Raw genomic sequence first — 144,179 nt, forward strand, 5'->3', positions numbered from 1 at the left:
CTTTCTGTGTTGGAGGGAAGCCTTCTAGCTTATCAGTGGGAGTGGTAAGCACTAGGTAGCCTATCTACCATGGGAAGAGTGGGTTTTGGCCCTGAAATTGTAGTTCATTGGCCATTTGGGTAGTTTTTCCATCTCTTTCTACTTTATGGTTAAAAGCCCGTTTTGCATTTGGTCCCCGCCTTTCCTATAACTAGTGTAGTCCAGGTATAGATTTGCTGTATTCAGGACTTTTGGTAAGCTTCTGAGCCCCCCAAGCCCTTCTGTGTTGGAGAGAAGCCTTCTAGCTTATCAGTGGTACTGGTAAGCACTAGGTAACCTATCTACCACAGGAGGAGTGGTTTCTGGCCCAGCCCAGAAATTATAGTTTATTGGCGGTTTGGAAAGCTTTTCCATCTCTTTCAACCTTTGGATTTAAAAGCCTGTGTTTGCACTTGTTTCCTGCCTTTCCTGTTACTAGTCTAGTCCAGGTACAGATTTGCTGTATCCAGGACTCTTTGTAAGCTTCTGAGCCCCCCATGCCTTTCTGTGTTGGAGTGAAGCTTTCTAGCTTATCAGTGGGAGTGGTAAGCATCATGTAGCCTATCTACCACAAGAGGAGTGGTCCCTGGGCCAGAAATTGTAGCTATTGGCTGCTTGAGCAGTTTTTTTCCATCTCTTTCAACTTTCTGGTTTAAAAGCCGCACTTGTGCCTGTTTCCTGCCTTTGTTATAACTAGACTAGTCCAGTTACAGAGTTGCTGTATCCAGGATTGTTGAGCCCCCCCAAGCCTTTCTGTGTTGTGGGAGTGGTAAGCACTAGGTAGCCTATCCTCCATGGGAAGAGTGAGTTTTGGCCCAGGAATTGAAGTTTATTTGGCCGTTTGGGCAGTTTTCCATCTCTTTCAACTTGCTGGCTTAAACACCTACGTTTGTACTTGTTCCCCACCTTTCCTGTAACTAGTCTAGTCCAGGTACAGATTTGCTGTATCCAGGACTCTTTGTAAGCTTCTGAGCCCCCCAAGCCTTTCTGTGCTGGAGGGAAGCCTTCTAGTTTATCAGTGGGAGTGGTAAGCATTAGGTAGCCTATCTACCACAAGAGGAGTGGTTCCTGGCCCAGAAATTGTAGCTATTGGCCATTTGGGCAGTTTTTTCCATCTCTTTCAATGCTCTGGTTTAAAAGCCACACTAGCACTTGTTTCCCACCTTTCCTGTAACTAGCCGAGTCCAGATACAGAGTTGCTGTATCCAGGACTGTTGATAAGCTTCTGAGCCCCGCAAGCCTTTCTGTGTTGGAGGAAAGCCTTCTAGCTTATCAGTGGGAGTGGTAAGCACTAGGTAGCCTGTCTACCACAAGAGGAGAGGTTCTTGGCCCAGAAATTGTAGTTTATTGACCATTTGGACAGTTTGCCCATCTCTTTCAACTTTCTGGTTTAAAAGACCACATCTGTGCTTGTTTCCCATCTTTCCTGTAACTAACCTACTGGGCAGCACTAGAAAGCCTTAAACTGATACAAGCCTTCTAGCTTAGAAGAAAGCCAAAAAAAGAAAGAACACAAAAGCTGTAGCCAAGACAAAGACCAGTCAAGGTTGCAGGATGTCTCAGTATGCTTAAAAGGAAATGAATTCAATCCACAGAACACTTTTATTAGCAGAACTATCAAAAGCTGGTAAGCACTTTCGTTCCAAAAATACAGAACTTCATCAGACAAACCACATTTCAAACCACTGATATTTAAACTAAATTAAGGTAATCACATGGGTAAAAACACATTTCATAGCCACACCCCCTTAAAATTTAGTAAAAATATATTAAAAATATACATAAATATTTGTAGTGTAAAAAATGGTAAGAGATTGCAACCCAGCATTTGTTTGACATATGACAATAGGCAAAATGTTTTTTTCATTATAGACTTGGAACAATAAACTCTAGATATAAAAAATATAATATAAATATACATATGTGCACACCTATGACTACAAACCATTATTCATTTCAAAGGTATACATTGTTGTTAAAAATTTAAAATATTAAATATTGAAAGAGTATGTATAAATTATCTCATTAAAGCTTTTAATCTTAACAGGGACCTAATAGAAATATTCTCATTCAGTCCCGGCCAGTTGCCAGCATCTAAACCCAACTGAAAGTACAGCTCCCTTTTTTCCAACAAAATAGACCAGGCACCCCCTCTTATTTCAGTAGAGATGTGATCTATAACAAAAAAATTGAAAAGAATGCCCTTCATTCTCCATCAGGTGCTTACTCAGAGCATTTGTTTCTTTTTTTCTTATTATTTCGTATAAATGCTCATAAACATGATTCCTCAATTTTCTATCTGTTTTGCCAATATAATAACACCCACATTGTTCACACAAAGCACAATATATTACCCTTTCAGTGCTACAATTATATTTACTTTTTGGTCTAAAAGTAGTGTTATTTATTTCAAATTCATATCCTTCCTTTATATATTTACAGAAATGACACATGCCACACTTGTTCACATAACCATCGTTATTTTTCATAGAACTCTGTTTCTTTTTGAAACAACTTTTCACATTCCTGCCTCTTCTATATATTATAGTGGGTCTTATATCTACATGTGGTCTTAGGCTCCTATCCTGTCTAAGTATGGTCCAATTTTTCCTCTAAATTTTTTTTTAAATCAAGGCTGTCCGCAGTAAACCGTTATAAAGGATGTGATGGAGAACAAACTGTTAAAAACCTGGAAACAAGCAAACAAACTGGTACAACAAGAGGTCCTGGTCAAAGCAAAGCCCAAAGCACAAAGTAATATTCCTTAACGCAAATTTATTGTGGAAAGACAACAAGCGTTTTCGCTACTCCAAAAGAGAGAAGCTTCATCAGAGAAGTACAAAAAGGGCGCCAAAACCTTTTTGAACCTAAGTAGCAGTTGATACATTACATCACTTCCTTTCAATAAAATAAGACAATACACTTAAAAGGGCAATACCAAGTGAAAGAAACAAAAATACATAGTAAAGTAACTCATCAGTTAGCAGTAACACAGTTTATATACATAGAAAATGTTTGAAAGTAAAATTAGATAAAGAGGTTTTTAGTAGATGTAAAAACAATATTAATGAAAGTTGCCTAAGCAACTCAAATCCAGTGGATAATTAGATCAAAAGAATAAATAGTAAAACCATAATTTCTTTAAAAATATAAAAGTAACTATTTGTTGTTTTGTAATAAGGTTAAGATAAGTCAGCCCAACTAGTAAATAAGGGCAAACAAGAGCTGAAAAAGTGTTCTCAATATAAGCATCATCTCAGAAATGCCTTGAGTTTAAGAACAGGTGCAATATTGCAATTCTCATTTAAACCCGGGTTATTAAAGGCATCAAGTTTCAACTGCCATTCCAATTCACGGTTTTCAAGAACCAGTGAAGTAGGGCCACCTCTAATGGATACTGGTACATGATCAATGCCCATAAGGTACATCATTCATGGCCTTCAAAAAATTCCATGAATCCTTGCACTAATGAGATTCACTATGTACTAGATGTTTTAATTTAGCATCCAAGAATTTAGCCAAAGGTTGTGTAATAGACCCCTTGGAATCCACTATAGGGCGCATTGGTGGCTGCTCTAAGTTTTTATGCAGCTTTGGTAACCCAGATATTACCGATACCTTGGGATGAGGGACTGTAAGGTAATTTAATTTTTGAAGGCCATGAATGATGTACATTTTAAGGACACCTATATGTTCCTCACTATAGACATCAAGGATTTATATTCAATAATTCCACATGACATTGGACTAGCCTGGTTTAGTGAATACCTATATGACAAGAAGATTGGACATTTTGAAGTATTGCTATATCTACAACTTTTGGAAACTGTTCTAAAGAATAACTTTATTCTATTTGAAAATTAGTTTTTTCTACAACAAGAAGGTGTTGGTATGGGATCAGCTTGTGGGGGGTTATATGCTAATATAGTAGTAACATAATAGGAAAGGAAATATTTATTCCCCTCTGAATTTTACCCTTACATTAAATACTATTGTTGGTTTTTGGATATGTTTGTCCTGTGGGATGGACCTTATGGAAAAATTTATGAATTTATGTCCTATATTGATTCAACAACACAATTTCTAAGGTTCACCCACAATTTTGATTTACATTGGATATCATACTTGGATATTTTGATAACCAAAGATTATAATAATGTAAGATTTACTTCCAAAATTTACAGAAAAGAGACTTATTCAAATTCCTTATTACACTACAACAGTACACACCCTTACAATCAGAAAAAAGCTATAGTCAAGGGTCAACTTGTCCATGCTGCACACATGGTATCTGATTTGGATGATTTTTTAACCAAATGTGAAGTTTTAAAGAACATGTTTGTGAAAAGAGGCTATCCCATGAAATTTGTTACTGAAATTATACTGGAAGTGTTTAATAAGAGGGAAAAGAATTTTTACACACCACATTTAATTGAATTTCCAACATACCAGGTCATCACAACCAGTGTGACCATTGATGATCATGATGATGTGAACAGAAACTATAACACATCCTTTATAACAGTTTTTACTGCAGCCAGCCTTGATTTAAAAAACATTTTAGAGAAAAATTGGACCATACTTAGACAGGATAAGAGCCTAAGACAACATGTAGATATAAGGCCCACTATAATATATAGAAGAGGCAGGAATTTGAAGAGTTGTTTCGAAAAAAAAAAAGATTTCTATGAAAAATAACAATGGTTATATGAACAAGTGTGGCATGTGTCATTTCTGTAAATATATAAAGGAAGGATATGAATTTGAAATAAATAACACTACTTTTTGACCAAAAAGGAAATATAATTGTAACACTGAAAGGGTAATATATTGTGCTTTATGTGAACAATGTGGGTGTTATTATATTGGCAAAACAGATAGAAAATTGACGAATCATGTTTATGAGCATTTATACGAAATAAGAAGAAAAAAAGAAACAAATGCTCTGAGTAAACACCTGATGGAGAATGAAGGGCATTCTTTTCAATTTTTTGTTATAGATCACATCTCTACTGAAATAAGAGGGGGTGCCTGGTCTATTTTGTTGGAAAAAAGGAAACTGTACTGGCAGTTGGTTTTAGATGCTGGCAACTGGCCTTGACAGAATGAGAATATTTCTATTAGGTTCCTGTTAAGATTAAAAGCTTTAATGAGATAATTCATACATACTCTTTCAATATTTAATATTTTAAATTTTTAACAACAATGTATACCTTTGAAATGAATAATGATTTGTAGTCATAGGTGTGCACATATGTATATTTATATTTATATTATATTTTTTATATCTAGAGTTTATTGTTCCAAGTCTATAATGAAAAAAAACATTTTGCCTATTGTCATATGACGAACAAATGCTGGGTTGCAATCTCTTACCATTTTTTACACTACAAATATTTATGTATATTTTTAATATATTTTTACTATAACTTTAAGGGAGTGTGGCTATGAAATGTGTTTTTACCCATGTGATTACCTTAATTTAGTTTAAATATCAGTGGTTTGAAATGTGGTTTGTCTAATGAAATTCTGTACTTTTGAAACGAAAGCGCTTAACAGCTTTTGATTGTTCTGCTAATAAAAGTGTTCTGTGGATTGGATTAGTTTCCTTTTAAGCATACTGAGACATCCTGAAACCGTGACTGGTCTTTGTCTTAGCTAGCTTAGAAGAGAGGATTTGTAGTGATTAAGTATCAGTTTTCTGTACTTTCTTGCTGTACTTAACTGTTTTCATCCTAAAAGCAGATTTTCCAGCATTTATTGTGATTTAAAAGCTTGTTTTATTTTCACATATTGTACTTATTTGACTGCCTGCACTTTTAAAAAGTTGTTTTTTTGTTTAATTTGTTTAACTGTTGTAGGCTATACACTAACATGTGATAGCCTTTTCTTATCGTTTGTAGTCATTTAAAGCTGTTATAAGTGTATTTTTTACTGTTTTTGCCTTATCTTTAAAAAAAAAAAACAAAAAAAAATTCCTTGTTTCCCACCTTTCTAAGCTAGTATAGTCCAGTTTTCAGGTTAGTGCTGAATTCAGGGCTGTGATACTAGTTTCTGAGTTGACGTTACCTTACTTGGATAGAAGGAAGTTTCTCTGTTCACCTGTGAGAGACGGGAGCTTTGAGCAACCTATCTGTCCCTGGAGGAGTGGTTCCAGCCCAGAAGTTAGTAGTTTATTGGCCATTTTGGGCTAATTTCTCTCTTTCATTTTTCTACTATAAAATCCACGTTTGCATGGATTTCCACTCCAGGCAGTGCCGGTTAGCTGCGGTTAAATTATTTCCGTCTCCACTAAGGCTCCTCTTCAGTTTTTCCCTTGAAACTAGTCTAACTCTCAACCTAAGCACTCAAAAAGCATCTTACAGCCCAGCACTTGCTCAGGCCTAATAGCAAGCACTAATGTACCCTGACACTGATTGCCCAGCAGGGCAAGGCTCTTTATTCACCCCACACCATAGGTTCATATGTTCATAGGTTCATACTAAGCTATCTGCCCTAGGGCATTTATAAGCCTAGCCAGAATGTGTTTGGCTTTCGCCACCCATTTTAAATTTATTTTGCTATGCCCTTTTTCGAGGATAGTATACTGTGCCTCTGTCTAACAGTGACACAGAAGTGATACCCGGGGTAAACCTACGATCTCCCATCCACTCATCAAGATTCCTCTTGAAGAGAGTCAATGAGGGACTCTGCCTAACCTGGACTGGGATTTTATTCCAGAGTGAAGGGAGCCTCTGGGTTATGAATCTGTCCCTCCAGCATGTCCTATTTATTTCAGTGCTGAGGTTCAAGTCACTCAGTGTAGCTCGATGGGATTTGGATTTTCTGAGGTGCAGCATGTCCATTAATTCCAGGTTGGACATGGCTTTATACGTCAGGCACAGATCGCCTCTGAACAGGCGGTATGCCACTGAGTAGAGCTGGAGTTGCTTTAACTGGGCAGCATATGGCATCTGTTTGAGCCCTTTAATCCTCTTGGTGAGGTACTTTTGGGGTCTTTCCAGTTGCTGCAAGTGTCTGGTAAGGTACATCCCAAAAGGGGCATTGTACTCAATTATGGGCCTGATGAGGGATGAGTAAAGAGGCACAATGACCTCCCCTGATCTAGATGTGAATCCCTTCATGATTAGGTGGGCTATATAAAATGTTTTTCTAACCACTTTGGCCACGTGGTTGTCAAATGAGAGATTGCTATCAACTTGGGTCCACAGGTCCCTAATTACTTCTTCTGTACTTAATGGATTACCACCTATGTGGTAATTTGTGGGCACTTTGTTTTTGCCAAAGGGGATGACTATACACATTTTGGCATTTAGCTTGAGGCCATGGCTCTGGCACCAGTTGTCTGTTTCTATGAGGCCCTTTTGGAGGATGCTTGTGTTGGCTGGAGAGTCGATTATGGAGCCCAGTTTGCAGTCATCTGCGAACTTGGTCAGCCACAGTCCTTCTGTGTTGGCCTGTACCTCCGAGAAATATATACCGAACAAGAGAGGTCCCAGGACTGAGCCTTGTGGGACACCACTTTTAACTGGTTTGGAGTCTGACATGGCTCCAGCAATTCTCACCATGTGGGTTCTGTCCTTGAGCCAGTTTGCAATCCATCTAGTGACATAGGGGTTTATATTTAAGCTGGTGAGCTTGTCTATAATGCCCGAGTGGGGTATTGTATCGAAGGCTTTTGCGAGGTCCAGGTAGGCTGTCTGGACCACCTTCCCCTGGTCAATGGCCTCGGTGACTGTTTCAAAGAAATCAACCAGGTTTAAGAGGCAGGATCTGCCCTTAACAAAGCAGAACTGGGTAGGATCCAGTGTCTGTAGGTCCCCAATATCTTTATTTATGAGGTCCATGATGATCCTTTCCATAGCTTTGCAGACCAAGCTAGTCAGGCTTATGGGGCGATAGTTTCCAGGATCTGTTGAGGCACCACCTTTATGGAGAGGGACCACTGTTGCTGTACGCCACTCTTTGGGCACATATCCTGTAGTAAGGCTGAGATTGAACAGTAGTGTTATGTTTGGGTTTAGCTCTTCTTGGAGTTCATGTAGGACGCAGCCTGGGACACCGTCTGATCCCATTGATGCTGTGTTTTTAGCTTTGGAGAGGGCGGGTCTTACCTGAGCATCTGAGATGTCAAGGGGGCAGCACTCTGCTGGGATAGATATTTGCCCTTTTGGTGGGGAGGGGGGGGGGGAGTTTGCGCTGAACCTGTCAGCTAGGATGTTGGCAATGTCTGTGGGTTCGGTGTATTTTTTGTCACTTTGGACTAATTCTGAGCATATCTAGGAATTACCACCCAGATTCCTAACATAACTAAAGAAAGCCTTGTGATTATCCTTAGTGTCCTGTGCAATTTTTCTGTCGAAGCTGGCCTTAGACAATTTTATGAGTGCCCGTAGTTTTTTGCTAATACTGATCAGTGATGCCTTCCCTTTTTGGGATTTTGCTCTATCATTTAGTAGCTTCCTCCTCCTATTGTATAGTTTGTTTATGGCTGGGGTCCACCAGACAGGACGTCTGCCTTTGGAGGACTGGGTCTTGATTTATTTGGGATCACATGATCCATGCATTCCTGAAGGTGTTCATAGAATGCGTTTATAAAGGATTCTGCAGTCTGGGCCGTATTTTCCACAGGCCCGGGGGCTTTGAAGGATTCCATCTCAGTTTTGAGGAGTGTGAAATTTGCTTTATAGAAGTTTTTCACTGTGGTTTTCTGGACAGGGGGTGGGGTTGGGATGTGAATATCCAGTGAGATTAGTTTATGGTCTGATCTTACCAGTGAGGGATACACTTCTGGTCTGGAGCATAGAGTCCCCATGTTAGTGATGATCAGGTCCAGTATGTTTTCCCTTCTTGTGGGAGTGGTAACAAGTTGTTCCATAGCATTTGAGTTTATAAATTCTAGGAACCTTTGGGCTAGGGTGTTGGAGCTAGAGTAATGCTCCCAGTCTATGTTTGGGTAGTTGAAGTCGCCCAATCACAGCCCTTAAGGCGAAATAACATACCTAACACACTAGTAATAGGTGACTCTATAGTCAGGCACACTGACGTCCCACTCACTAGGCAGGACAAGCAGAAGGTTACTGTTAGCTGCCTGTCGGGAGCCAGAATCCGCAACATAACACAAGCACTCAGGTCACTCCAGAACAAGTAAAAATATGACTCTGTGATTGTTCATGTTGGTGTGAATTACCTGAGATGTACCTCCCTGGACTACATGAAAAGAGACATGAAAGAGCTCTCTGATCATGTAGCCCAGGCTGATATGACCCTGAGTAGCATCCTGCCCTCACCAAGAATGATACCTCAGTATAAAGAAAAAATGATCAATTTCAACAATTGGCTAAGCTTCTGGTGTCATTCAAAGGGGATCCAGTGTCTGTCAGCCTGGGACAACATGCTTGACAAGCCATGTTGCTTCACAAGAGACAGCTTGCATCTGTCACCCTTAGGCTTTCAAATACTGGCCAAGGCTCTTGCTGCCCCCATAGTGCCTTTTTTAGGCAAGGCTCAAAAGTCAAATCCACCTCTGTAAACAGCACAATTAACAAAAAACTGAGGGTTATGCTACTCAACGCCAGGAGTTTAAATCTCAAAATGCACGCGCTCGAAGCACTCCTCAGTATGGAGAACATTGACATCTGTGCAGTAACTGAAACCTAGTTCAAGGGTCCAGAGAGCACCCCAGCACTACCAGGCTACAACTCATACCACACATTTCGGCCACAGAACACAGACCAAAACACAAAAGGAGGGGGTGTATCCATATTCATCAAGGATACCCACACCTCCAGGTTAGTGGCACAGCATGATACCTCTGAGATCATCCATGTGCAACTAACATCGGGCAAATCTGCAATGCAAATTGTGGCCTTCTACAGATCACCCTCTATGACCCAGGACCACCACTCCACCTTTCTGGAGACACTGGAAAGCATAAAGGTCCTACTGAACACCCTGATATTGGGCAATTTCAATTACCCTACCATTCACTGGGAAAACTACTCGAGTACAAACTCCCAGGCCCAGCGCTTCCTGGAATTCATCAACTCAAATGCCCTGGATCAGCTGGTAAACTCCCCTACCAGAGGTGAAAACATATTGGACCTGGTCATCATCAACATGGGTGACAGGTGTTCCACACTGGAGGTCAACCCATCATTGGTTAGATCAGACAATAAACTAATCACTCTGGATGTCCACACCCCATCACCACTCCCAACTAAGGAAACCACAGTAAAAAACTTTTCTAAACCAAACTTCACCTTACTTAAGACAGAGATGGTAAGTTTCACAGCCCCCTCACTAAAGGATAATGCTGCCCAAGATGCCGAAACCTTTACAAATGCACTCTATGAGCAGGATACATGGATTGTGCCATCCCTAGCAAAACCAAGACTCACTCATCTAAGAGAAGGAAACCAGTTTGGTGGACCCCTGCAATAAACAGGCTATACAATAGAAGGAGGAAACTAGTTCAGAAAAAAAGCAAATCCCAAGAAGGAAAGACATCCCTGATCAGTATCAGTAAGAAACTAAGGTCCCTCATGAAATCATCCAAGGCTAACTTTGAAAGAAAAGTAGCCAAGGATTCAAAAGATAACCACAAAGCCTTCTTTAGCTATGTTAAGAATCTAAGTGGCAACTCACAGATATGCACTGAACTAGTGCAAAATAGCCCAAAATATACTGAACCTACTGATATTGCCAACATTGTGGCAGACAGATTCAGTACAAACTTCACGCCCCTCTCACCTCCAAAAGGGCCCACAACAATACTGAAAAAGTGTAGTGTCCCAAACCTCACAGACGCACAGATGAAAACAGTCTTTTCAAAAGCCAAAAACACAGCATCAGTGGGACCAGATGGTGTCCAAGGCTGCATCTTGCACGAACTACAGAATGAACTAACCCCCCACCTAAATACGCTGTTCAACCTCAGCCTCTCCACAGGCTACGTGCCCATAGAATGGTGCACAGAAATGGTTATTTCTCTCCACAAAGGAGGGGCCACAACTGATCCTGGTAATTATAGCCCCATAAGCCTGACTAGCCTGGTCTGCAAGGCTATAGAGTGCATCATCATGGAACTCATTAACAAAGACATTGGGAACCTCCAAACACTTGACCTGACCCAGTTTGGCTTTGTTAAGGGCAGATTATGCCTACTAAACCTGGTTGATTTCTTTGAGACAGTCACCAAGGCCATAGATGAGGGAAAGGTGGTTCACACAGCCCAGCCTACCTTGACCTCACCAAGGCTTTCAACACCATTCCCCACTCAGGTATTACAGAAAAACTCACCAGCCTGAATATAAACCCCTACATCATGAGATGGGTTGCCAAATGGCTTACAGACAACTCACATGGTAAGAATAGCAGGCTCCAGGTCCTACTCTAAACCAGTCACAAGTGGTGTCCCGCAAGGCTCAGTCCTGGGACCCCTACTGTTCGGCATATACTTCTCAGAAGTACAGGCAAACACAGGAGGATTATGGCTAACCAAGTTTGCCGATGACTGCAAACTGGGAGCCATAACTGACTCTCCAGCTGACACGGACATCCTCCAAAAGGGACTTACTGAGACGGACACCTGGTATCAAACTTATGGCCTCAAGCTAAATGCCAAAAAATGCATAGTCATCCCATTTGGGAAAAACAAAACACCCACGAATTACCACATAGGTGGCAGCCCCCTTAATACAGAAGAGGTAATAAGAGATTTGGGGACCCAGGTAGATAGTAATCTCTCCTTTGAAAATCATATTACCAAAGTAGTTAGGAAATCCTTCTATGTGGCCCATCTAATTACTAAAGGGTTCGCATCTAGAAATAAAGAGGTTATAGGGCCCCTCTACTCGTCAATCATTAGACCCATCATAGAGTACAATGCCCCATTTGGGATGTATCTCACAAGACACTTCCAACAGCTGGAAAGACCACAAAAGTACCTCACCAAGAGGATTACTGGCCTCAAACATATGCCCTATGCAGCCCGACTGAAAAAACTCTGGCTGTACTCAGTGGCATATCGCTTACTCAGAGGTGATCTCTGCCTGACTTACAAAGCCATGGCCAGCTCAGAATTGATGGACATGTTCCACCTAAAGAAATCCAAGTCACTGCGAGCCACGAGCTCTAGTGAGCGAAATCTCGCCACAACAATAAATAGAACATGCTGGAGGGATAGATTCCTGTCATAGAGACTCCCCATGCTTTGGAACAAAATTCCAAATTACATCAGGCAGAGCCCCTCACTAACACTCTTCAAGAAAAACCTTGATGAGGGGGATGGATAACAGAAAATACACCCCTGGGATCACTTCATTGGCTCTGCTTGACAGAGGATCAGTTAATTAATCAATGTGTTGGTGAAACCCGACACACTCTGGCTAGGCTTATAAATGCCTATGAACCTATGAACCAAAATTATTGAAATGGCAATGCTTATTAAGTGAAGAGATCAGATGTTAATAAGAGTAATAGGATTATAATTAAATATTACGTTAAGTGATGAATCTATTTTAGAACTGTAAAAGAGAACTGTAGTATTAATGGGTATAATCTCAAGTGTAAATAATATTACAATTTAAATTATTAATGTATATGGTGCAATAAATATGAAGATGACATAGCAATATCAATTTATTCTCCTTTCTGTATAATATTAATCTAACTATTTGCAGTAGTATTTTAATTGAAATCATTATTATCATTATTGCTGTTTGAGGTGAGATTTCAGTTGAAGTGCATGGGTCCTTTTTCAGCCTTAACCTAGTTGCAGTAATACAATAAGCAAAAAAACTGATTCAACAAAAGTACAGTTTTAAAAAGCTATAGAGCTATTCAGGTATTTACTATAAATTACAACTATGTACAGACTGATAAATTAATGTAGTATTAGTTTGGCCCAACAAACTGTGTGTATAGAAAAAAGCTCATTAATAGGCAAAGGGTGAGTAACTGCAATTCAAGCACATTTTGTCGAGATCTAAGGACAGTGTTTGGGTAGGTTAGCATACTTAAAAACAGGGGGCAAAACTGCAGTCCATTAATATGGATAAAAACATGGGCAAAAAGGGAAACTGCTTGTTTCTTATTTAATTCTGCTGTGTTTTCCTCTTTTATCTTAGCACTTTTTAGTTAACATATTTACTGCTTTGGTACATTCATATAGATGAAACATTTTACACAATATACTGATAACTCTCACAGATTTCTAGCTGTTGCATCTTCTTTTCTTATATATATATATATATATATATATATATATATATATATATATATATATATATTAATTTAATTTATATTTGTAATTGCAGCTTCTGCTTCAGTTTTTCATTTCATATTTCCAAACATTCCTAACACTTATTTTATCTAATAATTTATTTTCCCTAGTCTGAGTTAATGTCCTGTAAAATGATTAGCTTCATCAGTGCCAAGTTGTCATGTTTACAACCAGTGAGTAGTTTATGTTTCAAGTGTGTAACAAAAAAAGCAACTGGTCTACCAGGTAGCTGAGATATACAAAGAAACATTCACTAGTTACTTGAGAGCAAAAAAACCAAACTAAACAATTTGCAGTGTAAGTAAAACAAAGAGTATCAAGTCCTTCATGTACAATAATTAAATATTGCATATAATTCAAGTTAATATTAGCACAGCTCCGTGATAATTTGATAGAAACTTATACATGATATTTTTTTCCTTTAGGGATATTTTTCCAATGAACTTAGGACACAGTTTGTATACATTTTAATACTTGGCTATGGAGAAAGAAAATGTCATTAAGGAAATCACTTGCAGAACAGTTCTATGAATTGTTTTCAAGATTTACTACAGCAGATAGTGTTACAAGCAATAATACATTTTTTTACTTAAAGTTCTGCCTAAAATTTAAAATATACTATTACCAGGGCAAATTGTGTGCTACAATTCTGAAGTGATGAATTTTCCTAATTAATGCAAGATCATATTTTTTTCACTTGCAGACAGTGCTAAAATATATGTTAAATGCCTGCATCTGAGTTACTGCACATTGAAAGGAAATCTGAGTAAAAATAAACTTTTGGTAGAAATTAAATAAATCTTAAACTAAATAAGCATGAGCATTTTCCATAAGTCTAACAATTCATTGTCATTCTTCAACAAATAATCTTCCTCAGGACAATAAGGTGGCTACAAATTATTTTTAATGTTTAAATCCTGCACTGACTTATATATAGATGCCACTAGTTTGGGAGACAGCAATTTCTCTTTAAAAGACAAGAGCATATTTTTCAATATCAAATTGCAAATGACTAAATAAAGTTTTTAAAGTCATCCAGATAATGTTAACATTGCCAATGTAATCTGTTGGGGAATAAAACTCAGTTATTTCAAATATGTAAACAATTCTCCTATTGAAGATATCAGCTATCAAACACAAAACAAAGTCAAATGTTGACATTGTAGAACTCCTATTAAGATATTTGAGTTGTTTGATATTGGGCAAAACAGAAATTTTAAGTGGTTAATTTCAAGAAGCAATCTTTGAAATGGTTTGGTATGTGCCTGGAATAGCTTTAATGAAGATTTAGACATGAAAGGTGCAGGCAAATACTTACGCTAAGCCACTAGTACAAAGTTTACATATTTTATGCCAAGTTGGTGACTAGGCATTACTGACAATACTAACAATGTTATGTTAAAGAGAATTTAAAAGTTTAAGAATATTGAAACAAAAAAATGCCAAGGAAAATTTGGAAATTTCAGTCCACCATAAGACTGTGGACCAGATAATTTGTTGCATGTTATCTTACTTGATTTAGACAACCAAATAAAGTATGAAATTGCCTTATATGGAAGCAAACATATTTACTTTTTTCATTATGGGTAGCACAAGATATTTAGAAGAAAAATGTCAGCAAATGTTTATTTTAATTGCCACAACCATAGAAAGCAGAAAGTAAGGTTTTCTTTAAATCTTTTTGAATTAATGACCAAGGTTTATAAACATGGGTCTATGTCATTTCAGCAAATGGCCACATCATTAAGCATCACTGCATCAAAAATGCAGTCCACTGAACCCTCTCAACACTCCCAGTAAGTATATATACCAAAACTGAGATCACACTACAGTGGGGGAAAGAGCAAATTTACTGATTCCACAGTAAGGTGATCTCATTCAGAATGGTTCCACTGATTGCACTTTCAATGCAGTGCTGTTTGGCAATGTGGCCATTTGCTGAAATGAAATAGACCCTATAAATGTTATCTGTGGTATAGTTATTTTTTTATTTATTTTTTTTTTTGTGAGAAAATGTAAGTCCTATACTTTTCAGTTATGTATATACATTAACTCCAAACAGCTGTTAATATCAGGGGAATAATTTTAGTAAATAGAAAAAGTGTTAACAATATATAAAGTTTCTGTAATATAATTCTGCGTATAATAATTTGAGTAAATAAAAAATGCTAATAACAGATACAGTTTTGGAATATCAATTGGGGGTATAGGCAACATTTTTTAAATATTCTGGGGATATTTGATGTGAATATTAATGTTACTTGGAAAAGTGCTACATTAGGTGTTTATGCTATTAAGGATAGGATAATGAATTGAATATGTTGCCTCTCTGGTGGAATATGATCACAATATTATACTTCTGGATTATCAAAATAGTTCCATTTAGCAAATCCTGATGACATAAGCTGTGTGACTATGAATCCTAAATATATTTGCTCAGAAACTACATTAGATAATATGGCATGGTACAGTTATTTATTGAATTGAGGACTTTCATCAGGTATTCACCCCAAGACTTCTTCTTTTTATTCTGAAGAAGTCTTGAGGTGAACGCCTGACGAAAGCACTCAATTCAATAAACAGTTTGTGATATGCAGACTGGTGACTTGCTTTTTTTTTTTTTTTTTGTGTATGGCTGTTTCAGTAATATGGTACAGTTGTTAAATAGGTAGAACTAAAGATACGATAAACTGATTTATGATATAGAACATTTCATATGTTTACTGACAATTATGTCACAAACTCTAATTGATAAATGGCTTCCTAGAAGCAAATTTAAAATGATTTCTTGCTACAGAAGGACTACAGGGTTAAGTAAAGAATTGAAGATGTTAATACAAATAAAATGTGCACACTAAATCAGTAAAGATTCTGGACCTGGTTAAATGAAAGCAGCATTACAAAGATGTGTATTCAGTAGCATGCTGCAAAGAAAAAAGAAAGAAGGCAAATAAAAAATACTACTGCATTACATATTAAGGATGATACATTTTCTGAGTAAAAATTCATAAACAGAGCTAGTATAATGGACAACAAAGGTATTATTTATACTATTAGCATCACATATGGGTAGAGGAATAGTTACTTCGGTTTCAGATTTATTGAATACTAAAAATCAACATTTTGTGGAAATTATAATTGCCTGAGTCTCTGTGATGGGAAAAAGGTGATAGGAATATAGCATAGAAGAATGTATAGTTAGAGAAATTTTAGACAAATTGAAGCTAAGTAAGGTATTACTGATTCTGCAGGTAACATCCTGAAAATTAATTGGAGGATGTGATCATCCCAGTTTTGACCAACATATTCAATGAAACTTTGAAAGCAGGCACTTTCCAGCTAAATGAAAAACTGTTAACATTAAACCTATACTTGTGGGGAAAGATTGTGTTAAATGATAATTACAGCTTTTTTACTTTGCTGAACATCATTACAAAGTTATAGTGGTACAATATGTAAAATATTGGAACTAGAGGTAAAAATGTACAAAAGTAATAAACAAAATGGCAAGCATCACAAATAGTAAGCATTTCAAGAGGAAATGTCTACTTAACTCTTAACCATTCAAGTCAAGCAGATGAGGTATTTTTGGACTGCTGTAAGGCATCTGGCTAAGTTAAGCATTGCAAACTGCTAAAGAAGTTGTACAACATGGGAATATAAACTCGATATAGATCTGGTTGAGTAACAGAACAGCAGAGAATCAAGATCTCCAAGTCACAAAAAAGAGAGACTGTATCAGGTTCCTTTTCTGGGGTCCTTATTATATAAGTTATATACTGAATTGTGTTGTGTGAATGGTTGAAGTAAAACAATAAAAACTCATAAATGTTCAGTTTAAATACACTTTTAGGTAATCAATTAAATATTAAAGCAATATACCTTATAAAAACTGTATTCTATAACCAGACAAGTAATCTACCATGTTGAACATATGTACAAAACACAATTTATCAACTATAAAATACTATAATACAAAATAATCTAAATAATCTAAAACTATTTTAAATATAGTCATTTAGACCCGTTTTTTTATTTGCATGCAGGAGAATTTTTATTTGTTGGATTCACCAGCGTTAATAAAGAAGGTTTTCTAAGTGCTTTCACCATTTGGTTCTTGGATATTCATTGGCATCATCCCTGAAGCTGTGCTTGGATATTTTGTTTTGTTTTAGACATCTAGTGAACTTATTGACATTTTAGTTCCCTTGGGGAAGGGACTACAAAGAGCGCTTTAAGTTCTTCTAACACCACAGACTTCAACAATACGCCAAGGATATTACAAACCAATGCTGTAACTGTTCAAGAATGGTACAAGGACATTCCTTCATTTAATGCATCGCGGAGCCCGAATTTAGCGAATGCCAGGACTTCAACTTTTCAGGACTCCATGAAGGCATTAGAATCCAGCCTATATAGGTACCGTAGACTTAATTTAGACAATAAATATTTAAAAGAATGTCTAAACAAACGTATGGTACCTAAGGGACTTAGGATACATAAGTATCCTAACAATGTGGTTAAAGACACTGAATTTTACTATGAGTTGTAAAAACAATGAAAAGGAAATTAACATGCTTGACAAGGAGATTTTTAAACATAACGAAGCAGTTACTACAGATCTCTTATTTCAAGTACGCGAAAGTAAAAACCAGTACTACCAATTAAGACATGACATAGATAGTAAATGTGATATTATTATCAAGAGGAAATGCAGAAAATTGCAAAGGGATATAAAAGAATACAGTGAGGGTAATCAGTATCCCGTGCCACCTGCTATTCAACCCCATTATTTTAAACATCAAAGAACAGTCTCCTTCTCTGAGCAGTTACCAAACGATCAAGAACAGGGTTTGGATAGGGTAGATGAATGGACAGTTGATCCACTACCTAGGAGGTCAGAAAGGAGCATCTCAGTCTTTGAGCAGACACTCAATATGAGGTATCATATGAGCAGACACTAGGGGACACTATTCAGCCCACCTCAGGTACTAACGTATTGTCCAACTGTGCCACACAAGAATTTGAAACCTCTCCAATTATTTGTAAATCGGGGGGTTTCTCCATTTACAATTACAGTCATCTGGAGATTACGGGACTGAAATATGTCCCCAGTAGTTACAGTGACACTACTCAAGTTATTATAGATTTAAAACTTTTCATCAGGAAGCTCAATTTAGAGAACCTCATGGGACATACAGATTATATTAGGGACGACACCCCGCACAGAACTAGTACTTTTAACCCACCATTACAGAAAAAACATGTGTTAAATTTAACTATACCCGAGAGACAGCTATTGGAATCTTTAAGACAGGACCCTACTATTAGAGTCATGGAACCAGACAAGGGAGGGGGCATGATAGTAATGGACCAGGTTTAACAACACTAGTAGATATACTACTGTATCCTTAAATGAGATCAACATAGCTTATAAGAAAATAGACCTAGCTATTAGACAGTTGTTAGATGTAGAGGCCACTTACAATTTTAACCTAAAATACCTTCCATATTTGGTGTTCCGAAGGTACACAAGAATCTACTAGACCAAAATTTCTACTATCTCTAAATTCTTGGATTATAAATTCAAGAAATTAAATCTTCCCATTTTCTTAACCATCGATGTAGTGGATTTGTTCTCTGTGATTCCACATGCAACAGGTCTAGAGTGGTTGGATGAGGCCATTACAGCTTGTCGATAATTTTTGATCATGAGTTTAATGAAACTAGTACTTCATCATAATTTCATTCACTTTGGTGGAGAATATTATAATATTTGTATTTTCTGGACAGGGACCTATAGTGACATCTCACCTTTACCCATCAAATATATGATGACAAGGTGGACTACCTTGATGTTCTACTCAGCAAGAAATCACAAGGGGGTTTCAAATCTAATGTATTTAGAAAACCCACCTATTCTTCATCAATTCAATTCAAGAACAAGTCATCTCAATGATATTAGGAATATTGTGGTACAGGAATGGGAAGCATTTAAAGCATTTACAGACTTGCCCAACTTGCAAGGTAAAGAAATCAAAACTGTTTTTAGCAGGGGTAGAAACATTAAAAGTCTGTTGGAGCAAGTCCCTTGTCAGAACAAAACACTTGCTCACAATGCCCTTACATTATACAGGATGAACAAGTGATTATTACAGCCTTGAATAGAGTCATCAAAGCTAGGGAATATTTCAACTGTAATAGTCAAAAAGTAGTATATCTGATGTCCATCATATTATGTGGGCAAAAACATATGTATGATGTACAAAAAGCTAACACTAACAATGCTTTGTACAAACATACATTGACATGCCCTACAGCCAGATATAGATTTTTTGTATTGGAAAGTATAGAAAGGAGACTCACTGGCAAATTCTCCTGCATGCAAATAAAAAAACGGGTCTAAATGACTATATTTCCATAGTTTTAGATTATTTAGATTATTTTGTATTATAGTATTTTATAGTTGATAAATTGTGTTACAGGTACACCCTATGTATATGCATTTTGTACATATGTTCAACATGGTAGATTACTTGTCTGGTTATAGAATACAGTTTTTATAAGGTATATTGCTTTAATATTTAATTGGAAGGACATGTGATTACCTAAAAGTGTATTTAAACTGAACATTTATGAGTTTTTATTGTCTGAAGAAGTTGCAGCTGGTTCTTGGATATTCATTGGCATCATCCCTGAAGCTGTGCTTGAATGGTTGAAGTAAGCTGATGATTTAAACTTAAGTTATACTATTTCTCATTCATATGATGATCATAATATGCACAAAGCATTAGATGTACTATGCCAATAGTCCACCAAACTTTCCTTAATGGTAAACTTAACTAACTCAGCAAGATTGGTGCTTGACAATATTAAGAATATGCCTTCAATTTAAGGAGTGTTACTGCATTTAAGTAGGTTGTCTAACATTAAAGAAGTCTGACTTGCACACAGACTTTACTATATGCACATACAGCAAATAGTTTGGACTGTTTATTCATTTTTTTTTTCAAATAGAAATCCAAGAGTAATGATTCCTTTCTCTACAACTTTGTTAAGAGCTAACACACAATATGACACAATTATATGAAGTACAAAAAAATCTAATGTCATGATGGATAAAAATTATCAAAGACAATGTACATGAAGGGTAAGTGGTACATCAGCATTTACATTTTTGAGAGGTCAAAGCATATTATATTATTTTCACTAGCTTATCGCAGACTGCAGTAGAGCTCATAAGTGTTTTAAGGCTATACCTAAGACTTTCTTTTTGAACTATTTGGGCTAAGGAGATTATCATATAACCTGGATTTAAAGGGAAAAAACTAAAATTATACATAACTAATATTAATGAAAACAAACCTAAATTATGATCCAGTCGTAGAGTAGTAAGCAAATGGCACTGATTACCTAAAATGTCATCCTTGCTTCATATGAGCATTCTTTCAAGAAGTCTTTAGAATCATGTCTGGCTAACAATGCTTTTTGACTTCTGGGATGTGGCCAACAAGCTGTCTAAAATGGTGGTGCACACACCATCAAAAATATAGTCCTGTCAGCACACTTAGTCATCTAGGTCAGTTATAAAACCCCTCCCATTCTCTCTCTAGTTACTAATAACATCTAGACAAGGACAGAGTACAACTATTGCAGAATATAAATGACACTACAATGATTCACTGTGCTACTACCACAATTAAACCAGCATGTGAATGCAAATAGGGTTAAACACCCTCAGTGAGTGGCTTACTGATTCTTATTGAAAAAAATAAAGTCACCTGCTTCTTATTACAGCTGAGTGCATCTCCAGGCATTTCTGCAGTTAACTCCTACTGCCCCTCTAGGCATCAAATATTGCTTGTTCATATTTGCATTAATAATTCCAAAACCATGCTACATACAAGGTATAAAAATATTTTATCTTGAAGCGTGCATAATGGCAAGCACAATTGTATTGATATTTGATCTCTATCAATAAGAATTTGTTAGAATTGTAAGGTGATAATATAATTTTTTAAAGGCTCATGCCATACCCACTGGGAGTTAAAGGTACACACTCAAAGGAGCTGTACTGGAGGGAATGAGTTTAGCAAGTTCACAATGGTATAGTCACTACCAGCCCAATGAACCCTTAAAGTAACAGGTGACAAAACTGAGCAAGCAAAGAACTGGAAATACCATTGTTAAGGAACCTACCTGTAAACTGAGTGAATCTTATAGAATAAAGTATTTTTGACACCAGAAATCAGTAGATGTTTGAGCCAACTATACTCAGATTTAAACTGTTGTATGGTACTCAACCTGTAGAATGTTAATAAAAATTCCTGATAGATACATGGCAATGCCATAATAGTACTGCCTGATATGTAGCCAATCTTCCCTCATCTACATGCCACTGTATTGTCATAAACAAGATCCAACGGACGACCTTAAAAACAGATCGCTATATGAATAGCAGGTGTTCACATTAAACACAGTACGTTTGACCCCCCCCCCCGCCACCCATACTTACCCAGAAAACATACTTGGCACAAAAAAAACAAGGAGCTTAGATCCTCTCATCCCACCCCAAAATCAGACTTAACAATTAGAGACATTTTTGCTCCTATTGACATTTTTATCTTTCAACTAGATTCATAAACATTTCAAATGACTGGGACATGGGTGGCTTGTTTTGGAGTTAGTTCTTTACGTATTCATGGTGGGTACAGCTGCCTTTTTGCAGCTATTATCATGCTTGCATAGTGTTTCTGTGAACAGTTTTGCATACGAATTAGTGTTCTCAGGGTTTACAGGGGCTTGAAATTTTCCAGCTTATCACTTAATAGTAGGAAATTAGCATTAGAGTAGTTCTTGAACATTTCAGTGTTAGCTGGGGTTCTAGGTTTCATTTTTACCTCAAAGGAGACTGTTTTGTGGCCTGACCTTACCAGAGAGGACATTACACCGTGGGGTCTGCATCACTTTTCCATATAAGTGAGGACTGGATCCAGTATTTTTGTGCACCTGCTTGGCATATTAACAATTTGGTCAAAGGAGTTTGTGTTTACAAAATCCAGAAATCACTGTGCTTGCACATTTGGTGTTGTATATGTTTCCTAGTTAATAGTGGGACGATTAATGTTGACCATGAATATGAGATTGGGTTGAATGGTGAGTGTTTTGAGTAAGCTTAAATACATGTTATGGGTTACTTGGGCTATACAAGAGGACCTATAGCTTGCAAGGAAGCAGTATGGAGTTTTGCCTGTGGCACTTTGAACATGGAGAAGCTTAAGTGCATCATTCTGTTTGACAAGCCTTGAGGTATATTTAATTTTGATGTAAATCGAGACACGTCCACCTTTAGTTTCTGTTTGTGTAGCAGCCGGTATAAATGTGTAGAAGGCAGTATAGCTATGAACTGCTGGTGTGCTCCCGTGCCTTTAACCAATGTCTCAGTGACTGCACAGGTGTCAGAATTCTCCTGGGTGAGGAGAGCTTACATGAAGTGGAATTTCTTGTTTAGACTCTAAGCATTGAATAGTAACAACTCCAGATTTTCTTGGTTTTGATTTGCTTTGTTGGAAATTTGGCATTGCCTAAAAAATACACCATGGTGGAGGACAGTGTTTTTAGTTAATATTCAAAAGCCTAGAGGGGAGAGGTACAGACCATCCCTGGCAAGACAGCATAGTCTGTTGCCCCTTTCCTTTCATGCTGACAAGTATTGCATCCCCTTAGAATGACACCAAAAACTAAGACAATTATTATAATCAGTCATCTTCTGTTAATATTGTGGCATAATCTTTGGAGAAGGTAAAATGCTGCTTAATCCTAGGTCCATAGCAGCCCGGGATGCATATTCTGACAGCTCCATGATGTCTAACTTCATGTACTCTATGGGAGGCATGTCTCAGATCATTTACAGGAACACAGTAGTCACAGAAACACTAGGCTTTAATGAAGCTTTCGGGCTCTCAACCCTTCATCAGCATATGACATTATACATTTCAAACCATTTAAATAGAGGAAACAGTTAAAATCACATGATCAAACCAGCCAATAAAACATACTAAAAAAGCATAAAAAGTCAAGTACATCAATTTCTCTTAAAAATATATGTGTGAAAACCATCATGACAATATACTTGAAACTATCTTGTTATAACACAAAATTAATTAATGTATTATAAATTACTCATTAATACTGGTTTAATAGTAGTAGTACTATTTAAACCAGGTCTTATTATCCATTCTAACTCTCTCATGTCTAGAAGGTTGTTAATATCACCCCCTCACACCCACTTGCACTACATCTATACATCTAAATTTAAATGAATTCATATATATGCTTATATAAAGCATTTGTCTGTATTTGTCTATTTATCTCTGATCTATGTTAAATACCTGGCATTGCATACAGGTGGCAAGGTAGACTAATTTCATAGTGTTACAATTAGCACTACAATAAAAATGAAATTTATTATGTGTGACAGGATGTTTAAAGGTACTATCTGTATCTAGAATGTCAACACAACAGCTACAATTGTGACCTTTATAAGTCCCTATGTTACTATGTATAGTCTTATGTTCTTCCACAAAGTCTTTTTGGAACCCACTATTGAACTAAATTCAGGCATTGCCATCAAAAATTTTTCTTGATTATTTTACATATTTGATTAGAGTAGCCAGAGTATGTGGTGATATACCTCAAAGTATTGTCTTTCTTTTTAGTAACTATCGGTAGGCTATAACTAACATCTGTCTCATGATCTGTAAAAATAGGTTTATAGTCAGTTTTTCTGCCCTCTGTTGTCATTTCAATACTCTTGTCAATAATATTTTCTGCATATCCACTTCTCAAAAACTCTTTTCATATTTGCTACTTCATTAATGTATATTTGTTCCTCTGTTGTTAATCTACTTATTCTGATAAACTGTGATTTCATTATACTTTTAAATACATGTGAAGGATGCATGCTAGTACTATCCAAGTATCTTATTGTATGCACATCTTTCTTATGTACCATAGTTTGTATCATATTGTTCTTTTTATACAACTTTACATCCAGAAATATCATCTCATCTGATGAGAAACACATTTCAATCATCTACAAATCTAGCATAACTTTTACATGTACATTCAGTGCATTTTATTACTTAAAATATAGTTAATTGTTTGTATGGAATACCATCAAAAGAAATATCATTATTCAGCTGCATGTCATAAATAGCCATATTCCTTGCTTTATAATTATATCTTTCTCATTTTTTAAATATTTAAGGGCTTGATATTCTTTAAAAGAAAGATTATAGTTCCTTTTTACTGTATCCCATTTAGAAAACAGGGTTCTTAGTTCAAGTTCAACAATATTTATAAATGCCAGAATAACCGGAGATAACTGAGGAATAAATAAACTTGATTTTTTACACACAACACTATTTTCAACAGAGTTCTTAAATATAAATTTTAACATCAAACTTCTAGCAAACAGTTTTAGATCTATAATAGCCCTTACTACATTATCCATAGCAAAGGGAATGAATTTCAAGCCTTTGCTTAGTACTAAATTTAAAGTACCTTGTTTTATTATTGCAGTCTCTCAGGAACCCTTTCTGGTTGTTGAAGTCGCAGAAATTTCAGTCTGCCTCTTTCCTTTGATAATTGCTCTGATGGTATTGGTGTCTTAGGTAAGTCCAAAATTACATTTTCTGTTGCTGAAGTTAAAGTTGGTTTCCACTGGGCTTCTTTCTCATTAGCTTTCTCAGCTCCACATTGAGAGAGATGTAGTTAGATGTGCCAGGAATTCATCTGAGGTTGTTGTTTATGGTTAGTAATCTTCAATATCCATCTCCAGCCTATTGTCCAATAACTGCATTTTTTCTATAAAAGCTTGATAAACATTGTGTGAAGCATCATTTTTAAGTATTAACAGAACATCTTTATCACATTGCTCTATTTCCTGCAATAAGGTTTCCTCAGTCTCTTCAAAGTAATTATTCATAAGCTTCATATAGCTTGCACTCAATTCTAACTAAGAGTTCCTCATCCTCTAGGCACTATGCCTAGTTCAGCTACTAACCTTCTTTTCCAGTGTGTTAATCAGTATCTTCAGCTACCAAAGTCTTTTGAGAGTTAGCATTAGATAACTGATTGTGCAGTAATGGATTATTCACCTTTGTTAAGAGTCTCTTAATAGACAGAGCCATTTTCCAAGGAAAAAGGATGAATAATAGGAGAATAGAACAGCTGGTTTGAATTCCTCTTGTCAGCGTTATCTGTAGCACTTATAGTAAATATAATTAATCGAACTGAACACGTAGATAGAACAAAATCTCAACAGGAACACAGTAGTCACAGAAACACTAGGCTTTAATGAAGCTTTCGGGCTCTCAACCCTTCATCAGCATATGACGTTATACATTTCAAACCATTTAAATAGAGGAAACAGTTAAAATCACATGATCAAACCAGCCAATAAAACATACTAAAAAAGAAAAAAGAAAAAGTCAAGTACATCAATTTCTCTTTTTTAGTATGTTCCTGTTCAGATCATTTACACCCACATGGACTATGACTAAGTCATACTGGTTCTTATGGTCCAGTGATCTGAGTAGATATGTAATGTGCTGGATCTGTGCCCCTGATAAGCAACTGACCATGACTTCTCCTTATTTAGTCTGGTGAGAGGGACAGCAGTGTGTCTCACAATGGAATCTCTAACAAACATAATGCTGGACTGTGTGATGGTTTTCCTTATGGGCGTGGAATTAGAGGCTCCATGAGACGTGACTACATGTGTTAATATGGGTGTTATTTTGAAAGAGTGCATTCGGGGCTGCTGATGGTATCTGTTATGTATACTTCATCCAGGAGATTTTTGGTGTTTATGAAGGTTACATTTAGGTGCCTTAGCATATGTGGGTCTATGTGTCTGCTTTGTGCTGTGTGTAGGGTTGCCACCTTTTCAAATACCCAAAGTGGGACATTTTTTGTAGAAATGTCAGATTTTGCAGGACAAAATATATAACTTCACTTTTTTGCCAAAATAAAAGCTTATTCTTGCAACATTTGAGTTGCTTATGCTATTTCATATAACATGTAGGCATTTCAGATTAAAAAAAAATGTTTTATGCAACTATTAAAGAAAACTTAGAAATATTTTTGTCCTAAAATGTCAGGATATTTGCCATTTTTATATTTTTTTCACAGGACACAACTGCCCAAAGATGGACCGTCCCTCGCAAAGTGGGACAGGTGGTAACCCTAGCTGTGTGTGATGGGTGTAGTATGTGTACTACTGCCAATCTGATTGACATTAGGAGTGCTGTTATTTGAGATCTTTGCCTCCAGTGACATTGCGTAAATACATCTCTAACATACCTTATTAGTTTGAGAATTAGCTTGTTGTCAGTAAACATGAGGCAATTTCTTTATTGCCTTAGGATGCCTCATATCCACCAAGCAGGTAAAAGAGCTCATGGGAAAATTCACGTCAATGGCAACAGGCCCTTTTCATTGATTAGACAGTTATGATGAGAATATAAAGTAACATCATGAATATCTGGTTTGCAACTCTGGGGACAGTGCTTGTCACCATGGAAACTAGTCTACAGGAAAAATGTCAACCCAGGGTGCCTGCATCTATACAGGGCACTGCCAAACACTTGAAGAAAAGGTATTAAAGTAGACCCTGATGATTTATGGATGAGGGATTTAGGGAGGTATTCTGAAGTTAGGTTAGATAGCAGATTATCAAGCGGTACTTGCTGAAAAGAAAAAAAAATAGCTTTGTGAAGAATTATGAAAAAAGGGTATTTTCCTGATTAGCTACTACCTGGCTACTACAAGTGCTGGTCTCGCTACAGCTTTGTGTAGCAGCCACCTCAATATGAGAATCATGCCACAGGCACTTCGGTGATCAATAGCCTTGTCTCAGATAAGGCACTTGTCTGTAGGCTTACTGTAGCTTTTTCCTGGTAGATGCCCTTGAACAGTAACTAGACAAATCAGGAAGTCCTATACAGACACTCATTGCCCAATCAGAGACAGTCAAGAATCAATACCCGCAGGGTGGAGCATAGATGGCTAACTGAGAGCAGTGAACTTTGAGAGCTCCATAAACTAGTATAATAATACAGGAAAGTTTTATTTTCAAGTTTAAAATGTCAGAAATCTATAGATAAACTACTAAACTACATAAATATCAATTTTGGTGCAGATACACAAAAATGTTTCTGTCAGGTAACTTGGAGATATATCTGGTCACTGAATATGAACAACTCAAGAAATTCTCATCCAGATGCTGCTTTGAGAAAAGAACTGCAATTGATGACATCTACCTTACAGGAACTATCTTTGAAGATGGATGGCTTTAAAATGGCTTAGAAAACCTCAAATTAAATTCTCAAAAACAGACAAGGAACTATTACAGCAACACCATACAATAATAACAAATACAGAGACTTCTCTAAATGACATTGAAGGGAGTCTCAAAGAGGAAGAATTCCAAAAAGAATTTCTGCTTAAACAGAATACATGGCTGCTTAACAAAATAGATGGCTTAGAAAACAGGGAAAGGAGAAACAACATAAGGATCTTTGGTCTGCCTGAAAACACTGAAGAAGAAGACATTATTTCAATCTTAACAACCTGGATTCCTGAATTTTTAGACTTGAAAGAGAGACTTTCATTTGGAATTGAAAGGACACATAGAGCACTGAGGAAACCTGCCTATAACTCAACAAATACTCCACCTAAATCCATAATTATAAAATTTCTTTCATTTCTGGACAAGGAACTAATATTAAAATCTGCTTGGAGGAAATCACCCTTGAAATACAATTAAAGCCTGATAAGGTTTGACAATGATTATTCTTCCAGAATACTAGAACAAAGGAAAAAAGTCTGGCCAATAATAAAACTGTTGAAACAAAACAACATTAAAGCACAGCTGGCCTTTCCAGCCAAGATAAAAAAACTTTTTGCCAATGAGATGAGAACCGTTAATGACTTAGAAGAAGCTACTATATTAATCAAAAACAACAACATAGTGTCTATCCCAGAATAAATGGAATGGATGGCTCCTACTCTTAAAAGAATAAAAGAAACAAATCCTTGGACTGATGCTAGAAAGAAGAAACAAATAATTGATTCCAAGACAGCTGTCCCAAAAAAATAACTCTTACAACTACATCTCTCAAAGTATCAACTGATATGGTACACCACCTGTCATCTGTTTTTATTTTTTTTAAAAAAGGACAGAATCTTAAACAACTGAGAAACAGTAATGATATATTCAGACTGCTCAGAGTCCAATAATTATTCACAAACAAAGATAGGTCAAGATGGGTTACTATTTTCATTATATATAAGCCAAACAAAGCAACATATAATACAAATGTAGAAGTTTCTATTTCCCTGCTTGAACTCAATGAATACTTATCTTGTTCATTTTTCATTGATTTTGCATATAATAATTTAAGTAATTAATTAACTAATTCAACAAGGTACCATTCATCAGAGTTCAGATTCAAATGTAACCAATTAACATCATATATAATAGCAGTAACAGTAGAGTGTTTTGAAAAAAAATGCTGTTATGGAGACTAATGCCTTCTTCAGTTAAAGTATGATTTAGAAATGTTATGCATACCCTGGTTAAATAATAGTAGCAAGCTCTTAGTACAAATGTCATCATTATTCTTTCTAAATATAGTTGATATCAATTATGGCAGGTGTCATGGCTGCGAGTGCTGTTTGATCGATCCTGATGTGGTGTGCATGGATGCAGCTGTGTCTGGCAGCTAGTACAAATGTCATTATTATTCTGTCTAAACTTAGTTAATATAAATTATGGCAGACATCATAGCTTTGAGTGCTCTTTGGTCGATCCTGGTATGGTGTGCGTGGATGCAGCTGCATTGGGCAGCTAGTGCAAATGTCATTATTATTATGTCTAAACATAATTAATATCAATTATGGCAGGTATCATAGCTTTGAGTTCTGTTTGATTATGCATGACATGATGTATGTGGATGCAGCTGTGTCTGGCAGTTGTTATGTGTTGCTGTTTTCGTTTCTGGAAGGCTGTGGGTTGTGGCTTGAGGTCGAGGTTTGCTGGTGCTTGTGTGTTGGGAAGAGACATTTGGTGTTTTGGCCTGTATCTGGGGGAAGGGGGTGGATGGAGCTGTGATTTGGGATATTTTGGCAGAGAGTGGTTTGTTTGTGCATCTTCTGAGTGAGAGGGCTGGAGGAGTATGTTGTCTCTTGTTGTGGCAGCTTGTTGGGAGTTTTTTTTTTTTTTTTTTGATCTGTTTGCTCTCTGTTCTTTTCCTGGCTGTTGCCTCATTGAAAGGGAGAGAATTTAGGCTTGAAGTTACCGTGAAGTGAAGCTTTGCTTCAGGTGCATCGTGCACCTCTGGTATGCAGTACAACGACACATTAACAGAAACAGATGCTCCCAGGTTGCTATGGTAATGGAGACAGAGTGATGATAATGCTTAACAGCTCTGAGGAGCCTCCGAGATGATTCTCGGCAATGACATTTTTGGTTTTAAAAATATATATATATAATAAAGGGGGTGTTTTAAACCACATGTACACATATTGATGGTCTCCCAACACTTTGTTTAGCTCATTAAGTTGATCCTTGATAAACACACACACACACACACACACAATAGTTATGTAATGTGTGATTTTATTAAACTTAGACATAAAATATATAATCATCATATAAGATGAAGCAGTCTGCTGAATTTAAATATTAAAGACAGGATTTAATAACATGGGCTTGTGTGTAATAACACTATCATTTTAACTTGTCATAAATGATATACACTACATTGAACATCAAGGGGAAGCATGATGACTTTCTTATATAAGTAAATATGCATAACAAGTCATTTAATTGCTTTAACTTGAATTATAGTTTTTGTAGCCCATCTTGACCATATATAATACTTAAGTGGTTACCAAGCTAATGTTTTATACATGACATCAAACTTGTTCAAGAGACACAATAGAAGCCTGAACTTGAAATGTCACAGAATGCAACAATCATATTCTGAACAAATAGTATTAAATTGACAATAGACAGTTTAATAACATGGGCTTGAGTATGATAACACTACTGTTTTAACTTGTCATAAAAGACATACACTATATTGAACATCAAGGGGAACCATGATGATTTTCTCATATAAGTAAATGTGAATAACAAGTCATGCAATTACTTTAACTTGAATTGTGGTTTTGTAACACATCTTGACCATACATAATACTTAAGCTGTTACCAGGGTAACTAATGTGTTATACATTACATCAAGCTGACAAAGTTGTTCAAGGGAAACAAAAGAAGCCCGAACTAGGAATGCCACAGAATGTAACAATCACATTCTGAACAAATAGTATTAAATTGACAATAATCACTCAGTTTAACCTTTGTTGATTATACAAAATATAATGTTGCATTTAAATCTAAAAGCATTCAGTATATGCCATAAAATGGCAGTTTATGAATATGGAAATGGAACTTGTAACCATTAATCACAATAAGTGAATTTGTTGTTTTTAACCTACAATTTCACTCATTTTATAATAAGAAATGATAGATATGAAATTCGTTATGTGTAGGAAATGGGGGGAAGAGGGATGCACTGATAATTAAAATGCACTAACCTTCATCAATGTTTACATAAAACAAATTTGATGCTTTAAGTAAGTTAGCAACAAACAAAGCAATTACTTAAATGCTGGTAAACAATGACATATAACTTCTGATATATCCAGTAAAACACATTGTATTATAAACATTAGGTATAAATATTATTACCATCTATTTATATTAAGTAATAAGTTTTGAAAGGCTTCACCAATAAGGGTGAATAGGTTTTATTTATGATACATCCTACTTTACTATGATTGAACTGCTTGTCATCTATCTTTTATGCAAATATTAATTGCTTATACAATAAGTAGACATTTATATTGTATTAGAATTGTCTAATATACAACAGTATTATATCTGTTTAAAATAATATAAATATTGCTTATTGCTATTAGAAATATTCTCCATATGATAATTTATGGAGCTCAGATGTTCTGGATTGTCAAGGTATGAGTGATAATCTGATAGACTTAGGTTTATCCATCAGATTAGGAATGATTTTCATTCCATGGCTAGTGTGGATCTTAGTTTTATTAACATTTATTAATTTAAATTTATTTCAAAAAATATTTTTAGTATGCCTGATTAAAATATTACTTTATTGGTAAACACTCAAATTATAAAACTGATAATTTCCTTTAAAAGCTCAAACATATACTTTATAGCTACCAGAGGAAAATGTTTAATAGTCACAATAAAACAAAAAATGCAGATTAAATAACCTCAGATGGATTTAACTTTATTTTCTTTAAATACAAATGGCTTAAACAATCCTAGCAAGAGATCACATCTACTGAAATATTTAAAACTGAACAAAGCACAAACTGTCTTCCTTCAAGAAACTCAGTTCAAAACAAATGATAATTACAAATGGAATCCTAGGGAATATATGATATTGGCGCAATCCACTTATACAACAAAGACAAATGGGATAACAATTTTATGGAATACAAATGTAATTAACCCAGAAATCATTTATAAGTATGAAGATAAAGAAGGTCTTATGGCATTAGTAATAATTCAAAATAATAAGAGAATATGGACCCTAGCCAATCTATACTGGTTCCCAGGCATTGGATCAGGAACTGTTAAAAAAACACATTTGGTTTTCATTTCCAGTAATTATAAAGGCAACTTAATATTAGGAGGAGATTTTAACTGTATATTTGATATTTCTGAAACTACAAATAAAAGACTGCTGCATATATCTGCTGCATCAAAAGCTTTAAGCAAGTGAATAGAATCATTTCATCTTGTAGATACTTTCAAATTTAAAGAAGATAAATTTGTGTTGTTTTCCCATCAAGATCACAGATTTGGTACCCAAACTAGAATAGATAAAATATTTGCTGTCCATGACTTACACTCTAAAATCATTAATTTCTCAATCACTCCCTGCCCATTTTCAGACCCCAATTCTTTGATACTAAAACTTCAAAATGGGTACAAACCATTAATCTTTAACTCCAGAATTCTAGCATATATAACTGAAATTAAAGAGCTCAAACCCTGGTTATTATCTGAATTACAGTTCTTCTTAGATATTAATTACACCACAGAGACAAAATAATGATATGGGACTCATTAAAATCTTACATATATGGTAAGACCCTAACTTGGTATAAAAAAAATCAGAGAATGGGATTCTGAATTATTAGATCTACAATCCAAACTTTTTGTCAGTAAAAGCTGAAACAAATCAAAATAATTTGGAGATGAAAAAGAAAGTAGAAATATTAAACAATAAATACAATGAAATTCTAACACATAAAAGTAGTTTAGCTTTAGAAAACCTAAAAATTAATACCTTGGCCACTTCTCCTAATATCTACATAATTTATCCACAAGAATCAAAATGCAATCAAAAGCTAATAACATTAAACATATCTTCGTAGCAACAACAAACCAAAACGAAATAGTCCAAATAGCTACTGAGCGGAAGTCACAAAAATGCTGGAAACATAAATAATTCCACAAATTTAATAAAAAGTTTAGCGCTTTCATCTAGTATGACTAGACTTCATCAGATGAACTGAAAACTATCAGTAAGCCCTGCTTGTTCAGAATAAAAGGAAAGAAGTATGCAGTGTGTGGAAAGAACCAAATCTTACTATGATGCTGTCTGTGTAGCTTTGAATCTTATTATATGTTATCTGTGGCAAAGTATAAATTTATATAATACTGGCTCATATTAGGTATTGTTTGAACCATAGTTTTTAATGTTCCATCTCCAAGATGAGGAACACTAGTTCTCACAATGTGGAACAAATGGGCAAAATGTGAAACACATGCTAACAGCTTCAACTAGGAAGGTCATAGGATAGGACGGTTAAAAATATGCTGGTTTTACTTCTAAAAAAGATCTTTTAATGGATTAATATAATTTATTTCTAACTACCATGGCTATCAGTGAAAAAAATCCTAACACTGAATGTGTGACAGACTCTTTCAATGTGGCACTGTGAGGAACATGAACTTTTAAAGACCCCAAAGGAGGTATGTTCCCCATAATAAGGTATATTTGAGAGGTATGGTTTGAACAGTAGTAGGAAACCTGTGGTATAGTGTATAAGACACCTAATTAAAAAGCAAGCCTTCTTGAGTAATGGATTGTTAATACTAATATACCTATAGAAATATTTATCATGTGGTCATACAGAGACATTCTCCAGCAATAAAAGCGAGTCATTGTGACATTTAAATGACACATTGGAATTTAAACTGTTTTATTACTGGCATAGTAAAGATTTGGAACAAAAAAACATGTGTGTGTGTGTGTGTGTGTGTGTGTGTGTGTGTGTGTGTGTGTGTGTGTGTGTGTGTGTGTGTGTGTGTGTGTGTGTGTGTCACGCGCGCACACGTTTGCGTGTATCAAAACTCTGGTAGTATTTTGCAAGACTAATGTTGGTTAAGAGTGCTGGTCCTCAAAGTAAAAATCTTTGACAAGGTAAAGGAGTTTTGTTGCTTAAAAGAAGAAGGGGATATTGGCTCTGAAAGTAAATCATCTGACTGTGTATAGGTGGGTTCCTGGCCATTTAATGTAGCAAATGAAAACTGTGTATAAACCTGGTGAAACTGATTTACTGAAAATGAGAGGTAAAAGAGGTAATAAGGAAAACAGAACAGATTCTTGTATTCTTATACTTAATTGTGCTACTCTTCAGCCTATCCTCTTTTCTTCTCTTTACTATGGTGCTATCTTTCATCCTGCCATGACTCAATAATGTCTCTTAAAATATCTCCAACTCTGTCCCATCCAGCTATCCATGCTTCCTCTTTATACTCTCCATACATTGCATCAAACTTATTTAATATTGCTCTTCAATTTTATTCCAAATATAGACTAATTAATTCACTTCAACTCAAACCAAAACAAAATTAAGTGCAAGAATCCTCTCCAAAAAAACAAGTATTCCTAATTCCCCAATACACTAAAATCCTCCTACGAGGAGATATACACCCTAATCCTGCCTGCATCTATCTCAATGAACACAAAGATAAGTTTCTCCCACAGAATGTTTTCACCCAACAACAGCCAATCCTCAACCATGGTGATTTGGTTTTTTGCTGCAATAAATGTTAGAAGCATAAAAAATAAAACTGCTAAACTACATGCCTGGATTACCCAACATAAGCCTGATGTTCTCACTGTAAATAAAACTTGTCTTAAACCCAGCGTAAACAACTCTGAAGTTATACCTGCTAGTTATAATATCATCTGTAATGACTGTATAAAGAGGAAAGGTGGTGGTATTGCTTTAATATTTCCCAACAACTACCACATTCCCCCTTACAACAAACCAATACCAAATTCAGTTCAGCAGAACTTATTATTGCTTTTCTCAAAATAAACAATTACAAATAAATATGTATTACCGTCATTTACATCCCTCCTGATGACAATATAGCAATACTGGAAGATATCCTACACTGGATAGCTATAACATTTCCACAAGAAAAAATACTACTAGGTAAAGTGAATGTCAATTGGCTGGATATAAACTCTAACTCTCCTACATCTAGCATGAAATTATATGGTTTCACATAACTAATTAATAGCTCCACACATTATAGAAAGACATCAAATTCTCTATTGGACTGAATCCTAATATCAGACCCTAGCAAATACTCCACCACAGGTACAATGTCAGGCTTTCTCAGTGATCATCTCCCAATCTATATGACTAGACATCTCACACCTCCAGTTAAACAGCATATTTATAAAATAACACACAACCTTTCCAAGTTTAACCCAGAAATGGTCATTACTACAATATCATCTATTAACTGGAACTTCCTAAAAATCCTCCCTTTCTATGATAATTTAAATGAATTCGATACAACTTTTCTAAATATCCTAAATAGTCTTGCACATCCTAGAAAGAAGAGAATAAAAACAAATAATGCAATTTGGCTGTCCAAAAAGAGTAGAATGGTAATGCAAGACAGAGAAAAAGCATGGAAAAAAGGCAAAAATATAAAACGCCACAATATCTTAAGAACTTCAGAATGCTTTGCAATCATGCTAAAAAGCAAATAAATTAAGACAAAACTATACTATAATAACTTTCAGAATAATACTAAATACAACCCTAAAAAATTCTGAACATCCATTAAAGAGATCTTACACCCCGGCCAAAAAATCCATCCAAACCCCTCTCCCGATAAATCACAACTCAAAACTGCAATGCACTTAACTCTTATTTTACAGATAGTATAGCATCTCTGCCAGCATCTCTTACCCAGGATACCTCAACATCTAATCACATCCCTGCCCAACAGTCACATATCACCACATCCTCTTTCACCTTCAAACATGTGCCCACATCTTATATAAAATTACTCTTAAACAAACTTAAATTATGTCCTTCTTCAGCTGATGATCTTCCAAGTGATTACCTAAAAATAGCAGCCAATAGCATTGCCTGTCCTATCTCAATCCTTATAAACAGGTCATTCCAGGAATCCCACATTCCCTCTCTCTCTCTGGAAAAAGTCACATATTATGCATCTGCACAAGGGGAAATTCAAGAGACTTTAGACCTAAATCAGTCTTATCTTCCCTCTCCAAAATACTTGAAATGTATTCAAAAACAATTGCTAGACTATCTAATGCAGGAAAAACTACTAACCCCTACACAACATGGCTTTTGTCCTTCCCATAATACTAGCACTCATTTCTAACCTACTCAGATAATGTCAATAAAACAAGCGATAACAGAAAACTAGTCTCTTCATTATTTCTAGACTTGTCTAAAGCCTTCAACACAGTTTGTCACAGCAAATTCCTACTACAAATATCCTCACTAGGTCTCTTTCAGCCTACCCTTCTGTGGTTCAAAAACTACCGTCCAATAGGTGTCAATCATTAAAATGGCACTCCACACTATCTCCTTACCTCCCAGTCACCACCGGTGTACCACAAGGCTCTATCGTTGGTCCCCCCTCTTTAACATTTTCAACAATGCTCTCTATACATCCACAGAACAGGCCATCCTAATACAATATGCAGATGATTGCCCTCTCATCTGCACATCTGACAAAATAGTACACCTCCAAACAATTACTCAGGAAACTTTAACAGCCACTGATACGTGGCTTCATAGCTCACAACTCATGCTCGACCCAAAAAAGGCCAAACTACTACTTTTTCCCCACATCCCTCTCTCATAAAAAAATAAATAAAAATTTAAAGTCCTTTCTCTAGATAATACAACCATTGAAGTCACCTCTCATAGCAAATTATTAGGGATAATAATGGATAATAATCTTGCATTCGACCTGTATATTTAAAATTGCATAAGAAAAACTCTTCTAAAACTAGGGATGTTTTCATGGAAGGTGAACATATATCACCAAAATCTTTCTCACTGATGCAACTAAAACTACACCTGCCACTATTTATCTTCTCTCACACTTCTTTATAACACTCCCATCCTCACTAATCTCCAGGCTTCAAAAAAATTCAAGCTTGAATGATGCTATAACAAAGTTGCAAAATTTGTAGCCAATACCCCTTTCAGAACCCACCATTCGTATGCAGCCGGCCTTAGGCATAGGCCAACTAAGTGGCCACCTAGGGTACTGCTCTAACAGGGACACTTTTCCAGTATTTGTTTGTTTGTTTGTTTTTTTTTTTGTAGTAAAGAAATGGTTTCTTTAAATTATGTTAAATGAATACAGGAAAAAAGTGAAGCATAAGACAAACTGTGAGAAAAAGGAAGCAAAAAGTAGTCTGGAGAGTATAGGGAGACCAGGATTGGGGTATCAGGTGGTGTGAGAGACACTGTGGAGCCCTTCTGCCTAGGGCACCAGTTGAGCAAAGGCTGTCCCTGATTGTATAGCTTTAAAAAGCCTAAATTAGTTAGAACTGCCTCTTCAACTAACATATACACAGCTCCTTACCACCTATAAAATTATCCAGCATCCATCTGCCTGTCCAGCATTGAAAAATATTCTACACAACCATGTTCCCAGTTGGTCATTGCAATCCAGTGACCAAAAACTCCTTTCTGTCTACAAACCTAGCAAATCTTCTAGGCATTGTCTGTACTCATACAAGCACGCTAAGGCCTGGAACACCTTATCTGTATCCATCAGGCCAATACCCTCCCTCCCATCTTTCAAGACCTCTCTAAAAGACTTCCTAGCCAAAGTCTATCTCTGTTCTTGCTCAGAACCAGGATAAACTACATCCCTAAATTTGAACAAGTACCTTATTATTCCTTATAACTCCTTAGTCTCCCTTTTTTCACTTACTTCCTTACTTCTATCAAATTCTCTTCCCTGACTTTCTCTCTAAATATACCATAAGCCTGTTTTTCCCTGACTTCATATTGTAATTCCTGTTTGTATTAGCCTAACATACCTTTAATTTCTCTACAAACTGTCTAAAATTTGTCTAAATACTAAATAATTGTCATGTAACTTGTATCAATTCTTAACTAATGTTTTATATTATGTCTAATTTGTTATAATTGTTTAAGCTGCAGATGTTTTTGTTTTATTTTTGAAGTTTGCAAAATTATTGTGCTTAAAATGTTTTGTAATAATTTGTTGCTTTTCTCATTGGGCCTCCACTGACAATGGGCTTCTACCCAGGTGGACTTTTCTGGAAATCAAATGTTAATAAATAATAAAAAAAAAACAATACCTGTGCTACTTTCATAGAAGGTGAACATATGTCAACCTCTGCTGAGGTGTAGCAACATGGGTACACAAATGAAAGTGATTTTAGCCAATTAAGACTAGTTACAGACTATGATGTAGTACTGCAGAATGAGAATGATTTCCATCAGGTTGTTTCTGATAGGCAGTAGCAAATGGATGTTATGTAAGTCAAGTACTGTAACCATTGTAAAGTGAAGCCTTAGCTGAAAATGACGCCATGAGTTCTAAAGATTCTAAGAGACCTGAAACGGATAATGCTGAAGAGCTGACACTTGTTTAAGTGTTCAGTTAGGAAAAGTACAGTTCTGTAAGTTGAACTTAGCATAATAGCCAATGTTCAAGTAATTACTGCTGCAGTAGTTGGTTATATCCTGACAAGGATATAGTTGCCAGCCAGCTTCCAAAGCTTTCAGGCACCTTTTGGTATGTACCTCACATGACATCTACAACAACTGGAAAGGCTGCAGAAATACCTCACAAAGAGGATTACCGGCCACAAACAGATGCCCTACGCAGACTGTTTCAAAAAACTCCAGCTTTAATCCGTCAGATATCACCTACTCAGAGGCAATCTCTGCCTAACATGCAAAACTATGTCAAACCCAGAGCTGTTGGACATGCTCCACTTAAAGAAATCCCATTCCTCCTGAGCTACATGCTCCAGGGACCTAAACCTTGTCACCACAATAAACAGAAAATGCTGGAGGGATAGATTCCTGTCCCAGGGACTTCCCATACTCTGGAACAAACTACCTATCTATATCAAACAAAGCTCCTCATTAGCACTCTTCAAGAAAAATCTTGATGATTGGATGGGAGATAGGAAATTCACCCCGGGGATCATTTCTGTGGCTCTGCTTGACAGGGGCACAGGAAAATAATTTTCTTGGGTGGCAAAAGCCAGGGTACCTTTTTGGGTAGGCTTATTGACCCTAGGGCCAATAGCTAGTACCTACCTATGAACCTTTCATACACCTAAACTGTCAAGCAGCTTGAGCTGACTAAAAGGCAAGTTTGGGTGCAAAACCTTTAGAGCTTTCCTGCCAGCAGAGAGAGGGATGGAAGCTGAACCCTGAAAGAACAAGGCTAGGAATAACAAAAAATAAATGTCCACACCTTGGCATAAAAAACACACACAAAAAAAACAAGGGGGATGGAGGGAAGGAGTAGCTACTGCAGCAGTGATCATTTGAACATCTACTGTTAGAGTAAGTTCAACTTATACAATTCATAGGTTCATAGGTGTGTACCAGGCTAATGGCCCTGGAGCCTTTACCAGCCTAGCCCATAGGATTACCCTGGCATTGTGCTACCGACCTTAGTTCCCAGTGCCTCTGTCGAGTAAAGCCACTGGAGTGATCCCTGGGGTGAAGTTTCTATTTCCCATCAACTCATCAAGATTTCTCTTGAAGAGGGCAGTGAGGTGCTCTGCTTGAAATGTGTGGGAAGTCTATTCCATAGCATGGGCAGTCCCCTGGGTTATGAACCTGTCCCCCCAGCATTTTCTGTTGATTGTGGTAATGAGGTTGAAGTCTCCGGAGTGTGTGATGTGGAGGGATTGGGATTTCTTAAGATGTAGCATTTCTAACAGAGTTGGGTCAGTCATGGCTTTGTAAGTCAAGCAGAAATCGCTGCTAAGTAGGTGATATGAGACAGAGAAAGTAGGTGATATGAGACAGAGAATAGTTGGAGTTTTTTGAGTCCGTCTATATAGGACAAATGTTTAAGGCCTAGGATCCTCGTTGTGATTGACTTTTGTGGCCTCTCCAGTTGTTGCAGGTCTTTAGTGAGGTACATGCCAAATGGGGCATTATACTTAATGATTGGCCTAATGAGGAAAGAGTACAGGGAGACAATGACCTCTTTCTTCCTGGATGCAAAATCCTTAGTAATGAGTTGTGCCACATAAAAGGACTTTCTGACCAGAGTGGCAATGTGGTGGTCAAAAGAGAGGTTGCTGTCAACCTGTGTTCACAGATCTCTTATAACGCCTTCTGTGTTCAGTGGAATACAATCGATGTGGTAATTCATGAGAACTGGGTTTTTTCCAAAGGGGATGAAATCACATTTTTTGGCATTGAGCTTAAGGCCATGGTTCTGACACCAGTCGTTGGTCTCAGTGAGGCCTTTCTGTAGAATGTCGACATCATTCGGGGAGTTCATAATAGCTTCCAACTTGCAATTGTCTGCGATCTTTGTCAGCCAGAGTCCCTTTGTGTTGGCCTGGACTTCAGAGAAGTAGATAGCAAACAGGAGACGACCCAGGACCAAACCCTGTGGGACTCCACTTGTGACTGGTCAGCAGTCTAACTTGGACTTAGCTACTTTCACACTGTGGGTTCTACCTGTGAGCCAGTTTGCAACCCACTTAGTGATTTAGGGGTTGATGCCTAGCTTAGTGAGTTTTTTCTATGATTCCAGAGTGAGAAATGGTATCAAAGGCCTTGGCCAGATCAAGGTAGGTTGTATGAACCACCTTCCCTTCATCCACACTCTGGTGACTGACTTAAAGAAGTTGACCAAGTTGAGCAGGCATGATCTACCCTTCACAAAACCAAACTGTGTGGGATCCAGAGTTTGGAGATTTCCCATATCCTTGTTTATTAGGTCCATGATGATGCATTCCATAGCTTTGCAATTGTACTATGTTCATCATTTTGATCACTGCAGCAGTAGCCTTAGTTGTATGGGTAGATTACCATAGCTAACTGTATTTAGGAGGTGCTAGGAAAAGGGTCCAGGAGCACCTGGAGAATGGTCCTAGAAAAGCATGATCTAGATCTAGAGAAGGAATAAATGTATGTAAAGAGGATCAATTAGCAGCTTCTAGAATAATTTAGAATCCATCCCTTTCCAAAAAATCACAGAAGCAGACAAGGTCCTTGTAGAGTGGGCCTTGACCCTGCCTGAAATGGATTTATCATGGTGAGTATAAGAAAGGATAATATCCTTGGACAACCATTTGAAAATAGTCTGTTTTGACACCAGTTGTCTCTTTTTCTTACCTTCACAAGAAATGAATAATTGAGCCAATGATCTAAAAGATTTAGTTATGTCAAAATAGTAATTGAGTTGTCTGTGGACATCCAAAGTATGCAGTATCCTTTCTCATTCATTCTTACGTTCAGGAAAGAAAACAGGGAGATGGATAGTTTGACTAAAAGTAAACTTGGATGCCTTTTTAGGCATAAAAGAAGGATTAGTTCTCAAAGAAACCCCATCCTTGTGGAAAATGAAGAAGGGTTGACTCACTATAAGAGCTTGCAACTCAGATGCCCTTCTTACAGAGGTCAGAGAAATCAGTAAAACTGTTTTTCATGTTAAGAGCCTCAAGTCAGCCAGAATAGCTGGTTCAAATGGAGCAAGTATTAGTTTCTCTAACATAAAATTAAGATCTTAGGAAAGGGCCACTGGTTTACTTGGAAGCCTCTTATACAGAACCCCTTCCAAGAACATTTTGACATGGACCTGCCTTGAAAAAGGAGAATCCATGGGTAGACATGCTGAAATGGCTTTTAAATGAGTCTTGATAGAGGAATAAGAAAGGCCATAGGATAGGTAATCACACAAATATTGTAAAACCAGAGAACAACCAGCATTGAATGGGTGCTGCTTAAGTTGACAGCACTAACTAGAAAACCTCTTCCATGTGCTAACATATAATGTTCTAGTATCAGGCCTTTTTTTTTTTTTCTTAAATTTTTTTTTTATTTTTCAGATACATTTGAATGAATTCCATAGTATTTTACATAACATCTTAAATAACTATGTACACTGTTTACATTAGCCTGACACTATAACAGATCTTAATGTATACAGTTACTTTATAAGTATGTCCAATCTATTATAAGAGTGTCTGATCAATTTATTGTATAGTGTCAATCAACTATAAGACTTTTCCACAAGGGTTGTTGATAAATGGCTTTGGATAAATTCTTAGTTCTTCAATTTTAATTTGCAATAATGCTGTGGTTTTCAGTAGGCTGTAGAAGTCTTCCAAAGTTGGTATTGTGTTTGTATTCCATCTTCTTGTTAAACACTTCCTTGAAATTGCAAGTATAGTCCATACTAAATACATGTTTGACCTATTAAAATGAGGACCTTCGTTCACATTTAATAATACAAGAGCTTTAGTTAAATAAAATGATTCATTAAATAAAGCTTGTAGAAAGTTATTAATGCCATTCCAAAATGGCTTAATTTTAACACAATCAAAAAAAGTGCAGTTCCAATCTGCATTGTGTACTTGCTCACATCTCCAACATATTCCTTTTATGGAAGAACTAATTTTATTGATTCTGTCTGGGGTTAAGAATGTTCTTGCAAGCATTTCCAATTAAAAACTTTCCAGTATTGTGTAAAGGATGTATATTTTATCAATAATAAGATATTTGTTTTAATATCTTCAGTTAACTGTATTGAGTGTTGTTTTGTTATATATTTCCAATATGAGGTTTTGGGTCTTGTTTTATAGTTTATCAATATTTTGTAAAATTCTGAAATACTGTTTCCCATGTCAAAGTCATTATATATGTTTTCATATATGTATTTTGTAAATGTAGCTATTTCTTTAAATGAAGAATAGTTAATTATTCTACGTAAATCTTGCGAATATGACAGAATACTCTGTAAAGTTAGCCAGTCCTGTTATTGAATTTTGTATGCTGTTTTTATTACTTGCATATCTAAAATTTTTAGTTCTTTGATACATTGGAGCCAACAAACAAATCCTTTCTGTTCCAGGAATTAATAATTTCTCTATATACTTTATGTGGAAAGTTCTTTGTGACTATAAATGGTGTTAAATATCAAGCCAGGTTTTTAAATATATATTTGCATTAATAGTATTTTCTAAATGAGTCAATGTAATAATTAATAATATGAGTTTTTGTGGGTTTAGTTATGTTATATTGCATACTAATACATATGTGCCATGGCAAATTGTTATCTGTTATTTGAAATTTTGTTGTACATCAAATTCATTTATTGATATTACAGTTAGTAATTCTTTCCAATTTGCAGAGTAATTTGAACTTATCCATCTGAGATTGTTTTAGATATTGATGCTTTTATATATGTTTCTATATCAGGAAAGTTTAATCCTCCCTGTTTCCATGGTCTGATATGATGTATTAAAACTATTCTGTTTCTTTTGGGAAACCATAGAAATTTTATTAGGCATGAATTTATTTCTTCAAGTATATTCCTTTCTGGTGACAGTTGTATTGCCAAGGCTATATATAAGTTATTGGGATGTAAAACCATTTTTATTAACTGTAGTCTATCTTCAAATGTTAATGTTATTTCATTCCATTTTTCCAAAGAGATTGTAATTGTATTGATGATATTATTGTAGTTTTTTGAGACTAATTCATTATTATCCTTGCATAACTCAATTCCTAGATATTTTAAGGTAGATTCTTGTTTCCCTATGATGTGATCCCCCTTAGTCTGCAGTTCTTTTTTATTTCAAAATAAAAATTTTGATTTTGATTTATTGAAATGGAGTCCTGACGTCATGTGAAATTTGTCAATTAATATATCGAATTCTTCTAATGTCTCTTTTGTATTATATAATGTTAGTAATATGTCATCAGCAAATAGCATTACTTTAGAATTGTATTGTTCATAAACATACCTTTGATTTTTATATTGTTACGATTTGAATCTTCCAATATTTCAATAGCCAGAGCAAATAGAATCAGTGACATGGGGCATCCTTGTTTAGTGCCTTTTGTTATATGTATAGATTCAGAGGTAAAAAAAGTAACTTCACATATGCTAAATTATTTGTATATATATTATTTAGGAGATGAACAAAGGATGCAGGAAATTCAAATAGCATTAGGATTTTGAATAAATAGTCCCAACTTAGGGAATCAAAGGCTTTCTCTATGTCTAAGCCAATTATGAGTGTTTATTTTCTTTATTAACATAATCTATAAGATAAATTATCCTTTTAATATTGTCATGTGTGTCTATGATATATAAATCCAGTTTGATCATTGTTTATAGTTTTGGATAGTGGTATTTTCATTCTGTTAGTTACTATTGTCATAAATATCGTATAGTCATTATTTAATAATGATATAGGTCTATATGAGGTACAGAGGTTTGTGGATTTGTTTTCCTTTAGGATTGGCATGATTAAGGAATATCTCCAAGAGAGTGGTATTAAAGCTTGTGACTGAATTTCTAATAGAGTTTTATGGAAGAGGGATAGTATCTTTGAAGGAAAACGTATATATATTTCCATAATTATGCCATCTATACATGGATCTTTATTGGTTTTTAGCCTCTTTTTTTATCTGTAATTTCTTTGAGGATATGGGTCCTTGCAGATCTAGTTTTAATTTTCCTGGTATTTTCTGTATTAGAACCTTTTTCATCTAGATTTAATTGATCGATATGTATATTTTCTTTTTGGAAATGTTCCATATAGTGATTTCTATAGGCATCAAGAATGTCACCTGTATCTGAGACATTTTTCCCTTTCTTTTCATAGAAGATACTTCTAATGTTATTAGCTTTTGATCGTATTTTAATTCTTGTGGATAAATTATGGAGAAGTGGCCAAGGTATTAATTTTTTGTTTTTATAAGTTAAACTGATTTTATGTGTTAGAATTTCATTGTATTTATTGTTTAATACTTTTACTTTCTTTTTCATCTCCAAATGATTTTGATTTTTTTCAGCTATTACTGAAAAAAATTGGATTGTAGATCTAGTAATTCAGAATCCCATTCTCTGATTTTTTTTATACCAAGTTAGGGTTTTACCATATATGTAAGCTTTTAATGAGTCACATATCATTATTTTATTTATCTCTGTGGTGTAATTAATATCTAAGAAGAACTGTAATTCAGATAATAACCAGGGTTTGAACTCTTTAATTTTAGTTATATGTGCTAAAATTCTGGAGTTAAAGATTAATGATTTGTACCCATTTTGAAGTTTTGGTATCAATGAATTGTGGTCTGAAAAGGGGCAGGGAGTGATTGAGAAATTAATGATTTTAGAGTGTAAGTCATGAGCAGCAAATATTTTATCTGTTCTAGTTTGGGTACCAAATCTGTGATCTTGATGGGAAAACATCAAAGATTTATCTTCTTTAAATTTGAAAGTATCTACAAGATGAAATGATTCTACCCACGTGTTTAAACCTTTTGATACAGCAGATGTACGCAGCGGTCTTTTATTTGTAGTTTCAGAAATATCAGATATATAGTTAAAATCTCCTCATAATATTAAGTTCCCTTTATAATTACTGGAAATGAAATCCAAGTGTTTTTTTAACAATTCCTTTTCCAATACTTGGGAACTAGTGTAGATTGGCTAGGGTCCATATTCTGTTATTATATTTAACTATTACTAATGCCATAAGGCCTTCTTTATCTTCATACTTGTAAATGATTTCTGGGTTAATCACATTTGTTTTCCATAAAATTGTTACCCCTTTCATCTTTGTTTTATAAGTGGATTGCACCAATATCACAAATTCCTTAGGATTCCATTTGTCATTGTCATTTGTTTTGAAATGAGTTTCGTGAATGAAGACAATTTGAGCTTTAAATATTTCAGTAGATTTGATCTCTTGCTAGGATTGTTTAAGCCACTGGTATTTAAAGAAAATAAAGTTAAATCCATCTTAGGTTATTTAAACTATGCATTTTTTGTTTTATTCATAGGTTCATAGGTAGGTACTAGGCTATCGCTACCCAAGAAAATTATTTTCCTGTACCCCTGTCAAGCAGAGCCACAGAGGTGATCCCTAGGGTGAATTTCCTGTTTCCCATCCAATCATCAAGATTTTTCTTGAAGAGTGCTAATGAGGAGCTTTGTTTGATATAGATAGGTAGTTTGTTAAAGAGTATGGGAATTCTCTGGGACAGGAATCTATACCTCCAGAATGTCCTGTTTATTGTGGTGAAAAGGTTTAGGTCCCTAGAGTGTGTAGTTCAGAGAGATTGGAATTTCTTTAAGTGGAGCATGTCCAGTAGCTTTGTAGGTTAGGCAGAGATCGCTTCTGAGTAGGCGATATGTGACAGAGCAAAGCTGGAGTTTTTTGAGATGGTCAGCGTAGGGCATCTGTTTGAGGCCAGCAATCATCTTTGTCAGGTATTTCTGCAGCCTTTCCAGTTGTTGTAGATGTCTTGTGAGGTACATACCAAAAGGGGCATTGTACTCTATAAAAGGTCTAATGAGTGACGAGTAGAGAGATACAATGACCTCTTTTTTCCAGGATGATAAACTTTGCGTGATGAGGTGTGCCACATAGAAGGATTTCCTGACTACTGTGGCGATGTGATAATCAAAGGAGAGACTACTGTCCACCTGTATCCCAAGGTCTCTTATCACACTTTCAGCGTTATGTAGACTACCACCTAGGTGGTAGCTCATGGGTATAGAGTTTTTATCAAAGAGGATGACAATGCATTTTTTAGCATTGAGCTTGAGGCCATGGCTTTGACACCGTACATCTGTCTCAGTGAGGCCGTTTTGTAGGATGTCCACATCGTTAGGAGTTTCAATCATGGCTCCTCATTTGCAGTCATCTGTGAACTTCATTATCCAAAGACCTTTTGTGTTAGCCTGTATGTCAGAAAAGTAGATACCAAACAGGAGATGACCCAGGACTGAACCCTGTGGTACTCCACTTGTCACTGGTCTGAAGTCAGATTTGGAGTCTACTACTTTCACAGTGTGGGTTCTGTCAGTGAGCCAGTTGGCAACCCATCTTATGACATAAGGATTTATACCTAGTTTAGTGAGTTTATCTATAATTCCAGAGTGGGGGATGGTGTCAAAAGCCTTGGCGAGATCTAGATAGGCTGTGTGAACCACCTTACCCTCATCAACAGCTTTGGTGACTGCTTCAAAGAAGTCAATCAGGTTTAGGAGACATGATCTGCCTTTTACAAACCTAAACTCGGTGGTGTCCAGAGTTTGGAGATTACCAATGTCTTGGTTTATAAGTTCCATAATGATACATTCCATGGCCTTGCAGACCAAGCTCATTAGGCTAATGGGGCAGTAGTTCCCGGGGTCCGTGGTGGGTCCTCCTTTGTGGAGTGGGATAACTGTCGCTGTGTGCCATTCAGTGGGAACAAAGCCTGAGGTGAGGCTATGATTGAACATGGTGCTTAGGTTCATGTAGAACGCAGCCGGGCGTGTTGTCAGGTCCCATGGATTGTGTGTTCTTGGCTTTGGAGAGTGTGGTTTTTACCCATGCAGCCATGATTGCAGGAACTTTGCATTCCTCTGGTAAAGAGATAGGCCCTTTAGGGGGCAAGGGGGGTAAAGTTGGCACTGAACCTATCTGCCAGGATGTTGGCAATATCAGTTGGGTCTGTATATTTTGTGCCATTCTGCTGTAACTCAGAGCAGATCTGAGTGTTGCCATTGAGATTCTTGACCTAGCTATAGATTGCTTTGTTGTTGTCTTTAGAATCTGTGGTGATTTTGTTTTCATAACTAGCTTTGGAGGATTTTATGAGGGATCTCAGCTTCTTACTGAGGCTGACCAGGGAGTTCTTCCAGTCATGGGATTTTACTCTTTTTTGCAACAGTTTTTATCTTCTGTTGTAGAGTTTGCTTATGGCAGGGGACCACCAGATTGGCTTCCTTTTTTGGAGGATAGCATCTTGGTTCTGTTAGGGATAGCACAATCCATGCAGTCATGTAAGTGCTTATAAAGTGCATTTGTGTGGGATTCAGCAGTCATACCTCTATTGTCTACCTGCATGGGTGTCGTGAAGTTTGCTTTGGAGAAATTGTTATGGTGGTTTCCCTAATTGGGGGTGGGAGTGGGATGTGGATGACTAGGCTGATTAGCTTGTGGTCGGATCTGACCAACAATGAATTGACCTCTCGTGTGGAACACCGCTGGTATATGTTGGTAATGACCAGGTCTACGATATTGCAGCCCCTGATGGGGGTGTGGATAAGTTGATCCAATGTGTTGGAATTTATGAATTCCAGAAAACATTGAGCAAAAAAGTTGGTACATGAGTAGTTTTCCCAGTTAATGGTGGGGTAGCTGAAATCACCCATTATTAGGGTGTTGGGCTGTACCCTAATATCTTCCAGTGTATCAAGAAGTCAGGAGTGAGAATCCTGGGGCATGGTGGGGGATCTGTCTCAAGCTACAATTTGGATTGCAGGCTTGCCCAGAGTTAGCTGCACTTGGAAAATCTCGGATGCATTATGCTGAGCAACTAGCCTGGAGGTGTGGATATCCTTAATGAATATGGACACGCCTCCACCTTTAGTGTTTTGGTCCAGGTTAGGTGGCAGAAAGATGTGGTATGAATTATAGCCTGGTAAATGCAGGAGTGCTGTCTGGAGCCTTGAACCAGGTCTCTGTCACTGCACAGATGTCAATGTTCTCCATTTTAAGGAGTGCATCAAGTGAATGCATTTTAAGGTTTAGACTTCTAGCCTTGAGTTGCATTACCTTCAGATTTTGCTTGCTTGTACCTGTTAAGGTGGTGAATTTGTCATTTGAACATTGCCTAAAAAAGGCACTATAGGGGTGGCAAGAGCCTTAGCCAGTTCCGGAATCCCAAGGGTGACAGGTGCTGGCCATCTCTGGCAAAGCATCGTGGTCTGTCGATCATGTCATCACAGATACTGGATCCCATTAGAATGACACCAGAAGCTTAGCTAATTGTTGAAGTCAATCATTTTGTCCTTGTACTGTGGTATCATTCTGGGCGATGGCAGGATGCTACTCAGGGCTAGGGTCATACCTGCCTGGGCTACAAGATCAGAGAGCTCCTCCATGTCTCTTTTCTTGTAGTCCAGGGAGGTACATCTCAGGTCATTCACACCAACATGGACAATGACCGAGTCATATTTGTACTTGTTGTGGAGTGACCTGAGTGCGTGCGTTATGTTGTGGATCCTGGCACCCGACAGGCAGCTGACAGTAACTTTCTCCTTGTTTAGCCTGGTGAGTGGAACATCAGTGTGCCTGACTATAGAGTCACCTGTGACTACTAAACATTTTCCTCTGATAACTATAAAGTATATGTTTGAGCTTTTAAAGGAAATTATCAGTTTTATACTTTGAGTGTTTACCAACAAAGTAATGTTTTGGTCAGGCATACTAAAAATGTTTTCGTGAAACAAATTTAACTTAATAAATGTTAACAAAACTAAGATCCACATTATCCATGGAATGAAAATCATTCCTAATCTGATGGATAAACCTTAAGTCCATCATATTATCACTCATACCTTGACAATCCAGGACATCTGAGCTTCATAAATTGAATTATCATCTGGAGAATATTTGTAATAGGAATAAGCAATATTTATATTATTTTGAACAGATATAGTACTATTGTAGATTAGACAGAATGCTAATACAATATAAATGTCTACTTATTGTATAAGCAATTAATATTTACATGAAAGATAGATGACAAGCATTCAATCATAGTAAAGTAGGATGTATTATATATAAAACCTCAGTAAAAGATTATAGCACACAGTTATTTAACATATTCACCCTTATTGATGAAGTCTTCCAAAACTTGCTTATTATAAATAGATGGTAATAATATTTATACCTAATGTTTGTAATACAGTGTATTTTTCAGGATATATCAGAAGTTATATTTCGTTTGCCACTATTTAAGTAATCACTTTGTTTGCCACTAACTTACTTAAAGCATCAAGTTTGTTTTATGTGAACATTGATAAAAGTTAGTGCATTTTAATTATCAGTGCATCCCTCATCCCTCCATTTCCTACACATAAGGATTTTTATATCTGGCTTTTCTTATTATAAAATGAGTGAAATTATAGGTTAAAAACAACAAATTCACTTATTGTGATTAATGATTACAAGTTCCTTTTCCATATTCATAAATTGCCATTTTATGGCATATACTGAAAGTTTTTAGATTTAAATGGTAACATTCTATTTTATATAGTCAGCAAAGGCTAAATTGAGTGATTATTGTCAATTTAATACTATTTGTTCAAAATGTGATTGCTACATTTTTTGACATTCCTAGTTCAGGCTTTTATTATTTCCCTTGAACAACTTTGTCAATTTGTTGTCATGTATAAAACATTAGTTACCTTGGTAACAGCTTAAGTATTATGTATGGTCAAGATGGGTTACAAAACCGCAATTCAAGTTAAAGCAATTATATGACTTGTTATGCACATTTACTTATATGAGAAAATGATCATACTTCCCCTTGATGTTCAATATAGTGTATGTCATTTATGACAAGTTAAGACAGTAGTGTTATTATACACAAGCCCATGTTATTAAATCCTGTCTTTAATATTGAAATTCAGCAGACTGCTTCATTTTATATGACATATTTGATGTCGAGATTTACTAAAATCAAACATTGCATAACTATTGTGTGTGTGTTTTTTTTGCTGTTACTTAGTTATTTGAAAGACCACAAGCTGTAATGCTTATTCTTATTATTAGCTCCTTCCAAGCACGTTTATGCTGTCCATAGACTTTAAATTATGAGACCCTTCTAGTTTTTTATTTGTTATAAGTATATTTCCATCCTTACATACACACATATCAGTACTTCAAGCATGAGCAACAATGCCCATCCAGTTTTGCCAGAATACCATTCACTAGTTCATGTGGTGTGTTTCCAGGCTGTTCTTAAAATATCCAAACCAATATTTGCCCTGTTCCATTTTACCAGCCTGTTCCATGCAGTGGCCACTCTGCCAGTGAACCACTCAACACACCTTCCATTCCCACAGATATTTCCACAAAGGAAATCTGATGACTCTCTAGCACTTCCCGGCAACCCCAAAAACCCCTATAATCAGCTATCCCCATATACCCGACACGTCTGAGCAAGCTCACCTCCCAGACCACTGCAAAGGGTACTGCACATGACCAAGTGCTCTTAGTCTTTCACAATAACTCAGACTTCCACTCTTATGTAAGTCCTTAATGTGTTTAGGCCAAAATACATTTTAAATATAAAATTGCACTTATTATTTTTTTTATTTATTTTTATCAAGAATCAACTTAATGAGCTAAACAAACTGTTGGGAAACCATCAATATGTGTACATATAGTTTAAAATAGCCCTTTTATTATATTTATTTTTTTTTTAAACCAAAAACTTCATTTCCCAGAATCATCTCAGAGGCTCCTCAGAGCCATTAAGCATTATCGTCACTCTGTCTCTGTTACTATAGCAACCTGGGAGCATCTGTTTCTGTTAGTGCGTCTATGTACTGCATACCAGAGGCTCGTGATGCACCTAAAGCAAAGCTTCACTTCACTGCAACTTCAAGCCAAAATTCCCTCCCTTTCAGTGAGGCAGCAGCCAGGAAAAGAACGGAGAGCAAGCAGATAAAAAAGAAAAAAACTCCCAACAAGCTGCCACAACAAGAGATAACACATTCTTCCAGCCTTCCCACCTCTCACTCAGCAGATGTATAAACAAACTATTCTCTGCCAAAATATCCCAAATCACAGTTTTATCCACCCCTTCCCCTGGATCCAGGCTAAAACACCAAATGTCTCTTTCTAATACACAAGCATCAGTAAACCTCAGTAACAAGCCTCAACCCACAGCTTCCCAGAGATGAAAACGGCAACATACAACAGCTGCCAGACACAGCTGCATCCACACATACCATGTCAGGCTTAATCAAACAGCACTCAAAGCTATGATACCTGCCATAATTGATATTACCTATGTTTAGACAGAATAATAATGACATTTGTACTAGCTGCCAGACACAGCTACATCCATGCATACCATATCATGATTGATCAAACAGCACTCATAGCTGTGATATCTGTCATAATTGATATTATCTATATTTAGACAGAATAATGATGATATTTGTAGTAACTGTCAGACACGGCTGTATCCACGCAACCATATCAGGATTGATCAAACAGCACTTGAAGATATGATACCTGCCATAATTGATATTAACTATATTTAGACAGAATAATGATGACATTTGTGCTAAGAGCTTGCTGAGCTTGCTACTATTATTTAACCAGAATATACATGACATTTCTAAATCATAATTTAACTGAAGAAGGCATTAGTCTCCATGACAGCATTTTTTTTTTCAAAACACTCTACTGTTACTATTATATATGATGTTAATTTGTTACATTTGAGTCTGAACTCTGATGAATGGTACCTTGTTAAATTAGTTAATTAATTATTTAAATTATTATACGTAAAATCAATGAAAAAATAACAAGATAAGTATTCAATGAGTTCAAGTAGGGGAATAGAAACTTCTATGTTTGTATTATATGTTGCTTTGTTTGGTTTATATATAATGTAAATAGTAACCCATCTTGACCTACCATTGTGAAGAATTATTGGACTCTGAACATTCTGAATAAATCGTTACTGTTTCTCAGTTGTTTAAGAAACCCTCCTTTTTTAAATAAAAACAGATGACAAGTGATATACCATATCAGCTGATACTTTGAGAAGTGTAGTTGTAAGAGTTATTTTTTTGGGACAGCTATCTTGGAATCAGTTTTTTGTTTCTTCTTTCTAGCATCAGTCCAATGATTTGTTTATTTTATTCTGTTGAGAGTAGGGGCCATCCATTCCATTTCTTCTGGGTTAGGCACTATGCTGTTTTTGATGAACATAGCTTCTTCTAAGTCATTAAAGGTTCTCATCTCATTGGCTAAAAGTATTTATATCTTGGCTGGAAAGGCCAGCTGTGCTTCACTATTGTTTTGTTTCAACAGTTTTATTCTTGGCCAGACTTTTTTCCTTTGTTCTAGTATTCTGGAAGAATAATCATTGTCAAACCTTATCAGGCTTTGATTATATTTTAAGGGTGATTTTCTCCAAGCAGATTTTAATATTAGTTCCTTGTCCAGAAATGAAAGACATTTTATAACTATTGGTCTAAGTTGAGTATTTGTTGAGTTAGAAGCAGGTTTCCTCAGTGCTCTATGCACCCTTTCAATTCCAAATGAAAGTCCCTCTTTCAAATCTAAAAATTCAGAAATCCAGGTTGTTAGGAATGAAATAATGTCTTCTCCTTCAATGTTTTCAGGCAGACCAAAGGTCCTTTTGTTGTTTCTCATTTCCCTGTTTTCTAAGTCATCTATTTTGTTAAGCAGCCATGTATTCTGTATAAGCAGAAATTCTTTTTGGAATTCTTCCTCTTTGAGTCTCCCTTCAATGTCATTTAGAGAAGTCTCCATATTTGTTATTTTTGTATGGTGTTGCTGTAATAGTTCCTTAAGAGTATCAGTCTGTTTTTGAAAATTTAATTTGAGGTTTTCTAAGTTATTTTTAAAGCCACCATTCTTCAAAGATAGTTCCTGTAAGCCAGATGTTATTAATTGCAGTTCTTTTTTCAAAGCAGCATCTGGATGAGAATTCTTTGAGTTGTTCATATTCAGTGATTCAATATATCTCCAAGTTACTTGACAGGAAAATTTTATATATCTCCACCAAAATTGATATTTATGAAGTTTAGTAGTTTATCTATAGATTTATGATGTTTTAAACTTGAAAATAATAAAATTGTCCCATATTATTATAGTAGTTTATGGAGCTCTCAAAATTCACTGCTTTCAGTTGGCCATCTAGGGTCTGCCCCAAATATCAGGCTTTCTTTTCTTGCCTCCATTAGTACCTGCTGTACCTCCTCAGAAAACAGGTACCTAAAATGAATTAAAACCCTATCATTCAGGCAGTCAATTAAAGATGACTGATGTCAGGATGTGTCAAACACCCCTGTTCTTGTGTGAGTAGATTCATTCTATGAGGAAGCCTGTGGTAACTACCCCTGTCCATTTTCAAAAGACGGGAGAACCACGGTTGCCTGGGCCAGAAGTAAATCACCACACTGATGTTGGGAGATTCCTTCTGAATCTTTGGAAATACCCTGGATATTAGTGGAAAGGGTGGAAAGGCATACAGGAATATTCCTGTCCAAAAAAATAAAAATAAAGAAAAGATAGCTATCTTCCAGGCTTTTTGCATAGAGTGCTGGAACACAATTTTGCTAGTTGATTTTTCAGAGAGGAGGCAAACAGGTCAAATTGAGGAACTCCCAACAGATGGATTAAATCTTGGAAGACCCCAGATCTATTTTTTTGTGAGGGTCTGCTCTAGTTCTGCCCAGTTTGCCTGCCACACAGTTTTGCTTTGCCAGAATGTAGGATGTCTATACAGTGAGATTGTGCTGTGAAGCTATATCCCAATCTAACATGGCTAGTCTGCAAAGGGGGTACGATCTGGTACCCCTTGCATTTTGATGTACCACATCACTGTGGTATTGTCTGTAACCACTTGAAGGTTCAGAGAATTGAGTGCCTTCATCGGGGCAAACATCTTCTTGATATTTATGTGCTTGCATCTGTCCTTGGTGTTCTACACCACTTGCATTTTTATCTCTCCTGAAACTGCTCCTCAAGCAAAGTCTCAAGCATCTGTGATGACTGACTGCTTTGTGTTTTGGAGCAGGGAGAAGATGAGACCTTGCTTTAAGGATATCTGTTTTCTCCACCAAGTGATTTCTCTTCTGACAAACCGCAGTACTGGGATATGAAAAGATAAAGGGTATTGATGCTGGGACCAAAGAGATTTCAGATACCATTGTATTTTTCTCATGTGGAGTCTTCCCAGGGTATCATGAGGATGATAAATGCTATGAGACCCAAATTCTGGTAGTGACTGAAGTCTGAGTGGGAAAAACTTAGACATAGATCTAAATAAAGATCTATTTTTCCTGTGGAACAAAACGTTCTTTGAACTAAGGTGTCTAGTTAACATCCCAGGAACACAATCCTGTGGGGGGGGGGGGGAGTCAACAAAGACTTTTGAATGTTCTCTTGGAATCACAGCATGTACAAGAGATCTCTTACTCAAGAGACAGATTCCTGAAATTTTAAAAAAGACACTGCAAAAATAAGCAAGTCATCTAAATATGGAAAAATATAGATACCCTGTAGCCCTGCAAGGAGTTATAACTGGAGCCAAACACTTTGCGTACACTCTTAGTGCCATGGATAGTCCAAAGTGGAAGGCAGAAAACTGATAATATGATTCAGACACACAAAACCTTAAGAAACACAAGGATTAATAGGAATGTGATTATCATCTTTTAAGTCTAATGCTATCAGGGAACTTGAAAGAGGAAGAAGAGGAAATAGGTGGTAAAGTGACATTATTTTAAATTTGGGCACTATCAAATATAGGTTGAGGATAGAAAGATCCAAAACTGGTCTCCAAGCATTTTCTTTCTTTGGGACTAGGAGCATCTTTGAATAAAACCTCTTCTCTGCTTGGAAGGAGGAACTGGTTCTATCACTCCTTGGGAGGGCATGTGATGAAGAATTGCTAGAAACAAAACAAGATGATCTGTGGGATAAGGAATGACCCACTGGAAATGAGGAATTTCATCTCACTGCCATCTGTAACCCTGATGAAGGATTTTCAGAATACGTTTGTCTGAAATAATTGGTTGCCAAGGAGAAAAATAGAGATTTAAACCTTCTGGAAGAGAAAGAGGGGTCAGGATGGGAGAGGATCTTGAATAATCATTCAGACTTGTTGGATTGTCTTCAGTTTTGGGTGGTTTGAGACTTCTTTTTGGAACCTCCTTGTCACTTTTTCTTCAATGTCTGTTTACCTGAATTCTGTTGAGACTGTTTGTTCTGTTTATTTATTTATTTATTTATTTTATTTTATTTTTTTTTTTTTTGCTATACCTGGATGAGAAAGAAAATCCCTTAAGCAATTTGGAAAAGGTGGGCTGAAAAATCATAGAGAATCCCTGGATAAGCTTTCCCCTTTCATCACCCTTTTTTATCACCTCTGCAGCAGAGAGGCCAAATACTAACTCACTATCGAAGGGAGAATGTAAAATCTAATTTTTAACATCATCTGGAAGGTTATGAAAATGCAGCCAAGCAAACCCCCTTAAAAACATACCTGTGGCTAAAGTCCTGGAAGATGTATCAACAGAGTCATACACACACTGCAAACAATGAGTAGTGACCTGTGCAACAGAAGTTATTTAAAGCAGATTTTTCTTCACAAGAAGAAACTGTGCATAAAACATTCCTCACATTTTCTCAATTTGACAGAATAAACTTTACCATGTGAGCCTGACAATATATAATTCTGAAATTCAAAGTTGCAAAAGTATACACTTTTCCCCTCGTACATTTATTAATTTTCTCATCCTTATTAGAAAGAGTAGGACTGGAATTAACTAAGTGCTTAGCAGCAGAGGAACCAGCTAAGGCTACAGCTGCTGGATCAGGTTTGGGAATAGCGTATTACAATTTAAAAGACTGAGGAACTTTACACATCCTATCTGCTTTTGTAGGGACAGCTGGAAAATTGCAGGCAGTAAGACACATCCTCTAAAGCTGACAAGATATGTGGAATGATTATAGGTTCTGGAAAATCCTTCTGTAACAACTCATATTATTTTGTGAGGGACAGATAAACCACAATGTTTTCTCTCTGGAAACACTGGGACATTCTGGCAATAGTCTCAGAGAAAGAGAAACCCCCATAAGGAGAATCAGAAAGAGAGCTCTCCTCTGAGTCTGAATCAAAACTCTGAGGGCAAAATCCTGAATCCATCCTTGCTTCTTCCTGTTCAGATTCTGAATCTTCAATCTCTCCAGGAAAGGTGGCATTCTTCTTACTTCTACCAAAAACTATTCTACAAGAAGTATCAATAGCCTGACTCAGACTCTGAGCCAGTCCCAGTAAATTACTCCTATTCAAAGAAATTTGAGGAGTAGATGAATGCTTGGTTTTCTGTTTATTTTTAACAGGAAAAAATGGGCCCACTGTGTTACTGATGGCAGCTGCTGCTTCCCCAGGGATGGACACAGCATTCTAACACAACAGGGAAATCTTCCCTGTTTCCTCTCCCAGGACCGACAAGAGTAGTTCTTTGCCCACTGAGAAGACCCTAACACCCAGAGAGGATGTTGTTAACCCCACTCTATAGTGGCTGTAGGTGCTGCACTAGAGATATCCAGGTTAAAAGTTGAGTGGTCTGAGGCACAACAAATGGCCACAGCAGAGTCACCCAGCTGGGGCTGAGGCAAATTGCTTTTTCTTTCTGTAGCTGGAAGAACTAACCCTGGGAGTGACAATCTGTTCGATGGTCAAGTTAAAAATGATGCCTCTATCCTGGGGGATCCAAGCAACAATGACAGTAAAACTACTAGTCCACAAAAGTTAAATTTTTTTGGCAGAAAAAACACAGTAAAAAGTATTTTCAAATGATATGGCAGACTCAGAATCTTAAAATAAATAGAATTTCTCCACAGAAAATAGTTTAGCAGTTAGATGACACAAGTTTGAAACTGACAGAAACAATGACAGCTCCATTTAAAAGTACTTTGCAGTCTCCATACAGTCCATTGAGATACAGCACTCTTAATTTTAAAATAACTTTCCTGAAGAGGAACATAATAAAACAACAGTAAAAAATAAGAAAATGGAATTTTTTTCCCCAAAGAGAACTTATGTGCGCAGCTAAAGAAAGCACAAGTCGACCGTCAATCCTTAAAAGCCTAAGAGGAGCATACTCTTTGTCTGCAGTAAAAGCTCTGAAGGCCTTCTTGTCCAAACTAGTCCTTTAGTCAGCTGAGCTCGAGCAGATTAACCATTTGGGCATGTGGAAGGTGCCCTGAGGCATTCGAAGCTGACCAGCTGTTATATCCTTGGCAGGATATAACCCATATAGCTAAGGTGACTGCAATAGTGATCAATATGAAGAACATCAAAAGGCTGCAGAAACCAAAAGCTGCAGAAGTGAACCTGCACTCTAAAGAGAGCATACAGAATGTATTTGGTATAGTTAGTGTTGAATGCAGTGCACAGATTAATTCTCAACCAACAGATATGCCAATTTTATCTCATGTAAAAGAAAGTGCGTTGTCAGCACAGAACCTAAGAAATGTTCTGACAATGAAAAGTGACACAATAATAAGGAATACATCCACTGAAGAAAGTATTTTTAACAGCAAAAATAATACCAAGATAGATTATAACCATGCTAATACAACAATTTACCAAGCTAATAGTTCAAAGTGAGATACCCTTGAGGAAAAGGATGATGTATTGCATTCAAAACCCAATATGCTATGTCTGCTCCCAGTTTTCTCATATTGCTATGTATTACCTCAACAGACTTGAAAAAGTGAGTAAATATCTGCCAATGAAGTAGTGAACCAGCTGAGATGGAATATGGATGGCCATTGGTGCTCATGACCACAGGTATGAGCTGGAGTGGTCATGTGCTCTAGTGTCTCCTAGTGACTTTATGGGGTCTGTATACTGCAATATTGGAAATTTTTAACAGGAGGAATCCACACACATGCACATAAAAGTTAAGTCATGCCACTTTCTTACAAAAGGAAGAGGTATGGAGAGAGAGAGAGCGAGCAAAAGAGACAACTGTTGGATAGGAAGCAGCGACCATTTAAGACAGAGTGTACAATGAGGAAGAGATAGAAAATGGACTATTGGAGACCATGGCCAGATTTCAACAGATGCACAGGCTAGGGCCTGTAAATATAATTGTGCAGACTAAAAATAGATTGTGACATCCCCTGCGCTGGGCCAGTAATCAAGGAGCCTCAATCCTCACATTGACACCGGCCAAGGATGTTCACCTGGAACCAAAATGGATACATACAGTATTTCCAGATGCAGCTTTCTGCACCAAGCACAGTTTCCCTTAAGAGCACACAAGGAACACACTCAGTCCAGGGTCTGGAATTCCTTCTCTTTCTCTCCAGGCCCCCAGTAAGACCCCCCACTGGAACAGCTGTAGAGTTGAGTCCTCAGCCAAGTGTCCAAGACCAAGTCCCCCATCACCCTCTCTGTGAAACCAGTGCTCTATGTCCCTACTCCAAGTAGCTGACACACACACTCTTTGAGATTTGATTTTCACACACACACACACACACACACACACACACACACACACACACACACACCTGGGAAAAGCTGGCATGGATTTACTACCTATGCTCCTCTGCCAAGACTACAAGGTAGTTACTGCCACCAAGACACTCCAACGTCAGTTACTCTAAGGGTCTTGCAAGGGTACCCAATTATACTGAGTAAAATTAATATTAATATAAATGGTAATGTTAACCAAACAGAAAGGCTATCAGGAGCGATCACTAAATAAATAAATAAGTAAATATAAGCACTCTTGAAGGTTAAAATATTCTCTGAAAGACCAGCCACAATGAAACATTTAAATATATTTAATAATAAATAACAAAAGAACATGAAAATACTGAATATCTATTTACAATAAACATAGTTTCAATCATAGGAAATAATAAAATAACACAAATGAATAGATTCACACAGATACAGAAAAACAGTAGTTAACTAATCTCAATATATTTTCCAGACTGATCCAAGGAATTACTATTCCCTGATTACTTACTAAAGCAAGGCAAGATGAAGTAGGTGAGTGATCCTTCCATGTCAGTTTTCAAAAACAGACTCCTCTGAGACTTCTGTCTCATCTAGGATTAAAACATCATTAAGTGCTGAAGTACAGAATGACATCACATACATCTGGTCATCTAAATTCTGGTTCCCATACTACTTCTCTTTACTAGAACACAGACAGAATCACAGCATTAATCATAACATCAGTAGAATGAATAGAATCATGGACAGGCCTCAAAAAATTTGAAGGGAATGAAGCAAAGCAATTTTGTTCAGCTACACTGTGGTATTGACTTGAATGACAAAAAAGTTTAATTTGACTTTGACTTAGAAACTGAACCAGAATCTTACACATATGTGTTACCATACACACAGATAGGACTTTGCTAAGATATGTTATAGCATCTGGAAGCGATAAAACCATTTCAACACTTCCACCCTTCCAGAGAAGCAATTAGTTCACTGCTAAGGACAATACAGCAGGATTCCTGCTCCTTGTTTTCACAGACATTTTATCTCTTGATGCAATCAGAACTATAAAATACAATCTTTCTGGTGTACATTAAGTAGTTTAATTTCAGGATATTTTTTCTAAAAGTTAGCTGGGGCTGAGCTTACTGTCTTCTCTTCCAGTATCCTCTGTTATAATATATACACGCAATCAGTTCCAACAGTATAGTCTGACATACATGTATATTTCTTTTCTGTCCAGCAAGACACACTGTTGGTACATTTTTAACACAAGCAGCTTTGCAAATACATTTTTCAACAGAAGCATCTGTACAAAATCATTCTTTACAAACCTCCAGCTAATTATGTTGGCATATGTTACACATCCACTGCCTTATTTCTCCTGTCATAGCTGGCAATACCTCACATTATCACATCTCTCCTCCCTTTGAAGACTTAGGCTAGTTTTTCAAGTGACCCTTGAGAAATGTGGCTTGAAAGATATGAGCCTGTCTGGGAACAAATTAACGCTTACCCTGCCTTGACAATCCAACTGCATTGGCATTGCTGATGCCACTATAGTGCTACATGTCGTATCATATGCCTGCAACCCTAGAGTCCACCTTAATAACAACATTTTACTGACTGGCTTGATGTAGCAATGTTAAGGCATTTCCTTCCATGCAGATAGAGTTGAAGTTTCTGCAATGCCCATACTATGCCTAGACATTCTTTTTCTACAGCTGTATAACATTCTTCCCTGGGCTGCAGTCTACAGCTGAGAAATACAAATGGGTGCTCTTGTCCCTCTGAGGAAACCTGGTTGAGTACAGTGCCTACCTCATGCTTCAAGCATCTACCTGCACAACAAGTTCTTTGCTGTAATCTGGACTTGCTAACACAGGGCTTCCTCCCAAAGGTCCTTTAAGCTTTTGGAATGCCTGCTCACAGGCCAGTATCCACACTACCTTATCTTGCCTGTTTTTCCTCATCAGATCTGTGAGTGGAGCAGCTATTGTACTATAATTGAGAACAAACTTTATATAGTATCCCTCTGTCTCCAAGAATGCCCCACCTGCTTTTTGGTAACAGAAGCAGGCCACGCCTGAGTAGCTTTCACTTTGGCAGTTTCTGGCCTGAGCTTACCACTTTTCACTCTATGACCCAAGTAGGAGATATCTGTCATACCCACCTGACACTTACTGGACTTAATGGTCAACTCTGCCCTTTGTGGTCACCCAGGACCTCCCTCACATGCTGAAGGTGCTCATGCCAGAAATTACTGTAGATGGCAATATCATCCAGGTAAGCAAGGGCATAATCTTCTGCTCCTGCTAGGATATGATCTATCAGCGTCTGGAAGGTCCCTGGGGTATGTTTCATCCAAAAGAGCATCTTTGTGAAATCATGTAATCCCAAAATGAGTCACAAAGGTTGACCTCTCTCTAGAGGTGGGAGTCAAGGGCACCTGCCACTAACCTTTGGTCATATCAATAGTGGTCAGATACTTAGCCCCACCCAGCTCCTCTAAGGCTTAATCTGTCCTAGGCATGGGGTGATCATCTGACTCTGCATGACTATTTAGTTTTCTGTAGTCCACACAGAAACTGGTGCTACCATCTTTCTTTGGCACCAGCACCACTGGGGAGGCCCAGGGACTGCTGGATTCCTGGATTACTCCAAGTTCCAATATTTCCTGTATCTCCTCCTCAGAGTCTGTATGCCTCACTCAGGTACCCTGTAAGGGTCCTGCTTGATAGGTCTTTGCAGTCCTGTGTCCATATGGTGCTGCACCACGTGAGTACACCTAGGTTTCCCAGTGAACATGCCCAGAAACTCCTGCAACACTGCTTGGATTTCTCAAATCTGGGTAAGAGATAGCCACTGGGATAGTGTTACCCTTTCCACTGAGGTGTCAGTCCAAGCCTCACTGAGGAGATAAAACACCAGACCCCCCTCAGACTCTTCTTGCCATCCACTGCAAAAACTCAGCACCATGGCCTGGTAAGGCTTCATCATGTCAACATTGTATAGTTCGTGCCCCTGCCTCTTGCCAGCAGGTTTACCATGTAGTTAACGTCACTGACTTTTCTTACCACTTTGAAGGGTCCCTCCCAAGCTGCCTGCAGCTTACTGTGTCTGACAGGAATGAGAACCATAACCTGCTGTCCCACAGCATACTCTCAGGTTCGAGCATTCCTGTCGTACCAGACCTTTTTTTGATGCTGGGCTCCTACCAGGTTCTCCTGGGCTAAGCCCGTAAGCTCCCTAAGCCTTGTCCTGAGGTTTAGGACATATGCCACAACAGACTCCTTGTTAGATTCACACACACCCTCCCACTCATCATGAATCAAATCTAAAGTCCCCCACACCCTATGCCCATACAGCAACCTCAAAGGGTGAAAAACCTGTGGATTCCTGGGGTAACTCACTGTATGCAAACAGATGATGGGGCAAATATTTGTCCCACTTTCTCTTAAACTGGTCTGCAAATGCCTCTAGTATGGTCTTTAGTGTGGAGTTTAACCTTTCCATAAGACCATTAGTCTGGGCATGGTAGGAGGGAGATCTTTAGGTGCTTCACCCCACAGCACTCTCACAGACAAGCCAGCAGGTCTGACATGAAAGTGGCACTTCTGCCAGTCAGTGTTTCTCTTAGGAAACCTACCCTGCTGAAAATCTCTAACAAAGCATTTGACACCTTTTCTGCCTTGATGGAGGACAGAGCAACCAGCTCAGGGTATCTAGTAGCATAATCTACTACTACTAGGATATACTTCTTCCCTGTGGAACTTGGGGTACTCAGAGGCCTTACAATATCCATAGATACTCTCTGAAATGGCTCCTCAATCACAGGCAAAGGCATCAAAGTAGCCTTGCCCTTGTCTCCTGCCTTGCCTACTTTTTGGCACTGCTCACAGGTATTGCAGTACCCTGTTACATCCATTGTGATCCCAAGCCAATAACAGTTTTGCTTAATACATCTTTTAGTATGCTTTATGCTCATATGACCTGCAAAAGGAATGCCATGGGCTATAGCTAGAAGTACCAGACTGTAGGCACTAGGCACTACCAACTGCTGTATTACCTCACCCTCTAGCCCTCCTTCAGGGGCCAACTCTCTATCCAGTATACAGATTCCTCTTTTCCTTGAGAATCAGGTGCCTCCTTAGCTACCTCCCTTAAGCCTCATAAGGCAGGGTCCAAGAGTTGAGCCTGTCTCAATTCTATCTTTGTGACCCTTCCCAGCTCCCTTTCCACAGGAAGCCTGGTATCCTCTAACAGCAGTGGCTCACTGTCAGTTTGGGTACTACCACTCACCTCTGCCCATGCAGTCACTCTGTCCAAGGGAACATCAGTACCTACCAGTAGCTGTGGCTCACCTTCAGTCTCACTGCTTCAGGGTATTTCACTCCCAGAAATAGCCACCTTGCCAGCCCTGTCTTCACATATAGGGTCTGTATGGGTCTCTTCCAGGCTTCCAGACCCACATGCCTGTCTTTAAGCCTGACTGCATGTAACTGCATGCACACAAGGTACTGCATTATCAAAATCATTCCCTATCAGGACATCTGCAGTGATATCCTCAAACTCACCTACTTGCTTGCTTCCTTTTTCACCCTCCCAGTCAAGGTAAACCCTGGCCAGAGGCATTTGTAATGGGGTCCTTCCCAAAGACTGGAGTGGACTGCCCAAGCAAGTCTTGCTCTTCTTTAATCATTGCAGGTTTCACAACGGTTATGTCAGAGGCTGTGTCTCTCTTAGCAGTGGCCTGTTTTCCATCCACTAAGATGGGATATAAACTCCAGTGACAGTTTGGTACCCCTATTGTCTCCAGACAACTTACCACTGACATGCTGTCATTCCCACTTGCTGGCTCCCCCACCTTTTGTTCCCCACCTTGCTTCCATGCACATCTATATGATGCATGGTCCCACTGGCTACATTTAAAACATCTAACCCTCCATCCTGGTTATGTACCTGAACCATAGTGGCTTCCACTGTTACTGGTGGACTCTGTTGGGGTAGTTTAGGCTGCCCACCATGGGTTCCCTTATATCCATGTGCAGTACTGTGCATCCCCTTCTTGTGCAGTGATGCCCTGCTTGCTAAGTAGACATCCCCTTTTTTTCCCAGCTCATCTGCAGATTAGCACTCCCGGTCAGCCAACCAGATTCTCATGTCCTCAGACAAACTGCTAAGGGCTTGTTCATTCACCAGAAGGTCTGCCAGCCCTTCAAAAGTGGTGACCTGATGCCCACACACCCACCTATGAAAATTAGTGCTTTAACTCAGCAATATAATCACATACACTTTCATCTGCCTTGCGTCTATGCTCACAAAACTTTTTTTCTGTAAGCTTCAGGTGTTAACTTAAAACATTGCCAATAAACATTGTTTCACTTTATCTTAGTTTAAACAATCAATATTAGGCAATTTAGAAATAGCAGTTACAGCTTTACCATGGAGTAAGGGGGTCAGGAAACCATTCAGAAATTAATTATTAATAATGGTTCTTTATATGTATTTACAAAAATAAGTACTTTTACAAAATTAACAAATAGATTATTTGGATACTTTATAAGTAGTTTTTAAGTTTATTAATGTATAATTATTTTGGTATATGTTTATATGAGTTAGAGATGAATGAATATGTTTTGCATTTAAACATGATGAATTTTTTAAAAAAAATGCCATTTCCTTTTTAAGAATGTATGGCGGGAAATTAGGCTATTAATTGAGTGATTATTGAATAATTAACAATGTATAAAATGAGTGAGTTGCAATGATAGTATGTATTCTGAAGAAGTTCGCAAGGACGAAACCTAGGTCAATAAAGCAGTGTTTGTTACAGAGTTCGTGTTGTGGCTTTCTGGAGTTGGTTGGTACCTGAAAGTTTTGTTTTGGAGCCTGTTTCATCTCCTCATTGGCATCGGCCTCACCTTGCTTTCTACAACATGGTACCCCTATTGTCTCCAGACAACTTACCACTGGCATGCTGTTATTCCCACTTGCTGGCTCCCCCACCTTTTGTTCCCCACCTTGCTTCCGTGCACATCTATATGATGCATGGTCCCACTGGCTACATTTAAAACATCTAACCCTCTATCCTGGTTATGTACCTGAACCATAGTGGCTTCCACTGTTACTGGTGGACTCTGTTGGGGTAGTTTAGGCTGCCCACCATGGGTTCCCTTATATCCATGTGCAGTACTGTGCATCCCCTTCTTGTGTAGTGATGCCTTGCTTGCTAAGTAGACATCCCCTTTTTTTCCCAGCTCATCTGCAGATTAGCACTCCCGGTCAGCCAACCAGATTCTCATGTCCTCAGACAAACTGCTAAGGGCTTGTTCATTCACCAGAAGGTCTGCCAGCCCTTCAAAAGTGGTGACCTGATGCCCACACACCCACCTATGAAAATTAGTGCTTTAACTCAGCAATATAATCACATACACTTTCATCTGCCTTGCGTCTATGCTCACAAAACTTTTTTTCTGTAAACTTCAGGTGTTAACTTAAAACATTGCCAATAAACATTGTTTCACTTTGTCTTAGTTTAAACAATCAATATTAGGCAATTTAGAAATAGCAGTTACAGCTTTACCATGGAGTAAGGGGGTCAGGAAACCATTCCCAGAGTCCTTGGTCAACATTATACTGTATACATACTCTTTCAAATATATGAATAAGAGTATCAAAATTATCACCCTCTGTCAACTGTGGAAGAAATCTACTGACCTTTATTGCTTCAGTGGTTCAGTTATTCCCTTCCCCTATTACTTCCATGTTCCTGTCAAACAGTCAGCATCTCTCTCTCATGTTGACACTGCATTTCATTTTCTACAGGCCTCCAAATCCTGCAGTCTCTCTGCTGATTTTAATTCCATCTGTTTCTCCATTCCTTTGACCTCCAAATGCTGCAGTCTCTCCACTGATTCTAATTCCAGATGTTTGGCCTCCAGTTCAAGTCTGTTTAACTCTAGATGGATTTTTAAGTCCTCTGAGGAAAAGTTGAACTGTCCTGTTTCTGAGGGCTACAAATTCCCATCACCAGATTGGTCATCCTTCTGGTTGCTGGTCTGAGCTGCGACTTAGGCTGAAATAATGTCCTCTATAGTCAGGTTGGTATGCACCAGCCTTTTGGCTTTCCACACTTTGGCCAACTGGTTCTTTGTCAGCTTGCCATAATCCTCTACTGACATCTTTGCCTGCTTTCCCTGACTAAACTAAACTAACAAAAAATAAATAAAACTGTTGTGAAAATAAAACTCAAAATGTTTACCCTGTGGTTGCTGAGAGTACACACACCTTCAGTGACAACTGCCTACAGGCTACAGAAGTTCAATTAATTTACACACCACTGCTCACCAACATCCTCCTCTGGGCCAGTAATCCAGGAGACTTAATTCTCACACTGACAACAGTGAGAAATGTTCCTTAGAACAAAAATGAATAGACACAATATTTCCAGATGATGATCTCTGCACCAAGCACAATTTCCCCTAAGAGCACATAGGGAAGACACTCAGTCTGAGGTCTGGGTTTCCCTCTCTTGGAAAACAACCCATTGGCACAGCTACAGAGTTGAGTCCTCAGCCGAGTGTTCCAGGCCATGTCCTCCACCACCCTATCTGTGAAACCAGTGCTCTGTGTCACTGCTACAAGAGCTGACACACACACACACTTTGAGATTTGATTTTCACACACACACACACACACACACACACACACACACACACACACACACACACACACACACACACACACACACACACACAAACACACACACACCTCTGGGAAAGGCTGGCACAGATTTACTAGCTATGCCCCTCTGCCCAGACTATAAGGTAGTTAATGCCACCAGGGCACTCCAAAGCCAGTTACTCTAAGGATCTTACAAAGGTACCCAATTATACTGAGTAAAATTAATATTAATACAAATGGTAATTTTGACCAAGCAGCAAGGCTTTCTCTATATGACCAGCCACAATGAAAAGTTTAAATACATTTAATAATAAATAATAAAAAACATGAAAATACTGAATATCTATTTAAAAGTACAAATATAACTCTGTCATTGTCCATGTTGGTGTGAATGACCTGAGCCGTACCTCCCTGGACTACATGAAAATAGACATGGAAGAGCTCTCTGGTCACGTAGCCCAGGCCAGTATGACCCTGACCCTGAGAAGCATCTTGTCTTCACCAAGATCGATACCACGGTATAAAGAAAAATTATCAATTTCAACAATTGGCTAAGTTTCTGGTGTCATTCAAAGGGGAACCAGTATCTGTCTGCCTGGGATAACATGGCTCGACAAGCCATGCTGCTTTGCTAGAGATGGCTTGCACCTGTCACCCTTAGGCTTTTGAATACTGGCCAAGGCTCTTGCCACCCCCATAGTGCCTTTTTATAGGCAAGGCTCAAAAGACAAACCCACCGCTGTAAATAGTACAAGTAACAAAAAACTGAGGGTAATGCTACTCAATGCTAGAAGTCTAAACATCAAAATGCACGCACTCGAGGCACTCCTCAGTATGGAAAAATCGATATATGTGCAGTAACAGAAACCTGGTTTAGGGCTCCAGAGAGCAACCCAGCACTACCAGGCTACAACTCATAACATACATTTCGGCCACAGAACCCGGACCAAAATACAAAAGGCAGGGGCGTATCCATATTCATCAAGGATACCCACACCTCCAGGTTAGTGGCACAGCACAATGCTTCAGAGATCATCAATGTGCAACTAACAATGGTCAAAACTGCAATTCAAATTTTAGCTTGCTACAGATCACCCACCATGTCCCAGGACCCCCATTCTGCATTTCTGGAAACACTGGGAAACATAAAGATCCTACCAAACACCCTACTACTGGGTGATTTCAATTACCCAAACATTAACTGGGAGAACTACTCAAATACTAACTCCCTTGCCCAACATTTCCTAGAATTTATAAACTCAAATGCCCTGGATCAACTGGTCAACACTCCCACCAGAGGTGACAACATATTGGACCTGGTCATCACCAGCATGGGCGACCAGTGTTCCACACTGGAGGTCAAAGCCTTGCTGGTTAGATCTGACCATAAACAAATCACTCTGGATATCCACATTCCACCCCCACCCCTGGTCATGGAAACCACTGTGAAAAACTTTTCAAAAGCAAACATTACGTTACTTAAGACAAAGGTGGAAAGTTTCAAAGCCCCCATGCTAAAGGGTAACGCTGTTCAAGCTGCAAAATCTTTTACTAATGCATTCTAAGGGCACCTACAAGAATGCATGGAATGTGCTATCCCAAGCAAAACCAAGACTCATTCCTCCAAGAAAAGGAAACCAGTCTGGTAGACCCCTGCCATAAACAAGCTATGCAACAGAAGGAGGAAACTAGTACAGAAAAGAGTAAAATCCCAAGAAGGGAAGACATCCCTGATCAGTATCAGGAAGAAGCTATGATCCCCTCATAAAATCATCCAAGGCTAGCTTTGAAAGAAAAATTGCCAAGGACTCCAAAGATAACCACAAGGCATTCTTTAGCTATGTCACGAATCTAAGTGGCAATGCTCAGATCTGCTCGGAGGTAGTGCAGAATGGCACAAAATACACCGAACAAACCGATATCATCAACATCCTGGCAGACAGGTTCAGTGCAAACTTCACTCCCCTCTCACCCCCAAAAGGGCCCATAACCATACCAGAAGAATGTAGAGCCCCTGAAATTACAGACACTCAGGTTAAAACAGTCCTATCCAAAGCCAAAAACACAGCATCAGTGGGACCGGATGATGTCCCAGGCTGCATCCTACATGAGCTCAAAGATGAACTAACCCCTCACCTAAACACACTGTTCAAACTCAGCCTCTCCACAGGCTACGTACCCATAGAGTGACGCATAGCAACGGTTATTCTGCTCCACAAAGGTGGAGCCACAACAGACCCCAGGAACTATCACCCTATAAGCCTGAAAAGCTTGGTCTGCAAGGCTATGGAGTGCATCATCATGGAACGCATTAAAAGAAACATTGAGAACCTCCAAACACTGGACCCTACCCAGTTCAGCTTTGTTAAGGGCAGATCATGCCTCCTAAACCTGGTGGACGTCTTTGAGACAGTTACCAAGGCTATAGACGAGGGAAAGGTGGTACACACAGCCTACCTAGACCTCACAAAGGCCTTCTACACCATTCCCCATTCTGCCATTATAGACAAGCTCACCAGCCTGAACATAAACCCCTATGTCACAAGATGGGTTGCCAGCTGGCTCATGGACAGAACCCACATGGTGAGAGTTGCAGGAGCTAGGTCCAAATCTAAACCGGTTACAAGTGGCATTCCCAAGGGCTCAGTCATAGGACCCCTCCTGTTCGACATATACTTCTCAGGGGTACAGGCAATCACAGGAGGACTATGGCTGACCAAGTTTGTAGATGACTGCAAACTAGGGGCTATAATTTACTCTCCAGCTGACACAGACATCTAGCAAAAGGGTCTCGCTGAGATGGATATCTGGTGTCAAAATCATGGCCTCAAGCTAAATGCCAAAAAGTGCATAGTCATCACCTTTGAAAAAAAAAAAGTACCCACAAACTACCACATAGGTGGTAGTCCCCTAAATACGGAAGACGTAATAAGGGATCTGGGGACCCAAGTAGATAGTAACTTCTCCTTTGATAATCACATTGCCAAAGTGGTTAGAAAATCCTTCTATGTGGCCCACCTAATCACAAAAGGGTTCGCATCCAGATCAAAAGGCGTCACTGTGCTCCTCTACTCATCAGTCATCAGACCCATCATAGAGTACAACACCCCATTTGAGATGTACCGTACAAGACACCTGCAACAGCTAGAAAGACCACAGAAGTACCTCACCAAGAGGATCACTGGCCTCAAACAGATGCCCTATGCAGCTCGACTGAAGAAACTCCAGCTGTATTCAGTTGCATACGCCTATTCAGAGGTGATCTCTGCCTGACATACAAGGCCATGTCCAACCCAGAATTGATGGACATGCTCCACCTAAAGAAAACCATATCTCCTAGAGCCACATGCTCTAGGGATATAAACATCACCACAACAATAAATAGGACTTGCTGGAGGGATAGATTCCTGTCCCAGAGACTTCCCATGCTTTTGACAAGATTCCAGTCTACATTGGACAGAGCTCCTCACTAACACTCTTCAAGAGAAACCTTGATGAGTGGATGGGAAACAGAAAGTTTACCCCGGGGATTACATCAGTGGTTCTTCTGAAGAGAGGCACAGGGAACTAATCTAAGGGGGCAGCGAAAGCCAACACAGTCTGGCTAGGCTTATAAATGCCTTCGAGCAGATAGCCTAGTACCTACCTATGAACCTATAATAACCACCATAGTTTCAATCACAAGAAATATTAAAATAACACAAATGAATAGATTCACACAGTTACAGAAAAACAGTACTTAACTAATCCCACTATATTTTTCTGACTGATCTAAAGAATTACTATTCTCTGTTTTTTTACTAAAGCAAGGAAAGATGAAGTAGGTGATTAAGCCTTCTGTGTAACATTTCAAAAGCAGACTGCTTTGAGACTTCTGGCTCATCTACTATTAAAACATCATTTCAGTGATCAATTACAGAGTGACATGACATACATCTGGTCATCTGACTTCTGGTTCCCATACTATCCCCCCTTTGCTTAAAATTGAAACAGAATTTCACACATATGGGTTACCATACACACAGATAGGGCATTGCTAAAATGTTTTATAGCATCTGGAAGCTATAAAAAACATTTCAACACTTCCACCCTTCCAGGGTGGCAATTAGTTCACTGATAAGGCCAATACAGCAGGATTCCAAGTATTTGTTTCACATCCATTTTGTCACTGGCTGCAATCAGAACTTTAAGATACAATCTTTATAGTCTAAATTAAATAATTTAAATTCAGGATATTTTTCTAAAAGTTAACTGGGGCTGAGCTTAACCTCTTTTCTTCCAGTATCCCCTGTTACAATACATACATTTAATCAGTTACAATAGTACAGTCTGATATAAATGTATATTTATTTTCTGTCCAGTAGAACACACTGTTGGTATATTTTTAACACAAGCAGCTTTACAAATATACATTTCTCACCACAAACATCTGTACAAATCAGTTTGATATGCAAATGACTTCTTTACAAAACTCCAGCTAGCTATGCTGGCATATGTTACACATACACTGCCCTAGTTCTCCTGGCATAGCTGGCAATACCTCACATTGTCACATAGACAAAACCACAAGCCGGTGTCAATTGCATTTTCTTATGGCCCAACTTGCCACAAAGAGACTGAGACGTTTTTGTGTGGGATTGTGCTGAACTATAAAATATTGATGTGGAAAACATTTAGTTTGTTGGAAGATGCTGAATGCTTTACTTTAAAAAAGAGAGAGATAAATGTGAATGAGTTATTTTAAACAGCTATTTCAGTGAATTCTGTGAAGAACTTCTTTCATGGGGAAACCAGAAAGACTTGTGACAGTGAGTCTGAAGTTGAATTTATTTATTTATTTATTTTATTTTATTGTACATTTGTTGACCGGGATAGTCCGACTGGATACATGTCCATTTTCAGTGGAGGCCCGGGGAGAAAAGCTCCAAGGGTAAGCAAATACAGCATTACATAATACCAGCATTACATATTACAAACAGACTATTTACAGAGATTACATAAGTAAGCAAGTTAATGAAGTTCCACAGGTTAGAGTAATGATGCTAAGAATGCATTATTTTTATGTTAGTAACCCTCCAGATTGCTACTACACACACACACACACACACACACACACACACACACACACACACACACACACACACACACACACACAAACACACACACACAGAAACACACACACACAGAAACACACACGCACACACACACACATATTGGTCAAAGGTTCCAATTATTAAACAGAAAAAAGTTGATACAACTGATTTAACATCAGCTGATCAAACACACCTGCTTTTTTTCTGTGCAAGATCTTAGTGTAGTGGGGATCAGGGAACTTGCCCTTTTCCCACTATATTGTGATATTGGAGTTTGTATATGTAATTAGCAGGTGGTGTGAGGGCACTGCCCCCCTCCATGTAGGATAGGGAAGCACAATCAGGGATGGTTGAGAAGTATGTGGTTTATTTGAATGTGTGCATGTGCATGGAAGAGTGAATTGTCACTGCTGTTTATTACTGCAGGTTACACCATGTAGTAACTATGGCACAGGTTTCTACATGACTCTACAGAACAACTCTAGTAGTAACACAACATGATTCAGAGTATGCAAAATGGCCATTAGTTAGGTCTTTCCTTAATGTGGCTAATCATATCTCTAAATTATATTTCCTAAAGTAGTAAGGGTCATTTGCATATATCCCATGAGCCTCTGACACAAGAGGTTTGAGAGGTCACTCAGTGGAAGTTCTAGCTTGGCTTGAGTTTTCATTTAGTTTTTACTGATTGTTTTTCCTGTGTGACCTTCTCACTCTGTTTTAGTTTGTTAGTTGGGATAGTAGCACATAAAATTCTCTAGCAACCTGAAAACACACCCATACCTATAAAAATGATCACGCCTTACAGCAACCTCAAGACACTTCGCTCATCCAACAAATTACTAGTCCAAACCCTCAAAAGCAACAACGCATCTGGAGACTTTCTATATGCCAACTCTGTTGGCAAAATATGGAACTCACTTCCTGCTGAGCTTACTTCAAAACCTGTTCTAACCCAATTAAAAAAAATCTAAAACAGTACTTTAAAAGGCAATGGCTATGTCCTTGCTGAATCCTGACTAACTCTGGCAATATAAACATGTGCTAAAGAGGTCTTTTGGCCACCCCTACATTGCTTCCTAATTGTTACTCTGTAACAAATCAGATTTATATATGACAGAATTAATTAATGTTATTCTATGTATTGTATCTGTAACAGTGCTTTAACTTGTTTAATGTAACAGTTTTTCTGTATGTATGTATGGAGCTTTTCTCCCCGGGCCTCTGCTGAAAATGGACAATTATCTAGTTGGACTATCCCGGTTAACAAATGTAAAGTAAAATAAAGAAAGAAAGAAATATTTTGCAGTCACTCTAATGGTAATGGACATCAGCTGGGTATAACAGCCCTGTGTTTCTTATGCTTAGTCAAACACACTGCTTGTGCTGTGCTGACGAGGTCATAATACCCTGTGTTTCTTATGCTTAGTCAAACACACTGCTTGTGCTGTGCTGATGAGGTCATAACAAGGCCGCAATATGCATATCCACACTAGTGGGGGTTGGCTTTATTGGCCTGAAATTGTCATCTGGGGCGAATTAAAAAGAAATAAGTCATGGGCATTCAGAATTGCCATATAGCTGAAACACCTAATGTTCATAAGGGTTATTTGCATATATCCCATGTGCCTCTGATACAAGAGGTTTGACAGGTCACTCAGTGGAAGTCCTAGCTTGGCAGGACTTTTCATTTAGATTTTACTTATTGGTTTTTCTGTGTGACCTTCTCACTCTTTGTTTTAATTTTATAAAGCAATGTAAACTGCCATTTTGGGGCACAGCAACTTACATGAGCTCAGAGTCAGCTTATTGAATTCCAGCCTCTCTCTTTTACTGAATATCACTCCATGACATTCAGTTGTACAAATAATACTAGATGTATTGATTCAATATATATATATATATATATATATATATATATATATATATATATATATATATATATATATTACTACATGTCTACTTCAAAAATGTACCGTATCTTCTATAAAAGCAAGGTGGACATAGCACATCATACCATAGCTTTAAGAGACAAATTGTTTTAGCTATCATATAGCAAATGGTGTCTTCTTTCTAGAACTGATATTACCAAATAAGTCTGGTAACATATCGGTTATACCAATGTCATTGGTATTACTCAGATAGTCAGGTTGGGTGTGGGTTACTCAAGCAACACCAAATAGGTTAGTTTTGATTTTTTTTTCAAAAAATCAATAGTATGGTTCTGAAAGGTGAGCATCACAGTCAGTGTTTCCCCCAGCCTCAAGATACGTCAGTCCTAGAACTGAATAAAATAAGTAGCAAAAATGCAGACATCAGATATCTTCCTATAGGGGAAGGTGAAGCCAAGAAATATTTCAACCCACCCCCCAGAAAAGTATGTGTTTAAAAGTCTCCCCCATCAGATATCTGCATACATTTTTGGCCACTTTGTCCAGCCAAGACATCTGCTTTAAAAAAATCAACCTGGGTTCATCAGATATTTGAATAAGCAATACTGAAATAGGAATTTTGTTTTAAGAATCAACCAAGGAAACAATTTTGGTTGTGTCAATAAAATACTGTACAGTCCAATTAAAATAAAATAAAAATTTCAGCCAATGCTGAAATCTCATTTATTTTGTATTTGTCTAAGTTTAAAAAAAAAAATCTGGTAACTGGATTCTGTCCATATTCAATTTCAATTCAAGCTGGTTTAAATAACTAATGACATTACAGTGTTCTACATATGCTACATTGCTTTTATTACAACTATTTTGTGGTATAGTGTGCACTAAAAGTGACATGCTAAGTGAAAACACTGTAAACAGGTAAAATCTTCATAATAGTGCTATAAATAGTGATATTATTTAAGGCATTCACCTAGTATGAAGTTTTGAAATGCTAACTCTTAACCGTCTGTGGTCTCCCTGCATGTCATTCTGTGGACCTGGACCATAAACAAAAACTGAAACTGGTAAAATCGTAAGTTTAAGCCAGAGCTCATCTGGTCCAGCTGTTCAGTATAAAGTACAATGTGGCATCAAAGTCAGGTTTACTTCGGCAAATGCAATAAGGAAAAAGAAAAAAAAAAAGAATTTTCTCACTACATAGCTATCAAAATGCAGTAGGTCCTAGTTTCAATTCAAAGAGTGAGTATTTCCTCCACCTCGGAAATCAACTTCCACTAAATGTCAAGTAGAGTGGCACCTTTGCCATTTTCAAGGTAAGCCCAGACTATTGGATGGGAAACTGCTAATTCCCATAGTTTTTCTTGTGCTCTTTCCTTCAGGCTGGAGGGAACATATGAGTATAGTTTTTTTAGGCTTGTAATGGTCTCTAAACTGACTGTCTAGAACTTACCTGTAAACCTATGAACCCATCAAACGGATAAACGAGCTGCCTGTTCAGTAAGGAGCATGACACCTTTAGTCACCTTTAAGTCAGCCAACAATGATATAAAATTAGTCAAGCAACAATTAACAGTACACAACTCTGAAGTGCCAGAAAAATATCCTTAGCTCTGTATATTTCCAGATAGTTTGAATAGCACTCTGTCAGGACACAGGAAGGCTCCAGCAATGATATGCAGGCTGTTACTAACAGGGTCTAATTTTATGCAAGTAATCCTTGAGATAGTCAGATAACACATAGGATGTAAAACCAGTTATACCAGCTTAAGACACAGCAGAAATAGGGGGAGGTGGGAAAAAACACCTTCAGCAGAGATCTGAAAAACTATACAGTGAAGCAAAAATAACAGTGCACACCTCTGAAAGCCAGGAATGATATAAATTAGTCAAGCAACAATTAACAGCTCACAACTCTGAAGTGCTAGAAAAATATACTTAGCTCTGTATATCTCCAGATAGATTGAAGAACACTCTGACAGGACACAGGAAGGCTCCAGCAATGATATGCAGGCTGTTACTAACAGAGTCTAATTTTATGCAAGTAATCCTTGAGATAGTCAGATAACACACAGGATGTAAAACCAGTTATACCAACTTAAGACACAGCAGAAATAGGGGGAGGTGGGGAAAAACACCTTCAGCAGATATCTGAAAGACTATACAGTGAAGCAAAAATAAAAGTGCACAACTCTGAAGTCAGCCAGTAATGATATACAATTACTCAAGCAACAATTAACAGTACACAACTCTGAAGTGCCAGAAAAATATACTTAGCTCTGTATATCTCCAGATAGTTTGAAGAGCACTCTGTCAGGACACAGGAAGGCTCCAGCAATGATATGCAGGCTGTTACTAACAGGGTCTAATTTTATGCAGATAATCATTGCGATAGTCTGATAACACACAGGATGTAAAACCAGTTATGCCAACTTAAGACACAGCAGAAATAGGGGGAGGTGGGGAAAAACACTTTCAGCAGAGATCTGAAAAACTATACAGTGAAGCAAAAATAACAGTGCATAACTCTGAAGTCAGCCAGCAATGATATAAAATTAGTCAAGCAACAATTAACAGTACACAACTCTGAAGTGCCAGAAAAATATACTTAGCTCTGTATATCTCCAGATAGTTTGAAGAGCACTCTGTCAGGACACAGGAAGGCTCCAGCAATGATATGCAGGCTGTTACTAACAGGGTCTAATTTTATGCAAGTAATCCTTGAGATAGTCAGATAACACACAGGATGTAAAACCAGTTATACCAACTTAAGACACAGCAGAAATAGGGAGAGGTGGGGAAAACACCTTCAGCAGAGATCTGGAAAACTATACAGTGAAGCAAAAATAACAGTGCATAACTCTGAAGTCAGCCAGCAATGATATAAAATTAGTCAAGCAACAATTAACAGTACACAACTCTGAAGTGCCAGAAAAATATACTTAGCTCTGTATATCTCCAGATAGTTTGAAGAGCACTCTGTCAGGACACAGGAAGGCTCCAGCAATGATATGCAGGCTGTTACTAACAGGGTCTAATTTTATGCAAGTAATCCTTGAGATAGTCAGATAACACACAGGATGTAAAACCAGTTATACCAACTTAAGACACAGCAGAAATAGGGAGAGGTGGGGAAAAACACCTTCAGCAGAGATCTGAAAAACTATACAGTGAAGCAAAAATAGCAGTGCACAACTCTAAAGTTCTACTCCTGTTCTACTTCCAGCATACCACATCACTTGATTATGATTTGCTAAGGTACTGTTTGATGCTAATGCAGCAGTATGCTCTTTACATAATAACCTATACTGCCCTTATTTGGGTGATGGGTTAGCAGATGGACTATATATTTTATTCTGCAGCTAGATAATGTAAATGCCTGTTTTATCATTTTATGTACTGCATAATCTTTGCATTTGAGGATACTATACTGTAAATACTAAGTTTAGGTCGTTGCGTGTTAGGAAGTTATGAATACTAACAAACTTGCCTAACAGTGAAGCTATGCTATGGTGTCATTTGTACATATGATTTCTGTGCCAGCTACTAAGTGTCATGAGCAGTTATGTGATAACATTTTTTCTGTTGCAGTCATATTATTTTTAATGAGCTGTTTTGGAGGAATGCATGCAACTGACATGGACAAAAGATTCCTAGGGGCAACTGCAGTATGCAGACAGATCACCAAATTTTGCAGCTCAAATCTTCTCCTGCTTGATCTGGGTGAAATTTTACCTAAGCTGTGTTTGGTTATGCACATGCAATAATTCCTTATTGATCACGTGATTAGCTATCAGTATGCTACCTCTGCGTCTCCTATAGCAACACATTATACTGTTCAGTCAGCAGTTATTCTCTGTCTATTCTGTATGATCTATATGATGATATATATGACATATATGGCATATTTCTGCATGACCCAGCAGTTAAATTACATAGATGAGCAATGAAAATGTTATAGTGGCATTCATTAGACAGATATTAAGAAAATTCTGTGCTTCGTCTTTCTGCTAATACTGACTGAACTAATATTAACCACAAAACTAGAGTAGCAACTGCATAAAACATTATATTACATACATTTGTGCATTATTAAGAATCAAATGGATACAATAATGTCAAATTATTATATTAGGGTTTCATGCTAATAGTAAAAGTGCTGTGATTTTGCTAATATTAGATTGTTGTTAGAATCCATCCATCCTCAACCCCTTTTCCCATTTTGCACATGGGGTGGGAGTGTCACAATTGTTGTTAGAATATAAATAAAGTTATTCTTATTGTTTAATAAAAATGTTAAAAAAAAGTCCAGAATCAAGCAAAGTGGGGTACGCTATTTAATGCTACCTTTTGCTAAAATGGGCTAGGTTTTTAAGGAAAAAATAGAATGTTTCATATCCATTTAATTACACACTATAAACTAACAAATAAAACAAGTCTATCAGAACATTGTATATATTAAACATTATTAGATAGTCAATAAAACATATAATGCAGATTACAATCCAGTATCATGTACCCCACAACATAAAAAATTAAAAACAGTGTTTATGTTCCTATTCTCCTTGTTTGTTTTTATAACTTACATAAATATTACTGGTATTCTGCCATCATGCGGAATTATGATGGGGTCTCCAGTCACATCCACCTTAGTATGTGTTCAAGACATGGAGGCCAAAAACATCCCGTCGAGAATGAAGCCTTGAGAAGGAGTGTGAAGGATTAGACATTCAAAGCCATTGAGAAAACACACATTGATGGACGATACCCACAGTACATTAGAGACTCTTACATATTTATAGTTTCCCCCTTATTTCATTATCAGCCTCTCCCCAACCGCATAAGCATGGTAATGCTGACTACTATAGGCCTATCCTCTTGTTCTCATCTTTGAAAAGCTGTAAGAAAATGTTACTTATTCAAAATACCAGCATTAGAAGCTGTAAACAACAGTGTGTATTTTACCCTGGCTACAGCATAGCTACTCCCCTGACTAAGATTCTTTTAACATTAGCAGCATGTAACACCTCTTACCAGTCCATGGTAAATGAACCTTCCCCTTCCCATTCCACCTAAAATAGCTACCCCCTAACACCCAAACCAGCAAACATCCCCATCTGTAGCTCCAACTTCAAAAACTCAACTCTATACCATACACGACTTTCCCTCCTTCCTCATGCAAACATAACTAACATCTCCCAGAAATATGACAAATAGTCAAATTCTCGAAAACTTTAGTCAACATAGCATCAAAACTAACTCTTAGTGGGGACATACACCCAAACCCCGGTCCATCCTGTGAACCTTACAATCCAAACCCACAAAATGACATACAAATGAAAAATACTCAAGCAACTATCATCCCTCCTAGAGACAAACCTGATATTCTGATATTAAATATCAATATAAGAGGTGTCAACAATAAAACACACGAGTTGCATGCTAACCTTTATTTATTTATTTATTTATTTATTTATTTAACATTTGTTTGCCAGGATAGTCCGAATGGACAACAAGTGTCTGTTTTCAGTAGAGTCCTGGGGAGAAAAACTCCTTAAGTTTACAGAGAGAAGAAAAATTTACAAGAGACATTGCAGAGTAGTACCATATAGATTGTAGACTTTACAACCGTAAGTATACAGTAAGAGGATATTCCCCCTTTTGGTTGAAAATACAAGTGCGCAAAATTTACAATGAGAGTAGATAAGGACCTATTAGAGCATTGCAAGATATTTCACAATTGAATAAGAGTATATAAATGTTTAAGTTTCCATATATACATTCAAGCAAATATACATGTAAGAGCATATACACACACACACACACACACACACATATATATATATATATATATATATACACACACACACACACACACACACACACACACACACACACACACACACACACACACACACACACACACACACACACACACACATTTATACACACACACACACACACACACACACACACACACACACACACACACACACACACACACACACACACACACATACACACACACACACACATGTACATATACTCAAATATAGGTTATTGCTCACACATGGATAGGTATAGTTAGCTGGTGTTGTTTGTATTGTCCAGGACAGATGGGGACCCATCTCCCTTTAACCTCTCCCTTTACTCCCCTGATATTGTACTTCTCACCGAAACCTGGCTAAAACCTACCACCCCCAGCAATGAAATACTACCACCAGGATATAATATCATGCATACAGATAGAATAAGTAAAAGAGGAGGAGGAGTTGCCCTACTCTTTAAAAGCCATGTCTCTATAGAAACATTAGACGAAAAAGCTGAACCATAAAAATGCTGAAGTAGTTTTTGCCAAACTAAACATTTAATTCCAAGAAACATATATAATAATAGGTATCTATATGCCACCAGGAAATCCAAACACTAGAAAACATTTTACACTGGAGCAGTAAAACATTACCTCAGGATACAATCATTATGGTTGATTTCAATGTAGACTGGCTAGACTGCAACTCCCCAAACAAATACCCCAGCTCTCTATACCTCCTCTGGCTGTCTACCAAACAGTCTCAGTGATCACTTTCCTATCTGTCTAATCAGTAAACAAACTAACCCAAACTACCAGCTGAATACCTACAACTAGCAGCATCTGAACTAGCTTACCCAATCTCGATCTTAATTAACAGAACAATAACCGAATCTACTATCCCATCCTGCTGGAAGGTCTCCTATATTATTCCCCTTCATAAAGGAGGTCACTCTAATGAACTTTCTAATTACCGACCTATAGTCCTACTTTCTCCTCTATCTAAAATTATGGAACGTTGTATTCACCAACAACTCCTAAATCACCTCTTGCAAAATAGCCTACTAGTAGACTCACAACATGGTTTTAGGCCCCACCATAGTACTTCCACCGCCCTTCTCTCCTTCACCGACACAATAAACAGAAATCGCAATAACAACCTTTTCTCCTCAGCCCTATTCCTAGACCTCTCAAAAGCCTTTGATATGGTTAACCATCAACTACTCCTAGATACGTTGACATCACTTTCACTTGACTCTTCAGCAGTACAATGGTTTGGCTCATATTTGAATGATAGAAAACAAGCTGTCCTCTGGGATAGCCATATATCCTCACAGCTCCCAGTCAATATCGGTGTTCCTCAAGGATCCATCTTAGGTCCCCTCCTCTTCTCTACATTTATAAATAACCTGGCTACTTCACTCCCAACATCCACTTGTATTCAGTATGCAGATGATTCAACTCTCATCTGTTCTGCTTCATCTTCAGGAGAACTCCACTCTTCCACCCAGAAACTCTTTACTACGGCTGAAAAATGGTTCCAACATATCTGTCTCCTCCTTAATCCCAAAAAAAACAAATTACTACTCTTTACACCAACACTTAAATCTCCCCCTATCTCATTTTCCATCACATCTGGCAATGGCACGATCATCAATCCTGACTGTTCCACTAAACTCCTAGGCGTTACTATAGACAATCAACTGAGTTTTGACTGTCACATTGATCTAACCATCAAGGCTGTTAATAAAAAGATAGGTGCCCTTTACAGACTTAAGCCCTTTCTTACTGCAGCTACCCGAGTGTCTCTTGCCCAAACTCATCTCCTATCTACACTACTGTATGCCGCCTCCTCATTTATTAACATTTCAAAAGCTAACCACCAGAAACTAGCCACAGCCTACCATAGTATTGCCAGGTTTGCCACTGGTTCCCCATATCGAACTCACCATTGTCATAATCTCAAAATTCTTAACTGGCTAGAACTACAGAATCAAATTCTCCTACAGCAATTACTTATCACTTATAAAATTCTCCATTACCCCTCTAATACACCCATACTTAATAACCTTATCACCCCATACAAAAATCTAACTTCCCTTCGCTCAGCCAACAAACTTCTAGTAGCTACCCTCAAATCTTACAACAAAGCAGGTGACTCCTTATTTGCTAATACTGTAGGATCTCACTGGAACAAACTCCCCAAAGAACTAACCACTTTAAGCTCACCCCACCTTTTCAAAAAACAAACAAGAAAACATTTGCAATCTCACTGGCTATGCCCCTGCTCAAATCCTGACTGAGCTTAGAAAACAACCACTCTCTCTCACCCTACATTGCTCTTCTACCTTCCCTACTTCACTACTTCTTTCCCTCCAAGAAGTAGACCTAGCAACCCACCAGCCTGCTTATTTACTCCTACCTACCTCTTATTATGTTACCCTCCACTATCTCTAACCTGTTTTTCTCTCCATGTATCTAACCCAGTTCCAATCTTCCTGTGTGCAAATCTCTATCCTAAAAATAGTACTCATCACTATATCCCTGCTACTAACTGACTTCTATGACTAAATTTTTACAAACCCTCTACCTGTCCCTATTTTTCTCCCTTCTTCATCTTTTTTTAGCAGTCTATCTATAGTAGTTATTTAAATTATAATGATTCTGTTCTGATGTTTATTTCTTGTTTAAATTGCCTTCCCATTACTATTCTATATATCAATTTTTCCCTTAGTTGCCTGCATGCATTAGTTACTTGTTATTTACTTGTTATTTACTTGATATTTGTTAGTCACTTAGTTTTATTAGTGGAGCTTTTCTCCTCGGGCCTCTGCTGAAAATGGACATGTATCCAGCCAGACTAGCCCGGTCAACAAATGTAAAATAAAATAAAAATAAATAAATAATCAAACCATGTTTAAACAAATAAGAAACAAAAAACACTGAACCCCAACAACCTTATAGATATACTCAATCATTGTAACTGGACACCACTGAAACTGCTGCCCATTCAGGATGCTATTGACTACTTCAACTCCGCCTTCCTATCCATACTAAACTCTCAGGCCCCCATTTGATATGTATGCGTTAATTGTAACTATGCCCCATGGTTAACAAAAGAAACACAATCATTACTTAAGTCTGGAGACAAGGCCTGGGCAACTTGGAATAAAACAAGTTCCCAACCCACTTTACAAACCTACCGAGAACTGAGAAATAAAGCAACGAGGCAAATTAAATAATACAAAATAAATTACTACTCTGAAATCCAATCAAAGCACTATAATAATCCACAAAAATTCTGGTCAGCTATAAACAATATACGTCTAGCAGGCAAAATCAGTACTCCCCACCACCAACACCACCACTAATAATAACTCAGACAATATCACTACTCAATTTAATACATAAGTTACTGAAACCATACTAGCACTGTCCAATAATCAAACCCCCTCACCTATCAAAACTACCACTGCCTCTTCCAATATTAAACCAACCTTCTCCCTGTAAACTGTAGCCACTGACACAATCAAAAAACTGCTGAAAAAGCTAAAACCCACTACATTAGCTTACCTGCTGAGTTCCTAAAACTGACAGCAGACGGAATAGCTTATCCTGTCTCAATTCTAATCAATAGATTCCATAGCAGAACAACAAGTCCATCCCATTTGGAAAACCTCTTACATTATACATAAAGTTTGCTTCTCAACAGATCTCTCTAACTACCGCCCAATCGCAATATTATCACCACTGTCTAAAATACTAAAAAGGGTCATTCACATGCAAGTTACTGATTAGCTGCATATTAACAAGCTACTAACAAACACTCAGTATGGCTTTTGACCATTTCACAGCACAACTGCCCTAATGTCATTTACCAATACTGTCAACTATCACAGGAACAACAATAACTATGTATCCTCCATCTTCCTTGACCTTTCAAAAGCCTTTGATATGGTTTCTCATAATATACTTCTAAACATTCTCTCCGAACTAAACTTTTGTAATTGTATCCTTGCCTAGTTCCAGAATTATCTACCTGGACGCCAGCAAGCAGTTTCTTGGCAGCAAACCTTATCACCCTTACTCCGAGTGCCCCTAGGGGTCCTTCAAGGCTCTATCTTAGGCCCACTACTTTTCTCAATATTTACAAATAACCTTCACATGTCAACCCCACAAGTCTCTCTCATCCAATATGCAGACAACTCAACAGTGATATGTACTGCTCCCTCACTCCAAGAACTTCATAATCTAACACAAGAACCCTTTCTAGCAATTGAGTCCTGGCTCACAAAAGCTCAACTAATATTAAACCCTCCCAAAAAACAAACGTATGATCTTCCATCCCACAAAATCAGCCCCACCCACTAATACTTTCAACACTGTATAACTAAATAACATCATCATCATACCACCATCACCTCACATCAAACTTTTAGGAGTCAAAATTGATTGCAAACTAAAATTTGATATTCACATTTCCCAAACTGTAAAGACAGTACATAAAAAACTTGGAAGATTGTACAGGAACCAACACTACTTCACTAAAAATAATAAGATTCCTATTGCCCAAACTCACTTAGTCTCCAGACTACTGTATGCAACTCCCATACTTACAAATCAAAAAAATCTGAGCTAGCAAAGCTTGAATTTTTTTATAACAAAATTACCAGATATGCTACAAACTTACCTGCTAGAACACATCATTGTATAGCACTCAAGCAACGCAACTGGATAGAGCTCCCCCAACTCCTTCACTACATCCAGTTAAGCATGGCCCATAAAATCCTCCATTCACTTGAGAAAACACCTGCCCTGAAAATATTACTTTAACCATATGCCACTAAGTGGTCAAGTATATGTGTGTCTAGCTTAATCCTGTATTTCCCTTTTCAGATAATGTAAGCAAATCTGTGAGGAGTATTAAACTGCTATTATAACAATGTTAACAAGTATCAAAGTTATTCCCTAGGCACATCAGACTTGCTGTTGGTAATGGAATGTTGATTCATTCATTGGAATATGTATTTCTATTTACTACTGCCAGATCTGTTGCTCAGACAAGAAGACCTCTGATATCTCCCCACGAGATTTGTAGAATTATGGCTTGCCCAACTACCGAAAAGGCAAAAATAAGTATTTTTTGCACTTGTGTGATTGTATTTTAGCAGTTTCTTAATCTATTTGCTGTTATTTTTACACTTTACAGCAACAAAAAAAAAAGAAATCTGTACTGTCTGCTGCTGCTTTAAGTAGTTAATTGCACTGCAGTACATTGAATCTGTTAGTTGTAGGGCTGTTGTAGGTAGTTTGTATGGTCTTGTTACATTTGGGCTATTCTACACTAAGAAGATGTTTTTCTACACCCTTATGGCAGAAGTGTGCTGATCTACACTAAATAAAGGCATAACACATAAACCCACATATGAAGAGGTACTCAGTAATAAATTAACAAAAGATCAGAACCCTCCCAAACAGAAACCACTTTCAGACATAACAACGCAAAAACAACCAAAACACATAATAACACACATACACACTAGTGTCTCAAACAAATAATTCCATAAGGCATAACACCACAAAACCTAATGTATGGGTCATAGGTGACAACATTGTGAGACACATGGATGGCCCCCTCAGCAGACTGGATAAGGAGCAGATTACAGTTAGCTGTCAGGTGCCAGGATCCATCAAGTCACTCAAGTACCCAAGTCACTTAACCACAAGTACCGGTATGACTCAGTCATAGTCCATGTGAGGGTGAATGACTTGAGGTATACCTCACTGGACTATATGGAGAGACACATGACCGAGATTTCAGACTATGTGTCACAGGCAGGTATAAGGCTAGGCTTAAATGGGTTCATATTAGAATGACGAAAACGCATTTTGTCGAATGTGTTTTTGTTGACACGTAGGGCGAACAGGCAAAACAGTGAAGTGGCTGTTCAGTGAATTCTTTCCCTGGGAAAGAATTTGCTTGACCACTTTGTTGCTTTGCCTGTTCTGGAGTGTAGTGTGGTCCCTTGTCCGGTATAGCCCCCAAGCATGATTGTGCAACAGTTACTGACCTTAGGGTTAGGGTGCGGGTTAAGATAAGTGCATATGTATGAAAGTGTTTACTGTTTTTTATTTTGCGTTAGATGTATGGTTGAGTTACGTGTGTGTATGTTTTTAGTTGTTTACTTTTGTTTTGGGGGGTAGGATTAGGGTTAAGGTAAGTGTGTTTGTGTTTGGAGCTTTTTATGTAAATGTACGAGAGTTACTGACCTTAGGGTTAGAGTGCGGGTTAAGGTAAGTGCATATGTTTTAAAATGTTTACTGTTTTTTTTTTTTGTTAGATGTATGGTTGAGTTACGGGCATATGTGTATTTAGTTGTTTACTAGTTTTGGGGGGGTATAATTAGGGTTAGGGTATGTGTGTATGTGTTTGGAAGTGTTTAATGTTTTTTTTGTGGGGGGGGTTGGTACAGCAAAGAAATCGCTGTTCTGTGGTTTCAACATTTTCAGCGTTCACTGAATATGTGCCGATGAAACACCATTCGCTGTTTTCAGCGTTCGGTGTTATAATATGAACCCACTTAAACCGCATTCCACCTTTTCCAAGGATAATGCCACAATACAAACAATAAACAATTGACTTTAACAATTGGCTTAGCTTCTGGTGTCAGTCCAAGGGACTCCAACATCTGTTAGCCTAGGAAGACATAGCTGAGAAGCCACACTGCTTTGCCTGAGATGGTCTGCACCTGCCTCCTCTAGGCTTTCACATACTGGCAAAGGCATTAGCCACCCCTGTTATGCCTTTTCTAGGCAGTATCAAAAGACCAACCTTCCATAATAACAAAATCCTCCTTAGATAAAGTCAAGATACTACTGTTTAATGTAAGAACTCTAAGCAAGAAACTGCACTCCCTGGAAAAACGTTTCACTCTGAAAGATGCTGACATCCATGCAGTCACCAGGGCATGGTTCAAAGACTTGGAAAGCACTCTGGCCATGTAATGTTACAATGCCTTCCATGCATTCAAACCACAAACTGAGGGTGAAGGAACCAAAGGAAGAGGTGCATTCATCTTGATTAAGGATAAGTACACCTCAAGACTGGTCAAACAGTATGACTCTCTTAAGCTACTCCATGTCCAATTAACTATAGGCAAAGCTCCATACCACATCATAGCTAGCTGGGAGGTACAGTGGTGCAGCAGTTAACACTGTCACTTCACAGCAAGAGGTTCTCCAGTTCAATTCTCAGCTTGAGTGCCTTCTGTGTACAGTCTGCATGTCCTCTCTGTGTTCACATGGGTTTCCTCCAGGTGTTCCAGTTTCCTCTCACAAACTTCAGCACCCCCCCGTCCCATCCAGTCATCCGTCAAAGTATACCCACCACCATTTCTCAGCTTATGATCACAAGACAGCTGGTCATCTTGGCGCTGTCCAGTGTCAAAAACACGGCATCAGTGGGACCAGACAACATCCCAGGTTGCCTTTTAAACAACTTAAAACATGTCCTAGCAGACCCAGTTGGATCCCTGTTAACCACAGACTGTGTACTGGGTATGTTCCAGCAGAATGGAGGACAGCAACAGTAATCCCTCAGCAAAAACAGGACCACCAACCGACCCTGGGAATTATAGGCCCATAAGCTTGACCAGGCTCATTTACAAGGCCATGGATAAAATCATTATGGACCTTATTAACAAGGATAAAAGTAATCTCCAAACTCTGTACCCAACCCAGTTCGTATTCGTTAAAGGTAGATCATGCCCGTGAAACATGGTTGACTTCTTCAAGAAAGTCACCAAGGCTCTGGATGAGGGAAAGGCAGTGCATATCACCTATCTTGACCTAGCCAAGGCATTTGACACAATCCTTCACTCAGGTATTATAGAGAAACTCTCCCACTTGGGATTTAACACCTACATTACCAGATGGGTAGCCAACTGGCTCACTGACAGGACACATACTAACTGAGTGATTTTACCTCTAGCAAAAGACCAGTCACCAGTGGCGTACCACAGAGTTCTGTGCTTGGCCCCTTACTGTTCAGAATTTTGGCCTGTGGCTGACCAAGTTCACTGATAATTGCAAATTGGGAGCAATCAATGAATCCCCCAGTGATGTTACTATACTGCAGATAGGGTAAACCCCGACAAATGATGATCTACATGTGATGCCTTTACTTATAAGATGTGCTACACACAAGGATGTATACCTGATATGGACAGCTCAGTGGTGCAGTGGTAGCATTATTGCCTCACAGCAAGAGGTTCTCCAGTTTGATTCTTGGCTGGAGTGCCTTCTGTGCAGAGTCTGCATGTCCTCTGTGCATTTGTGTGGGTTTCCTACAGGTGCTCCAGTTTCCTCCCATGTTACAAAGGCATGCATCTGGAGCATTTCCCCCTGGGCCTTTGATGAAAATTGGTTTCATTCTAGGTCAGACTTTCCCAGTTAACAAATGTTAAAAAAATAAAATGATTGGTGTCAAAACCATGGATTACAGTTAAATGCAAAAAAATGCATTATTATTCCCTTTGGGAAAGCTGACATCCCTGCTAATTACATTATAGACAGCAGCCCCCTAAGTGTAGTCCCAGTGGTATGTGATGTGGGTACTCAGGTTGATAGCAACCTGAACTTTGATCACCATGTATCCATAGCAGTAAGGAAATCCTTGTATGTGGCACATCTTATAAGTAAAGGCATCTCATCTAGATCTAAGCATGTTATAATTCCATTATACTCCGCCCTCATCAGACCAGCAATTGAGTACAATGCTCCCTTTTGCATGTTCCTCACCAGACACCTGCAACAACATATACACTAATCTAAAAAAACGTAATCTTGCTAAGCTAGCCAACTCCTATAACAGTATTGCTAGATTTGCCACTGGAAACCCATACAGAATTCATCACTGTCTTAACCTTCATCAGCTAGACTGGCTCGAACTAAAAAACATCCTGATACTTTCTCAACTTACCATTGTTCATAAGATCTTTTACCAACCCAACAACACACCAATACTCAACAACCTTATAGTACCCTATAGAAATCTTAATTCTTTATGCTCCTCCAATAAACTCTTAGCTAGCACCACCAAGTTAAGTAACTTGGCTGGTGACTCACTGTTCTCCAATACCGCAGGAAAACAATGGAACCTCCTGCCATCTGACCTAACCTCACTCCCCTCCCTTCCTCTCTTTAAACAAAGACTTAAAAAACACCTTAAAACTAACTGGCTTTGCCCTTGCTGTTACCCAGACTAATACTATGCAGTTTATCTTAACTAGCTACTGTCCTCCCCTCTATGCTGTATACTCCTCTGAATGTTGTAAGTCCTTTAAGCTATCTGTGGCTCGTTTATAATTATTCAAAATACAGCCTCTTATGTATCCGGAAGGCAGTATTCCTGTCAAGTCTTTACATTTCCTCCTTCTCTCCCTTTACTGACTAACCCTTATGAAATAGACTGGCAGGATTACACTACAGTTACCAAGGTTGTAAATCTTTCCTAACAATGTCTTGGAGCTATCCCCACATATTCTAACTTTAAAAATATCTGCATATGTATTATGTGTTAATATAATGTGTCTCTTAGTCGTCCCATACTTTAATTGCAAACTCAATTTGTGTCTCATAGCCTACCATAATTTATATTGTTATACCATTCTTGAATTTTGTAATAATCTGTTTGGTGTGGTTTATTTGTGGAGCTTTTCTACCCGGGCCTCTACTGAAAATGGAAATATATCCAGCTAGACCAGCCTGGTCAACAAATGTAAAATAAAATAAATAAAATAAATAAACAACTGGAGAGACCACAGAGGTTTCTCACAAATAAATTATAGGGTATACAAAACAAGTCTTACGCGGAAAGACAGAAAGCCCTGTCACTGTATTCTGTCTCCTACGGGTTGCTGAGGGATGACCTGTGCCTGATTTACAGGGGAGTCTTTGACCTGGCCCTGATCTAAATGCTACACATTTGCATATCGTGCAACTGTCCAGATATTTGTAGAATGTCCAGATTTCTGGCTCATGTTTTTGGTCAGTTTCTCATAAAATTTGTGGTTTTCTGGCAAATTACTGGGATGATTTGAAGATTGAAGTCACTAAATAATGACATACATTGAGTTTCAAACTTCACATCCTTTAGAAAATGCATGTTAAAACAAACCCTGTTACTCTAGCAGCTTTCTAAGTTTATAAGAGCAATATTTAAAGTGTGTCCCTATTTTTGGGCATTTGTACCCCCATTTTGTTGGGCTTTGTCCAGATTTCTTGCATTAAGAGGTTGAAAGGTATGCACATTTGTAAATCAAATGCATGAAGGTCACTTGCTCCAGGGATCATAACCTACCCTCTGACATGAATAAATCATGCTGGAGAGATAGATACACCTCCCAGAGACTGCCACTTCTCTGGAACAAGCTTCCAATTCATGTAAAACAGAGCACTTCCCTGACCCTATACAAATGCAACCCAGATCAATGGATGGGTACCCTCAAATTTACTCCTTGAGTGGTGCCCATGTCCTCCCTGAACAATGGAAGTCATTACTAACTACCATAGGGAGTATTGTACTCAATTATTGGTCTGATGGTGCCAGAGCCATGGGCTCAAGCTCAATGCCAAGAAATGTATAGTTATCCCCTTTGGGAAAAAACATGTACCTGTGAATTACCACATAGGTGGCAGTACACTAAACACCAAAAGTGTGATAAGAGACTTAGGGACACAGGTGGACAGTGGTTTCACCTTCGATAGCCACATCACCACAACATTCAGGAAATCCTTCTATGTGGCACACCTCATCACTAAGGGCTATTCATCCAGAAAAAAGGAGGTCATTGTCCCACTGTACTCATCCCTCATTAGACCCATTATAGAATACAATGCCCTGTTTGGTATGTACCTCTCAAGACATCTGCAACAACTGGAAAGGCCACAGAAATACCTCACTAAAAGAATCACAGGGCTAAAGCAGATGCCCTATGCTGACCATCTACAAAAACTCCACCTATACTCTGTCGCATATCGTCTACTCAGAGAAGATCTCTGCTTAACATACAAGGCCATGTCAAACCCAGAGCTGTTGGTCATGCTACACTTAAAGAAATCCCAATCCCTCAGAGACACACACTCCAGGGCTCATTCACCTAACCACCGACAATTGGGGCAACTCGGGATAAATATAGCTAGGCTTGTAAGGGCTCTAGAGTCTTTACCCTACTAACCTTCTATGAACCTAAAACATTACAAAAATGTGAATGGGTGGAGCTAAACAACTTTTTAACCTTTTAAACTTTAATCAGCTCAACTACATATAATATACCATTTAAACTAAAATAGTGTGAAACAATATCTACTATTTTTTGCATACAATCCCGGAACTTAAGAACACAAACACACAAATTCTTACAAATATCTAAACAATATAATTAGCATGGAGATACCACATTTTATGTAAATGCATCCACAGTTACCACAATACCTCCGGACCTGAGAAACAAAACTAAGCCTTTTAATTTTCAGTGCAATTAAAAGCCTATTATTAGCCTAAAATTGGCATTGCCCTTGTACCTAATTTCTTATATTTCTACCTATAGTACATAATGCTCTGAACTTGCTGCATATCTGTAAATCAAATGAGACTAGGGCCACCCATTCCAGGGACCTAAATATGGCCTGTGACTTAAATAGGACATGCTGGAGGGATAGATTTATCTCCCAGCAACTGCCATATTTTTGAAATAGGCTACCTATTCATGTAAAATACATCACCTCTATGACACTGTTCAAAAGGAACCCGGATAAGTGGATGGGGCACCATAAATTCTTACTGGGAATAGAATCCACAACCCTCCTGGACATTGGCAGTCATTACTAAATGCAACCTTGGGTATTAACTAACATTTCTATGGTATAACATTGGGATGAAATGGCTAGGCCTGAAATGACCTCAGGGTCGATAGTCTAGTAATCCCCTATGATCCCATGATCCTATGATAATCTCTCTCTCTTTCTAATCTCTACCTGAAATTATCTCTACCAATTCATGTCCTATACTCTCTTTTTGAACTTTCTAGCACTATGCAAATATTGTTTTGTTTCCTAACTATATTATGCTGTTTGTATTCCAATCTCAAATCCATCTTTGCCTATTCCTACCTATGTTATATCTCTATACTCTCAGTTATCTACAACTCTCTTTATTGTCTTACTATACTTATGCAAATATGGCTTTTGTATCCTATCTGTCATACATATATAATGCAGTTCATATATTAAATTATGTATTTTAGCTGTTGTGTAACTGCGCTACATGTAGAATGCAGTTTATGTATCATTTTTCTGCATTTTCTTGCTGCCTTTAGCTAATTCCGCCTAAAACGCCAATTTTCTAGAGTTTCTGTGATTTAAAAAGCTTGTTTCAACTACATATTGTATTTATTTTACTGCCTGCACTTTAACAAAGTTGTTTTTGTGTTTAAATTGCCTGTTTAACTATTGTAGGCTACACACTTAAGTGTGAGAGCTATTTCTGTGCATTTAAAGTGTTTTTTTTTTTATTCTATCTGCTTTATTTTCTGAAAAAAACAAACAAAATATACTTGTTTTCCTGCCTTTCTAAGCTACTTTAGTCCAGTTTTCAGGTTAGTGCTGAATTCAGGGCTGTGTTACAAGTTTCTGTGTTTGCCCATACCTTACTTAGATAGAAGGAAGTTTCTCTGTTCACTGTGAGAGAGGGAGCTTTGAGCAGCCTATCTGTCCCTGGAGAAGTGGTTTCAGCCCAGAAATTAGTAGTTTATTGGCCATTTTGGGCTAATTTCTATCTCTTTCATTTCCCTGCTATAAAACCCGCATTTGCAAGGTTTTTGTGCTAGTATGCAGCTCAGCAAGCTCCTGCCTGGTGCCCTGCAGAGTTCTACAGCAGCAGAGAGACAAAAGAGAGACTTTGGAGTGATTAGGTATCATTTTTCTGCATTTTCTTGCTGCCTTTAGCTAATTCCACCTAAAACGCTGATTTTCGAGAATTTCTGTGATTTAAAAAGCTGTTTCATCTACATATTGTATTTATTTTACTGCCTGCACTTTAACAAAGTCATTTTTGTGTATAAATTACCCGTTTAACTGTTGTAGGCTACACACTCAAGTGTGATAGCTATTTCTGTGCATTTAAAGTGTTTTTTTATTGTATCTGCTTTAAATTATGAAAGAAAGAAAAAAATACTTGTTTTCCCACATTTCTAATTTAGTTTAGTCCAGTCTTCAGGTTAGTGCTGAATTCAGGGCTGTGTTACAAGTTTCTGTGTTTGCCCATACCTTACTTGGATAGAATGAAGTTTCTCTGCTCACTGTGAGAGAGGGAGCTTTGAGCAGCCTATCTGTCTCGAGAAGAGTGGTTTCAGCCCAGAAATTAGTAGTTTATTGGACATTTTTGGCTAATTTCTATCTCTTTCATTTCCCTGTTATAAAACCCACATTTGCAGGTTTTTTGTGCTAGTATAGAGCTCAGCAAGCTCATGCTTGGTGCCCTGCAGAGTTCTACGGCAGCAGAGAGACAAAAGAGAGGCTTTGGAGTGATTAAGTATCATTTTTCTGCATTTTCTTGCTGCCTTTAGCTAATTCTGCCTAAAACGCCAATTTTCTAGAGTTTCTCTGATTTAAAAAGCTTGTTTCAACTATATATTATATTTATTTTACTGCCTGCACTTTACCAAAGCCATTTTTGTGTTTAAATTACCCCCAGGATTCATGAAGCTCGGCGCAAGGCCGGCGTTAGGCTTGCGCCAACCGTGCAGCATGAAGATGGTGCAGTAGTGCCAAATGCATAGTAATGAAGGTGCGCTGCCAACACAGCCATGTGCACAGGAAAGGAGCGCGGGTGCATAGGGTGTGTCGAAGTGCCGCACGGAGGGGTGGAAATGGCAGCTGTTGATGTGCAACCTAAAATGCTTGCATATAACAAGTTGCAAGATAGTAACCACGTCAGTGTCCCTGGATACTGAAACGTATGCAAAGCATGCAAGAAAGTACCTGCAAACACAAAGTGACGAAGCAAACAGAAATGCACGTTAGGGAATAACGGCTCCCTATCCTGCAAACAAATGACATGGAAGACTGTGTGGCCATAGTCCAACACAGTGTAGATAGCCATACCAAGGGGAAGTGAAACGGATCATATGTTAGCGATCCGCCAGTCCAATGGTGAGGGTCACCAGCTGACCCATAATGTAAGGGAGGGTACACAGCTGGGCAGATGTGTCCATAACAAAATACATGAGAAATGTAGACATCTAGCAACTGTATGTCCGAATTATATCCCACAAGGCATGTAATAGTCACATGCAAAAGGTATGTCCGTATTTCACATACCAAATGTGATAGGAAATAGAATAAGCATGTAAACAAAACAGAAGGAGCATACAAACAGCCACAACAATAAGGACACATGTAGGCTGAAAGGAACAGTATTATCCGTACCATCGACTAGGATTACCACCTGTCCCACTTTGCGAGCGACAGTCCCTCTTTGGGCAGTTGTGTCCTGACAAAAACATGTAACAATGGCAAATGTTCTGAGATTATAGGACAAAATTATTCCCTATACGTTCTGTAATAGTTGCATTAAACAGGTTTTCTGTATCTAAATTACATAAATGTTATAAGAAACAGAATAAGCAACTGAACTGCTACAAGAATAAGCTTTTATATAGGCAAGAAGTCTAAGTTCTATCCTGTGTACTGACCGTGGGTATGTTTCGGCCTGTAAAATGTGATGTGTGCACCAAAAATGTCCCACTTTGGCCAATTGAAAAGGTGGCAACCCTACCGTCGACTGTGGGGAGGTGTTGTCCACTACAGTTGGATATGTGTATGGAATATATCCCATCCTGGACATAGGAAAAGGTGGCATCCTACCAATGAGTACAACAGGTCACCAAAATCCGGAAGTCAGCGGTACAAGCCGAACTTGTCAGGATGTGTCACAGTCGAACGGGTAGTAGCCGGGTATACCAAACATGTAATGAAAGAGAAGTATGGGCGTGTACCTATGTGCGTGAGGTATAGCATGTGGAAAGCAAACATGGCAGGGTAGTCCACACAACCATACAGGTACCAGACACATGTAGGGTATTCAATGTGTTACTCTGGCTGTGTCATGGGCCAACAACCAAAGCACTGATGTATGGGGTGTGAAGAATCTGTGTGTGTGGGGTGGATGGGTAATGGTACAATCCTCCAAGGCGATACTGTGTCGTATGCAGAATAGGTGAACCGGAGGTGTATGAGGGAGCAGCGGGTGAAGCTGAAAGAAACACAAACACATGTATAAACAGCTGCAATACAACCAGACAGGCCATACTGTAGAACACAATCCCACAAACAGATGAATATTGAAATGTGCGATACAAATGTATAGATATGTCACCAGCACATACCCACAGATTTGTCCTGATGTAACTGGCCATAACAAATGCAACACACCTGGATGGAACTGGCCATAACAAATGCAACACACCTGGATGCATAATGGACTACCCAGCATCACCTCCACATCACACAACCCACTCCCATACCTGAACGTCCACCAAATCCAGCTGTAGTTGGCCTACTGGTGTGGTGCAGCCACAGCTACACATAGTGACCACTACACATATGTAGTAGGTAGTGTCACCCTAGGCGTCTGCAGGATTGCACACGACCTCAGCACATTTTCGTAACTCCAAAACGATGTTCGGTATACCTCTTGTTGTGGATCGGTACAATTGTTGGATATCCCTCATGGGATACATAACCTGTGTAAACATTAGAATGGAAGACATGAAGTCCAGTCCTGTAGATATCTGGACAGAATTTGGAATGTGCATTAGAGGTGTACGACACTGTCCAGCCCTAAGTGGTCATGCATAACCTACTACCCAGGATCAAACACTTGCCCGTGACTCGACACGAATAAGCGGAAATATATTGCACACATTCGCATAGTGGCAAATGGTATAAGGGTGATGAAGGCACTGACGTAAACAGGATAACCCTGATCTACTGTGTGAGGGACACTTAATGTGTGTGTAGGTGTGACCGACCATACCTGTCAACCTCTGAGAGCAAACTATCTGGACAAAGCCGTGAATAAAAGTATACCTGTCAAACTCTGAGAGCAAGATATCTGGACAAAGCTGTGAATAAAAGTGGGACAAAGGCCCAAAATTATGGACAATTTGGAAAGAAACTGAGAAAGTTGATAAAATAACAGTTTGTACATTGGCATTAATTTCCTGAAGAGTATGAAGTCTGAAACTCAACTGTCTGTCATTATGTTCTGACTTCAGTCTTTAATGACTAGCTACTGATTTGCCAGAAAACAACAGTGTATTACAGAGGTCCGTACATATTTACAGTAACAAACCTTCACATTTGTTTACTGTACCACTGCATACCTGTAGTTAATTCATGTCCAAAATAATAATCCTTGTATGAATGCATACAGGAAATAGTCAAATGTGAATGGGAACACCCCTCACCGTGGATTATGTATTGAAAACACCCTCACCCGTATTATGTATTGCCAACATAAAAAGCTGCAGACAGGTGCCGAAAGACCTGTGTCTGTAAACACAGGTAAACCTCTATAAAATGGACAAATTCTGTCCATGTGCTTCATCTGACATTTGAACTCGGTCAGGGCAGTTGGGTTCACCAGGCGGACAAGCCTAAACCCAGATCACCACATGAACACCCTGACAATCAAAGACTTGTATGTGCCAGGACTATAAGCCTTGGAGTTCTGCATATCCTTGGAGTGATTAAATATGCAGCTTGGGTCCAGAGCAGTAGGGAATAGGGAATGTGTAATATGTAGTACCGCATTTTTCCCAGCAGGAGAATGGATGCCTGTGTTGTAAGTAAAGCGGTGAGGCGTATGTTAATGTAGCTATGTACTATGGGTATGCATATAAATGAGTCAGAACACCAATAGTATAGTGGTTACAGGATCCGGCCAACGTGAATGCAGTCCCGGATCAACTACGACTACAGCACATATGAGTTAATGAATGCATGTGTGCTGTAAAGACATTTAAATATGTAAAGGTGAACGTGTGTTTCGCATATGTCCGTTAACCAGATTACAGATATTGTACTGGTACCATCACAATTAAGAAATCCCACGTAAGCACAAAGACTTAGTAAACATATGTAACCCACAATAAGGATATGCAAGTGCGCCTGCTCATGTGTAATCCGCTCACAGCATAGCAAATGAATGCTGTTTTCTACACGTTTATTTATATATCTATATATGGATATATATATTTGTGTATAGATATATATCCACAGTCTTAAACTAAATAAATATATGAAATAAAGAATGTACAGACATATATATATATATATATATATATATATATATATATATATATACACACACACACACACACACACACACACACACACACACACACACACACACACACAATTACATTAATCAATATATACATAACAAACATAGAAACATTTGTCCTTGCAGATATAACACATGTACGTCATAGCTATTATGGATAGACATACAGACATGCAAGAAAGGTAAATACACTGCTGCTTTCCAAACCATTGCCAAGAAAGTACCAGTGTGCCAAATCTGCAAGTTCTACTCTTTAAACATGGATATAGGTGTCCTTTGCAGGACTCCAAAAAGTGGTCCTCTACAGGCATCGGCCAGTAATCATTGACGCAAAGGAAGTCGCATCCGCAGCTACAATATAGCTGTACATGCAACAGTAGCTTGTGCAAGGGTAATAACACATGGGTTGACAGAATGTATGACATTTGTCCCGATACGCGGAGAGTGGATAGTGCTTAGAAGTATCTTCATACTTTATTATCGCTCACATTAAATATGTCTTATGACTACTGTGGAGGGGTGTCAGGTATGGGAATCATGGGTATGCAATAATGGGCCGAGGTTCACAGGTGTTGGTTGGCACAGATTTATTAGGTCCGCCCCATGGGCGTGATTAATATTCCTATGTGGGTATAGCACACTCCTATACCTTCCAAAAATGAAGGAACCCATCTACTGGATATTGTGTAAACCATTGGGGGAAGACGTAGGGACTTATATCAGTGTCATGTAAGTGATTATCATGGACGTACATGCATAAGAATAAGATGGTAACCATACATCTCAACCTTTCAGAATAAGACATCTGGACAAAGGCATATTTAAATAAGTACAAATAGGGACTATGTTAAATATTCCCCTGACAAAGTTAGAACATTGATAGAATAATGGATAATTTATTAGTATGAATGTTTTGAGGGTTATTAGTTATAAACTACTAATGTGTGTCATTATTATCTAACCTCACAGTCCTTAATGACCTGCCACTGATTTACCAGAAAGGCACAATAATAAAAAAAAGGAACAATATTACAAGTCTAAGTTTGGGACATTTACCCAAAATGTGTACAGTTGAGAGGTATGAAGGTAACCCTGTCCTAAATACATGTACAGAACTAGTGATATCAGGTGGACAGGTGTGAAAAAAGACGGGATCACAAATGACAAAACATGTATAAGTCAAAAGCATGTACCTCAATAAATATGAATGAATACTTATGCCCTGTGATAGTCAATGTGGAAGGTTAATAGTGTCCCTCAGGGTGTTATGCAGTGTCCCTGATACAGTGTTCAGTCTCAAACACTCGCATGTGAGTTCTGCCACTGATGGAAAACGCAAATACCGGCGAACACATAAGGTAAATGATAGCTTAATATGTTTTGATTAGCACCTGTTGGCTTTTGTGAGGAACACAACACTCTTGGTGGGTGTGTCATGCAAAAGGAATGTAATGGCATCTGGCCTGTGATTTCTTCTTGTGTGTAGTGGTGTAATAAAATGATATATCTTGTATCAGAAACAGATACATGTTATAGGAAACAGTATTATCGACTATACTACTACAAGAAAAATCTGGAGGCATGAAAAGCGCTGAAGTAGTCAGTTTAGTATTGACCGCAGGTATGTGTTGACATGTCAAATGTCACAGCTGTATATATGGTACCTATAGGGCTGTCACCGTTACAAATGATGAAAGTGGGAGCTGCTTTGTAGAAATGTCAGACGTAGCAGGACAAAACATACCTACAGCCATGCATACTCCACAAATAGACATATTAGCACACAGCAAAGCTTAGGCCAGGGGTCATGGAGCCTTGGCCGGCGTGTACGAGTAGAGGAAGAGTAGAGCAAGGCAAGATGTCTGCCGAGCTATTCAGCAATATCCTGTAGGGGCGTGTAAGACAGCCCCTAAACCGAACGTTGCACAGACAATGTTAGGATATGCAAATTTCCCCATTTGTAGGTGAAAGCTATGCAAATGATGTAAATCTGCAATATATGAAACAGTAATCTGTCCGTGCAAGAGTAGAGTTATGTGCAGAAATGTACTCGGATGTTAACCAAGTTACGTTCTGCAAGTAGCTAAACGGAGCAATGTCAGCTGCAAATAAAGGATGAATTCAGTTGAAGAAGCATGCCAATGGCCAAATATAAGGCCAGTGTCATATTTTTCCTTTGGAAATTAATAAAACTCTATTTGTCCTCCCCCAATCTCCGGTGTGTAAGCGTAGTGCAGTGGCGCGAAAACACGCTGCGCTTTTAAAACAAGAGAAATATTTAAAATACACATAGAAATTGTAATTATAGTTAACAGTTAGCTCACCATGCAGGTGAATGGCAAGCTGAAGACAAGATGGCTACTGAGTACTGGTTGCTATGTGTGGAAGCGCTCTGTCAGAGATGTAACCAAGCATTAGTAGGCAATCCAATGCAATTGAGGCTGAGGATAGTGAATCACAATTTGTCATGCCATATGGGCCAAGCCACTACAGTGGAAGAGTAGGTTAAGAGGACTATCAGAGTAGAAGATAGGTGACATCGTGAGTGTGTATGTATAAAACACTGTAATCCTATCGGAGCAATGTGTCACATGTTTGCTGTCAGTTACTCATCAGTGGAAGAGGCGTGTTATGATTTATCCTAGGTACAGTCAGAACACTGACGGTGTACGCCATGGATATCACTGAAGTTTCTTGCAAACCTGCTGACAGTGTGTTCATGCCTGTGTGCGCCTGTAAGCCCGAGTAAGCATGTGTGCATGCGTGTCAGCCCGTGTGCGCGTGTTGAAGAACGACTAAGCTAGTGTAAACATGTTGAAGCCCGTTAATATCATGTAAGCCAGTGTACGCATTTGTAAGCATGTATAAATCTGTACTACACACATCACACATGTACTGCACACTCTGAAACACATGCTTCCAATACTACACAGGTCAGTCAAATGGCACATGGATGGATAATAAATCTTCAGAATCAACAGTGCTGTAAACTATACTACATTGATGGTCATAGCTGCAATGCATCATGCCTGCTTACATACCCCTAGAAGGATATCACACTTTGTGTTAACACCATTTTAACATTAATACAGTGCTATAAAGCCACCCTGAGCATCAGCACCATGTTAGTCTGTTCCTGCATCTATGTTACACATTATAGGTGGTGGCACAGGTGTCATCATATGCACAGGGTATGGTGTTTCTTTTCCAGAGCCTGTCATTGAGCCATCCAATCAACATGTAAGTATGTGTGTGTGTGTGAGGGACAATAGTGTTTGCATGGCCCAATGTTGATGCAATGTGTGTGTGTATGTGTTAGCCCTAGCTGTTTGTGTCATATGTGTGTCTGCATGTACACAGTTTCAGCATGTGTCATGCATATACAGGAGGTTGTGGGACAGTCACAGACCGTACCTGCCAGGCTGTACAGATCGCCATTACCGGCCATGGACACCCCTGCATGCATTCAACAATATTCCAGTACTGCACCTGTCAATGTATACACATACATTCTTGGGATCTGTATCATAACCTGTGGATAAACGGGAGTCAGTAATTTTAACCTGATTTGCATAGGAGTGTCAGGTAATACATAGTTATATGAGCCATACTCATCCTCCAAAGTAATAACCACTGCTGACTGTTGCTGAGATGTGCACACGACCGTTTAAAGGTGCTGTATTATCATTGTTGTCAATGTCCCTTGTAATATCCAGCAACAGAATAACTGGTCACTACACAGCTATAACCCAGAATCACTACAGCACACAGTATGTGCACTATCACAGAGCCATAGCAGATTTACATACATCAAAGGTATTCACGTACAGATAATGCAGCACATTCAATAGTGCTAATATCCACATACATATCAATATCCATCTACATTACATATATATAAATAGATATACACACACACACACACACACACTTGGCAGGGTTGGGATCAGAACACAGACCTAACTACCTTATCACACTACAGCATTACGCATGTACAGAACGCGCTACCGTGATTACTAGATCACAGCATTCATACAGGCATATGTCTAGCTTGCTGGCATCAGCATCAAAGGCAAAGATGCTGTACGGATTCTACGGAGAGTGAATAGTGTAAAAGCAATGTACTGTTGTCATGCAGCGGGAAACTCACACACACATACATGTGGCAGGATTGAGATTAGAACACAGACCTAACTACCTTATCACACTACAGCAATATGCATTTACAGAACGCGCTACCGAGATTTCTGAACACAGCACTCCCAGAGTCATACTTCTAGGTGGGTGACATCATCCGCAAAGGCAAAGACGCCAATAGGGAATGTATGTGGTGTGAGGCGTCTAAAAGCATTACCGTGTCCCCAGGCAGCTGGAAACACACACACACACACACACACACACACACACACACACACACACACAGGCACACTCTTGGCAGGGCTGGGAATCGAACATACACCTAACTACCTTATCACACTACAGCAATACGCATTTACAGAATGTGCTACCGAGATTACTGAACACAACACTCCCAGAGGCATACTTCTAGGTGGGTGACATCATCCGCAAAGACAAAGATGCCGATAGGAATGTATGTGGTGTGAGGCATCTAAAAGCATTACCATGTCCCCAGGCAGCTGGAAACACACACACACACACACACACACTTGGCAGGGCTGGAAGTCGAACATACACCTAACTACCTTATCACACTACAGCATTACGCATTTACAGGATGCGCTACCGAGATTACTGAACACAGCACTCCCAGAGGCATACTTCTAGGTGGGTGACATCATCCACAAAGGCAAAGGCGCCGATAAGGAATGTACGTGGTGTGAGGCGTCTAAAAGCATTACCGTGTCCCCAGGCAGCTGGAAACACACACACACACACACACAGGCACACACTTGGCAGGGCTGGGAGTCAAACATACACCTAATTACCTTATCACACTACAGCAATACGCATTTACAGAACATGCTACCGAGATTACTGAAGACAGCACTCCCAGAGGCATACTTCTAGGTGGGTGACATCATCCGCAAAGGCAAAGATGCTGATGTACATGGTGTGAGGCGTCTAAAAGCATTACTGTGTCCCCAGGCAGCTGGAAACACACACACTTGGCAGGGCTGGGAGTCGAACATACACCTAACTACCTTATCATACTACAGCATTACGCATTTACAGAATGCGCTACTGAGATTACTGAACACAGCACTCCCTGAGGCATACTTCTAGGTGGGTGACATCTTCCGCAAAGGCAAGGACGCTGATAGGGAATGTATAGAGTGTGAGCAGTCTGAAAGCATATTACTGTCCCAAGGTAGACGTAGACAAACGCACGGCAGTGGTGTGATCGGGACAACTAAATATCTATGGAGCACTACAACAACACTACATAGATACGGGATGCACCACAGACAGTACATCCTGCAAGACAGTCAGCCAGTGTGTTCAATGTAGGCATCCATCGTGATGTTAAAAATGAACATCTGTTGCCTGGATGTCCACCATCACTATACAGGATGTCAATGGCCATGCCCATACACAGAGGCACATCACCAACACAAGGTGTCACTGGCCATGCCCACACACTTAGTATCACACGTCCGTTTGGAATGTACTGTGTGTCCATCTACACAACGGCGTACTGGGCATGCTCACACACTTAGCAGTTGCAAAGGGCCGTCTTGCATGCACATGGATTCTAAACACGTAAGGGCACAGTTTGGAATGTACTGTGTCCAACTACACAACGGCATACTGGGCATGCTCACACAGCAGTTGCAAAGGGCCGTCTTGCATGCACACGGATACTAAACATGAAAGGGCACAGTATGGTATTACTGTCCACACGTACATGACGGCCACTCACATGTATTGACCAGTACACACTCAGGAGCCATCACAGATGTCTCAGGTGCAGATCACAGAGGTACACACCGCAGTCTACAATGTAGCCCTCAGACATCACCATGTCGTTGGACCAGCAATACATCAACGCAACACCGTGTGACTCATAACCAGTGGACTGTACATAGGTGTACAGCAACTGTGCAGACTGCACATGTACCGACAGGGTTCCTTCATGTGTTATGCATTGCAATGATACCACTGTACATAACCAGGTTGGCTCTACACATAACAGGGGCCCTGGGTCTTATGACAGTTGTGGTCTCCACAGTGTGTGTGTGTGTGTGTGTGTGTGTGTGTGTGTGTGTGTGTGTGTGTGTATGGCTGTCTGGTGCATGGAGTGAGGGTGTATACCACCATACAGAACACACAGGATCCCAACCCCTCATGGTGATGCAGTCAACTACCCTGTTGATGCCATCGGTCTCAGACGTACTGGCTACCTGTACATGTCCCTTCTCTGTGTCGCATTATGTGGGTGCACAGTAATGTGAGGGTGATGACCACATAGGCAAGTGTCCTCACCTCAACACTATGGGGTGTGCACTATAGTGTTGTTGACCCCGTGAGTGTGGGCATGTTCCTGTACTGTGACAGGGTATTACTGCTACACAGTGAGGCCTCATGCTATCAAGTGGCCTCTAACGTTATCATTGTCCAGACCGCTGTGTACAACCCCTGCACCATGTCAACATACCCAGATACACAGACACAGACACACACACACACACACACACACACACACACACACACACACACACACACACACACACACACACACACACACACACACACACACACACACACACACACACAGGCACACACACAGACACACACACACACACACACACACACACACACACACACCATGCATGTGATTTGACAGATGGCATGCAGCATGCCTGTGATACAGCAGACGGCATGCAGCTCAGACATTAATAGTGTTAGTAAGCATACCCCCTGGGGTGCACAATACAGCAAGCAGGTGTCATATCAGTAGGCATGCAGTTCACACAATCATGGTAGTATGCATGCATCCCCGTGATACACCATGTGGACCAGAACAGGATAACAGTACACATGGATGACGTGACCTTGACATGTAATCTGCTGAAGTGTGCATTAACATGCATACATGTCTGACACAATGGTGTCCTGACATGTACAGCGTCGTAATGGCCATCACATTGTGGTGTTGTCTATATGCCCTACAGATAGAATGCATGTTTAGCAAATGTGCATGTGCATGGAAGGGTAGTGTGAGCCATCTACATTGCTCTACAGTGTGAAGTACAGACACTGTGCCATTGCATGGCATCATGAGGTGTCTATATTGCTATACAGTGCATAATATGTACACATTGCATTGCCATAACTGCATGCATACCCATGACATAACTGTGGATTGTTACCCACGATGCTGAGGTGTGTACACACCAAACCATGCTGTGTCATGTGACAGGTCACTGGAGGACCTACATAGACACCCCTGCACAACAACTACAGAGTCTTAGCTGCCTGTCAACCATGTCCACACATAGCGGACTTGTCAATTCACCATGTCCAACATGACATTGCTGTACCACACACACAAGGTGCACAGCTAATGGTGATGTCCTACAGCAGCAAGGTAAATGTACAGCATCTGTGGCCTGATGTGGTGTCAATGTCTGTGGAAGTTGTAGAGGTGACTACTGTCATACTATGACACAGGCATGATGTTCAACACATCTTATATGGCAGACATCAGTGACACCTCCACTGGCTGTGCACAGGCTTTTAGGATGTCCAGTGTACCACATCAACTGTATAATTGGTCAACTAAGGCTATAATTGGACCATGTGTGGACAATGTGAAACAGGGTGTATGCACAACACATCTACTGTGTGGCTACGTATCTCTGGCCATCCCCCATGGCCATGTGTGCACATGTTTTGGACAAATGTGTGTGATGGCCATCTATCACACATGTCTGTGTTGTCTCATATGACATACACTCATAGATGTCAGATATATCACCATCCACACGGCAATGCAGATAACAGGTTGTATGTGGGGTATGTGTTATGGGATAGTGTGACATTATTGCAGCCAATACACTACATGTCTGGGACATGTCAGATGGCACATCACAATGTGTGCACCCATTGCAGGGTCATATAACACAATGTTGACTCCTGTGGGCTGCCCATATCACAGCTCACTGTGTGGTACTGTTTGCGTACCACACGTGTTGTTCCAATGTATAGTACATATGCCTCCATTGTAGAACACCTCCACTGTTGTATGTACAGATGACCACACATGTAGTGATGACAAATACTCTGGTTTCATGTCGGTGTATCATTTCATTTGTATATATTGCACATGGGTGGCCTGTGTGAATGATGGGTGATGCGACCTGTATATCGTGAATGGAACAAACATCAAGTGTAGAAGTGTTAACTGGCCACATGGTGAATAGATCTATGCTTTTACATGCCTGATACTGATGACAGTCTCACCTGCAATGGACTCATGTCTGTGCAGCATGCCAGAGGTACCTGTATAGGGGTGACACAGCAGTATGAACATTATCCATGACTGTATGACAGCCACAGGGTGCACTGTGCATGTTAACACATTTGCCTGTACAATAGCATATAGTATGCACATGTGTGCATACACAGGGTAGCATACTGTAGTATGCAGCATGTGTATCCACATACCATGCATATGTTGTTACATTACATAATGTACAGTGACACATGAATGTAAATGGGATATAGTAGCCATATGTGCAGTACTGACTTACCAGGAAACTCCAGGCTCATTGGGTGGGAGACACCCACCTCCATGATGGCAGATAGTGTTTGTGGATGCTGTTCTGAGGGTGTCCCCAGACTGGCCAGTAACTCCTCAGTGTGTGTGAGTGGGGGCTGGGTTGGTGGCCCACCACCTGTTCCACCTTGTTCCCTGGCAATTGCAGTGGCACGCTGTTTTGCATGTCGTATCAGGTCCGTGCAGTGTCTGCGCACCTGCTGGTAGGTGCAGTTATGTCTACCCACATCGTTCACCCTCCTGCAAAGATCCTGCCACAGGTCGTCCCGCTGCTGGGCATGCTGTGGCACATGGCTGAACAACACCTCGTAGTTCTCATGGAGGTACGGGATGAGGGCATCATCCTCCTGGCAGCTGTACACTGGAAGGCATGTACGAGGCATTATCTGTAAGACATAATGATGGTGACAGGTCACAGTTTCAGAGATGTACAGAGATACTGCTGCATATACATTTCTATGACATCTAATACATCTACACAGTTATCTTTGCAAATCATCATGACACTGACACGACTGACGTGTTTGTTTCACACACATGTAACACCCGTTATGCATTGGATATCATCACCATTTATGTGTGTCACCTCATTACAGTGTTCATACTCCATGTGAATGCTGTCTTGATGTGAGCATGTCTGTCTGCCTGCACTGGTGTTCTTACCTATCTGCACATGCCTGGATGTGTCCACGGTAATGCTGTTGACCTTGATGCTGTGTATATGTCACATATCAACACAGACACAGCCTTAATGGACTTGAGCAGTGACAATGCACACATACACATGGAAACCTGTACATGCATGTGTTTTGCCATATACATCTACACAGCACTGTACAGCTGTTTAACATCCTGCCATGGATCGTCTGTGTTGCACATGTGATTGACATGGGATAATGGCTAGTCGGACGTCATTCGCAGGGATGGTTATCAACCATAGCATGTACGGGCAAGGTTTCCTAGCTGTAACCAACAGCCATTATGCCACCGTTAGGTGCATCAGTGCCACATTACTGATCCAGACATTTGATACTACATCTACCATGCGGCCATTACACTATGTATGACTGGGATGACATGTGCAGCTTTGATGTACAGGGTTGCATGGTATGACGGGAGTATGTCACATGTATGGCACAGGGATCTGTCCAGCATGTGGTGATCCTAGTATTAGGACGGTGGCTGTCCATGACATATGTCTTTCAGATCAGGATATGGACATGTATCATGCCCATCATCATGGTGTAGCAAATGTCTTTATGCAAGGTAGACAGCATGCTGCATAGTGGAGGTGAGGATTGTGAAGGCTGGTATCGCCCATCCACGCATGGCCATTACCCCTTAAAGGTGATATGTGATCCAATATTGGTCACCCCAGTGCTGTATATGCCTATCCAATGATCTCCGTGCTCATAGAAGGCACCCTGTCGTGACATGTGTACCTCGTATGACTACCTAAGGGGCCTGGAGATGTCACCAAGTCAGGGAGGTGTACTGCACAGCACCATCCCTTACACAGTGTCCATAATGTTGACCACAGCCTAAGTGGTAATTAATGGGTACAGGGATGTTCACCTAGCAGTGACAATGCTGATATCATACATCAGAATGTGCACATATGTCACACACCTCACCCACACAGCCCATTCTGTATGTTGTTCACAACACTGACACAGCTATTGCTCATAGGTCATAGCCATTCACATCCTTACATACACAGATGCCTAACATTTGTCTGTGTGGTATGGGCTACAATGAGGGTGGAGTACAACACATTAACCCTGTTCTACTGTAGCTGGCACTGGTGTGATATGCACATATCACTCTGGCACCTTTTGTAGTTGTGAGTCTGTCAACAGGCCACTGGTAGAACACTCCTCTGACATACAAAGGTATTTGTAATCAAACATCCCTACTGCCTTGTACATCTGTACTGCTAACATCTACAGTGATAATGGTTCATGGACATGCACACCATACTCAGCAGGATTATAGTGCGGTGCACCCATTATGACTGTCGTCACCACTTGTGGGTTGATATTATCCAACACCCTATCTGTATTATATGTTCATGCTAGGCACTTGTTCAGAACTTGTGAGCATGTCATGAGCTATTGATTAATACGAAGCAACAAAAAACAGTTTGCACGGAAGCAACTGCATGGCTCAAGATAAAGCCAAATCAAAAAACAAAAAGCCAGCATAACATGACCCAGTGAAAAACTGGTAATTTATTATAAAAAAGACAGCAAAACTGCACAGAAGGGTTTCGGCTGGTACACTATACACAGCCTTCTTCAGTGTGAAATAAGCACAATCAGAGCTGTCATTAAATACACTGCACACAAAAGTGATTGGTTAAAGCTACAATTTGTCATTCAATCCAGGTGGGAAAAGACCACCTAACTTAATAATCCATTTTTTCTCTTTTGAATTTAATAAAGAGTGCCAACCAGTTTTGTTAGTTATTTTGCCACGGATAATGTCAATAATGGTAAAAAGAAAAGATGCTGTTGGATGTTTGAGTTGATGCTTAAATAAAGCATTGTGTATTCTACCTTTTTTGATATTGCTAATATGCTCTGAAATTCTCAATCTGAGGGGCCTTGACGTCTGGCCAACATAGACAGCCCCACACGTACATGTAGCTAAATAAATAAGCCAATCAGAACTACAATTGTCAAAAAACTTAATATCATATACAATGGGGGAATTCTTGCTGGTGAATTCTTTGGTTTTGGATATTTTGTTGCAATTAATGCAATGTCCGCAAGGATAACATCCCACGGGTATAGTTCCTGTCAGAGTGGTTTGGATTGGTTCCGGACCTCCTATATCATGTACATGTTTGTAATGACTAAAGGCACTGCCAAGATTCCTGCCTTTCCTAAATGAAAACCGACATTTATTTGGAATGATAACAGACAGGTCATTATCATATAATAAAAGGTTCCAATGTCTATGAATGCTCTGAATCAAATTATCTGAATTCCTGCCGTATGTGGTGGTGAACCTAATGGGTTGAGTGGCAGGTATGTTATTAGTCTTGTAAGTTAATAAATCATCCCTATTCATATGACCCACTTTATTTATAGCATCAAAAACATGACCCATCTTGTATCCCCTGGTCCTGAAGCATCTAGTAAGGTCATTGCTTTGTTCCTTGTAAGATGTCTCATCAGAGCAGATGTGTTTCAGTCTAATAAATTGAGATTTGGGAATGTTTTTGGAGATATGTGGTGGATGAAAACTCGAAGCATGTAATATGGTATTATATTCCAGATGTTTCCTAAAGATTTTGGTACTTAGAGTATTATCAGGTAATCTATTGATGGATACATCGAGAAAAGTGATGTTATCATAATCATAATGTAAAGTAAACTCGATACCCCATTGATTATTATTAAGATATGCCAGGAAGTCGAACAACCCTTCTAGTTCTCCCTTCCATACTGCCCAGCAATCATCAAGGTATCGACGCCAGATATCAAGATGTTCCAAGTAGATATTATTGTTACAATTATAAATCAAATCTTTCTCAACATAGGCCATGAAGAGGTGCGCATAAATGGGCGCGAAGGAAGAGCCCATAGCGGTACCCTTCGTTTGCCAATAACAGACATCTTGGTAGAAAAAAACATTATTATTCAGGACGTAAGAAGCCATATCCAATAGGAATTCATTAAATTCACAGGAATATAATCCAGAAATATCCAACCAATATGCAAGAGCTTCCAATCCACCAGAATGAGGAATGTTTGTATATAAGGCACTGACATCTAAAGTGCACATCCGCCAATCAGGCTCAAGTTGTGTATCAGAGATAATCTGTAGAAAATTTGTGGTATCTTGTAGTCGTGAACGAATGAATGGTAACAAAGATTTCAATTTATCAGTCAGAAAAAGGGAAAGGGGTTCAGTGATGTAACCCCTACCTGATACAATTGGTCTCCCTGGGGGGTGTATGGGGTCCTTATGTATCTTTGGCAGAAAGTAGATGTACTGATTTGATGAATCATAAACTAACAGTTGGTGCATAAGGTTGGCATCAATAATGAAAGCATCTTTAGCATGAGAGAGAAATTCTTCAATTTCTTTTTGAAATCTGGATGTAGGATTAATAACCATTTTAACATAGTATTTTTCATCAGATAATTGCCTAAGAGCTTCATTATTATAATAATGCCAATCCAAGACCACCACAGCACCCCCCTTTGTCAGCTGAAATGACAACAATGTCTCGATTATTTTGTATGTTTCTGATAGCCTGTTGTTCTTGAATAGTAATATTATTGGGTCGAAGGTCAGATTCTGATCGAACATAGTGAAGATCCTTGAGAACATTGTTTTGAAATTGAGAAACAACAGGGTGCATGGGTGGATGGAAGTGTGATTTATGATATGTAAATTTATCTGAAACACCAAAATCATTAGTACTGCCAAAAAACATTCTTAAATTAAGCAATCTACAGAATAATACAACATCTTGTGCAAATGAATCCTCAGTAACAAAAAAAACGGGAACAAATGTCAGTCCTTTATTAAGAATGGTTACTTCAGTGGGTGATAAAATATAACTAGAGAGATTTAAAACATTATTGTTCAAAGATAAATCTACTTCGTCATTACAAGTTGGAGTAGGCCTTGTATATCGGTGATGGCCTTTGTGTTTCCTCCCCCCTCTTTTGTATCTGTTCCTAAAGGGGCCCCAGTTAATGATCTCTTGGGGGTGGGTGACCCAGAAGCAGTCTGCAACTCACTCTCAAGGCCAGAGGATAACTCTTCTGTGTTGGAGCCAGTGTCAGAAGCATAATTATTTTTAAGGATAGATTTGGGTCTTTTCCTTTTTGAGGGATGGCTTTGTTGTATATTAAATTTTACATGTTTGGTTAAACTGAAAGGGTTATTACCCTGGTAGCCCACCAAATCTCTATTAAATTTCTGAATTTTCTTCGATTTCAGTTGGGTCTCTAAACTGTTTAAGTCGGAAGCCACCCTGTTAAGATGTTTTGCAAAAAAAGATTCCTTTTCAAAAGGTTTGACGTCGTTAGCAAGACCTAAAACTATATTTACTTCCTTGTCAATTGTACGTTCATAATAATTGTTTAGTGCCTTGACAAACGACATACTAGCTTGGTGTTGGATCCCAGCCCATTCTTGTGATAAGTCATCATCAATTTCAGCCACTAGGGGTTGAATCCTTACCCTTAGTCCACGTGAGGTGATATTTTTAGCAATATAAGCTTTAAATAGTTTAGCATGCCAAACATTGGATCTTAATAGTCTCAAATGTTTATGAAGTTTTTCAAACACCAGATTACAAGTCGTTTCAGACCCTATTGATTCACCAATGTTTGCTTCATCAGGGCTGGGACCCAATCCAAAAACACTCAAATCCTCTCTGTCAGAGGATAATCCGGAAACAAGACTCAATAGGTCCATCACAAAATATAATAGGACAAAATGACAATAGACAATAATAGCTGCAAGGCTACGTCTAGAAAAGAGACAATGATAGACCCAAAAGGATGGACTATGTCTCAGGAATGAAGTGTATCAAAAACAGTAATATCAGATTAGGCAAAACATCCGATGGACTACAAAATCGAAAGGATAAAAAACATACCAAAATAACCTGGATGGCTTAGACGAAAAAAGTTTCAAAGACCCACACAATAATGTGAAGCAGCAATTAACCTATATGGTTCAAGGGGATAGGCCAAATAATCAGAAACAACAACCCACCAGTCACACAAAAAGGTAAAACCAAGGGGACCTAGCAATGATATTAACTAATATCAATGGTATACTAACACTGGGTATAAACTGTGTAGTATATTACATGTTAAAGAAGGTATACAGTCGACTAGCTGTGTAAAGGAGACAATGGAGCTTATGAATAATAAAATAAGAATGGAGAACTCTCACAATAATATAAAATTCAAAAGCTATACCATTGGTCAAAACCAATCCCCAAAGCTAGATAACAACAACTGTAAAGTGTATAGGAAAATGTAGTCTAAACAGACTTGGAAATGTAAATAACAGAATAAAGGGGAACTCAGAAGACACTTGATGTGTAATAAAAACCAAAGGGTTGTGTCATAAATATTCCCCAAAATATGAAATATGTAAACCACTACTATAAAGTGATACACACATAAAGGACATGAGATCTAATAGTATACTGTATTCAAATGTGAAAACAGTATGGTATATAATGCAAAAATATATATTGTCACTAATTTAGTGATTTATTATGTGCTGTTCATCCTCTTATTAATATTTATTTGTTTGCTTAGATTTTTCCGAATACACCACTCCACAGCTGTTTTTTTCAGCTTTTGGTGTTGATGATGTTTTTTGACCTATAACAAAGTCTTTTACATTATTGTATCATTTCCACATTATTATATCAGTTATATGTTGGTCTAAGTGTCATATGTATATACCTTGAATATATTTTTTTGCATTATATACCATACTGTTTTCACATTTGAATACAGTATACTATAAGATCTCATGTCCTTTATGTGTGCATCACTTTATAGTAGTGGTTTACATATTTCATATTTTGGGGAATATTTATGACACAACCTTTTGGTTTTTATTACACATCAAGTGTCTTCTGAGTTCCCCTTTATTCTGTTATTTACATTTCCAAGTCTGTTTAGACTACATTTTCCTATACACTTTACAGTTGTTGTTATCTAGCTTTGGGGATTGGTTTTGACCAATGGTATAGCTTTTGAATTTTATATTATTGTGAGAGTTCTCCATTCTTATTTTATTATTCATAAGCTCCATTGTCTCCTTTACACAGCTAGTCGACTGTATACCTTCTTTAACATGTAATATACTACACAGTTTATACCCAGTGTTAGTATACCATTGATATTAGTTAATATCATTGCTAGGTCCCCTTGGTTTTCTTTTCCTTTTTGTGTGACTGGTGGGTTGTTGTTTCTGATTATTTGGCCTATCCCCTTGAACCATATAGGTTAATTGCTGCTTCACATTATTGTGTGGGTCTTTGAAACTTTTTTCGTCTAAGCCATCCAGGTTATTTTGGTATGTTTTTTATCCTTTCGATTTTGTAGTCCATCGGATGTTTTGCCTAATCTGATATTACTGCTTTTGATACACTTCATTCCTGAGACATAGTCCATTCTTTGGGTCTATTATTGTCTCTTGGCTAGGCGTAGCCTTGTGGCTATCATTGTCTATTGTCATTTTGCCCTATTATATTTTGTGATGGACCTATTGAGTCTTGTTTCGGGATTATCCCCTGACAGAGAGGATCTGAGTGTTTTTGGTTTGTGTTCCAGCCCTGATGAAGCAAACATTGGGGAATCAATAGGGTCTGAAACAAGCTGTAATTTGGCATTTGAGAAACTTCATAAACATTTGAGACTATTGAGATCCAATGTTTGGCATGCCAAATTATTTAAAGCCTACATTGCAAAAAATATTACCCCACGTGGACTAAGGGTAAGGCTTCAACCCCTAGTGGCTGAAATTGATGATGACTTATCACAAGAATGGGCAGGTATCCAACACCAAGCTAGTATGTCGTTTGTCAAGGCACTAAACAATTATTATGAACGTACAATTGACAAGGAAGTAAATATAGTTTTAGGCCTTGCTAACGACGTCAAACCTTTTGAAAACAAGTCTTTTTTTGCAAAACATCTTAACAGGGTGGCTTCCGAATTAAACAGTTTAGAGGCCCAACTGAAATCGAAGAAAATTCAGAAATTTAATAGAGATTTGGTGGACTACCAGGGTAATAACCCTTTCAGTTTAACCAAACATGCAAAATTTAATATACAACAAAGCCGTCCCTCAAAAAGGAAAAGACCCAAATCTATCCTTAAAAATAATTATGCTTCCGACATTGGCTCCTCCACAGAAGAGTTATCCTCTGGCCTTGAGAGTGAGTTGCAGACTGTTTCTGGGTCACCCACCCCCAAGAGATCATTAACCGGGGCCCCTTTAGGAACAGATACAAAAGAGGGGGGAGGAAACACAAAGGCCATTACCGATATACAAGGCCTACTCCAACTTGTAATGACGAAGTAGATTTATCTTTGAACAATAATGTTTTAAATCTCTCTAGTTATATTTTATCACCCACTGAAGTAACCATTCTTAATAAAGGACTGACATTTGTTCCCGTTTTTTTTGTTACTGAGGATTCATTTGCACAAGATGTTGTATCATTCTGTAGATTGCTTAATTTAAGAATGTTTTTTGGCAGTACTAATGATTTTGGTGTTTCAGATAAATTTACATATCATAAATCACACTTCCATCCACCCATGCACCCTGTTGTTTCTCAATTTCAAAACAATGTTCTCAGGGATCTTCACTATGTTCGATCAGAATCTGACCTTCGACCCAATAATATTACTATTCAAGAACAACAGGCTATCAGAAACATACAAAATAATTGAGACATTGTTGTCATTTCAGCTGACAAAGGGGGTGCTGTGGTGGTCTTGGATTGGCATTATTATAATAATGAAGCTCTTAGGCAATTATCTGATGAAAAATACTATGTTAAAATGGTTATTAATCCTACATCCAGATTTCAAAAAGAAATTGAAGAATTTCTCTCTCATGCTAAAGATGCTTTCATTATTGATGCCAACCTTATGCACCAACTGTTAGTTTATGATTCATCAAATCAGTACATCTACTTTCTGCCAAAGATACATAAAGAACCCATACACCTCCCAGGGAGACCAATTGTATCAGGTAGGGGTTACATCACTGAACCCCTTTCCCTTTTTCTGACTGATAAATTGAAACCTTTGTTACCATTCATTCGTTCACGACTACAAGATACCACGAATTTTCTACAGATTATCTCTGATACACAACTTGAGCCTGATTGGCGGATGTGCACTTTAGATGTCAGTGCCTTATATACAAACATTCCTCATTCTGGTGGATTGGAAGCTCTTGCATATTGGTTGGAGATTTCTGGATTATATTCCTGTGAATTTAATGAATTCCTATTGGATATGGCTTCTTACGTCCTGAATAATAATGTTTTTTTCTACCAAGATGTCTGTTATTGCAAAGCGAAGGGTACCGCTATGGGCTCTTCCTTGGCCCATTTATGCGGACCTCTTCATGGCCTATGTTGAGAAAGATTTGATTTATAATTGTAACAATAATATCTACTTGGAACATCTCGACATCTGGCGTCGATACCTTGATGATTGCTGGGCAGTATGGAAGGGAGAACTAGAAGGGTTGTTCGACTTCCTGGCATATCTTAATAATAATCAATGGGGTATCGAGTTTACTTTACATTATGATTATGATAACATCACTTTTCTCGATGTATCCATCAATAGATTACCTGATAATACTCTAAGTACCAAAGTCTTTAGGAAACATCCGGAATATAATACCATATTACATGCTTCGAGTTTTCATCCACCACATATCTCCAAAAACATTCCCAAATCTCAATTTATTAGACTGAAACGCATCTCCTCTGATGAGACATCTTACAAGGAACAAAGCAATGACCTTACTGGACGCTTCAGGACCAGGGGATACAAGATGGGTCATGTTTTTGATGCTATAAATAAAGTGGGTCATATGAATAGGGATGATTTATTAACTTACAAGACTGATAACATACCTGCCACTCAACCCATTAGGTTCACCACCACATACGGCAGGAATTCAGATCATTTGATTCAGAGCATTCATAGACATTGGAACCTTTTATTATATGATAATGACTTGTCTGCTATCATTCCAAATAAATGTCGGTTTTCATTTAGGAAAGGCAGGAATCTTGGCAGTGCCTTTAGTCATTACAAACATGTACATGATATAGGAGGTCCGGAACCAATCCAAACCACTCTGACAGGAACTATACCCGTGGGATGTTATCCTTGCGGACATTGCATTAATTGCAACAAAATATCCAAAACCAAAGAATTCACCAGCAAGAATTCCCCCATTGTATATGATATTAAGTTTTTTGCCAGTTGTAGTTCTGATTGGCTTATTTATTTAGCTACATGTACGTGTGGGGCTTTCTATGTTGGCCAGACGTCTAGGCCACTCAGATTGAGAATTTCAGGGCATATTAGCAATATCAAAAAAGGTAGAATACACAATGCTTTATTTAAGCATCAACTCAAACATCCAACAGCATCTTTTCTTTTTACCATTATTGACATTATCCGTGGCAAAATAACTAACAAAACTGGTTGGCACTCTTTATTAAATTCAAAAGAGAAAAAATGGATTATTAAGTTAGGTGGTCTTTTCCCACCTGGATTGAATGACAAATTGTAGCTTTAACCAATCACTTTTGTGTGCAGTGTATTTAATGACAGCTCTGATTGTGCTTATTTCACACTGAAGAAGGCTGTGTATAGTGTACCAGCCGAAACCGGTCTGTGCAGTTTTGCTGTCCTTTTTATAATAAATTACCAGTTTTTTGTTTTTTGATTATACTGATCAATATAGCACCCATTCCACACCATTTCCCACAGGTACACTGGCTGTCCTAAAATTTCCAGCTTGCTTACGGTACAACAGCTGTTGTACACACGTAACTCACATATCCTGTGAGACATGGTTGTATATACAGGCATGTCCAACTGTCACGTGGATATGTCATACATGTGGCAATAGAGCAATTGTCTCATGTACACATGCAATGCTCACCTCCCAACATACGACACTACAGCCTGTGGGGGATGCACTTATGCAGCCCTGTTGGGGGTAATGCTGTCACCAACCCTGACTGCACCTGACAGTCATGTGGGGATGTGTAACATTCGCAACACACCCCACTCATCACATAGTCTCACATGATCTCCACCACAGGCCACACATATGAGGACAACTTGTGCAGTACCTCTCCATACTCTGTGTAGGCACCAGATGCAGCCCCCATCACGGAACACAACATCACCAACTTATAGCTCACAGACTCATGTGTGCCCATCACATACAGCCAATAGGGTGTTATAACAGGGTGTTATAACATACACAACACACCAGTCATAGGTGACTCTGTAGGCGGTCACACTGCAGTTCCACACAGCAGGCTACACAAGGCGATAGTCGCTTACATCTTGCTGTCGGGTAACTGGTTCTGCAACATAACCTATGCACCCATGCCACACCTCACCAGGTACGATATGACTGTCATTCTCCATGTTAGTGTGACTGCCCTGAGATGCCACTTCACAGACTATGTGTGCAGGGACATGCAATAGCTCACCAGTCTTGTAGCCCTGAAGGTGTGGGTCAAGCCCTGGGGAGCATTATGCATTCATCCGGACCTGATACCACTGTACAATGACTGACTGTGTCACTTCAACAGTTGCCTATGCTTCTGCTGTCATTCCACAGGCATCTGGTATCTGTCCGCTTTGACTGACCTGGTCAAACACAATGCTTTGGCACAGATGACCTGCACCTGTCAGCCCTGGGAGTACAGATCACATGTAAGGCTCTTGCTGCTTCTATACTGCCTGTCTTGCACAGTTTCCAATAAAAGTCACTGGCAGAATGGGAACTGGCAAGCAAGACATGGGGTCATGTGACACAATGCTTGCATCTTCTTCTTTGACACACGCAGGCAAGGTATACCTTATAATGCACCACTCCAATATCTCTGCAGTGACTGGGACCTGTCTCTAGGCTCTGCAGAGCACACCTGCAATGACAGGTTATAGACAGACCATACCTTGTAGGGAAATACCTGGACCGGCACACCCACAGCTGAGGTGTTCCCATATCCCACTATGTTGTACACACATCCTGGCTAGTTACTTAGCACAATGCATCAGAGGTGCTCCACATGCAAATATCTGTGTCCGGAACCGCTATACACATTGTAACAAGCTACAGATAACAACATACCCCACGGTTACCAGACCTCATTTGTTGGTGTACTGGACAGTAGGGCTCAGACAGTTACTACTGATGTGTGACTGACACTACCCCAAACTTAACTGGGATAGCCAGTCATGTACTGACACATCCATGAGTCATAACCTCCACTCGGCTGGATCAACCCATACACACCACCTTCAAGACCAACATTATCCTTGACATGAACACTACCAACATGTGACTGGTGTTTCACACCTGGGGTTATCCCCTCATTGGTGGATTCTGAACATATGCTAATCACCCTTGTTAGCCACATCCCAGCACCACACCCTTCACGGCATGCACAGTACATGAGTACTACAACACCTACTACAGACGTCTTATGACAGCGTTAGTTAACGTCATGACACCCATGCAGATGGACAATGCACATACAAACGCTGAAATATACCCCAGTGTACTTCATTAGCATGTACACGACTGCACGGATCATGCTATTCCACACAGAGCCATGATGGTACACACCAGATAACAGACGCCACTCTGGTGGTCAAGTTCCATGGACATAATGTACAACAACAGGTGGAGGCTGTTGCACAGTGGTGTACAATCCCATGGGTGGGGTAGCTCACTGGTCAGCCTTGGTAGGGCCACAGGATCCCTCATCACATACTCCAAGACTAGCTACGTAAACATTACTGTGACACATTCCAGGGTGTACCACAAGGCATCATGGTGGTATGTCAATAGTCAATGGCAATACCCACATCTGCTCTCACATACAACAGTCACTCAGGAACATTACAGACCCAGGTGATGTTGGCAACATGCTGGCAGATGGATTCAATGCTAACATTACACCATCTCACTCACTACAGGGCCACAATCCATGCAGGAACATTGCAGTGTCCCTGCAGTCACACCTACACAGTACTAACCTGTACTCTATATGTCCTGTGACACTGGCCCCATGTCACCTTCCAAAGTCCCAGGCTGTGATGTCCACAAACCTCTGAACGACATGTCTCCCCACTAGGCCACCATATTCAGTAATAGCCTTGTATCAGACATTGTGGTCCCTGAATGGCACACAGCAACAGTTATCACACTCCACACAGGTGGCGCCACAATGCACGAGTGGGACTATAGTCCTACACACCTGACTGGACTGTTTTGCATGGCTATTGGGCACATCATCATGGACGTCATTCACAGAGACATTGTTGGGCTCCGGCCCTTTGATGCCACCAGGGTTGGACTTGTTAGGGCCAGAGCATGGCCCCTACACCTGGTGGACTTCTTTCATACAGTTACCAGGGTAGTTGATGATGGTACGGGGGTCCACACATCCTACATTGTCCTCTCATTGCCTTTCAGCACCGTTCTCCATTCTGGTATTGACAAAATACACATCTCCCTACACATAGTACCCTATGTCTCAGGATGTTATGCAATGTGGCTCATGGACAGGACACACACAATGAGGGTAGCATACCATAGTACCTACTGCATTTCAGTTACACTTGGTATACCACAGTCCTCAGTCATAGGGCCCCTCATGTTCAGTATATGCTTCCCTGAGGTACAGGCTAGCACAGAGGGACTTTCCCTGCCTAACTTTACAAACCCCTGCATACAAAGCACCATGATTGTTCCACCAGCTGATACTGACTCCATTCATATGGATGTCACTGTGACTAGATACCTGATATGAATATCATGGCCCCAAGCTGCATGACAGAAGATGCATGAACATCACCTTTGCATTACACTATTCACCCACTGACTATCACATAGGTGGTAGACCCCTACATACATGCCACATTGTACATGTTCGTAGTACACACGTATGTCGCACCCACTCCTGTGGTTACCATATTGCCACTGTGGCGTGGATATCCTTCTACGTGGCCACACTTATCTGTACTGGGTGTGTAGCTGGTACATAGGCACCCATTGTACCTCTGAACTCAAGACTTCTACACACATTCAAGGGTACACCACCCCGTTTAGGGTGTACCTTACACAACAGCTACAGCTTTAGATACCACAACATTAACACGCCATGACGTTTATTGAGCTCCGACAGTTAAAGTATGCAGCTGAACTACGGACACCACGTCTGTACACATTTACATACTACATACTCAGGGGTGACCTCTGCTGAACAGACAGGGCCCATGTCCACAACAATATTAATGGATATACTCCACATACGCGACATAAGCAAAAGCCAATGTGAGCAACATGCTCATGGATATGTGCACACACGCAACGATGAGTGGGATGTGCTTGAGGGTTACATTCCCAAACCGGACACTCACCATGCTTTGGAACATGAGTCCTATGTACATCACACAGGGACACTCAGTAGCACTGTTCCTGTGATACCTCCCTTGGTGGTTGGGAGACACATGTATGCCAGGGATCACTGCAGTGGCTGTACTGTGCAGAGGTGCAGGTAACACATGGCTCTGCTGTTCACAGGACACTACCCTAGAGAGGTGCCACTGGTGTGAACACTGTAGTTGTGCTTACACATAGACTTGCCAGACTGCATAGTACCCTACTATGAACCTGTGAAGCTATTACATGTCCTTTGTGCATGGTTACTTGGTAGCCCTTCCATTTAGATTAGCTATCATGCTATTACAATGTCCTGTGCCTACAAGCCATATGTATCCTGTTATTGTACATGCCAATAGACAATATCTTTGGTATGCATGATATGCCTGTTATGCTGTGTAGAATATCTGACATATCTACCTACAATACTATACATTACACATATTTTACATAGTATCCCATAATGCAAAGCAAACTTGCACAGCGGGACCACCTTAGACATGTCATTGTTGTTATATGCCCATACACATGCCTACTGTGACAGTATATCAACATATACTATCCCCTGCTATGGCACGTACTTGTTGGACATACCCTACCACTGACTGCGGGTTGTATGGAATTGTTCTGTTTAAAGCCTTCATGTAGCATCCCTTGTGGTGTCTGTGATATGTACCTTGTGGCCCACTGCTGGACGCACAGTTTCTACAAGCGTTAGTATGCTCAGCAAGACATCACTACATAAATACCTTTTCCCACTTTATGCATTGCAGACACTTTTAATTAATGCAAACCAGGCTATACATACAGTAAATAATTAATACAAAACATGCTGTACATAAACTTACATACCTTGTTATCATTCCGGACTTTCGTCTCTATCTCTCTCACACTGCTTAAACAGGTATATGGTATGAGCATACGGTTTGAATGTCTGGCAAGTCATCCTTATATATGTCGATACCTGTAACATGTGGTTTCCTGCCATCAATTGGTGTTCCTGAGTGACTAATTGCTTGCACATCAGCTGTGCAGCTACTCCATTCACCAATTACGTGGCAACAGTGGGGTATAATTGAATTCTCCACTTGGGTGCTGCCCATTTGCCCTACCTTTGGGGAGACAGCCTGTATTATGTTTTGTTGTGTGTAATTGCAACTGCTATGTGTAGAGACAAGTATACTTTGGATTCATGTCCCCCATGGATTGTGTGTGACAGCTAGAGTATGTGGTTCAACATGTGGGTGTACCTGTTATCCCAACCATCTAATGGACTATTGCAAACAAAACCTGTAACATCGCCATTTGTTCCATTATACAACGGCTACAATTTTGCATGGCACCTTTAATTGTGTCTCTCACAAGGTATGTTTACGGTTCTGCAGATGTAATTGACTGACTGGACGTTTGTGCTGTTATTACAGTCTGTATTGCTATAGTTTCTAGTGTGGGGGATGTCGGTAGGTGTACGTAGCATATACAGGTTTGTGGGGCTTGCATTTCTACATATTCCATATATATGTGTGTGGGCTCCATCCCTAATTAAAGAGCTATCAGTTAGTAGACTTATGTTACGGGATTTTACATTGGGCCATTGTTAATTGGTTTCTATATAGTATGCAGGTGAGGTTGATACTTCCATACCTCCGGAATTGCAGCGATATGTAAGGGGATATGTCTAAATGACAGCTATCCTGTGTATTTCTGTCCCAGATATTTGCAGTCATTGTGGTTGTGTTGGTAACAGAACCTCTTTGCCATGGGTTGCCACCTTTTCATATGGCCATTGTTGGACACTTGCGGGACACACAGCGGTGTTTACAGGCCGACACATAGCCACGGTCAGTACACAGGATAGCACATACTTTTATCCTCAATACGTACCTATTGTTGTGGGACTTTGGCTACTTATCATATTGCATGTAACATTTACGTTTCTTACATACAGGCATAACTATTTAATGCAACTATTACATAATATATGGGACATATTAATGTCCTACAATCTCGGACATTTGCCCTTTGTAATGTTTTATGTCAGGACACACCTGCCCAGGGAGGGGCTGTCCCTCCTAATGTGGGACAGGTGGTAACCGTATGCCTACGGCTAGTTATACCCACACCTACCATAATGATCTACCTCCTAGTTGGCACTAACAGACACATGATGCGGACACACACACACACACACACACACACACACACACACACATTACAGTCACATGGAGATGCACACAGCACCCTCAACACACACATACACAGACTACGGCACTCACAAACACAGTTGAACACAGTACCTACGTGGACCGCAACACCGGCAGTGTTAACTAAATGTCCCTTCATATCGTCATACTATTACTCGCGGTTGTACTGTTCCGGTACTGTGTTCTTTCGGTCATTCAGCCTCATGGTTACGCGTGTCGGTATGTTACACATTCCATAGTTGGAGGTATCCTATTTATTTGTACCTCCAAGGTATTATGAATGTTGTTGACCTATCTATATATATTTGCAGATATCGTTGAATCCGTATATATCAACATATATCACTCTATCGCCCTTTCTATCTGTATTATATATATGTATATATGTGCACACATATATATATATATATATATATATATATATATATATATCTGACAGGGAAAGTGACAGGCAAGCTATACCCTTCATTGTGTACTCGTCGGTGTATACTGTTTCCTGGACACCGCACGTTTGTGAATGTACCTGTCACATTACACACCTGCCATAGGTTAGGGTTACCAGCTGTCCCACTTTGCAAGGGACAGTCCCTCTTTGGGCAGTTGTGTCCTGCAAAATATTTGTAAACATGGCAAATGTCCTGAGATTTTAGGACATACTTATTTCCTATAGTTTATGTAATAGTTGCATAAAACAGTTATTCTGTATCTGAACCACCTATAGGTTCATAGGTTAGGTTCATAGGTTTATACTAGGCTATCTGCCCTAAGGCATTTATAAGCCTAGCCCAAAGTTTTGTGGCTTATGCCACCCCTTATATGAAAAAATACTGTGCCAATTAGTTTGTTGTGCCTCTGTCCAGCAGTGACACAGAGATGATTCCTGGGGTAAACCTACGATCTCCCATCCATAGGTCAAGATTTCTCTTGAACAGAGCCAGCGAGGTGCTCTGCCTCACATGGACCGGGATTTTATTCCACAGCATAGGGAGTCTCTGAGTGATAAATCTATATGTTATAGAAACAGAATAAGTAAGTAAACATTACAAGAATAAGCTTTTATCTAGGCAAAACAGTGAAGTTCTGATTTTCGTACTGGCAGGGTGTATGTGTCGGCCTGCAGACATCTGACGTATGTCCCACATTGGTCATTTGAAGAGGTGGCAACCCTAACATAGGTACATCTTGGCTTGCAATAGTGTTAGGTGATTCTATACATGATTGCGTGTTCTACTCCTGGCAGTGGTTGTTTTACTCTTCAGAGCAGGCGCTATTAGTACAGGGGTGAATAATGCTGGTTTCACCTGTTCTGGACATCATTGACTGTGATCTGTGCGATATTCGGAGAAGCTTATCCCTGTTTCACACATAGCTGTATAGTCATATTTAAATGTTGCTTACCAGCAGTGGGAAACGCATATTCCTACTAATGTGTGCTATACATGATCTGATGGCCTGCATCCGACACGCATTACTCGTGCCTTCGGGATTACGTTACATCCCTTGCAGGACGTGGGACCGGGAACATGCATGACGCTCACTGCAATTAACACATGGACATCTGGGATTTGTACACGTGTTATGTCATTTTGTACGTGGAGTATACTATGGCTGTTACTCCATACTGCACTCACATGGGTAACTCAGTTAGTTTACATATTGATGAGTCCAGTTAATGGTATGTCCATGTGATGTTTACTGGATGTGCTCAGGCACTGGGTATGTATATCACAGTGAGCCACACACGATACTGTGCTACACCTTCAAACGACCGTAGGTGGAGCATGCTGGGGTGACGAATACCTGTCATGGGTACACCCCATGCCTTGACACAACATCCATGATTATATTATGTGGAGCCCCTCATTAACGCAGCAGGGACTCCGTGCTGAGTGTGTGCAGAACAGTGCTTACACACATGTGCTCCCGTGATTGCCTCTGCTCCACTAAGCGACAGTTGGTCCTCAATGTTGTGGCGACAGTGGACACTGTTTGCCCCGTTTGGTGTATGGCCTCTGACAATCGGCCGTGTACCTACCGATGTACCTGGGAACCTGTACACACAGCACCACCATATGCTGATAGGCACATGTACTGTTCAGGTGTTGACATTCTGTGTTCCAATAGCTGTTGTGTGTACAGTGTTTGAGGGCTGCCTATGTAGGATTCACACAGTGGGCCACCTATACATTACAATTTACAGGTGGTCGTGTTTGTGTGTCATCCATTTTACTGTGTGCGCAGGTGGAGAGGTGTGTCCGTCTGTAGGGTCCTACACTGTCAGAGTATGTGCTATACATTCCCTCTTTGCCAAGGCATAGGCATATTGGGCATGCCTCCATCTGCTTACTGGGGCTGGCACACTGTGTTCGTGGTCTGAATCCCTCTGTGCCTGTGATGGCCTTGGCAATTGTGGTGGGCTATGAGGGCCTTCACCATTTTGTCCCTGCTGCAGCTGTTTCCGCAGGATCATATTATGTAGCATGGCACATACTATGATGATGTGGGCACATGTGCCTGGAGAATACTGCAAGGCTCCACCAGATGTGTCCAAGCACAGGAACCGTGATTTCAGCATCCCGAACACACACTCTATGATGATTCTGGTTTGTGCGTATGCCTCATTATGGCATTCTTGCATGGGTGTGTGTACGCTTCTGATGGGAGTCATCATCCACGGCTCCAGTGCATAGCCAGCATCCCCCACAAGCTGGCCATGTGGGATGTCCCCCCCTGACAAATACCTGATACAGCTGTGAGGCATGCCAGATATGGGAGTCATGGTAGCTTCCAGGGCTGCCAGCACACACATCCATGATAATGCCCTGGGCATTGCACATGACCTGGGAGTTGATGGAGTGGAATCCCTTGCGGTTTATGTAGCGCCTACCATGCTCACTGGGTGGTGACTTGATTTGTATGTGCATGCAGTCTATCGCACCCAGTACCTCCGAGTAGTGTGCCACACGGTGGAAGTGACGCATATTGCTGGCCAACTCCTCCTGAGTTCAGGGGAAGTATATATGCTCATTGGCATGTGGTAACATGGCATCCAGGAAATGGTGTAGTACCCTGGATGTTGATGCCTGTGAGATCCCCATTATATTTCCAGTTGGCCTTTGAAAGGTACCTGTGGCTAGTATTCGCAAGCTTACACATACCTTCATGTCTACTGGGATGGGTTCCCCTCTGTTGTTTCTGGTTCTCAGGCGTGGCCGGCACAGCTCCACTATTTGCTGTAAGATGTCCCTGTCCACCCTGTAATGCTCTACCATCTCCAGATCATGTAGCCCCTGGTAGGTTACCCTTGGTCTGAACACTCTTCTCCTCCTCCAGGGCCTGCGGTGGTTGTCAGCATCATCCTCCACAACATCATCAGTCTCTAACACGTGCTGATGAATCACAGCTATGGCAGCTCCCAACATGTACATTTTAAAAGTTCCCTGTGTGTTTACACCTATGGTGCAGTGTTTGGGAATACACAGGTGTGTCTAGGGTGCTTTCACATTTTATACTATTGTGCTGTGAAGTTCTGATTTTCGTACTGGCCGGGTGTATGTGTCGGCCTGCAGACATCTGACGTATGTCCCACATTAGTCATTTGAAGAGGTGGCAACCCTACCATAGGTACATCTTGGCTAGCAATAGTGTTAGGTGATTCTATACATGATTGCATGTTCTACTAATGGCAGTGGTTGTTTTACCCTTCAGAGCAGGCGCTATTAGTACAGGGGTGAATAATGCTGGTTTCACCTGTTCTGGACATTACTGACCGTGATCTGCGCGATATTCGGAGAAGCTTATCCCTGTTTCACACATATCTGCATAGTCATATTTAAATGTTGCTTACCAGCAGTGGGAAACACATATTCCTGCTAACGTGTGCTATACATGATCTGATGACCTGCATCCGACACGCATTACTCGTGCCTTCGGGATTACGTTACATCCCTTGCAGGATGTGGGACCGGGAACATGCATGACGCTCACTGCAATTAACACATGGACATCTGGGATTTGTACACGTGTTATGTCATTTTGTACGTGGAGTATACTACGGCTGTTACTCCATACTGCACTCACATGGGTAACTCAGTTAGTTTACATATTGATGAGTCCAGTTAATGGTATGCCCATGTGATGTTTACTGGATGTACTCAGGCATTGGGTATGTATATCACAGTGAGCCACACACGATACTGTGCTACACCTTCAAACGACCGTAGGTGGAGCATGCTGGGGTGACGAATACCTGTCATGGGTACACCCCATGCCTTGACACAACATCCATGATTATATTATATGGAGCCCCTCATTAACGCAGCAGGGACTCCATGCTGAGTGTGTGCAGAACAGTGCTTACACACATGTGCTCCTGCGATTGCCTCTGCTCCACTAAGCGACAGTTGGTTACTCAATGTTGTGGCGACAGTGGACACTGTTTGCCCCGTTTGGTGTATGGCCTCTGACAATCGGCCGTGTACCTACCAATGTACCTGGGAACCTATACACACAGCACCACCATATGCTGATAGGCACATGTACTGTTCAGGTGTTGACATTCTGTGTTCCAATAGCTGTTGTGTGTACAGTGTTTGAGGGCTGCCTATGTAGGATTCACACAGTGGGCCACCTATACATTACAATTTACAGGTGGTCGTGTTTGTGTGCCATCCATTTTACTGTGTGTGCAGGTGGAGAGGTGTGTCAGTCCGTAGGGGCCTACACTGTCAGAGTATGTGCTATACGTTCCCTCTTTGCCAAGGCGTAGGAATATTGGGCATGCCTCCATCTGCCTACTGGAGCTGGCACACTGTGTTCGTGGTCTGAATCCCTCTGTGCCTGTGATGACCTTGGCAATTGCGGTGGGCTATGAGGGCCTTCACCATTTTGTCCCTGCTGCAGCTGTTTCAGCAGGATCATATTATGTAGCATGGCACATACTATGATGATGTGGGCACACGTGCCTGGAGAGTACTGCAAGGCTCCACCAGATGTGTCCAAGCACAGGAACCGTGATTTCAGCATCCCGAACACACACTCTATGATGATTCTGGTTTGTGCGTATGCCTCATTATGGCATTCTTGCATGGGTGTGTGTGCATTTCTGATGGGAGTCATCATCCACGGCTCCAGTGCATAGCCAGCATCCCCCACAAGGTGGCCATGTGGGATGTCCCCCCCTGACAAATACCTGATACAGCTGTGAGGCATGCCAGATATGGGAGTCATGGTAGCTTCCAGGGCTGCCAGCACACACATCCATGATAATGCCCTGGGCATTGCACATGACCTGGGAGTTGATGGAGTGGAATCCCTTGCGGTTTATGTAGCGCCTACCATGCTCACTGGGTGGTGACTTGATTTGTATGTGCATGCTGGCTATCGCACCCAGTACCTCCGGGTAGTGTGCCACATGGTGGAAGTGATGCATATTGCTGGCCAACTCCTCCTGAGTTCGGGGAAGTATATATGCTCATTGGCATGTGGTAACATGGCATTCAGGAACTGGTGTAGTACCCTGGATGCTGATGCCTGTGAGATCCCCATTATATCTCCAGTTGGCCTTTGAAAGGTACCTATGGCTAGTATTCGCAAGCTTACATATACCTTCATGTCCACTGGGATGGGTTCCCCTCTGTTGTTTCTGGTTCTCAGGCGTGGCCGGCACAGCTCCACTATTTGCTGTAAGATGTCCCTGTCCACCCTTTAATGCTCTACCATCTCCAGATCATGTAGCCCCTGGTAGGTTACCCTTGGTCTGAACACTTTTCTCCTCCTCTGGGGCCTGCGGTGGTTGTCGGCATCATCCTCCACAACATCGTCAGTCTCTAACACATGCTGATGAATCACAGCTATGGCAGCTCCCAACATGTACATTTTAAAAGTTCCCCATGTGTTTACACCTATGGTGTAGTGTTTGGGAATACACAGGTGTGTGTAGGGTGCTTTCACGTTTTATACTATTGTGCTGTGAACACCGATGATGTCATAGGGTGTGTATGTACCATTGTAGCTACAGGGTATCTTATGTGTTTTACTACTGGAACTACTATTGTTGTGGTGCCTTTGGTGTTGAATTACATTTGGCTGCCGTGGATTACCTCTTGACCTTCCCTTTACATTTCTGCACGTTCCACCTACCATTTTCTGGCATGCATCCAGCAGCCTGCTTTCATTTGTACTTCCCTAGGCCTGGCTTATCTTGCGTAATGTGTGCTATTGCCAGTCTACTGTCAGTTTGCTTTGCTCTGCTATGACAGATCTCCTATCTTTGCAATCCAATGCCTCCCCTCCTTTCTTTGCATTCCAATGCCTCCCCTATCCTGTTTTGCAGGTTTCTGCAAGCAGACTTGTCAGCTGCCGTCGATTGGCCGCCCTGAGTTGATTGGTGTTAATTGCTCATTAGTACTACAATTACTCTACTTTGGCATTTCCTTCTTTTCTTCCCCTGACCTTCCTGTTTGTGCTATTATTCGCTGCGTGTGCATCCGCTTACCGGGTTTTGGGCACGTTTTCATCCCCGTACACATGCGCTTTCGGGCACCGTGTGTGCTCTCAGCTAAACGATTCTATACCTTCCTCCCCACCCCTGTCATGCAGCTTTGCTTAGCAATGGCCAGGCCAGATTTGCATTGCTCCAATGTGCTTGCTGCTACAGTGGCACACCCCTCTGCTGATGTCATGTATCTCCTCTGAGCCACTCCTCAATGTTATAGCGCTGCGCCATATGGCACAATCTTCATCCGGCAGGACATTTGCGATTCAGTATTACCTGCCTCATTTGCATGGCATTGACTACTAATTCATAGTTACCGCGCCGAACACTGTCGCAGGCCCTTAGCAACCCTTGCACCTTGGTTGTGGTGTTCCATGCCTACCATTGTGTATTATGGTGTAAACCTGATTTGTATTACATTGTGATTTTATGACAATTTTTATATAATTTCTTTATGTTCCTGTTTGCGCACACATGCCCTGCGGTTGTACTGTGCGTTACTGTGGACATGACATTAAATGTTGTTTTTTAGGTGTTGTACATCTTTTTTTATGCCATTGGCTGTGTATTTAGCCATTGGCATATGTTAACTTTGTAATACATGAGTCTGGTCCACTTCCATAGCTCCGATGTTCTGTTTGGGAAAATGTAAACCGTGTTTTTTGGTTTACATTTCCGTGGGCTTATGCTACGCCTGCACCACTTCATGAATCGCTATCTGCCTTCATTTGCATGGTGCAACACTGTGCATGGGGTGATTAGCATACCTATGCCGAGGGCTGCGCAGTTCTGGCGTACGCTGGTAGTGCACGTGGAATTGGATTGTACCTGAATCGCTCGACGGCCATATTTGGCATTATTACGCCTATGCTACGCCTATGCCTGGCGCTAGCTTCTTGAATCCCGGGGTACCTGTTTAACTGTTGTAGGCTATACACTTAAGTGTGAGAGCTATTTCTGTGCATTTGAAGTGTTTTTTTTTTTTATTGTATCTGCTTTATTTTCTGAAAAAAACAAACAAAATATACTTGTTTTCCCACCTTTCTAAGCTACTTTAGTCCAGTTTTCAGGTTAGTGCTGAATTCAGGGCTGTGTTACAAGTTTCTGTGTTTGCCCATACCTTACTTGGATAGAAGGAAGTTTCTCTGTTCACTGTGAGAGAGACAGCTTTGATCAGCCTATCTGTCCCTGGAGGAGTGGTTTCAGCCCAGAAATTAGTAGCTTATTGGCCATTTTGGGCTAATTTCTCTCTCTTTCATTTCCCTGTTATAAAACCCACATTTGCAGGTTTTTTTGTGCTAGTATACAGCTCAGCAAGCTCATGTCTGGTGCCCTGCAGAGTTCTACGGCAGCAGAGAGACAAAAGAGAGACTTTGGAGTGATTAAGTATCATTTTTCTGCATTTTCTTGCTGCCTTTAGCTAATTCTACCTAAAACGCCAATTTTCTAGAGTTTCTCTGATTTAAAAAGCTTGTTTTAACAAAGTTGTTTTTGTGTTTAAATTACCTGTTTAACTGTTATAGGCTACACACTTAAGTGTGAGAGCTATTTCTGTGCATTGAAAGTGTTTGTTCGATTGTATCTGCTTTATTTTCTGAAAAAAACAAACAAAATATACTTGTTTTCCTGGCTTTCTAAGCTACTTTAGTCCAGTTTTCAGGTTAGTGCTGAATTCAGGGCTATGTTACAAGTTTTTGTGTCTGCCCATACCTTACTTGGATAGAAGGAAGTTTCTCTGTTTACTGTGAGAGGGGGAGCTTTGAGCAGCCTATCTGTCCCTGGAGGAGAAGTTTCAGCCCAGAAATTAGTAGTTTTCATAGATTCATAGATTCATAGATTAGTACTAGGCTAACTGCTCTTACTATCATTTTAAGCATTTTAGCCTAACCAATTATAGAGACTCAGAAAAACAACCTTGTGTTTGTGTGTAGGGCAAACACCTAACCATTAGGCCACCCACCTAGTTTAGTACTAAGCTAACTGCCTATACTGCCTTTTTTTAAAGCTAGCCAATTATTATCCTTGAGAGACTCACCCCCTGCCTTGTGTGTTTGGCAAACAAACACTTAACATTAGGGCTACCCTCCCAACCTTTTATTGGCCATTTTGGGCTAATTTCTATCTGTTTCCTTTCCCTGCTATAAAACCCACACTTCCAAGGTTTTTTGCTAGTATACAGCACAGCAAGCTCCTGCCTGGTGCCCTGCAGAGTTCTACAGCAGCAGAGAGACAAAAGAGAGACTTTGGAGTGATTAAGTATCATTTTTCTACATTTTCTTGCTACCTTTAGCTAATTCCTCCTAAAACACCAATTTTCTAAAATTTCTGTGATTTAAAAAGTTTGTTTCAGCTACATATTGTACTTATTTTACTGCCTGCACTTTAACAAAGTTGTTTTTGTGTTTAAATTACCTGTTTAACTGTTGTAGGCTACACACTCAAGTGTGATAGCAATTTCTCTGCATTTAAAGTGGTTTTTTTTAACTTTATCTGCTTTATTTTCTGAAAAAAAATAAATAAATACTTGTTTTCCCACCTTTCTAAGCTGGTTTAGTCCAGTTTTCAGGTTAGTGCTGAATTCAGGGCTGTGTTACAAGTTTCTGTGTTTGCCCATACCTTATTTGGATAGAAGGAAGTTTCTCTGTTTAATGTGAGAGAGGGAGCTTTGAGCAGCCTAAATGTCCCTGGAGGAGTGGTTTCAGCCCAGAAATGAGTAGTTTATTGGCCATTTTGGGCTAATTTCTATCTCTTTCATTTCCCTGCTATAAAACCTGCATTTGCAAGCTTTTGTGCACCGGGCAGCACCAGTTAGCTAGGGTATATCTATTCCCAGCTCCACAAAGTCTACTCTTCAATTTTTCTCTTGGAACTAGATAAACTTTCAACTTAAGCACTCAAATCCTTCACATCTCATCCCGGCACTTGATCAAAACTCATAGCAAGCACTAATAAACATTAGGACTAGACCCCACTATAGTGCAGAGAAGGACAAAGCTCTCTATTCGACCTTACCAGCCAATCAGTAAAACAGTTCACTGTACCTATCCAGGCATGTCCAAAGGGCAGTTCAGGTGTACTCTCCAGTCCAACTGGTGAATCTGGGCATTTTGAGGCAATGTTACAATTGCCTCATGTACACAGACAACCCTCTCCTCCTTCCACCAAACACTAATACATGCAAGAGATGCAATTATACAGCCAAACTGGAGGCTAAGCTCTCTCGACCCAAGACTGGACCAGTCAAGAGGAGAAGGGAAATACTTGCATCACACTACCAGTCTCACATAGACCTATGAAACCAGCACTGGCAAGAAACACACATAAATGCACAAAAACATACTTGGAATTTCTAAATAAAAATCTGCAAAAGCAACAGAGACCTCCAAAGCAGACATCCAAGCAAGCTCCACCCCCCCAACACAAACCATGAAACACATATTTCACAAAACCAGTGTGGCACACAATCACAGCCCTTAAGGCAGAATAACATACCCAATACACTAGTAATAGGTGACTCTATAGTCAGGCACACTGACGTCCACTCACTAGGCTGAACAAGGAGAAGGTTACTGTTAGTTGCCTGTGGGGTGCCAGGATCCACCACATAACACAAGCACTCAGGTCACTCCAGAACAAGTACAAATATGACTCTGTCATTGTCCATATTGGTGTGAATGACCTGAGCTGTACCTCGCTGGACTACATGAAAAGAGACATGGAGGAGCTCTCTGATCACGTAGCCCAGGCCAGTATGACCCTGACCCTGAGTAGCATCCTGCCCTCACCAAGAATTATATCACAGTATAGAGAAAAAATTATCAATTTCAACAATTGGCTAAGCTTCTGGTGTCATTCAAAGGGGATCCAGTGTCTGTCAGTCTGGGATGACATGCTTGACAAGCCACGCTGCTTCGCTAGAGATGGCTTGCACCTGTCACCCTTAGGCTTTCGAATACTGGCCAAGGCTCTTGCCACCCCCATAGTGCCTTTTTTTAGGCAAGGCTTGAAAGATAAACCTACTGCCGTAAGTAGCACAAGTAACAAAAAACTGAGGCTAATGCTGCTCAATGCCAGAAGTCTAAACCTCAGAATGCATGCACTCGAGGCACTTCTCAGCATGGAGAAAATTGATATATGTGCAGTAACAGAAACCTGGTTTAAGGCTCCAGAGAGCACCCCAGCACTACCAGGCTACAACTTATACCATAAATTTCGGCCACAAAACCCAGACGGAAATACAAAAGGCGGAGGAGTATCCATATTCAACATGGAAACCAACACCTCCAGGTTAGTGGTACAGCACGATGCTTCAGAGATCATCCACGTGCAACTAACAATGGGCTAAACTGCTATTCAAATTATAGCTTGCTACAGATCACCCACCATGTCCCAGGACCCCACTCCGCATTCCTAGAAACACTGGGAAACATAAAGGTCCTACAAAACACCCTGATATTGGGTGATTTCAATTACCCAAACATTAACTGGGAGAACTACTCAAGTAAGTACAAACTCCCTTACCCAACATTTCCTAGAATTTATAAACTCGAACACCCTGGATCAACTGGTCAACACCCCCACCAGAGGTGGAAACATATTGGACCTGGTCATCACCAACATGGGCGACCGGTGTTCCACACCAGAGGTCACCCCTCGCTGGTTAGATCTGACCATAAACTTATCGCTCTGGATATCCACATTCCGCCACCACTCCCGGTCAAAGAAACCACCGTGAAAAACATTTCAAAAGCAAACTTCACATTACTTAAGACCATGGTGGGAAGTTTCAAAGCCCACATGCTAAAGGATAACAATGTCCAAGCTGCAAAATCCTTTACTAATGCACTATATGGGCACCTACAAAAATGCATGGATCGTGCTATCCCAAACAAAACCAAGACTTACTCCTCCAAGAAAAGGAAACCAGTCTGGTGGACCCCTGCCATAAAGAAGCTATACAATAGAAGGAGGAAACTAGTACAAAAAAGAGTAAAATCTCAAGAAGGGAAGACATCCCTGATCAGTATCAGCAAGAAACTTTCTCTCATAAAATCATCCAAGGCTAGCTTCAAAAGAAAAATTGCCATGGACTCCAAAGATAACCACAAGGCATTCTTTAGCTATGTCAAGAATCTAAGTGGCAATTCTCAGATCTGCTCGGAGTTAGTGCAGAATGGCACAAAATACACTAAACCGACTGATATAGCCAACATCCTGGCAGGCAGGTTCAGTGCAAACCTCACCCCACTCTCACCCCCAAAAGGGCCCATAACTATACCAGAAGAATGTAGTGCCCCAGAAATCACAGGCACTCGGGTTAAAACATCCCTCTCCAAAGCCAAAAACACAGCATCAATGGGACCAGACAGTGTCCCAGGCTGCGTCCTACATGAGCTCAAAGATGAACTAACCCCTCACCTAAACACACTGTGTAAACTCAGCCTCTCCACAGGCTATGTGCCCACAGAGTGGCACACAGCAACAGTTATTCCGCTCCACAAAGGTGGAGCCACAATGGACCCCAGGAACTATCGCCCTATAAGCCTGACTAGCTTGGTCTGCAAACTTATGGAGCGCATCATCATGGATCTCATTAACAGAGACAGTGGAAACCTCCAAACACTGGATCCTACCCAGTTCAGCTTTGTTAAGGGCAGATCATGCCTCCTAAACCTGGTGGACTTCTTTGAGACAGTTACCAAGGCTATAGACAAGGGAAAGGTGGTCTACACAGCCTATCTAGACCTCGTAAAGGCCTTCGACACTATTCCCCACTCAGGTATTATAGACAAGCTCACCGGCCTGAACATAAATGTCATGAGATGGGTTGCCAACTGGCCCATGGACAGAACCCACATGGTAAGAGTTGCTGGAGCTAGGTCTGACTCTAAACCAGTTACAAGAGGTGTTCCTAAGGGATCAGTCCTAGGACCCCTCTTGTTCAGCATATACTTCTCAGAGGTACAGGCAAGCACAGGAGGACTATGGCTGATCAAGTTTGCAGACAACTGCAAACTAGGGGCTATAATTGACTCTCCAGCTGACACAAACATCCTCCAAAAGGGTCTCACTGAGACAGATACCTGGTGCAAAACCATGGCCTCAAGCTAAATGCCAAAAAGTACAGTCATCCCCTTTGGAAAAAACAAAGTACCCACAAACTACCACATAGGTGGTAGCCCCCTAAATACAGAAGACATAATAAGGGGATCTGGGGACCAAAGTAGATAGTAACCTCTCCTTTGATAATCACATTGCCAAAGTGGTTAAAAAATCCTTCTATGTGGCCCACCTAATCACAAAAGGGTTTGCATCCAGAATGAAAGAGGTCATTGGGCCCCTCTATGCATCACTCATCAGACCCATCATAGAGTACAATGCCCCATTTGGGATGTACCTTACAAGACACCTGCAACAACTGGAAACACCACAGAATTTCCTCACCAAGAGGATCACTGGCCTCAAGCAGATGCCCTATGCAGCTCGACTGAAGAAACTCCAGCTGTACTCGGTTGCATGCCGCCTACTCAGAGGTGATCTCTGCCTGACATACAAGACCATGTCCAACCCAGAACTGATGGACATGCTCCACCTAAAGAAAACCATATCCCCTTGAGCCACACGGTCCAGGGATCTAAACCTCACTACAACAATAAATAGGACATGCTGCAGGAATAGATTCCTGTCCCAGAGACTTCCCATGCTCTGGAACAAGATTCCAATCTACATTAGGCAGAGCTCCTCACTAACCCTCTTCAAGAGAATCCTTGACAAGTGGATGGGAAGCAGAAAGTTTACCCCGGGGATCACTTCAATGGTTCTGCTGGACAGAGGCACAGGGAACTAATCTAAGGGGGCAACGAAAGCCAACACATTCTGGCTAGGCTTATAAATGCCTTCGGGCAGATAGCCTAGTACTTACCTATGAACCTATAAATTATGTACTTAGCTACTGCACAAATGATTGAACTTTTCTCCTTGGGCTTCTGCTAAAATGAGCCTTTGCTCAATTGCATTGTCCCATTAAATACATGAAAACAATAGTAATAATGATAATAGGGGGGGCATATGCTTCCTATCTTGACATTACTAAGTGATTTTCATAAAGATTTAGCTTCTAACACATTTTCCTGATTGTTTCTTGGTCAGAGGATATAGCTTAGATTCTGATACCCACTTCTTGTTAAGTCAGGTCTTCATCGCCCTTTCCTAAGAGTAAAACAAAGTTTGAATTTATTTTGTGCCAGCAAACTAAAGACATTAGTAAAACACCAGATTAGTGCTTGTTATATCTTGTGTAAGCATATTCAGCTACAGGAAAATTGCAGAAAATTCAGAAACCTGATCTTTTTTTCAGCAAGAAAAAAGTAAGAAGCATGAATAATAATAAAAAGCTTATCCATGGTGATTAGTTCATATTCCTCAGCGGTAAGGTTGAGTTGAAAACAATAGAGAAAGTGCAAGTCTGGCTTGAACAAGGTAGTCATACAATACATGTCAAGGCTGTACATTGAGACATGAAAAGGTGATACTGAAACAGAGAAAATTATGATTTTGAGTTTGTATGTATTATTCTATATTATAAATGGAAAGGCTGTGAATGCACTGATGCTTAGCAGTACAGAGAAGGCTTTTTACTAATAACATTGCTGTCAGTACCTTTTTAATAGAATCTGCTGTTCATAAGACATTTGCATTTGTTTGACTTATACTTTCTAAACAGATTTTTCAGAAAATGTTCTGGAATGTAAGGATGTGTGCAGGCTGCTACAGATGTGACAGTCCACAGTTTTTGTCATGTTAATGAATAAGTTCCTCACTGTCATACAGCCAACCTTTGTCCTCTAAGCTGAGACAATAACTATACCATATTGCTAATGTGACCATTTATTGACAATAACAACTAGCACAACTGATAACACATTGCATTCATTTTGCAACCACAAAGTGAACATCTTTGTAGCCTTCCCCTTAAGCCATTTAGTGTAACAAAGCCCTTTCAGGCATCAGCTGATAAGGGTCTGAGTGCATAACCCAAGCTACTCAAACCTGGTTTGAATAACCTTGGAGAGTTTACTGTCATGTTAGACACCATTTGCCTTGATCAGGACTTAAAACTGAGCACAGTCACACTGCCCAGGTGTAGAGACTGCAGAGTAGCTTCTAAGATGGGGGGAAGAAAAGGGGGAAAAATGTCACAAGGTAGCCACCAAATGGCATTCTCATGGCATTTCGCCCTCAGTGGCACATGAGTAATGCACATGAACACATTAACTTAGTAAGATTTATTACTGAAATTTTTTTTGACTGATAACACAATATCCACATTAAAAAGATCAAAATCTAGGCTGTTTAAATTAACTCCATCCTGGTCATAAAAGTCTTTAAATGGCTTGATCAAGTCCATGTGTTCAATCACTTGAAATCCAGCTTGCGTGGATGCACATGCCCCCCTATAATTTATAAAACATCTAGAGATTTCTATCACTGCCTCTTTCCTAGCTCTGAATCAGTGAATTCTTGGAATGACTGAAGGACCAAAACAACACCATTTGAGGGTATAAGAAGTAAAGACATTGTAAATCATATAATATTCTGGCTAGCAAGATCCATTTGGTAGTCAATACCAAACCATTCCTTCCTAGATGAATAATCAGAATTCAGGGTAATTTCCTGCCAACTGTGAGCCAACACCACCCCCACTAAAACTGAAACCACGAAAGCCCTGAAAATCCAAAATATTGGCCTGACCAATTATTATGCTGTAGTGACCACTGATGACCTGACAGCTGGGACAAGGCTTGGGTATCAGATCTACTGACAAATGAGTGTCCAACAATCCATATAATGCCATTCCCTGCAAGGTAAATGAAAATGTTACTGTCTAATGTATGTCAAAAAGGCCTCTGAATACCACCTCCCCACTCTTTTCAAAACCTTGGTGGAGTGCCCTTGCATCATTAAATCGTATGTGCATCCTATCCGAAAGGAATACAAAACGTATCCCTTGGAGCCTATGCCCTGGCAAGTGAGAGCATTGGCTATAACCAAATTAACTTCAACTAACTTGATAGACTGGCCTGATGCTGAAGTAAAAAATGAGGCCTTCTTTTGCTGACCTAAGAACCAACTTCGTCAGGAGCTTCAACTAATGCACTGAGAAAATGGCCAAGATCCTGTATCTATCTAACATGACTTGATGCCCTTCCCCACCTAATCAGTCTTCAGCTTAACCAACCAAATCAAAATGAAGTTGTCATGAACCACTACATCATCCCAGCGGAGCAAGTTCAACATTCCACTAACATGAAAGGCTCCCACATAAGACAAAAGAATAACATTGCCCACATAACAAATGGATAAAATTGATGGATGTGATAAATAACCCTTTAACAATCATCACCAAGAGGTGTGACCCAATCAGCTTTCTAGTATCCATGGATGACCCGTTTAGGTTTCCCCAGCCTTTCAGCATCCTGGACAGTACCCGCAATGCCCTAATAGGTCCTGACACACCAACAAGTATGACAACTAACCTAACGTTGCCAAGTGTATACAAATTGCATTGCACAAGTCACCCTTGCAACATCTGTGAACCATGCATTGCATGAACAAGGACAAACTCCATTTCCACTGACTTATTGGCAATAAAATATAAAAAAGTTTAAAGGCTTGAATTGATAATGAGTATGCCTTTTTTGTATTTTTACCCCAACATTTAGCTACTAGTGATCCAGCTATGCTTTTTCAATCAATTATACTTCAGCAGGAAAGCACGTTTCACACAGCTGTGCATCCTGAGCCAACTGGCGAAACCTGACATACTGAAAGTGGGATAAACTATCAGCAATACCATTCATGCTACCGAGAACATGTATGCCAGAAAAAGTTAAGCTGATTTGCAAGCTCAACAGTACCAACAATCGAAATACTGAATATACTCATTTAGACTTCGATGTGATCAAATGGGTATTTGAAAGAGCCAAGGCCTTTGATACCATTTCCCACTCAGGAATTATGGTGAGTCAGGAAAGGAATGCCTACAATGACAGATAACTGATGGTGGCATAGGTTCATTGGTAATTACTAGGCTAATGACCATTAAGGGCCATTTTAAAGCTGATCATGCTTCCCAAATGAATTTGACAGGTTTGATACTACTCATTTTATCATAGGTTCATAGGTTCATAGGTAGGCACTAGGCTATGTGCCCGAAGGGATTTATAAGCCTAGCCGGAATGTGTTGGCTTTCGCCGCCCCCTTAGATTAGTTCCCTGTGCCTCTGTCCAGCAGAGCCACTGAAGTGATCCCCGGGGTAAACTTTCTGTTTCCCATCCACTCGTCAAGGTTTCTTTTGAAGAGTGTTAGTGAGGAGCTCTGCCTAATGTAGACTGGAATCTTGTTCCAGAGCATGGGAAGTCTCTGGGACAGGAATCTATCCCTCAAGCACGTCCTATTTATTGTTGTAGTGAGGTTTAGATCCCTGGAACATGTGGCTCGAGGGGATATGGTTTTCTTTAGGTGGAGCATGTCCATCAATTCTGGGTTGGACATGGCCTTGTATGTCAGGCAGAGATCACCTCTGAGTAGGCGGTATGCAACCGAGTACAGCTTGAATTTCTTCAAGTCGAGCTGCATAGGGCATCTGCTTGAGGCCAGTGAGCCTCTTGGTGAGGTACGTCTGTGGTCTTTCCAGTTGTTACAGGTGTCTTGTAAGGTACATCCCAAATAGAGCATTGTACTCTATGATGGGTCTGATGAGTGATGCGTAGAGGGGCCAATGACCTCTTTCTATCTGGATGCAAACCTTTTTGTAATTAGGTGGGTCACATAGAAGGATTTTCTAACCCCTTTGGCAATGTCATTATCAAAGGAGAGGTTACTATCTACTTGGGTCCCCAGATCCCTTATTACGTCTTCCATATTTAGGGGACTACCACCTATGGGGTAGTTTGTGGGTACTTTGTTTTTTTCCAAAGGGGATGACAATGCACATTTTGGCATTTAGCTTGAGGCCATGGTTTTGACACCAGGTATCTATCTCAGTGAGACCCTTTTGGAGGATGTCTGTGTCAGCCGGAGTGTCAATGATAGCCCCTAGTTTGTAGTTGTCTGTGAACTTGGTCAGCCATAGTCCTCCTGTGCTTGCCTGTACCTCTGAGAAGTATATACCGAACAGGAGGGGTCCTAGGACTGAGCCCTTGGGAATGCCACTTGTAACTGGCTTAGAGTCAGACCTAGCTCCAGCAACTCTTACCATGTGGGTTCTGTCCGTGAGCAAGTTGGCAATCCATCTCGTGACATAGGGGTTTATGTTCAGGCTGGTGAGCTTGTCTGTAATACCTGAGTGGGGAATGCTGTCGAAGGCCTTTGCGAGGTCTAGGTCGGCTGTGTGGACCACCTTTCCATCATCTATAGCCTTGGTAACTGTCTCAAAGAAGTCCACCAGGTTTAGAAGGCATGATCTGCCCTTAGCAAAGCCAAACTGGGTAGGGTCCAGTGTTTGGAGGTTCCCAATGTCTCTGTTAAAGAGATCCATGATGTTGCACTCCATAGCTTTGCAGACCAAGCTAGTCAGGCTTATAGAGCGATAGTTCCCAGGGTCTGTTGTGGCTCCACTTTTGTGGAGCAGAATAACCATTGCTGTGCACCACTCTGTGGGCACGTAGCCTGTGGAGAGGCTGAGTTTAAACAGTGTGTTTAGGTGAGGGGTTAGTTCATCTTTGAGCTTGTGTAGGATGCAGACTGGGACACCATCCAGTTCCATTGATGCTGTGTTTTTGGTTTTAGAGAGGGCTGTTTTAACCTGAGTGTCTGTGATTTCAGGGGTACTACATTCTGCTTGTATAGTTATGGGCCCTTTTGGGGATGAGAGGGGGTGAAGTTTGCACTAAACCTGTCTGCCAGGATGTTGGCTATATCAGTCGGTTCAGTGTATTTTGTGCCATTTTGCACTAACTCTGAGCAGATCTGAGAATTGCCACTTAAATTCTTGACATAGCTAAAGAATGCCTTGTGGTTATCTTTGGAGTCCATGGCAATTTTTTTTTCAAAGCTAGCCTTGGATGATTTTATGAGGAAACAGTTTCTAGCTGATACTGATCAGAGATGTCTTTCCTTCTTGGGATTTTACTCTTTTCTGTACTAGTTTCCTTCTTCTATTGTATAGCTTGTTTATGGCAGGAGTCCACCAGACTGGTTTCCTTTTCTTGGAGGAGTGAGTCTTGATTTTGTTTGGGATAATATGATCCATGCATTCTTATAGGTGCCTGTAGAGTGCATTAGTAAAGGATTTTGCAGCTTGGACAGTGTTATCCTTTAGCATGTGGGCTTTGAAACTTCCCACCTTGGTCTTAAGTAACGTGAAGTTTGCTTTTGAAAAGTTTTTCATGTTTTTTTCTTTGACTGGGGGTGGTGGCAGAATGTGAATATCCAGGGTGATTAGTTTATGGTCAGATCTAACCAGCGAGGGGTTGACCTCCAGTGTGGAACACTGTTCGCCCATGTTGGTGATGACCAGGTCCAATATGTTGTCACCTCTGGTGGGGGTGTTGACCAGTTGATCCAGGGTGTTTGAGTTTATAAATTCTAGGAAATGTTTGGCAAGGGAGTTTGTACTGGAGTAGTTCTCCCACTTAATGTTTGGGTAATTGAAATCTCCCAATATCAGAGTGTTTGGCAGGACCTTTATGTTTCCCAGTGTTTCCAGGAATGCAGAGTGCAGGTCCTGGAACATGGTGGGTGATCTGTAGCAAGCTATAATTTGAATAGAAGCTTTGCCCGTTATTAGTTGCATGTGGATGATCTCTGAAGATTTGTGCTGTGCCACTAACCTGGAGGTGTGGGTATCCTTGATGAATATGGATACTCCCCTGCCTTTTGTATTTTGGTCCGGGTTTTGTGGCCAAAATGTATGGTATGAGTTGTAGCCTGGTCATGCTATGTTCTCTGAAGCCTTAAACCAGGTTTCTGTTACTGCACATATATCAATTTTCTCCATACTGAGAAGTGCCTCGAGTTCGTGCATTTTGAGGTTTAGACTTCTGGCATTGAGTAGCATTACCCTCAGTTTTTTGTTACTTGTGCTATTTATGACAGTGGGTTTGTCTTTTGAGCCTTGTCTAAAAAAGGCACTATAGGGGTGGCAAGAGTCTTGGCCAGTATTCAAAAGCCTAAGGGTGACAGGTGCAAGCTGTCTCTAGTGAAGCAGCGTGGCTTGTCGAGCATGTCATCCCAGGCTGACAGGCACTGGATCCCCTTTGAATGACACCAGAAGCTTAGCCAATTGTTGAAATTAATCATTTTTTTCTCTGTACTGTGGTATCATTCTTGGTGAGGGCAGGATGCTACTCAGGGTCAAGGTCATACCAGACTGGGCTACGTGATCAGAGAGCTCCTCCATGTCTCTTTTCATGTAGTCCAGGGAGGTATGGCTCAGGTCATTCACACCAACATGGACAATGACAGAGATATATTTGTACTTGTTCTGGAGTAACTGAGTGCTTGTGTTATGTGGTGGATCCTGGCATCCAACAGGCAGCTAACAGTAACCTTCTCCTTGTTCAGCCTAGTGAGTGGGATGTCAGTGTGCCTGACTATTGAGTCACCTATTACTAGTGTGTTGGGTATGTTATTTTGCCTTAAGGGCTGTGATTGCATGGCACACTGGTTTTGTGAAGTAGGTGGTTCATGGTTTGTGTTGTGGGGTGGAGGTTGCTTAGATGTCTGCTTTGGGGGTCTCTCTTGCTTTTGCAGATTTTTATTTAGAGCCTCCGAGCATGTTTTTGTCTATTTATGTGTGTTTTTTTCCGGTGCTGGTTTCATAGGTCTATGTGAGACTGGTGGTGTTTGACTGATTGGTCCTGTCTTGGGTTGAGAGAGCTTAGCCTCCAGCTTGGCTGTATAATTGCATCTCTCACATGTATTAGTGTTTGGTGGAAGGAGGAGAGGGTTGTCTGTGTACATGAGGCAATTGTAACATTGCCTCAAAATGCCCAGATTCACCAGTTGGACCGGAGAGTACACCTGAAACTGCCCTTTGGACATGCCTGGATAGGTACAGTGAACTGTTTTACTGATTGGCTGGTAAGGTCGAATAGAGAGCCTTGTCCTTTTCTACAGTATAGGGGGGTCTAGTGCTAAGGTTTATTAGTTACTGCTATGAGTTTTGAGCAAGTGCCAGGATGAGAAGTGAATGGTTTGAGTGCTTAAGTTGAAAGTTTGTCTAGTTCCAAGGGAAAAATTGAAGAGTAGACTTTGTGGAGCTGGGAATAGTTATACCCTAGCTAACCGGCATTGCCTGGCACGTAAAACCTCGCAAATGCGGGTTTTATAGCAGGGAAAGGAGCCCAAAATGGCCAATAAACTACTAATTTCTGGGCTGAAACCACTCCACCAGGGATGGATCAGCTGTTCAAAGCTCCTTCTCTCACAATGAACAAAGAAACTTCCTTTTACCCAAGTAAGGTATGGGCAAACACAGAAACTTGTGACACAGCCCTAAATTCAGCAAAATAACTGGAACTCACAACAACAATTATTTAAACACAATTAAAACACATCATTTTAAACACTCATTATATATTAAATCTTTTATTAGTTATATAATAAACTGTGGAATTGTTGAACTGTTAAATAATTTCATGCATAATGTTCAGAATATACAATATTTAATAACTATTATATACATAAGTAAGAAAGCACTAATACTAAACAATGCAAATGTATCATATATAATCAAATTTAGTATAGGATATATAACCTGATTTGCCATTTAATTTCTTTTCAGCTACTATTCCTTAGGATGCCAAACATAAATCCACCACAATTAGGATTGCTCATTAAATTTCCTGCTACCAAACCCCTGTTGAGCCTAAATTCAGCACTAACCTGAAAACAGGACTATACTAGCTTAGAAAGGTGGGAAAACAAGTATATATATATATTTTTTTGTTTTGTTTTCAGAAAATAAAGAAGATACAATCAAAACAACACTTTAAATGCACATAAATGGCTATCACACTTAAGTGTGTAGCCTACAACAGTTAAACAGGTAATTTAAACACAAAAAACTACTTTGTTAAAGTGCATGCAGTAAAATAAGTACAATATGTAGCTGAAACAAGCTTTTTAAATCATAGAAACTCTAGAAAATCAGCGTTTTAGGTGGAATTAGCTAAAGGCAGCAATAAACTGCAGAAAAATTACACTTAATCACTTTGAAGTCTCTCTTTTATCTCTCTGCTGCCATAGAACTCTGCAGGGCACCAGGCAGGAGCTTGCTGAGCTGTATGCTAATGCAAAAACCTCACAAATGCGGGTTTTATAGCAGCGAAATGAAAGAGATAGAAATTAGCCCAAAATGGCCAATAAACTACTAATTTCTGGGCTGAAACCACTCCTCCGGGGACAGATAGGCTGCTCAAAGCTCCCTCTCTCACAGTGAACAGAGAAACTTCCTTCTATCCAAGTAAGGTATGGGCAAACACAGAAACTTGTAACACAGCCCTGAATTCAGCACTAACCTGAAAACTGGACTATACTAGCATAGAAAGGCGGGAAAACAAGTAT

This window comes from Protopterus annectens, chromosome 2.part2 (assembly GCF_019279795.1).
Source record: "Protopterus annectens isolate FY-2018-M chromosome 2.part2, PAN1.0, whole genome shotgun sequence".
Taxonomy (NCBI): domain Eukaryota; kingdom Metazoa; phylum Chordata; order Ceratodontiformes; family Protopteridae; genus Protopterus; species Protopterus annectens.